Source organism: Anguilla anguilla, chromosome 3 (assembly GCF_013347855.1).
Source record: "Anguilla anguilla isolate fAngAng1 chromosome 3, fAngAng1.pri, whole genome shotgun sequence".
In the NCBI taxonomy this organism is placed as follows: Eukaryota; Metazoa; Chordata; class Actinopteri; order Anguilliformes; family Anguillidae; genus Anguilla; species Anguilla anguilla.
The window spans coordinates 15,842,814-15,983,692 of NC_049203.1; the positions used below are offsets into that span (position 1 = coordinate 15,842,814).

General features: G+C 44.3%; 7 protein-coding genes across 15 annotated transcripts; 2 read left to right on the forward strand and 5 right to left on the reverse strand.

Moving 5' to 3' along the window:
• Nucleotides 1-37,850: 37,850 nt before the first annotated feature.
• On the reverse strand, nt 37,851-44,882 carry LOC118222678 (docking protein 3-like). Its single transcript, XM_035408445.1, has 5 exons — nt 44,734-44,882; nt 43,463-43,768; nt 42,987-43,074; nt 40,713-40,882; nt 37,851-38,995 (listed from the first exon to the last, which is right to left on the reverse strand). Exons 1-5 carry the CDS (start codon nt 44,788-44,790, stop codon nt 38,474-38,476), a joined length of 1,143 nt encoding a protein of 380 aa, XP_035264336.1. The 5' UTR covers nt 44,791-44,882; the 3' UTR covers nt 37,851-38,473.
• Nucleotides 44,883-46,276: 1,394 nt separating this feature from the next.
• Nucleotides 46,277-57,555, reverse strand: ddx41 (DEAD (Asp-Glu-Ala-Asp) box polypeptide 41). The gene is made up of 17 exons (XM_035411736.1): nt 57,367-57,555; nt 55,863-55,958; nt 55,447-55,600; nt 55,020-55,094; nt 54,210-54,270; nt 53,334-53,470; nt 52,401-52,473; nt 51,862-52,015; nt 51,285-51,421; nt 50,826-50,988; nt 50,348-50,479; nt 49,110-49,181; nt 48,510-48,606; nt 48,038-48,187; nt 47,715-47,786; nt 47,202-47,312; nt 46,277-46,843 (listed from the first exon to the last, which is right to left on the reverse strand). Exons 1-17 carry the CDS (start codon nt 57,391-57,393, stop codon nt 46,707-46,709), a joined length of 1,848 nt encoding a protein of 615 aa, XP_035267627.1. The 5' UTR covers nt 57,394-57,555; the 3' UTR covers nt 46,277-46,706.
• A 318-nt stretch (nt 57,556-57,873) lies between these two features.
• On the reverse strand, nt 57,874-74,115 carry fam193b (family with sequence similarity 193 member B). Its single transcript, XM_035407547.1, has 10 exons — nt 73,745-74,115; nt 67,530-67,829; nt 66,106-66,292; nt 64,635-64,856; nt 64,075-64,450; nt 63,361-63,544; nt 62,732-62,965; nt 61,125-62,154; nt 60,711-60,786; nt 57,874-60,127 (listed from the first exon to the last, which is right to left on the reverse strand). The coding sequence occupies exons 1-10, from the start codon at nt 73,898-73,900 to the stop codon at nt 60,031-60,033; spliced, it is 2,862 nt and encodes a 953-aa protein (XP_035263438.1). The 5' UTR covers nt 73,901-74,115; the 3' UTR covers nt 57,874-60,030.
• Nucleotides 74,116-75,411: 1,296 nt separating this feature from the next.
• On the forward strand, nt 75,412-89,502 carry LOC118222177 (lateral signaling target protein 2 homolog). Of its 2 annotated transcripts, none has more exons than XM_035407549.1 (13): nt 75,412-75,531; nt 80,784-80,924; nt 81,067-81,204; nt 81,944-82,146; nt 83,030-83,119; nt 83,583-83,672; nt 84,197-84,298; nt 85,100-85,771; nt 86,480-86,583; nt 87,670-87,786; nt 88,054-88,164; nt 88,358-88,461; nt 88,733-89,502. In XM_035407549.1, exons 2-13 carry the CDS (start codon nt 80,847-80,849, stop codon nt 88,853-88,855), a joined length of 1,932 nt encoding a protein of 643 aa, XP_035263440.1. In that variant the 5' UTR covers nt 75,412-75,531; nt 80,784-80,846; the 3' UTR covers nt 88,856-89,502. The 2 variants fall into 2 exon arrangements, with proteins under 2 accessions (XP_035263440.1, XP_035263439.1); XM_035407548.1 differs by lacking the exon at nt 75,412-75,531 and adding an exon at nt 75,542-76,485.
• A 1,414-nt stretch (nt 89,503-90,916) lies between these two features.
• Nucleotides 90,917-98,205, forward strand: mxd3 (MAX dimerization protein 3). Its single transcript, XM_035407558.1, has 6 exons — nt 90,917-91,158; nt 91,916-92,018; nt 92,598-92,627; nt 93,033-93,147; nt 93,282-93,444; nt 94,130-98,205. The coding sequence occupies exons 1-6, from the start codon at nt 91,080-91,082 to the stop codon at nt 94,246-94,248; spliced, it is 609 nt and encodes a 202-aa protein (XP_035263449.1). The 5' UTR covers nt 90,917-91,079; the 3' UTR covers nt 94,249-98,205.
• A 712-nt stretch (nt 98,206-98,917) lies between these two features.
• Nucleotides 98,918-104,621, reverse strand: prelid1a (PRELI domain containing 1a). Of its 7 annotated transcripts, none has more exons than XM_035407554.1 (6): nt 104,468-104,621; nt 102,709-102,830; nt 102,167-102,392; nt 100,656-100,769; nt 100,169-100,247; nt 98,918-99,944 (listed from the first exon to the last, which is right to left on the reverse strand). In XM_035407554.1, exons 2-6 carry the CDS (start codon nt 102,798-102,800, stop codon nt 99,814-99,816), a joined length of 642 nt encoding a protein of 213 aa, XP_035263445.1. In that variant the 5' UTR covers nt 102,801-102,830; nt 104,468-104,621; the 3' UTR covers nt 98,918-99,813. The 7 variants fall into 7 exon arrangements, with proteins under 7 accessions (XP_035263445.1, XP_035263441.1, XP_035263444.1 ...); XM_035407550.1 differs by having other exon boundaries at nt 104,473-104,600; XM_035407553.1 differs by lacking the exon at nt 104,468-104,621 and adding an exon at nt 104,223-104,342.
• A 1,388-nt stretch (nt 104,622-106,009) lies between these two features.
• Nucleotides 106,010-121,644, reverse strand: npy7r (neuropeptide Y receptor Y7). Of its 2 annotated transcripts, none has more exons than XM_035408595.1 (2): nt 121,486-121,644; nt 106,010-110,317 (listed from the first exon to the last, which is right to left on the reverse strand). In XM_035408595.1, exon 2 carries the CDS (start codon nt 110,280-110,282, stop codon nt 109,152-109,154), a length of 1,131 nt encoding a protein of 376 aa, XP_035264486.1. In that variant the 5' UTR covers nt 110,283-110,317; nt 121,486-121,644; the 3' UTR covers nt 106,010-109,151. The 2 variants fall into 2 exon arrangements, with proteins under 2 accessions (XP_035264486.1, XP_035264485.1); XM_035408594.1 differs by having other exon boundaries at nt 121,482-121,644.
• Between the last annotated feature and the right edge of the window lie 19,235 nt (nt 121,645-140,879).

Here is a 140,879-nt window from a genome sequence, read left to right on the forward strand (position 1 = left end):
CATGGAGGAGACATCTTGGGAGAAAAATATCACATCATCACACCGTTATGAGCGTCCATTTATTTCCTAAGTGAACATCCAGTGTGAAGCCGTTTCGGTCGATGAGCACGTCTCCGATAGTGGCCCATGATGAACTAATGTTTTGGGAAACCAATGCTGAGGTGCAGAAGCGACCTCATTTACCCATTCTCCCCCGAGTGGCGGATATCACGATATTTCATGCGGCGCGACAGCTGGTTCATAGCTCTGCCGCTCATTACTTCAAAATCAATAGATCTGTTTTAAAATCAATGACGGCGGCCGTTCCCGCCGGGCCACAGACGGGGTCCGGAGTTTAGCATTCCGTACGTTGATGGCGCTCCTCGTTGTTTTTCAAAGGGACGGATCGATCCGATTTACGGAATGAATTCCGCAGGCGTCCCGGCGCGCGCGGGTTTCTACGTGCGAGCGGTGCGAGGGGAGCCCTTAACAGCTGGAACGGCGTGTACCCCCATCGCGTGGCATTCTGTTTTCCCGGCGACGGCACGCCGGCGCAACTTAATGCAGATTACGGCTCGGATTGACGCCTTCGATGAGCGCTCGCATCAAAACAAACGCACCTCGGGTGACATTAAATATGCATTAGCGTCGCTGGCGTCGGAAGCAGCCCCTCGTCACGCACGCGTGACTGCGCCCGACCTTTTCCTCCGGTTCTCAGGTCTGCGACTGTTTTTTTTAAAAACCCTTATTAAGTCCCGCTGCTTTGATCCCCTGAATAATTCCGAGCGCCGCTAATTCATTCCACAGCTGCGTTCGCAGCAGGACCCGCCGACTCACGGGGACCCATCCCATCTCCCACGGTACCCTTCAGTTACTGTAAAGGAACAGCATTGATTCATTTCTTTATTTATATATATATTTTTTTTATTTACAGTGCAGTGATTTTATTCCATGGGTTGAGGATAAATTAAGCCCCTGGGAAAATAATGACAGCAAATAATCATTGGCAGGACAAATAAACAAATGAGGAATCCCTGCAAGCATAAATAATCATGGGCCAGGCATGCGCGGCACTGACCGCAACATGTTTACAGATGCAGCCTCTGTTTTTCATCTGTTGAGCCAACAGCAGAAGTGCTCCCATGCACCCTGATCCTGTCAAACTGCTGAAGTGCGACTGGTTATTTTGGTTAGTGTTTGCATAGGAGATCCACTGGACAAAATTAAGTTGCTATTGGAAGAGGTATTGGAGGAAAAGTAGGGAGTGGTCTTGTGTCAAATATGCTCCAGTGTACAAACACGGTATACTGTGCCTTAGATGCTATATTTTGGCTGAGAAGTTAAATAAAGATCTTGACCTGGATAATTAAACATCCCAAGGGGCTAATTGCAAAGGGTGTTTCCTGGTGTCATGGTACCTTATTAACCCACAGTTTAATTGGCTAAATAATTTTGCCGTTCTCCATCTGATCTTACGTGGTCAGAGTTCTGGCACAAAATGGCCACCGTGCATCACCCAGGTGAGTGCTACACTTTGGTGGTACATAGAGATTTTCATCTCTCACTGTTCTCACTGTGAAGCTGTTTGCAGTTATGAGGTAAAAACCCCAGCATAAATGCAATACATTGTTATTATTACACTACGGTTGAACACTTTATATTTCTGTGGTCTATTATATGTTAACCTTCTTATGCATGTCAGTGTGATGTTTGTATGCTTCCCTTAAAGAGTTTGTAAAATCAGAGAATAGCTTGAGACAACGGTTATTATGGTATGTACTTAGCATCAGTAACAGCATGAGAAATCAATTGCGTTGCAATATTGACTCATATCAGACAAAATATTTCCGTCTATTTCTACGTGAGGACTAAATGGCGGTGTTCAATTTATTACCAGGTTCTAAGCTTTTGGGTCCAGGTCCTTCATGACATCATGAAGGACCTGATGTAATGGCCAATAAATGTTTTAGTCTCATTACATATCTCCTCACATAGTTTGAGGTAAATAATAGTAGGCTATTCTGTCCCACTAAAACAGCCTGAGCAAAGCATTCCTTTCCCATAGAGAAACATTGTCTGCATTATTAGCACAGATTTGCACTAGTTAGCTGTAGTTATCTTGCTGTTTTCCCCCTACCAACCTTATCTGTCTCCTAGTCTCCCTTTGTCTCCAACTTGCTCTTTCTCCCACCTTCTCCATCTCTTTGTGGTGCTGCTACCTAGCTGGCTGGCTAGCTCAGTTATTGTATTACCCCTAGAGCTATAGAGCTATAGTTTTTGTTTTGTTATTGTTATTTTGTTTTATTTCATTATCAATCCTCTGTTTGTATTGCAAGCATGCCAAATGTACCTCGTGTATGTGCCCTCCCTAGATGCACAAACATAGAGGACGAGGTTGAGGGTAATGTTATGGTGTCGTTTTTTTCAGTTGCCTAAGGATTATACAATTCAGAAGAAATGGGTGCCATTTTTGAAAAGCTATACTGACACGATTAGTGCAAACACCTGCCTGTGCAGTGACCGTTTCACAAAAACAGACAGCTTTCAAAATCGTAACCAGAGACTTCTTGGCTTGGCCAAATTCCTGAAACTTGTTGCTCAGGCTGTACCCGGTTGAGCAGGTTGAGACTCCTCTTCTGGCTTACACATATATGACCGTATTTGCTCAATTACACTTGCAGCTGTGAAGCCTTCTGCCATTCTCAATAGATAGATGTAGGCAAGCTAGCCATGTGTGTTTGTTTGCTTGTGGGTAGAACGTTTTGGGAATAGTTGAGGGGGGAGGTGGGGTGGCGGAGCGGTCCCAACCACGTCCATACAATCCTGAGATTTTGCAGATAATGCAGATTTTTTGTCTGACTTGAATTGTGTGTTATTATAGTTACTGGCATTACTTTGAATGGATATTTGATTTTCAGCTCCTTAACAGTCACTTTAAGGATTACAGACACTACAGTAAACACTACAGTCTGACTATATTTATCCACTGACATTCAACTTTACTCTTATTGGCTGTTCTACACATAGGTTTGTGTCACTCCTGTTGCTCGTGTAACATGAATTTAATATGTCTCAGCATGATTAGCTTTAATACGTACACCAGCATCACTCAAATGCAACGTTTTAAAATAAGCATCACTGCATATAAACTACATATTGACAAATAAATGAATACGCATTAAACATTAATAAACTGATAAACTGATTATTGATAGAAGAAGAAGAAGAAGAAGAAAAAGATGATGATGATGATGATGATGATTAAGAATTTAGTTAATTATTTCAGTAGAGTGCTGTCCAATTACAGATTCCACCTCCCGGAAACCACATGCCCCTTGTCAGTGCCCTAGACTGCTGTAAGGTCGGTGTCTGTCATTACTGAGCAGGGGCTGCAGGTGTTAGCCATGAGGAGCCCAATTTTACGGTAGCTTGATTCTCTACTTCCGTCTGTCTCCCTGGGTAAGATTTTCCCCTTTGTTCTGGGTCCAGATGTGCCTTTACACTCTGCTTGAGTGTCCAGATGACCTTCTGATTGGTTTGATTTCAGATGCCCTTTTGAGAATATGTGCAGGATGTGAACTCCAGCCTGTTTCTTGGGCTATTGTGTCCTGATCAACTGGTTTATTGGGTTCACATTGTATGAGACAGCCGGCTGAGAGGCAGCTGTATGTGGAGGTGGTCAGTTCAGGGTAGTGCAGGGGTAATTCTTAGACATATGAGCAGAATTGCCCTGATGATTATAGTGAAGGTAAATTTGAATCAGTTCAAAATTTTATTCCTGCATTTATTTATTTATTTATTTATTTATTTTAGTTGTTTGTTTCAAGCCATATTCAAAACCACAAATTCAGTTTCAGGATAGCTATGAGTTTAACATGTATTTATTAGCCACCACCCACATGTCAAACTCGCTAGCTTCCGCTGAAGCAAGCTTAAAATAAACAGCACTGGGTCCACTTGTTAGGGGTAATAAGGCTGGGCTGCCTCAGTCCCCAGGGGTCAACTGTCAGTAACGTTGTGTAAGGTCTGCTCAGACAGCCACCCATTAATTACCACTGTCATTGAATAAACGCGAGCATTCACAGGCGTCGGGAGCTCGGCTGGGAAGTGAAAGGTTGCAGGTTTAAATCCCAGGTGAGGCACAGCTGTTGAGCGGAATACTTAACCTGAATAACTCCGGCAAACAGTCAGCTTTTTAACATGCAAAATGAGTGTCATGTAAAATCGCCCTGAGTAAGGGCACTTGCCAAGCAAATTAAAGGCAGTGAATTAAAGAGAGACCACAGCCCTCCACTGATGAACATTTCCAATATTCATTTTGTCAGTGCTTAAAATGGCAATCCATTAATATATAAACATATTAAAGAAGGAGTTTTTTTTTATTTAATTACTGAGCAGATGTCCTTTATTTTTATACCATCAATTTATATATTTATATAAATATATAAATTGATGGTACAAAATAGATTTTGTACCATCAATTTAATATATCTGGAACTCAAGAAATCATTGTGCTTAAAGGCACAAATTATGATTTCCTGACTGGAATTGTAAAATCAAACTGGGCATAAGCTGCATACCCAGTCAGACTTCATCCATTTTGTCAGCGTGCAAAAGGGAGGACATTACCAAGATGGGAAAGGGAAAGAGGAGTTTTTTTCAACCTCTCTCAGAGGCATGGCCCCTTAGTGGTCAACAGAAATAATTACTGACTGGAAAGAGTTTCCATTAAGGGAAGTGAGCATCAACAAACTACATAAGAAAATGATAAAGAAGTAATATTGCGAAGGACAGTTGAGTGGAACATCCAGAGGAGAGTGAGAACGAGGAGTGTTTTGTTGTCTGATTGTGCGCTCCTCTTTCGTAGAGCGGAGAGCAGATTCTCATTTTTAGAGACCTTGTGCAATACGTATAAATAAATCAGAAGTGCGTTTTTACAGAAGCTCTTCTTGTAAACATACAGGTGTTCTTAAAAGAGCCTACAAGAGCAAAAACACAAGCAGTGATCCAGCTCTTTCCTGCTTCTCATTTTTAGGGCTCGTTGCCAAGGAAACTAGTCCTTGTTTGGACATGTTGTCAAGGAAACAAAGATGGAGAAATCAGTGAATTTCATTTGTATTTTTAGAAAGCCAACATTCTACCAAGAAACAAGGTGAACATCAGTTAGAGGAAATGAGTAATACAGTATGCAAGTAGTCACATATCTCTAATGACTGAAAATTAAAGACAAACTTTTTCAATAAAGGAAGACACAGCTTATGTAGTATTGTTTGTTTTTATAAATTGTATTTAAAAATATATATTTTTATATGTCATGAACATCAGTCCACCTCAACTGTGAAACTTCAGTCTTGTATAACATATACACCTACAGGCCTGTCTTCAGAAAGGAAAGATCTTATTCTAATTCCTATTGTAAGAAACAACGTGCTCCAGCAATTGAGTTGCAAGTGGTGTGGAAAGGAAAATCTATAGGAGAGATAATCTACTTTACAGATAAGTGCTGGCCATTTGTTTCCTATAGCCCATATCTATGCTAATTGGCAATCGCTCATTAAAGACTTCATCACTCTCTTTGACTTGTTTACAGTTTATTTCTCTTTACTTCATTTTCTGAAGAACAGAATTTGATTTATTTATTCAAACATCTTCCCTGAGTGGGTATAAATGTGTTTAATATGTGGAATAATTGGAAGGATAAACATGTTTAGCATGTGTAATAATTGGGGGTGTAAACATAATTAATAAGTGTAATAATTGAGGGTGTAAACATATGTAATGTGTCTAAGAACTTCAGAGAGAATTCGAGTGTTGTTCGGAGTGACAGAGAGCAAGATGCAGTGGGCCTGTCACCTGCTTGGTGATTCATAATTCATTTTGCTCTTTTGGAAACCTGAGAAAGAGGACAGGAAAAAAACTAATCTCACGATTCCTCCTCTTTTAAGAGCCACTCCCATTCTCTTCCCATTCACTCCTGTCCCCAGCTTTTTTTTACCTCAGCTATACTTAGTCTGTGTTGCTTTCTTTTGTTTTGAGTTCTCTGTCTGAGCTAAATGTAGGATGACAGGCGTAGAACGCAGACCTGGCAACCCCCCTGTGGCCCCAGGCCCTGTGTGATTAATATTTATCCACATCTCTCCTCTTCGCTTCCTTTTCCGATGAGCGTTGTTATTCATTTACTTTTGGTTGCTCGCGTCACTCCCCGAATGTTGCCGACCAGCTTTCAGCAGAACAAAGTTTGTCGTTTGCCTTTAAGGACGAGCAAGCTGTTTTGAGCAAGTCCCATAGTCTCGCCCTCCTCGTTTGGGTTGCCAGCGGGGTCGAAACACGATAAATCTGGGACACTTCCAGCGGAGCATCCAACACTCTCTCCCCCGTTGTTGCCCATGGAGACTTTGAGACCGCCCCCTACAAACTTCATTACTGATATCAGAGTCATTAATAGTCTGGTCATGTGACTCAGCGCCCCCAGGAAGGAATTCAGAGTTCAGATGGTGTCTCTGCGTCAGTGAGGCTTAAGCAGCAACACGTCGAACGCCGTGTATGTACTTTATTTATTTATTTGCTTCCCCCTGGAGCAAACGCGTTGCCCTCTGGTTGCCTTGATGCGAGTGCGTTTCTGTCAGCAGCAGTAACTCTGGGGGCTGAGAGTGCAGAAAGGAGAAGGGGTGGGGGGGGGGCCAGGTCTTCCACAGGGCCAAGCTGGGGAAGTTCTGGCCCCGCCTCATTCACAATTCATTCTCTGTGAAGCAGCTGCTGCATCTTTCATCAGAGGAATCAAGGCTGGCCCAAGCAGCCCTGCCAAGGGGCTCTCCTGCCACGGCTGCTTTTTGTCCTCCTCCCCTTCTCCCCGCCTTTCCTCTCCTCCTATTCCTTCCCTCCTCTCCTTTCTTCTTCCTCTCTCCTCTTCTCCTCTCCAGTTATCCTTCCTGCAGTGACATCAGTGCTAAGCTTACGGTCAGGTCGTTCATCTTTCTTCTCTCCCCTGTTTTTGTACACGAGTTTCAGGCCAGTGTTGCTATTTTTTTATTGTTTTGCGTACGGTGCGCATTCCCCTGAATTGTCCCACTTTACCACCAATGCGAGCTGTTCACAAAAGTGTAATGTGAGACGGCGTTTGTTGAAAAACCCGAGCACATTTTACAGGGGGCCTGCTGGGGAAACACAGCTCAGGGTTTGAGTGACAGGCAGGGAATTACTGAGGGACGCTCTCCGCGTCAGGCTCACCTGTTGCAGGCAAAACTTCGCGGAGGAAAACCCTGCCAAGATTTCCATGAAAGCCACTCCTGTACCACGTTTCTGTCTGCATTATTCACAGCAGAGAACATCTGTGTTCTTCTAAGGATCAGCCTGGGTAGAATATATGTATGATAACTGATATTAATAATTAGGATAGACTTCTGTCCTCGTAAGCTGAATGCCACTTACACCAAAGTAGATCAATACAAAGTGTGGGGAACAGAGGTGTCTACATGAATCGCAGATTTGACAGTGAGGTTGTACTTCACAGAGCTGGTAGGAGGGAAACTATGCCAGCAATTTGTAATCTCTCACTCTCTTTCACTCTCTCTCTCTCTCTCACTCTCTCTGTATGTTAGTCATTTTGTTCTCATTATAGTACGTGCTGATCAGCATAATAAATCATTGGAGATCTATGGCCCATTTGCTTTGTTTAGTACAGCATGTCATGAAATCTATTCTGCGAGAGGTTTTCAATCATAATGTTTACACATCTGACAGTGCAAGTGTTCGTAATCATGGATGATTGCACTGCAAACTCTTTTCAGAATTATTTCCCAAAAAGCAAAAATAAATAAATAAATAAAATATTCCACTGCATTTATGTCAGAGAATAGATACAGCCACTATACATTATATTGATGTGCAGAAACATTGTGTTCCTTTCCCTGCAATGAATCGAACACAATAGGTCAGAATTTCTTCAGTTCTGCTGGAGTTGGCAGTGGGTTGCTGTGTAGTATAATGATTATGGGAACTGGGCTTGTAGCCCAAAGGTTGATTGCTAGGTAGCACACTATTCTTCAAGGTGGAGATTCACATGGATATGCTTCAGTGTTTATCCAGCTGTTTAAGTGTAAATGCAAATTTAAAATCCCTGCATAAGAACATCTGCTAAATGGAAGCCATGTAATTCTATTTTATTTGTACAGACCTTTTACAGAGACACAGCCACAAAGACATTTTGCCAAAAAATAGAAAATGAGGGAATGACCGAGCCTGAAGACCAACAAGTGAGGTAAAAAAAAAAAAAAAAAACACTCTCTAACGGGAAAAAAGACTCAAACAGTTGTGAGAAAAACTCCCCAGTGGGAAGAACCCAGACTCGGCTGGCTGGCCTACTGTCAGCTTTTCTTCAGCTGTTTGGAACTTCACAGTGAAAATACTGAGAACGAAAAAGTGACCAGCGCTTGTGTCAGTGTCATCTAAGGCTAATCCCTCAAAGTCCATCACATAAAACACATTAAAATACATTTCTTAATTAATGTCATTTTTTAACTTTGACTTTGTTCACTTTTGGATGCCAAGGGTGGTATATTCATTACATTAAGCAATTTCTGTTCCGACAAACGGCTAATTAGAAAATCAATGATGTTGTTTCGCATATTGCTCAACGGCAGACTAGCAGATTCACACCATCAAAAATTATCACTGCAGCAGGCCATGCAATGATTGCACCTCTCATCCTTGCACTTACACTCACACACTCAGGACACACACACACACAGGGCACACCCACACACGCTCGCACACACACGCACGCACACACACACAGAACAGACACACACACGCACACACATGCTCGCACATGCATGCACGCGCACACATACACACACACACTCACACACACACACACAGGACACACACTCGCGCACGCACGCACACACACACACGCGCAGAACAGACACACACACAATTATGTAAGCACACATATTCACATAGACTTGCAGAAACACACACACACGCAATCCAGACCCGCGCACTCGACTTGTGGAGGTTTCAAAAGTGCAGCGTTAATTAGCGTTAACTCTTTTGTGAAGTACTGGGCTGTCTGTGCCTGGTATTCTCTTCCTTGTTCTGTTCAGCGGGAGTTCAGGCAGTGCCCTAGTTATCTTGAGCAGGGAACAAGTTTGCTGCTGCCATGGATGCAGCTGCGGACCTCATCACCATACCAACAAGCACGGGGAGGGGGGGCCATGGAGACTGCTTGGAATTGGCATGTGCTTGTGTAAATTCAAAAAGACCTTATAACATTATAATTATCTTAGCAACTGTTATAGTCTAATACTCTAAGTAGTGTGGCTTAAACCACCCCCAACAGTCTATCCTCTGCCACACACTTTAAATTGACAGTTTACTTTATGGAGGCTTTTGATACCACTTTGGACAGTATTATTAGTGCAATGAAGGATATTTCAGATACTTACAGAAATCGGCTTTACAATGGCTGGTATAGGGGAATTTGAAAGACCGCTTTGTTCAAGGAAAGAAATATCCACATGGTATAAAAACTGATATTTATGTTCATAATTGTAAAAATGTGCTACAAAATCAATCTGTTCATACTACATACAGCCTCTGGAAACATAACACTGCTTTAGACTGCTTTAGGAGTTACGTGAAGTGCATTTTCTCACTTTGGACCACAACCCTCAGAATGCCTCTATACCATTTCAAAGCTGGGGGGCCATCAGAACTTCTGTAAATACGCTTCATCGCACATAAAAAACAACAACAATAAAACTGAATTTTTTTTTTTAAACCCATAGTGAACTATCCATTGCACATGCAGTTGCATTTTGGCTAGATCTGAGTAGCCCTAGAAATGTGTGGCATTGGTAGTCATTCATACAGTATCCACAATCCCCTTGAGTACCTCGGTTTTGTCACCAAGGGGGGGAAGACACTAATAAAGAGACCCGCCCTAGATCCAACCCTGTTCCCGAAGACTAACCATCCTCTAGGTTTTCACTTTGAACAAACAGCACCTTGCACGGTGGTTCTGTGGTGTTGACGTTTGTTCATTTTGTGGTGTGATTTTGTAGTGTTGATCTGAGGTCATTCACAGCGTTATGTTTTGGTGTTGTAGCTGGGTGTTGCTGCAGCTGTCGTCGGGTAGGGAGCCGTCGATCACGCGTAGCGTTCGTGAAATGGCCACGCCACCTCAACACACCGCATACGTCCGGAACCACGCTTCCGTTAGCACGGTGCATCGGACAGTGCGTAACGCGACCTCCTCGCAGGTGCACCGTATTCTTAGGCAAAGCGTGTTTTTGAGGAGCTTGATTGCCGCAGTGGGGAATCAGGGAGAGAAGCACACTGCACCTGAATGGCGTCTAACAGCTCCGCACCTGAATGCCATCTCGCAGATCTTCACCTCCGGGGTCCGCGATGCGGACGGCGAATACGCGGCTCAGCCGACGATTTCCCCGAGTTCGCCGTCTTTGTTGAAAGGTGACAGGAGTTTTGGTGCGTTTTTCTTCCGAAAGGACACAGTCAATCGGCAGTCTGTTTGAAAAGGAAACGTTAGTTTGGTGCCTGCGTTTAAAGGAAACGGGGGATTTGGCTGATTAGCGCGCCACGCGGAGTTAGCACCTGGTGCGCCTGTGCTAGCGGAGTTATCCGCAGCCTCACCCCATTCAGCCTGCTCCCAAACTGAAGCTGCGTAATTGCACAAAATGGGGTCTGATTGCTAATGATGTGTTTCTATGCTCGCGGAGACACGTGTTGGGCAGGGGAGGGGTGCAGTTAGGTTAGAGTGGTGACTGAACATTTATTACAGCTCTAAGCCACCTCGACACGTACAGTGTTAGTGAGCTGTCAAACAAAGGCCATGTCCCCCCCCCCCCTTCCCCCCACCAGTCACAAGTAAGGCAGAAATAAAGATATAGGAGCGATTGTCGTAGAAACTTTTCATACAGCGATTGTCGTTTCCTGCATCACTCCTCCCTTGCGTTGGTCTGCATGAGTGCAGAGTGACCGAACAGTCTAACCCGAGCAGTACCCTGTGCGGCAGCAAAATGGAGGGAAAGATGGATCCAGAGAAGAGGCTGTTCATCCATCACTCCCCCTCATCCACAAGACCGCAGTACCGCGCACGTCCGCGCGCGTTTGCGGTGATTGTCTTTTCAGAAACAGAGACCGCTCCCTTTTCTGTTCGACTCTTCTCCTCCCTCATCGTCTTCCTCCGGCTAATGGTAATGGTTTATGAAAATTTCAGGCATAATTGCGAGGCGATAACTGGATGACATCCTTCACCAATCGCGTAACCGCGGTCGGTAGCGCCTGTGGAGACACGAGCAGTGTGCGACGTGGATGGATCGCGGCATCGCAAAACAAATGTTTAAGTGCTAGATTTTATGCACTCATGAATTATACAGCAGGCCCCTGAGGGAAAATGAAACAATCTCACCAAACAGTCGCACACATATAAAACCAAAAAAAACATACAAATCTTGTTTTATCTCATATTATTAAAAATATGCCTGAGCAGTTTCAGATATCAGGCTCTATACACGGGGTATTGACCATGCCTGCAGCTTTGCTGTTATGTGTCAGCGGACTTTAAGTGGCATTTTGGGTTCGGGTGGAGTCGTTGCTCGAGCTCTTGACGTGCGCGTCCCTGTGTGTCAGGCTTAAGGAGGGGTTTTCACGGGCTGCGGAATTTCCGGAATGCAGACGGATCCCACAGACGCTCCTGGCAGACGGGAGAGCATCAGCTGCGTGGAGATCTGCAGTCACAGCCCGAGGCTCCTGAGGTTGGCCTGCTTTACATTGTTAACTCGCACTCCTGAATCCCCAATCCAGACAGACTCCCATGCTGACAGAGGGTCTACATCGTGCTCCTGCACCCCCCCAAACCCCCCCCCCCCCCCCCCCCCACCAAACTCCAGGTTCTTTCTTCTGTTTCTCACACCCCTCTGCCTCTTTCAAAACAAGCAGTATAATGAAAGGCTCTTTTTCCATCAATGGTGATTCATTCCGATCTAAAACGGAACCAGAAGCTATTATTGGTGTGTGATCTGCTGTGAAGGGTTGGTTTGCTCTTCTCCTAGCAAACAGGAGAGCATTTCCGGCCAACGTAAACAGATTAAGATTACTTCACCCCCAGAGGACAGAGAAGCCAAAATGGAAAGTGTCTGAAGCATCCGTAGCATTAGAGAAAGACAGGTATCCGATTCCTGCTTCCGCCTCATTCAACTACTGGTACATTTCCGCTCACTGTTTAACTCACTCACACACCCGCCCATTTGTTGTCTCATTTGTTCACCTATTCATCCTCTCACTCACTGACATTCACTCTACTTCATATGACACGAGCTCACTAACATATTCTACCACTAGAGGGCAAAAAGTGTTGTGTTGCGACATTATCAGCTGGTCTCACACAGCAAGCCAAGCCAAACCAATCAATGTCAGAAACAGCAGCACACAGGTTGTGAACACACATACACACACACACACCAGTAGTCACTCCTGCTTATTTATGTTTTGAGACTTGGAGTTCTGAGTATTGACTCTTGGCTATATAGGGAAATCAGGAGAGCCAGTTTGATTAAGAAAATGGGCATCTGGTCATCTTTCAAATGAGATATAAAATCAGGTTACTCTGATCATTAACAATTCCAGTGACACCAATTACAAAGAGTGTGGGGTGTGTTCTCAATGTCTTAGCCTGCATTTGCATTTTTAGGCATTTGGCAGGTGCTCTTATCCAGAACTTACACTCTTCATGCACAATCCATTTAAACAGCTGGCTGTTTACTGAAGCAACTCATGTTGAGCATTTGAGTGCAGCTCACGAGTTTCAACAGCCCCACCTTGAAATCGAACCTACAACCTTGGAATTACAAGCCCAGTTTCCTGACCTCTTTTTGCCACCCCCACGTATAGCCACAACTGGCTGTCTCCGTTTGGCCAATCATCCCCAGTGAAATTGCTTTAATAATTCAGACCCTGCTTCTCCACCTCAGCTGATGTGTGGTGATGAGCACTCTGGTGCAAAATGAATGCATCACACAGGTGGGTGCCACACAGGGGGGGATGGCTGAGGTAAGTTCCCCCATTTGCTGTAAATTGTATCTGAGATGTTAAAATGAAAAGCACAACATAAATCCAATGTACTATTATTATTATTATTATTATTAGTAGTAGTAGTAGTAGTAGTAGTAGTAGTAGTAGTAGTCATAGTAGTCGTAGTAGTAGTAGTAGTAGTAGTAGTAGTAGTATCCGAATCTTCAGATTTGTTTTAGGTGCACCTCCTTCCCTGATCAAGAACTCCACCTACACTCTGACCTTGGAGATGTACAAAGCATGCATCACACCATCTATCCAGGACTGCCATTTCCTCATAACCTCTGCACATCAAACCAACAGGCCACGGACTAGCCAGGACTCAGGGATTAATTGCCATTCTCTTACAGAGCAACACCAGGGCACAAACCAATGTGTATTACTGAATCTGCTCTGAGAGTGAGCTGGGAGAATAAGCATATTCATCTTCACCACCCAAGATGAATAAAGGTGCTGTTCTAACCACACATCACAGCTTGTACTGTAATAGATGTAATGGCTACAGTGTGCAAGGTGGTAAAGTTTTACTAGAGGTCTTTTTTTAATTTAGCTGGAATCACTTTAATTGGTGCCATTTAAAACACAGTTTAAAAGTAAGAGAGCAATTTCAAAATATGAGCGTAACCATCTGTTGATGTTTATTTTTCAGTCTCTACGTGCACGCCCTGCAAATTGTTTTTTAAAATAGCAATTAGTGGAGTAGTAATTTGCATCCCTGGATGCTGAATGGTAAAAGTGCTTCACATACGTTTTTGTACACTTCAGGGCTGTCACTCAAATTATCTTCACGTCACACCCTCGCGCTTCGTGATTGGTTCGATGGGTAAAGGCTGGTTATCAACAGCAAAAATGTGTGTCCCGGCCCTCTCCCCCAAGTACCCCTTCAATCACTGTTTTCTGGGAAACGTGCATTCTAGGGGACAGTTGACTCATTTAAAACTGTCGATTAAAACTTGTTTGAGTTCATAGCATCCAAACAAAGCAGGCAATCGTGCAGTTGCCTCGTAATGCATCCAAAAACCATGAGAAATAAACCATTCCACCATTGTGGCTCAGAAAAACTGACAAACACCCATAATGCATTATACAGAAAGAAATGGCATCTATTCTGTGACTGAGGGGCTGGGATGAAGGAGGCTGGAGCTGTCGCCATGGTATTAACTAGAATATATTTCTGTTGCTGCCAGTTTTGTTGTCCTGTAAAATATATATATATATATATATATATTTTATAAATGGATTAATGAATCTTAATGAAAATAGGAGAGGGATTATTAATAGAAACTGTGACAATAAACTGTAACTCTGGTGACACCCCATTCCTAACTCACAGCCATTGCTCCACAGTGCTGCTGTTTCCACAACTTCTTCAGGATGGGCTAAATTCAACCCTTCAACTACTGACAGTGGACTGGAGGCCTACCGCTTGTTATGACAGAGCCACCTGGGACTATGTGTACAGCTCACAATTCTGTCATTAAACAGACGCTTTTAACCAAAGCAGCTTACAAAAGTGCATTTCACATGGCAAACACAAGAGCATTATATAAGTGCTGCCATCAAGGTGCATGCCTCAAGACCTGCAAAATAAAGCGAGAGAATATTATTGAATATAAACTTTTATGTGCAGTCGGAAAAGAGAAGATTTTACACATTTATGGACAGCCAGTGCTTTCCTGATGGGGAGGGTTGTTCTGCCTTCAGTGATTCAGTGTAACAAGCTGTTTGCGTTTATCATAAAAGTATTTCAAAAGGTTTAAGTCCGAGAACTGAAAAGTAATATCACTCTCCTATTCAACGCTTTTGATAGTTTTCCTGTAAGAAGTCAGGCCTGACTATGCTCATGCAGATAGACGCTTTGCCGTCTGGGGAGCATAGAGCAACATTCTGCTGACACCGAGCATTTAAGAATCACTTTGTGAAATTGCTGAATCACACTTTTCATAACCAAATTTCAAAAAGGAAAAGAATAATGCGCAAGATTTATGTATTAAATACATGTCTGTATTTTCAATAGTGTGAATTTCATGAATTATTTGATTGCATTCCAAAAGGGTTTTTTTTTTACAGTTTGAATCGCCTCTGTCAGAGATTGGAGCAAAAATATAAAAAAATGAGAGAGAAAAAGAACATAACACAATCAAGTATATGGAGGCGTGAGCCCCTGATGGTCTGTGTGACAGTGAGAGATCGGCACTGATCAGGGATCGGCTCCGTCGCCGTGTGGAACTATGGCAACCGTGCCCGGCAATGCAATGCATGGGATTGAGCATATTCCTTAATATAGCACTGCCTTACAAGGATATCCCCAGGGAAGAACAACACCAGGACTAGGGTCCAGCCATGTGCGCCAACATGCACATATTGAGATCTGTTCTTTTATGACTCCTTTCATGACAAATTATGGTGGCATCATCATTGGCTCTCCTTAGTTGCATTCAACAGAAATGTAATTTATATTCAAATTCGGTGCGTGCATTGAGTCGACCTGAATGGTCTGCATTTCTATAGAGCGTACAGTAGACAGTAAGCTATTTTTTCTCATATCCCACCCCCGTCTTATTTTAGCTGTGGCGTTCTCTATGCTTAATCATGCTTCCTGTCTGCTTTGCAGACACCTGCGAGCTTAATCACATTGTACAGATCTTTAATTTATAAGGCAGGATATTTATTGAGGCCATAAAGACCGAGAACCTTAACTACACTGGCACACCGAACAAACTGGAAGACACTGTAAACTGGCAAGCATGTTTTAACTAGCGTATCTGTTAAAAAGGCATTATACGTCAAAGTGCAATTTCTTTCCCTTGTTTGACGTTTTTATTGGCCTGGACTCTGGCTGCTTTCTTTCTGGCATCGCTCTCTTTAGTCTTGGGAAGTTCAAACATTTTGGAGAGGCTCTGATATAGAATGCACAGGGACCTAGACGGGTCAGATTTACTCTCACCTCCTCTGACAGCATGCAGTACGGGGTCTTCCATAGTGCATCCACTCGACAGAAGACGTAAATCATCTAAAGGGTTAACAAGCATCCTCGGGTTAAGGGTTCGGTATCTCAGGGATTATGAAGCAGTGGCAAGACTCCCATCCTCACGAATCGCAGAATCCACAGGGTTAGCACACAACCCAGGGGATCTAAGGGCTCATCACTGTTCTGCCAGTGGCCCCTGTGCTGCTGACTGCACTCTGAAAATAAAAGGCAGCGGGAGACCTGAGGTCAGATGTGCCCATCACCTGCAGCTGACCCGTGGGGGAATGAGGCTGGGCGGAACTGACCTGGGATCAGGGCAGGAGCGCCAAATGACTTGGACCCAAAGAAGAGAGGATGTGCCAGCACGTGACCCTAGCTGACCTCCCCCTAACCCCCATGGGTAACCACTCCCATCAAGCAGACATTTGCATGCTAGGATGCAACTGCCAATCATTTACTTACGTTTCTTTTTATTTGCCCGGGGTTTTTTTTTTTTACTCGTCAATAAATTATTGCAAATGTTTACAGTGCAGACCAATCCCTCCTTATCTTGAATGGTTTTCGGCTACACGTACCTGACACACCAATTTCTCAACTCAGGAGAGCGTAATGCTTCACGCTTTTTGAACAGGATGCAATTGGCACAAACATCTGAGTGTTGAATACACGTACAACCTACAAACATAATGAGTCACTCCATTAAAAAAAAAAAGCCCACCAAACTTAGTAAATAACTGCGCTGATTTACACATGAGGAAGACAGGCTAGAGCTACAGCTAGCAAACACACACCTGCCTGGGGTAACTGGGTGTAGCATCCCAGGGTTTGTCTTGGATAAGGATAGCTCAGGTGAACGGAATATATCCGGCAGTGAAACAGTCATTAAGGAGCAGCGTCTGTAGGACACAGTCAGTGCACCCTTAAGCAAGGCACCTAGCCTGAATTACTGGAGTTAAATATGCAGCCATATACACGGGTAATATTTAAACTGTGCAAATTGCCTCAGACAACAGCCTCTGCTAATCAAATAAGCGTAAATAAGGAACATTGAGCATGAATGCGTGCTTAATGCGGTTACGAGATTTAGAGGTTTTGCAATTTCGTCTCAGGGGTTTTTGGCATAAGGTGCAGGCAGTTTCATCTTCACTAGTCCTAAGGGTCCGCTTAAACTACTCTCATCAAAGCGCACAGGCACTCAATTAGCTGTTAGAGCCACAGTGCAATGAAAGCCATGTCTGATTTTTCCGAGACAAGAAAAGGGCACCATCCATCGACGGCTGCATTTTGAGGTTATTTTTATTTTAAATTAAGCGTCTTAACAATGTCAAATTAAGTGACTCAGGGGCAATTTTTCTGAAGAACAGATTTTAGAGTTTGAGGGGGAAAATAAGTCAAAAGAAACTTTCCATCATAAAATGGCTGGATCTTCAGGGTGCCGGGGACTAAAATGCTTCTGGTGACTCAGCCAGGATTCAGCGACTGCGCAGCTGCGATGCAGTCAAACGGTCATGTTTGCGGTCGCAGTGCGGCCCCATTGGCCCGGGCTGTTTTCCAGGCGTTCGTCCGTGCCAACCAGGATGTCCCCGTGTTTGTGGAGAGCGGTCGAAGGGCGCTCAGAGCCGCAGATGAAATATAACGTCGGTAAATATTTGCGGAGCGCCGTGACTAATTGGAGCCGACCTCGTGCGGGTCCACGCCGCCGGAGGACTGCGACCACAGCCTTATCTCTATCGACCCCTGCAGCTGTCAGGGACGTGCCCAGCGCTAACGCTTCTGCGCCGCGCAGCAACTCACACATACGCACACACACACACACACGCACACACACACACACACACACACACGCGCACACACACAAACACACACACGCACACACACGCACACACACACACGCACGCACACACACACACACACACACACGCACACACACACACACACACACGCACACACACACACACACACACACGCACACACACACGCACACACACGCACACACGCACACACAGACACACACACACACACACACACACACACACGCACACACACACACACACACAAATAAAGGGATGTGGTAATCAGCCTCCACCTGCAGGACATCTGAGGATGTTTTGATGAGATTCACCTAAATAAACACGCTAAAAATAAGATGAATAAAAAATAAATGCACCAAATTCCTCTGCCAAGCATCCTCCCGCACACCAACCCCCTCCCCCAACCCAATCTCCACCACAATAAAATACAGGAGGTTTCATTGGCAGGAAATACATTTGTAAATATTGCCAAAGCATACAGTTTAGACAGAAAACACGGAACGATGCATTTTTAACGCTAATGAATTATCTGCAAAAGATGACAAAGATCAAATAACAAAATAGTAAACAAAAGTAACAATAATTAAAAAAAGAATACAACTCGAAATACAAATCAAAATGCTAATCAAAATAATACACAAAAATGATGACAAAAATGTACTGTACACTCTCACACACTTGTTTTATGTCAATTGTCACCGCACAGAAACACACTCTCTCATCTCTCCCTCTCCACATCTTTCTCTCTCTCTCTCTCTCTCATTCTCTCTCTCTCACTACAGAGGGCCTCAGTAAGGTTAGCCAGGCTTAGTTCAATTTCCACGGTTCCAAAGGGTGGAGGGGTCACACGAGCAACAAATAACAAGGAGTGTCCCTAATTTGCAGGTGAGGCGAGTGGTGAGCACAGCTGCTACCGAGTGACCCGAGCCCACTTCCAGGGGCCAAAGGCTGCTTTCTGCGACTGACTGGCACACTTCCTGCAAATATAAGAAGGCACTGGCGGAGAGATGCAGCAGGTGGGAAGGAGGAAGGGGGTCATAGCCTGCCCTGAGGAACCCCCCCTCCCCTTACCCCTTACCCACCCCCACCCCCCTCCACCCCTCCACCCCTCCACCCCTCCCCCTTCCCACCTCAGCTTCCAGTGAGAGTTAGACTGACATCTCCTTGGGGTAGGAGAACCAGACGCTCAAAATCTGCTTCCACAATCCACTGAACAAAGCTCTGTTCTGCAGGGTCCTGCCCTGCCCGCTGCTGTTCTGCCTCCCGCTTCCTGATTCCTGCTTCCTGTCTCCTGGACATGCTCATGTTATCAGTCAGAAGCATTACTGAGAATGAAACATTACAGCTTATGCAGGGCTTTCCGAATGAATTTCATTCGACTATCTGAACGTCGAAAAATGAGTTTCATTGGAATGGGAAAATGACGGCTCGAGAGTGTAAACCAACAGCGTAATATTTTCATTGACGCGGTCGCGCGGTTTTTGAACACGCGGCCAGCGGAACACGTCCTGCGTAATTTCATTGCCGCGATAAATTTCTTCTTCTGCGGTACCAATTTGTTTACAATTGTGGCAACCCTCACTAAAGCTGCAGCCTCAATACCGAAAAACCCATCAACCATCAATAAGGAGAATATCTCTCCTGAACATCTGAGAAGTAATGCTCTGAGTGTCTGGTGCAGCTCAAGGGGGGATTCAACAGGGCATTACAGTTTGTAGAATTTGCTAAATTGAGCTTAGCTACCACTTGACAACTATCAATCTGATCTGAATCCAACAGTTTGCTGAAAACCGAGCTGGAAGTGCCTGCATCCACCTGCACATTACCTGCTAAAAGACCATTGCACATAACATCCTGGTAAACGCATCCACACTGGACAAAGGCACTGGCATTTGATTGAATGCACCCATAATGTATGTATATATACGCAGCTGGCAGCCCTACCCTGATTTCTGCCATAGATTGGTTATATATTCCAAGTGTGTGAGTCAGACAGTACAGAATGATGTTCTTCAGAGGCTTTGGTTGAGCTGAATCATGCAAACGCTGTGAGACCCATCCAGGATGGATGTATCGACGCGTTAAAGGTGTGCCCACTCAAAAACGTTCACTGGAGGTTTTTTAAATTCCTGGAGAAGTGACCTGCCCGCCGCACATACAGCACACCATCACTGATAATGCGGAGGGATAGCTGGGTAATGATTAGAGTGGCTCAGCGCTGGTTCTCTGTGGGACTTCTAAATGATCCGTCACCCAGAGCAGCCTACTTCCTGCGGCAGAGCGTAGGAGACGAGCGGCGAGGAAAGGAGAGGAGCCTGTTAGCGGCTAGGTGTAGGAAACTGTGCTCTCTGTAATTAATGCTTTCATACCGCACTGCCCACCTTGTTTCGCAGGATTTGTGGGGTGGGCCAGGGCAGGATGGGGCGATGCAGGGTGCGGTAGCTCCGTGGTTCAGAAGCATTGTGCCAAGGTGTACTCACAGTACTCTCAGCTCTCTCTCTCTCTCTCTCTCTCTCTCTCTCTCTCAAACATGCAGAATGAGTAAAGGGCCTACTGTACACTGCAGCGGGTTTAATACATGCCACTGAGAGTAGTTTTCATTCATATTATACATTGTTTCATAACTGATATTAGGGGCATATCTAAACCTGAATGCCCTGTCTGGGGATAATTGTGTTGTATACAGATTTATGTCTTCCCAAAGTCAATCAATGATATTCTGAGGATATTCTGAAGATCACAGTAGCAGAAAAAGTGAGCGTTAAGCAGAAAATGAAACAATAGTAATTTGTCACGCACAATGAAACACACATTATAATGCATTTCTCAACAAACACCCCCCCCCCCCCCTTCCAGTCAACAGTTTGCTGGCAATGTAACCTCCGCCAACTCCACAAGGTCAGCAGTTTGGCTGCACTCCACCCCCAAGTACAGATATGAATAGAGATGATTTTGTAGAACAGATACAGATGCAGGTACAGTTAGCAGTGTATCACCTCTATACAATATCACATGCTTGCTTAGCAGATGCCAATATGCAAGGTACCAAAACAGGATCCTTCCTCTGAATCTTCTTTTTCAGCTGGTGGACAGAGAGGCTGCTGAACTGATTCAGGTTTGGCATCATCTGCAAAGCTGTGACAGCAGTCCACCAAAACAAGACTCAAACCCACAATCTCCTGGATTCCAAGAACGTTTTCCAGTACCCATCCCCCCCACCACCAACCTACATCTGCAACTGCCCCCCCCCCCCCCTCACACCCCCTTCCAGCCTCCTCTATACCCCACCTACACCCACCCACCCCCCCACCCCCCAGCATGTCTGCTCTCCCATCCGCCCTGGCTGCTGCCCATCAGCGGCAGGGGTCAGTAAAGGTCACGGGGCTGGATCGCCCCCAGGGCTGACCCCGCAGTGGACGGCACGGTGCCGAGCGCCCGCACGCCAAATGTCACTTTCCCTCCCCTCATTCACAGTTCCCATGGGACGCCCCTGATGAGACGGGCTGATGAACAATTGTCGATTGCCAATTAAAAACCTAATAAGAATAATTGAAGCCTGCTGTGCCTGTAGCAGCTTCTGCGATTAAGCCATCAGACCCATATCCTTACAGACACCAGCGACAAATATCATCATTCACGGGAGTATTTACATTGCCTCTCCTAGTGGCTCCTCATCCATTATCACCACACACAGACACACACTCTCTCTCTCACACACGCATACATATATAAACACACACTCACATACACACACACACACATACACACACGCACGCAAACACACACACATTCTCTCTCACACGCAAAGACACACACACACATTTTCTCTCCCATGCGCAATCACACACACACACACACACATATTTTCTCTCACACGCAATCACGCACTCTCTTCTCAGAAGCACACGCACTCTCACACACCCACACACTCTCTTTCAGGCACACACACACACACACTCTCATATGCAGTCTGACACATGATCTCTCTGTTGCACATTTGCACACACACCCACACACTTTCTCACACATACACACACACCCTATCTCTCTCACACAATCTCTTTTCCGCACATATGCACTCTGACTTTCTCTTATACATTGAAACAAAAACACACTCTCTCTTTCTCACAGACAGATACACACACTCTCATATACACACAAATATTCTCTCATATATACATGCTTTATCATACAAACAAATACACACACAAACACACACACTCAGACCAACAAACAGACCATACACAAAAACAAAAATGGCAAAAAAAAAAGATGTCATCTGCAATTCATGCTGCTTGTTATTTGTTTATGTAATGTCAGCTCATAAAAGGTAACGCAGCCAAGAAACACACAGGTGAAGCCTTTGCGAGCTGTAACTCAAGACTTGATCATGTCAGATATCTTAATGTTATTGATTAAAACACCAAAAGATTTTTACAACACAAGAGCTATGTCAAAATTTGGTGTGATCTCTCAACGATCTTTAACACACTGCTTGCCAAGAACACAAAATCAATCGTGAATTGAATTCTTCATTCTTTCAGTCTCCTTAGATACAATAGCTAAAAACAGATGCCAAATAATAATGTTTTCAATACAACTGAATCTGCTGCCATGAAGTATAAATTTTAAGATAACTACTTATGTGGTAGAAACTCTAGAATAGCCTGCATCTATATTCAGTATTATTCTGTAAATATGTGAGACTTGTAGCACAATGTCAGTTTTGACAATTTAAATAATAAATTTCATATTGCTTTGATTTGCCTTTTTTGTAGTTGTTTGGGAACCATATTTTGTGGTTATGATACTTTATTTAACTTTTATTTGTAGTTGTTTTTTTTGGGTGAAGATCTGGATATGGTCGCGAAAGGGATGGTGAATAAAGAGGGGTAATTAAATGACTGCTGGGAGGCAGTCAGAGGACAATTACGGCAGCAGATACATGACCTGGTGAGAAAATACGCTACTGCCCCCTACTGGACATCGAAAGAAAGACAAGCACGCAGGGAAGAGAATATTCACCTGAAGTACAATGAACTGAAATGACTGCAACGCATTGTGGTCTGAACACAGCTGCTTTTATATCAAGCCCTGAAGGCAATGAGCTGGAAATGTATCAGTGATGTACAGCACAACATCCATCTTATCTTCCAGAAAAGCATATTTCAATACTTATTTAAGTTCTGAATTTTTCAAGGCAGCAAAAAATAAACTCATTTTCAACAAAAGGGCATATTTTTTCACCTCAGATCTTGCTCCAGATATAAATTCATGTTGCCAGGGCAGGGTGTGGGGGAGGAGGGGGGGTTAGGTAGAACTTAATCTCTAATGATAAGGAGCAACAAAAGACCCCAATTGTGATAACACTGTCTTATCTCCCACACCGCTCAACATTTTGTAAATGGTTACCACTGTTCGTAATTTCCTTCCAGATAAGTCCTGAATTCACTGTCAAGTGAAACAATGTCTGCCAGCCAGCATTCTGTGCATGTCACATATCCCCCTCAGCGTTCAAATCAAGCCACCCCCCCGCCCCCCCCCACCCCCCCCCCAGACTGGCCGTCTACACAAATAAATCATACCGCACATTACCCAATGCTCTAGATGTTCCTGAGAAATAAGTGTCTCTGTTTTTCATCTTTCCATGTGGTACATTCACAGAATTTGTCATTACTTACATATATTAAATGTGCCCATTTGCTCATAACACCCCAGTTCTCGGCAGACTTGAAAAAGAGATGTGTGGCTGCCATCTAGGGGGAGGCAGAAGTATTACACAGTAATGCACACTAATTTATCACTTCCAAAATCTCATTGTTGCCCTCATTATAATTCATTACCTACTGACTAAACCTCTATGATTTTTTGCACCACCTTATTCAGAACACAAAGCACATATGTGTTGATTTGCATAACAGTAAATTATTATTATTCAACTGTGTACAACCACATTCATAACATACCCTTCCACATTAGATCGATTTCTAACACTGAACAAAAATGTTTTTCCAATCAGTTAGCTCTCAAACCTTGGAATATTCAAAAACATTTTCAGTCCTCAGCATAAATTTCTACTCTGGAATATTAAAACAAGGAAACAGAGCGGGGCTCCGTGAGTGAGTCTCTGTGGGCGAGTGAGCCTTCGGGAAGTCAAAACCTGGGTGAGTTGCAGAGTGCATTCATTGCACTTACCTGTCTGAAACTTTTGAAAGCCTTTGTTTGTTTCTCTTTTTTTATACTTTAATTGTCTGAAGCCTCTGTTTCCGAGTTCAGCTTGTTGTATTTAACTTTCTATCTAAAAGAAATTGCAACGTATAAAGCACCTGTATAAAATCTGTAATTGGTATGTAGGCATGAATTAAGCTTCAGACAGACAGACAGACAGACAGACAGACAGACAGACAGACAGACAGACAGACAGACAGACAGACAGATAGATAGATAGATAGATAGATAGATTTTTTATTTGTTTCATTTGGGCTGAAGGAAGTCACTGTAGAAACAAGTTCTTACTTGCTCACTCATGCAGTCCTCACAGAAATACTTGCAGTAATGAGACCTCATCACTAGAGGGCGGAGGCCAGAATAAAGTGCACTCAGCCAATAAAGAGTGATAGCTGGATTCAGTATGGTTCTCCTGTACATCGATGTGATCTTCCTCTCCCTTTACTGCACGGCTGCACAGCTGCACGGACGCATCTCACTTCTCAGCTTGTGCAAAGCAAAGCAGACAGGCGTCTACTGGTTGGGGTGCGAGGGGGGAAGCGAGGGGGGGCAGAGCACTGTTTTCATTCTGTATGACATATATCTGCTGATGGGCATGATGACTGGGGGTTTGTGGGGGTGGTCTTGCACAGAACCCACCCACCACCACCCCCCTTGCTGTCACGCTCAAGGTCACAGTGCCAGGCAACCCTTCTCTATCTACCACATGTTCTCCACAGACAATAGAGGAGTCACATTCACTCAACACACACACACACACACACACACACTCAGGTTCAAACTCAAGGATACATACACATGCACACATGCGCGCACAAGCACTCACAAACACAAACACAATTTCTTGGTCAGTACCAGAAAAGATGGTGTTTTTTGGTGGGACTTCTTAGCATAAGTCAAGGCACAGAGTGGTGCTGTTTACTCCCTACTTGGCTGGCCACAGATGCAACAGAAACTCCTAGAGCAACTTTCTCTCACATGAACCAGTATGAAAACAGTGAGTCACGATAATGTCCTGTAATGATAAAGTTGTGATTTTCTACAATCGCACAGCACTGGTGCTCCATGCAGTGCCCTGCTCAACATGGTAACAGCTGCCCTGAGGCTATCAGCACAAAAACAGTGGAACCTGCATCATCACCTTGACCGAAGTAAACATCACTAACAGCATTTCCCAAAAGCAACATTTCGTCTTCAGGATTTTGCAAGATGTAGGCCAACGGGGACAAACTATAAAGCTATTGACATGTGTAAGGCCTGCTTATACAATTTACTGCCAACACCATTAAAACAATGAACGTGGCTTTCAAAAGCAAGTCCATGTTCAGTTTTCCCTGTTAGGCAGACAAGCATCAGACTATTTACAATGAAGCGATTGCTCCAACCTTTGAGCATGTGGCTTGCAATTTTGACCAATTTCAATTCATAGGAAAGCTGTTTAAGGGTAATACATTGTTTTAGTGATGTTTTTGTGTGAGGAACAGGTTTCAAACAGTTCTAGATGTGTATCCCTTTCTTAAAGGTGAAAACTGAAATGTGCTATTATCTTGCTCTTTTAAATAATCTAAAAGTAAGACATACAGCATGCTCCATAATGCTTGGGAAAATATTTTTCTTGATTTGGATCCCCCCCCCCCCACCCCCCCCCCCCCCAATCACATTGAGTACTTTGTTAAATATCCTTTGCATGCAATGATAGCTTGACATCTGTGACCCATAGACATCACAAGGTGCTTAGTATCTTCTCTGTTGATGCTCTGCCAGGTCTGTATTGCAGCCATCTTCAGCTCCTGCTTGTTGCGTGGGCTAATTGCCTTCAGATTTCTGTTCAGTGTGCAAAATGCATGTGCAATTAGATTCAGGTCGGGTGATCTGGTGTTTGCCCTCATTGTCTTGCTTTAGGATGAGAGCACCGTCCAATGAGTTTAGAGGCATTTGCTGTCATACCTGCACTAAGAAAGCAACTGAACATGCCTGACTACACTTTTCACTTAAGTGAAAGCAAAGTTTACATGGTATTGCAAACATAGTTTTATACAGCCTGACCCCCCCCCCCCATCCAAAACCCCCCACCCCCACAACCGAACCAAAGTTGTGTACACACCTCGCTGTACAATTTGCTTGTGTATACACCTTCATGGTCCAACAATAGATAATACTGCTTACAATCTTAAAGTGATAAATGATATCATGTTACAGTCATTGGTAACTGATGGCGCAATAGGACGAAGAACATTGTGTAAATTACAAAGCCCTCTCAGCAGCAGCAAGCACTCCTATTTTGAATTTTCTTCGGGTTAAGTAACTGCTCTCGCTCCCTATAGTATTTTTAATTTGGCAACACGTTCATCAGCTGTTAAAACATGAAAAATACAAAATGAAAAAAGAGTAAATTTTCAAATCACGGCGTGGGCGGGTGTCGTTACCGTGCTCTTTGGTATGATGGAGCCGGGCACGTTTCACAGGCGTCCGGCGGAGACGACCCCACTGTGTTAGCCTGCAAGCAGAGACTGCACAGTCACCAAACCCCTGCTGGGAACAACAGCTCCGACACGGGCCCGCGACCTCCGCAAGAAATCACCAACCCCAGCAGCATTGTGCGGTTAATGAACCGTGAACAGCGCCGCATAATTGCCGCGACATTCCCATTGAAGAGGAAGGTAGGAGTGAGCCTGTCTGTCTCGCGACCACCCTATCTGTCCAAAGTATATCCATGAATCATGTTTGGCCAAGTAGACTCGAACACACATTGAATATTAAGTGTGTTAACCCTCTCTGTGCTTCTGGTGACAGTCGATTTTTCTTATTTCAGTGACAAACAAATTAGGTTTCTTGTTATATGTAGGGCCTACATGCATGGTGTTTATCTCCTGGCTACAAACTACGCACATACAGCGGTGGGCTCATTTATGCAAATATGTCAATCAGCAGGTCATTTAATTATATTAATTTTGTTATGGTCCCACGTTACCCTGTATTATTATGCTACATTGTGCATTGTATTGCCTATACATATAGCAGGCGTTTATCCATAGCAATGTATGAATATTATAGCAACCCCTTGCGTTCTCACCTACCCATGGAAATTGTACTACTGAACGCATTTCTTTATGGTAATTTTGCAGGTTCTTTTTCAAGTAGCTGCTGGGTAAAGGTCGATTCTTTTTATTTATTTTTATTATTTTTATTACTGCAGGCTATATAAACACGTGTGAATGTTTGGATTGCAATATTAACCTTTAGTAAAGGAACCTACGAAAATGTTCTTTTTAAAATACTTTGGTAACACTTCACAATTAAGGTCATATGAATTGGCATTAACTAATGTTGTTGTTTCTCATTAATTAATGATGGACAAATACATTAATTAAGCATGACATTAAGTTTCAATTAGTTAGTAGTTAATACATTAACTAATGTATTATTTGCATGGTTATTTATACATTAGCAAAACATAGGATAAACTTATAGTTAGGTAACCATTAACAAATACCTTAACAGTTTTAATTCCAATATGAATTGGCATTAACTAATGTAGTTCTTAACTTTAATTAATGATGTACAGATACATGAACAAGGCTGTACAGATTACCTTTTCAGCAGTTAGCAGTTAACAACTACATTAGTTAATGCCAATTCATGTGATCTTATTGTAAAGTGTTACCAATACTTAAAATATTTTGTTTTGTCTTAAGACTGCCTGTTTTCATATTTGCTGTTTAGCAGTGGTAGTAGGCTATTCTGCATTAACAGTTCATTTCTGAATCCTTAATAATATTTCAAATAAAATGTGATTTGCAATTATGCACAAATTATGTTTTTAACAGTCATACGCCAAAATAATTTCGCTTACTGCAAAGATCTGGAACAAGCCCATTTTCCAGGACAAGCTTGTGTGCATACACTATGTGTGAAGCGCTGACCTGCATTATACTACGCCATGATCTTGTAAAATGTCAGCATTCGCGAGTGTCAAGGAACATTTCGTTTAAAAACTGAAAGTACTCCTTTTGTTGGACAAGCAGAGTTTCTGTTACCAGATTCGAATTTCACCACCATACACACGGGCAGCTGGAACACAAGAACAGCCCAGGCACGGAAGGGAAGAGGCTGCCTTTGATTATGGAAGCATGAAACTTTTCTTGTGATCCGACCCATCACCCATACAGCAGGCCAACCTTAAATGTGGGTCGTCACAATACAATGAATACCAGCGAGTCAAGTCTGGTTACCTGTCATCGCTTTTGGGGTGGAGATACATTTCCAAACACCACAACCACGTGTTCTCCCCACTATAATGCAACTTTTCTTTCCAGCTTACATAGCCTATACCTAAATGACACGCCTGAAGTTGTAAATAAAATTAATTCACGTTAAATGAATTAGAAGCACACTCAATGATACAAACTTTTGCCTTCATTTCAGTAGGTTTAATGTAACCACAAGAATGTGACAATTGTAATAAAGACCAGACGACACCAGAGCCGATTTAAATTAAAAGACTGAGTCAACTGACACTTTTTACCGGTTACAGATACATGTTATGATCTATATCCAATTACACCAAAATACATAGCTATATGTATTTATAAATACATTTGAATAATATTAAAATCGAAATACAATTGTACTGTCGTTAATTTAAGCCACTGATTCCGATATCTGTCAAACGAGGGTTTGATATTCAAATGTAGGCTAACGCCGTTTTAATAATAGGGTAATTTCACAGAGCAAATTGCCCTATCAGCGGAACAGTAATACCTCATTAGAAACTATTAGGACTTACCTCTATCTAAATTATCCCGTATTCCAACTGGAAAATAACTTCCCTACCCCAATGTGATTACCAATTTCCCTTATTTGCAGTTGAGACTCCCCATTAGCTGCTCTGGTGAATCACTCATAAGGTCCCGCTTTGCCCCTGCAGCTTCGGGAAAATGTGGATAATTATATAGTCCGAAACATCAAGGGCTGCCTTTTTTCTTCGTTAGTCTCCCAGGTTGTATTTACACTGGCCTTTTGACATTGTCAATTGTGTGAAGAGTGAAGGTATCCAGCCTCCTTTTAAAAAAGTCTTTAATTATGCCGCGCAGGGCACAGAAAGCAAGGCTATGAGTATTCATCCCTCTGTGGTTGGCAATAGGGCATTTAGATCTACTCCACTGAGCCAAGAAGTCAGGCCCACTGTATCCAGGCTTCTCTTGGCTTCTTCAGAGGTCGTCAATGAATCAGCATCTTATCGGTGCAAGATTGATCCAAAGAACCACCGTAACCTGTCGTAATAGTCCTACTCACCATTAGGCATATAGGCTTATATTCTTAATTTTGACGCACTGGTAAATTTCCTGACCATAGATGATTGGGCTAATTTACTACAATGCTCTATTACTTTCTTCACCAATACAGTATGTGACGAATGAACTATGTTGCATAGTATTAACCACCTGTAAGTCAGGATGTGTAAAAGTCTATAGCTGAGAGAGATGAACACGGTCCTGGTCTGATGAGTAAACATATGGGTTAAATGGGTGCATCATATGTAGGGCTGTCGGGTGTTTTAAAATGTTTGTTTGTTTGATTGTTGTTGGATTATCATTCATAAGGACAAAGTTGTTGTTATAATTCATGACGACATTTTTTGTTATATTTGTTATATTCTTATAGTCAATAATTAGGTCATAGCAGGTCACGCGGACAAAATTAGTCGCGCGTGCTTCAAACAGGGCACTTCTCAGAACTACCGCATTAGGGACATTTAGTGACCCCAGTAACACACCTCACACCTCCCATCGTCCCGTCCGACACTCCCCACTCACACCCCGCAGCAGATGGGAAGTGAAGCCGGGTATCCTCTCTACATTCTGCAGGGCTACAGTCTGTTGTTGCTGCAGTGGGGGGGCCAGAAATGAAATATTCATGGAGGAATGAATGGACACCCCTGCTTGGAGAGTGTGCCCGTTTATTCAACCGCGGCAGGGCTCATTAACTCGCTGACGGGAGGGCAAGTCACGGTGATTTCCTAACCAACATTTAACATCTACCGCCTGTCTCCACTGTGGGGTCGACGCGACTTGCAACTTAGAACGCCTTAAAAAAAACTTCTACCCCCATTACACACAAGCAAAAACACGCACACAAATATACGCACTGGAGCGAACACATACGCCCACGCAACACACAACGCAAATACGTATAGATATTCTCAGAGACACATGAACACACACACACGCACACAACGGCCTAGGCCATCTAAAAAATAATGCAGAACTATCGATAGCTCTGATTGTATCATGTCTTCTTAAAAAAAAAAAGAGTTTGATAGCATATGACTTCCTATTTTAACTCTTGGCGAATTTATTTCTAGTAATAAAATGAGTATGATGTGTGTATGATGGGGGCAATAAAAAGTAATCGTTTATTTGAAACTTTATTAGGGTTTCCTCAGACAATTTAGTCATGACCCTGTTCCCCACGCATCAGATAGTTAAGTGGCTAACTAACATTCTTATCTGGTCCGTATGTACGTTAGGACTGCGATATTGTTGTTCCTCTTCCGAATGCAGGAACACATTTTTGAGTAGACTAACTTATGATTTATTGTCGGCTTAGGCGCTTGATTTGGATGTAGGGAAACCCCTTTTTTTGAAGTGACTGCGGTAAGATTGCATTGCAAATAAGCTATGTCATATAATTATCGGTCCATTAGAACTGGCCATGCGAACCTATAAACTTTGTTTAAAACTTTATATCATATGTAGGCCTATTATTTAGCTTGTTATTTAAGTTCACAGTTCAATTGTCGCTGCAGAAAAAGGACACCCATGTATGAAAACTTTATTGTTGGTGAGGTTCATTGTGCGAAACAGAAAGGAAGCATCTTGTTGCTATGAAATAGCCTATAGTTGAATTATTTAGAGATTTGATGTGTCTGAAGTGTCTCGCGGCCCATGGGGCTCTCTTGGTTTAAATCAATCAGGGCACGAGGGACTAGAGTCTGCTCGCCAATGTTCTTCTCCCTCGAGTATTTTAATGACAGGGGTTCAGAGAAAGTATGGTAATGAAAATTGATGCTGCTATTGTACCGAGCGTCGAACTTTTTTGTTGCGTGTCCCGGCGCATAAAGAGTGTCAGAGCCAAAGTATCCCTGCGAGCAGCATATGGGAGACGCTTGTGTCGGTTTCTGACTGTGAGGCGACTGCTGGAAGACAGCGGCTGAAGAGGGGGGTTAACCCGACATATAATATCGAGGGACATCAGTTCATCTCCAGGGGTTCCCTCAATGTTTCTCTATTTCTACGGTTTTATATGAATGTTGAAAACTTCTCAAACTGAACGGTAACAACAACAACAAAAACAACAACAATAATAATAATAATAAAAATAATAATAATAATAATAATAAGAAGAATGTGTTAGTGAGTAGGAATTGACGTATTATAGGAATTATGTGTATGCTGATGGTTGTTGTTGGTAGTATCAGTATTGTTCTTATTTTGTAGATATGACTAATACTACAAGTAGCTACTCTTGTTATTTTTGTTATTGTTTCTATGTATTACCATTCTCACGATCATTTAATCATTTAGACACATGAGAGTTACTGTTTCCTGATTACATTAAGAGCTCCGTCTCCAGTGCCACTTATCAGAGCAGATTGTTTGTGCCCTCCTTGGCGACAGGTGTGTCTCACGACTTGTCTCCCACCTGTTCGTTTTATAGTTGCAAATATAACGCCCCTAGAGATTGTTCACGTTTACAGTTTATTTGAGAACGGCCCTGCACTCCCATATTACATCGCAATGCCAGTGTCCATTCAAGTTTGATCCTCAGCCAGTTCCGTTGCTTATCTACGACAAACTGCGTGTAGTAAAGACGCAAGCGACGAAAATCAACTTTTCCCGGACTTGCACGATAAGCGTTTGCTAAGCTGAGAGGCCAGATGACCATCTCCTTTTGTTTGATAAAGGCGTTAAGGTGCAGTAATGTTTTAGCTGTGCATGATTATCCCACTCATTCATCAGTAGCTTGCATTCCTTTGTAGTATATTTCATACACTGGTGATTATGAAAATAGTCCATTATGAATTGAATGGTGCATACCCATGTTTGAAAGAAATCTTTCCTTAAACTAATATAGCCAAAAAACCAAGACATGCTGTACATTTCCAAAAGTATGTGGACACCTGAGCATTACACCCATATATATTTGTTGAACATCTCATTCCAAAAACATGGGCATTAAGTCGGACCCCCTTTGCTGTGGTAACAGCCTGCACTGTTCTGAGAAAGCTTTCCAGTAGATTTTGCAACATGACTGCAGGGATTTGCTTCCATTTCCATGAGGTCAGGACTCTGTGTAGGTCAGTGAAGTTGTTCTCCACCAAACTCAGTAAACCATTTCTTTATGGACATTGCTTTTTGCACAAGGGTATTGTCAAGCTGAAACAGGAAAGAGTCTTCTTCAAACTGTTGCCACAAAGTTGGAAGCACACAATTCTCTAGAATGTCATTATATGCTGTAGCAAGATTACCCTTCACTGGAACTAATGGGTCTAGCCCAAACCATAAAAAACAGCCCCAGATCCTTATTCCTCCTCCACCAAACTTGGCATTGCACATGGTGATATTAGGCTTGTGTACAGCTGTTCAGCCATGACAACCCATTTCACGAAGCTCTAGATGAACAGTTCTTGTGCCCACATTGTTTCCAGAGGTAGTTTGGAACTCTGTAGTGAGTGTTGCAACCAAGGTCAGAGACCAGCCTTTTGTTTATTCAATTTACAGTATTTACACTGCAGTCTGTAAGTATTTGGACAGTGACGCATGTTTTTTTACTTTGTTGTTTTGGGTCTGTACTCTAGGACATTGGATTTGAAATTAAATGAAACAAAGACTTTAGGGGAAACTGCAGACTGCCTGCTTTAGTTTACGGGTAATTCCATACATATCAGATAATCTGTGTAGGAATTACAGCTCTTTTTATACAGTACCCCCATTTTAGGGACCAAAAGCAATTGGACAATTAGCTACTCAACTGTTTCTTGGACAGCTGTGTGCTGTTGCATCATCAGTTCAAGCACAAGTAAGCTAACAAAAGGTCTAGAGTTGGTTCAAGTTGTGACATTTGCATTTGTAATCTGTTGCTGTTGTCTTTCGACATGAGTACCAAAGAAGTGTCAATGAAAGTGAAGAAGGCCATCATGAGGCTCAAAAGCCATTGGGTGTGTCAAAATCAACCGTTTGCTGCATTGATAAGAATCAAGAAAGCATTGGTGAGCTCAGCAATAAAAAAACAACCCAGTCGCCCACAAAGGACCACTGTAGTGAATGACCGAAGAATGAAGAAGAAGAACAATTGTGAATAACTATCAGACAGATCAAGAACACTCTCCGGGATGTAGGCATAGATGTTTCAAAGACCTCCATAAAGAGAAGACTACACCAGGTAACATAACCTCAGAGGGCTCATCGAAAGAGGAGGTAAGCCTCAAGTACAGAACGGCCACGTTAAAGTTTGCTTTAAAAGAGTACATTAAAAACTATAGAGTTCAGGAACAAAGTCTTATGGATAGCTGAGACAAGTATAAACCTCTACCACAGTGATGGAAAGAGGAATATGTGGAAAAAGAAAGGAACTGTTGGTGACCTAAGACACACCACCTCATCTGTGAAATACACTGGAGGTAGTGTTATGGCTTGTATGGCTGCCACTGGAACTGGCTCACTTGTCCTCATTGAGGTTGTGACTTCTGACGGCAGCGGCAGGTTGATTCATAGGTGTACTGAAACATCTGTTCAGACCCAACCAAATCCTTCAAAGCTCAATGCAAGGCACTTCACTTTGCAGCAGAACAGTGAGCCCAAACATACTGCTAAAGCAACCAAAGTGTTTTTCAGGGCAAAAAGAGTGGAATATTTTTGAATCCAACTGAACATGTATTTCATTGCTGAAGACAAGACTGAAGGCAAAAGCCCCTGAAACAAAGAGGAAGTGAAGATGACTGCAGTACAGGACTGGCAGAGCATCACCAGGGAAGATACCCAGCTTCTGGTGATATCTATTTGTTGCAAACTTCAGGCAGTCATTGAATGCAAATTATTTGTAATCAAGTACTAAATATAATGTCTTTATTTAAGATTATGATAATTTGTCCAATTACTTATGGTCCCCTAAAATGGGGAGACTGTATAAAAAAGGCTGTAATTTCTAGACAGATCATCCAGTAGGGATGTATATACCAAATTTAAAAAATAAATAAATAAATAAATAAATAAAATCCAATGTGTGGGAGTATAGAGCCAAAACAACAAAAATAGTGCAAAATACTTATGGACTGCACTATATATAAGCTATATAAGCTATAACATTCATTAAGGAAGTGCCCATTTTGTGTAGTTTTTTATCACTATACTTTCATAATCACTTTAGATTACAAACATATTAGTGAACTAGTATACTATACTTTAGAACAGGCTCCTACGTGCTATTTCATAGATTACTCTTGTGCATAAACTTCAGCCTTATTTGCTTTTGTTTTCCCAGATGCATTTTTTTTTTTAAAAGCATTGTTCAATTCCTCACAACCATCCATTGTGCTATGCAGTCAGTGTATTTTTAAAACCTTACAAAATATAGCCAACATCCTTAGAAAACTAGTGATGCTTTACACATGTATGGATATGATGAGCAACAAACGCTTTTGTTGTGTGCTCTTTTTTTCTTTCGTTTTTTGTAATTTCATGTTATTTTTATAAGTCTTTGTTCGTAGAGAATAATATCTTTTTTTTTTTTAAATCAAATTGCGTGAGTATCATTAATCACTTGTATTTGCAGTAGCCTCCTTGCACACCTCCAAACGTTTGTAAGATCTACTCTTTCTTTGCATGTGAAAGCTTTGCATGAAGGGGGAGTGTGTGGATAATTTGCTATTGGCTATAAACACGCGACTTGTATTTCTCTGGGGCGGGGACCGGGGCTGCTGGAGTAAAAAGCTCAGCACGCGCACGGGATGAGGTATGCTGTCGTAAAGTCACGGCACTGACTTCTGCAGATACCACACAAATTCATCTGTGCGGACTTTCAAGCCTGATCTTTCTGAGCGTTGACTTTCCGAAGGATTGCGCTTGAGGAAAGTTATTACCTGTCGGCTATTTGCATTTTACAACAAAACTACACTTCCGTCCATCATCTAAAAACATAAAGATATGACAGCCGAAAAACTCGCTTTGATAAACTGGTCTGACGGAAACATTCAGGACTGTAGCACCGACGAACTTCATTTTCCTGAAATTTCTAGACTGTCCCGCAGCGACCCACGCGGATGGTTGAACCAAGCTTTGGAAACATCGAGTTTGGTCCACACATATCCATCCACCGGGGTCCCCGTCTCCAGCCTGTACGCACACGGGTCCATGGAGGTGGACCTTGAAAAATTCATACCAAGGAGCAAATTGTCCGACAGTGCTATCATGGCAGAAAAGGACATCGATAAGCAGAATGGCGACTGCCCCAAGCAGCCTGGCACGGGCCCGCAGAAACACAGGCGCGTGGCAGCCAATGCCAGGGAGAGGCGCAGAATGCATGGGCTGAACCGAGCCTTTGACAAGCTGAGGAGCGTCATACCCTCCCTGGAAAATGAGAAAAAGCTTTCCAAATACGACACTCTTCAGATGGCGCAGATATACATCACAGAACTGTCCGAGTTATTGGAAGGTGTCGGCCAACCTGAGTGCAGGGACTTAAACGGGGTTGGTGGTACCACGAGTGCCCACGGGAGACGGAGTCAGAGGCAGCCCTCCTTAGCTGAGGGTATGTCTGATTACCCATTGGGCTCAACGCAATCATCGGTCAGGTTACTGAGCGACACTCAAGACCCAAATGCCTCACTCGGGCACCTGATCATTCTGTCCACCCCCAAACCTGACATGGGAGTGGACAGCAACAATGTGGTTTCATCTAACGGCAGCGACGGTGAATCCTCACATTTCAGTGACTGCGACGACGGCCAGTCGGACAGGAACTAACCGCGGCGCAAGGCCGCTGGAGACTGCCTTCTCTGAACCCACAGAGTCAGGAATAAATTGACCGGAGGTCGGAGACCGGGGCTGGTCTTGAACACTGACGCCGAGACGCTGTGCGCAAAGCGTGGACACGTTGAATCTCCGTGTTTAACTAGACAGGATAGAAGCCAAATAGCTGAGTAGCTACATGTGCCGTACTGACCAAATGATTGAATGTAATCCATTGTCAACCTACCTGAAATACTTTGTATAAATAGTGAAACACAGGCATTTGTTTTATAGATTGGCCTACATATCCATTACCAGGTAGTAAGTTCCATGTATTGCTGATCAAGCCACATGCAATAACATAGAGAGACCATAGGAAACGACCTTAAAATTTACAGTGGATTAAAAAAATATATTTAAGTGATTTGTATAAATAATTTATTGTAGGAGAAGTAAGCGCCGATCCGTTAGTTGCACTTTATCGATAAAACATAGGCTAAACCTTTTTTGGAATATGTTGTTAGATCAGAGTTCCGTGCGTAATAAGCTTTAGATTTGTAAAAAAAAAATAATAATAATAATAATAAAATAAATAATTGATATATTATTTTGGTATTTATGCATTTTATTTTCCATTCTACGTCAACAATTCTGGAGTTGTTATTGATTAGGAATAAAGGGTTTTTAAGTTTTTTTGTGCGTCCACTATTCCTTGAGCAATTTATTTTCCTGAATGCAAGAGTGGAAACACATTCCCAAAGGTTTCTAGACCAAGTCGAGCATGTTCTTGGCAGATTTGAAAGGACTTTTTTTTATTTTTTTTTATTTTTTTTACATCTGTCGACTTCATTGATGTTTTGAAAATCTATCACTGGACACAAATACGTGTAGCCCTCTGCGCTGTTTTAAAATTTTCAACAGTGTTAACGGTGTATAGAAAAAGGTTGCATTACCCACGTAGAATTTAACTCTAATTTACGGATATAATAATAATAATAATAATAATAATAATAATAATAATGTTATTATTATTATTATTATTAAAGCATCAGAGTTCATGCATTGAAGTTCCACTTAGATAATAACATAATAATAATAATTATTATTATTATTATTATTATTATTATTATTATTATTATTATAAAGTGGAGCTACAATGTCTGTGCTACTTCAACTTCTGTATTCCTTTGCAACATAATTGTGGCGTAGACCAAAATAACGACAAAATAACATTTAACAACACCAGGTCAAAACCTAGTAGCCTATATGGCTGGACCGGCCGACCAATGGTGTAACGTCATCACTCAGTTAATCAGTCACAGACATTCGCGTTTATAGGGCTGGCCTCGCTGTTGCGGTCCAGCCAAATCTTTTTACTAACACAAGTATTCAGGTTGAATTTACAGTAATTTTTGGCCCAATTACAGTTAAAAACAAGGCTGCTCCAAGCAACTATTTTACTAGTTAACATGTAGACATGGGGTAAGGTCAAATGGCAAATTAAATAGTATGATTATATATGTTTATATCACATCGTTTCACAAAAGCATATGATTAAAATGTTTGTTCTCATGGTATTGGATGGCTCCTACAGTTCATTTATAATTTAATTTGTTTTCCCAAATATCCAGCCTTTCAAAATTTAGTTTAATGGATGGTGGATTCAAATGAGCTCATACATGTTTCCAATAGGAAAGAAGTAATAAAAAAAAAAGAAAGAAAAAATGCTATTTGTCTACTGGGACAAAGTGAGTCAGCACATAAAAATACTTCTCTTTTTTATAGATCTTTTTTTTCAATATTAGTTTTTCTGCGTAGAAGCACACGTCCACACAAATGTCAAAGCCAAAGATAAATACACCAATCAGATACAAACGAGCGCATTCAGTCCTACACATGAAAGTATAGAGGAAATCCAGTGTGATATCTGGCTTATCTTGGGTGGGACAGCTTGACAGTGGTAAGGGACCCACAGCGGGTATAATAAATATAGGGTTCTTCCTCTAGCATTCTAGCGTGTTTCAAAGCTCTGACGCTTTTTCGGCTGTCTAGTCTTTGGCTTCCATCACAAAAGATCACCTAGGATAGGTCACTACCAGACCAGTGTAAAATACTTCATCTGAAATAAGCCTTTAAAAACGAGTAGATTTCCTGGATTTTCCTTACGATTTTATGATGCAATGCTATTTCCCCCCAGTATTACACAGCTTTCGGGGAGCTGAAGGTCATTTTACCAGCGTACAAAGAGAGGAAGTTTGTCAAAAATATATTCAAGTATAAAATGTTGCTAACTGAAGTAGATGCATACAAAAAAAGAACTTTGTCATACAAAAGAAGGACTTTGTTCTGAATATTGGTGAAAATAGCTGCTTCTTTCAAACCTGTCAGTACTCCTGGTGTGGGTTCACGAGGGGCTGTGCTTTGGCTGCGTCTTTGGAGAGGAGTTTGGAGAGCTTCTGCCTGAAGTCATTGGGGACTTCGGCGCTGCTGACAACAGAGGATGTGGGGCTTTGGGGGCTGGGTCTCCCCACAGTGGGCCGCCCCATCCCCTGGTTAAAGCTCAGCAGACTGTAGAGGCTTTCAGGGGAGGGGCTGTCCAGCTTTTCTCCCACTTCCTGACACATGCCATCTTCTTCCACCTCGTACCTGCTCGCCCCCTCCATCCACTGGTTTATATCGTGATACACTGAGGAGGAAGCTGCATCTCTGTCGTCAAAGGGCGCTTTGCTGCGGGAAGCAGAGATGCATGCTGGGACAGTCCTGGCACTGCTTTTTGGATCTGTGACGCTCTGCTGCCTGATGCCCTCTTCGATAGCCTTGTAGATCTTTGCTGCGTGCTGGGACTGGAAGGTGAAATGACCCTCCCCAGAGTCACAGCGACGGCCCGCCTCAATACTCACCTTGTCCTGTAAGAGTCAGTAACGGGGGTCAGCCGAAACCAGTATGCCATTAATGCTCAGCACACCATTATTATTAATTATTATAGAATACGGATCCATGTATAACCATGGCAAAACACCAGAAGTGTATTATCACTGTTGCACGATCAAATAATGCTTAACTAAAACATACTGATTTAATATAAAACTGACAGACAGCCAGTTCATGTTTAGCAGCTAATGCCAAGAAATTATACAGTCACCCACAAGGTAGTGCATAGTTTTCTGCAGGAGAACCAGGTCTCATCTTGTAAGTACAGTGTAGTCCATAGGAATTTGGACAGTGACACAATTTTTGTTATTTTTACTTTGTACTCTAGCACACATTGGATTTGAAATAAACAATTAACATGAGGTTAAAGTGCAGACTGTCAGCTTTAATCAGTGGGTAGTTACATCCATATTGGATGAACCATGTAGGAAATCCAGTCCTTTTAATAAATAGTGGATCTCATTGATGATTAGTGCTCTGTATGTTGATCATGAGCATGTGACTTGAAATGCATGTGACCACTTAAGGTGTTTCAAATCATATCTTGAAGAACTCACGGTAAGCACACTAATCTCTTAATAAGAGAATTCATTGCACAGGTTATTATACCATCTAGAATTCATTAGAAAAAGATTACAGGCAAGATTACAAGTCAATGTTGACACAGTTAAAAGTATGTGTTAAAGTGAAACGTGGATGCATCAAAGACGATCTTTAAAAATGTTGACAGATTGTGTGCAAGAATATCCACCCAGTTTACTGCACACCAATGGATGTAATTTGTTTTGTCCCATGTGCAATTCATCTTTGGATGACACTCAAAAGACAACAACAGACTGGCATTTCAAATTTAAAACATAAAAAGCAATAACTGGAGGCATCCTCTGTTACATGCAAAAGGGAAATGACAGCCTAGAGAGCTGGCACAATGCTATTTACAATTTGACAGAGGCATTTTCCAGTGGTAATATTTCTTTGGAACAATATCGTAATGAATACTAAACCATGTCTATAAAATTATCTGTAGTCCCTTCAATTAACATTTGCAAAACAGAATCACACTATGCTTTCCAATTACTATCTCTTTGTTATAAGTCTTTTGGTTTTTCACTGCAAGATAATATTGTTAAAATGAACAAGATCTCTGAAGGCAAATGTGTCCACTGGCCATAATTTACAATTCCATTTCCACGGAACTGAGTTCAGCTCATTAATTACAAAAACTCAAAACTGAGAAAAGCATGCGCATTAATTTATGCCAGACTGAAAATAGTGTAGGCTGTTATCTTCCTTCAATAATTATTTTAAATTTTAAATTTTAAACTTCAACTTACGGAAGCCAAGAACAATGCCTCGAGGTTGTGCCTAACTAGTGTGGAATCCAGTTTTGCGGTAACGTACTAACTGCAGAAAAGCATCTTTCCCCAAGGCTAATTTTTCATAATTAGCAACCAAATTCTGCCTGAATCCTGGCCACCAATGGCAGAACTGAGGCTGACGTCAAGGCTACAGTCCCACAGTCTTGCGGTGTGGAGCAGGAGCCGGCGAGGCAGTGGGATATGAAGTACAGGCATCAGTTGTTTGGGCCTTTTTTTGTAGCAAAGAAGAAGTAAATTCATTTATGAGGTCATAGTTAATGTGATAGGGTGGCCAATGATCTGAGGCTTGGGGCGTGCGGGGGGCAGGGCTAACCTTGTCATTGCCGAAGCGTCGGAGCAGCCGATAGGGCCAGCAGTAGAGCGGGGAGGCCGTCTTTGGGTCCTGCAGGGTGAGCGCCTCTGTGCTGGGCGATAGCAGGTAGGACCCAGCGAGGTTACACCTTACCGCTGCCTCTGTTCTCTGCACAATCACCTGGTACACACCTGGGAGAAGCACATCACCACAGCACACTGAACAAGCACTGCTTGCGTTAGACATAACCAGAGCTCACTGAACAAGCTCTGTGTACATTAGACATAACCAGAGCTCACTGAACAAGCTCTGTCTGCATTAGACTTAACCAGAGCTCACTGAACAAGCTCTGTCTGCATTAGACATAACCAGAGCTCACTGAACAAGCTCTGTGTACATTAGACATAACCAGAGCTCACTGAACAAGCTCTGTGTACATTAGACATAACCAGAGCTCACTGAACAAGCTCTGTCTGCATTAGACTTAACCAGAGCTCACTGAACAAGCTCTGTCTGCGTTAGACATAACCAAAGCTCACTGAACAAGCTGTGTGCATTAGATAATAACCAGAGCTCACTGAACAAGCATTGTCTGCATTATCTAATAATGTTTGCTGTTGCTGCAGTGTGAAAAGGGGTGTCAGAGTAGGCTGTGAGGTTATAGCTGTGACTGTAAGTGCAGTTTGGTTATTTTAAGGCCCCCGAGACACACAAATAAAACCCCGCCTCCCCTGCGAGAACCATTTTACGATGCTACGAAGTCGCCTACCTCCTTACTGAATGGAAAATTCACAAGTACTTATTTTGAGGTCACCAGAAATAGCTCCCCTCCCCCAAAATAAAAGGTATGAAACTGTTTGTAATTTATTTTCATAACATTTGAATGATATGTTTGAATGGGAGGGTAGTAATGTGCATTCCTTAGAATGAAAATTGCACAGATGAAACATTTTTGCAATCCGACAGCTTATCAGCCATCAGTCGTTAGGCCATGTCCTTTTACACAATAGCTGCTGGTTGCTAGGAAGTAACCCAGATGTAGTGTGCTGAGGGTATGCAACTCCTTCATCTGGTTCTCAACCTAGCATCTACGACAGTGGCATGCTATATGACCAAAAGTATCAGGACACCCCTTAGTCTCAGGCTTTTTTTTTTCATGGTTTGGGCTCAGCCCCTTAGTTGCAGTGAAGGCAAATCTTATTGCTGCAGCATACAATGACATTCTAGATGATTCTGTGCTTCCCCAACAGTTTGGGGAAGGCCCTTTCCTGTCACAGCATGGCAATGGCCCTTGGCACACAGCGAGGTCCATATAGATATGGTTGTGTCCCGAATGGTGTGGAAGAACTTGACTGGCCTACACAGAGCCCTGACCCCAAGCCCATCCAACACCTTTGGGATCAATTGGAAAGCAAACTGTGAGCCAGGCTTAATCGCCCAATCAGTGCCCGACCTCACTAATGCTCTTCTGGCTGAATGGAAACAAATCCCTGCATCTAGTATAAAGCCTTCCCTGTAGAGTACAGGTTGTTATAGCAGCAAAGGGTGGACCAGCTCCATATTAATGCCCACAATTTTGTATAAGATGTTGGATGCCAGGTGTCCACATACCTTTGGCCATGTAATGTGTCTGGCATCATAACCAGAGGGTTATTGGCTTCAAACCGGCAGTGTAATATAATGGGCAAGGAACTGGGCTTGTAACCAAGGTTGCAGGTTCGACTCCTGGGTAGGACATGCCGTTGTAGCAGCTGTATAAATGTATGCAATGTAAATGCTATGTGAAAATGTTGTGTAAGTCAAAGTCACTGCTAAAAGCCTGTAATGTAATGTAATAAGAGTGTCTGTTAAATCCCTATAATGTAATGTAATGTAATGTAAACCCATGTGTGATTCTGCTGTTGTACAAAGTACTTAACCTGAATTACTTCGTTAAATACTGTTTTGTAAAAATGTATCTGATGTTCCCATGTGGATAATATGCAACAGGACCATCCTGCTTAAAATATGGGCTTCAGTACAGTTAGGTAGCCCACAACAGATCCTTTCCCTGTCCATGCTCAACCAAAGAAATAAAACATCTGTTTTCTCAATTCATTCTCTGATCCAGAAACTTGCATGGCTTCCAAATTTTTTTTAAAAATTATGATATCTGGATCATATTGTACAATTTCATCAGTAGTCACCAGATAATGAAGGGCAGCACCTTGCTCTAAGGTACACTGAGAGTATCCCACTGGGGATTTGAACCTGCAACCTCCAAGTTAATAGCCCAACACCTTGGCTTTCTCATACCTGAGCTCCAGGAAGAGTACAGTTCATTCTCCAACATTTGCACCGCTTCACTCCCTGTGCTGTTTAAGGATAGCTTTCTGTTGTTCCTCTACAAAACAGTGAGCAGAGTCAGAAGAAATGTCCCATCCCTTCTAACCATCCCTACAGCCTGTCACAACCCCCTCTAACCATCCCCACAGCCTATCACATCCTCCTCTAACCATTCCCACAGCCTGCCACACCCCCTCTAACCATCCCTACAGCCTATCACATCCTCCTCTAACCATCTCCACAGCCTGTCACATCCTCCTTTAACCATCCCCAGTCTATCACATACTTCTCTAACCATCCCCACAGCCTGTCACATCCCCCTCTAACATCTATACAGGCTATCACATCCCCCTCTAACCATCCCCACCGCATGTCACATCCCGACCGCCAGGTCACATCCTCCTCGAACCGCCTCCGCTCTCTGTCATTGGTTATCAGGGTTGTACCTGGAAGGCCAGCTGGGAGATTATGGACACCCAGTCATCGGTGGGCGGGGCAGCCAGGGCGTAGGTGCGCTGGGCGGTGCTCAGATAGAAGGCAGAACAGTCGCGAGGGCAGTCCTCCTCAGCGACGGTGCAAACACTGAGGCAGTCATCCAGCCGAATCACGCGCTTGTCCGCGCCCTTCCCCTGTCTGGCTGGGGCTGGGACCGCACCGCCAGCCCCCCCGTCCCGCATGTTATACAGCTCCACTCTGCCGATACCGTACGAGCTGGGCGCGAACAGCATCGCCCAGATCCGCCGCCATGACTTCTGTGAGGGAAGGGCGGGGCAACCGTGTCACTCCATCCGTTCCATAGTTTCTTCGCAAAATAATAACTGCTCAACATTCAAAACTAGCAACTCGTACTGCAACCACATTGACGGACACCTTCCATTATCTGTTTGTGCACCAGACTTACTTATTCACACTCAGACAATTGGGTATCTACATGCAAACAATATTTTGGAATCAATTTTTAGAATTACGACATTGTTTTCCTCAATTCTTTAAAAATAAAAAACAGGCTAATTTCCAGAATATGACACCTTCCCCACTCAAGGTCCAACTGTGAAAACTTCAGTAAAAATACAGCCGTGAAGGTTTTGAGTTGCACTTGGATTAAACAGTCACCATAGTCTGCAACAGTTGGCTTTTTCCTTCTTCCTGGCTGTAAGATACCATCTGATGACATTGCATTTGTTAGAAGCATAAATATTAAACGTTGCAGCGTTACCTTATGAAATTAGGCGTAGGGAATTGCATAACATGACGGAAACAATGCTCGTCATTTTCAGAGCGCTAATTTAGTCAGGAAAATGACAAGCATTTTTTCCGTCATGTTATGCAATTCCATAGGCCTAATTTCATAAGGTAATGCTGGGTATTGTGCTGCAACGTTTAATATTTATGCAATGTCATCAGATGGTATCTTACGGCCAGGAAGAAGGAAAAAGCCAACTGTTGCAGACTATGGTGACTATATGGACTCCAATATGCCAATATCCAACAGCCAATATGGACTCCGCTACATTTAAATTGTGGTGAATGATTCAACAGTAAAACTGTGTGTGAGAGGTCTGAAGAGCTTCGGCCCTGAGAATGACATAATGTTCAGCTGAAGCCCAGACACACTACAGATACACCATGAAGTCGCACAGCCCAAAACTGCCTCTTTAAGTCAGGGCGAGGACAGCTATAAAGTCGACCGGCATTTCCGGCTTCAGGAGACACTCACCTTCCCAAACTTGACGCCCTGCAGGTGCAGCATGCCCTCCTTGGCAGGAATCTCCATGGCCCCGTTCTGTGCAGACACACGCAGAGCTGAGACGCGGAGGAGGATCCGTGGACTGCGTCAGATGTTCCTGTGGCAGGGCGGCTACTGACTTTCACAAGCAGAGAGCAAGTTCTGAAGAAGCTGTGGTTTTGCTTCGCAAAACCCACAGTCACGTGACCCAGTGGTAGGAAGCGATTCATTTGCATAATTTTCCTACGATGCGAACGGTACATTTCACTAAGCTTGACATAATCAGTTAAACTCTTCTCAGTAATAACGACTGTCTGCTACTGAAATCAAACCTGAGGCACCGGACTGGTGCGGGAGGGGTTGGGGACAGAAGGTGCCTGCGAGCGAGCGACCATGTTCTTCTGCATGTATGCATGCGCGTTTGATTACATGCATGCGGATATGTGTTGCTTGTTATTCCTTGAGAGCCTGAAAGTTGTTAGGGGTGTCCCCTAGGCAGCCCTAAGGGCAGGACTAGTGGTTACTATGAGAACTCGGCTGTCTGCAAGGCCCAGCTGCGAGTGGGGGGGGTATGCTGCAGCAATTAAGAGAGCAAAAGCTCAAGGAGCCAAACTAAAAACTCTTACACATAATTACACAGATATTACTAAATGACAACTAATTAACAGGGAGCGCTGTTAGCCAGAGTAATGAACTAAAATAATTAGCAGGCAATAAGAGCAGTGCCAGGAGGGGGAAAAAGTTTAGGATAATGAAAGATGATAAACTCTTTCCTTAGCGGATGCCCTTCACCAATGGAACTTACATTCTCTGAACACATTAACCACATAAGCAGCTACTGGACAGCTAATAGCCACACTCCAGGGTCAAGCGGCATGAATATTATGAACTCCAAATTTTATGAATGAAAGCTGTGTACTCTCATCTGCGTACCTCCCTTGCCAAACGCCATCATGAGGTCGTACTAAAAAGCTGTTTTGTCTTAGGGGTTTGAGTGCTGTAGCTCAACAGGGAAAGCTCTCTCTGTCCGACTCTGTACTTTGTCTTCGATTACATTCACGGTATAGTTGACTTGACGTAGTTATGTGCTGTAATATCTTGAATGACTAAAGCAACCCACTTCAAGTACTTTGCTATACTAGTACAATCGCAGTGTCCCAGTTGAGCATTGAACAAACACTGGAGTTGCAAGACCAGGTCGCAAACCATTAAGCTAAACTAGGCCCATTAATGTCTGCCCAATTAAATATCCCAGATACACTGCAAGGCTGTTGCTCAGATAATATATATTGCTGCACATTATAATGCTGTACCTAAGCTTTGCAACACTCTCCCCCTAGAAAAGGACTTTCCAGATCTCTAAATCTCAGCGCCATCATATCTCACTTCCCCATTTAGTGCTAGGCTGTTTTATCTTGCACCCTAAATTAGTGCACACGCTACTTTCACGCCTGACCAAAAAACACCCAGAAGATCATATCATCTGAGAGCAACTCCCTCAAGAAACAGACACACACACACACTCACAACAGACTCAAGCTCTGTTTGCAACTTTATTTACATTACATCAACACTGGAGTTTTCCTTCAGAAAATCCATACAAAAGGAAGCCTTGTAAAAGCACATGGGATTTACAGCAGTGTGGTGAGGGTGAGCAGGGAAACACGCTTGAGGCATTTACCTACAGAACGTTCTGGAAATGAGCAATCACTACATCCCCCACCCCACCGGCAGTGACCGTGATAAGGGAGCTTCAAAACAGGTGCCCATCAGATAAAAATATTCAAAATAGGGCAACTGAGAGAGAAAGGAAGGTAAAGAGAAAGAGAAAGAGAGAGAGAGAGAGATTGGACAGGACAGATAAACATGAGGAAGAGAGAGAGAGAGATGGGTGAAGAGAGAGAGAGAGAGCGAGAGAGAGAGAGGTGGGTGAAGACAGCCAGAGAGAAATAGTCCAGAGGAGCTCAGAAGTCCATGGAGCTGTGTGCCAGGTAGTCCTTGCGGCCGATGTTGGTGACCTGCTTGGTCTGCATGGCTTCCAGTTTGGGGCAGTCTGTGATCCGATGGCCCAGACCGCCGCAAAACGTACAGCCTCGCTCCCCTGTGCGCACACACACACACACATCATTTCAACGTTTAGGGTTTCAGTGCAACCCATCACAGCTATGTACGAAGTCATATCTGAATGAACACCACTACAGTGAGCATTGACCCCAAAGAATAAGTCCCATGCATGTGACATTATTTCCTGTCTGAGCAAATAGACCAACCGTTGTACGAGCCCTGAAAGAGGCCCTGCTTCTCCTTTTACACACTAAGGGCTGTGGTTTCATAGTGTGGGTTCTGCCCTGAGCAGTGACGTGCTAGCACAGTGCACAGGGCTATTAATATCTGCAGAACACCACAGCGCGGGCAGCATACACGCTCGGGTCCCCCGGGGCAGCGGGGGGCGCTCTCACCTCCGATGTCCAGCATGGTCTCGTCGCCGGTCTGCAGCACCTGCAGCACGGGCGGCACCTTCTGCTTGGCCTCGATCAGCAGAGCCTTCAGATCCATCAGGACTGACTCGTCTGGAGAGGGCAGAAGTGAGTAGGGAGGGAAGGAGCGAGGAAGAGAGAGATAGGGAGAGGAGACGGGGTGAGACAAGCGGAGAGAGGGGAGGGTGTGAAATTCGGTGGGAATTTGGGAATTTACCAGGCTGAGGGAAACAGACAAAACAAAAGGTGTGTCCTTTGTGCGATTCCGCTTTCTGTTCCTATTTACAGGACAAGGGTTTTCTACTCCAATCACAGAGAGGAAGTGAGCAGGCCAATAGGATGAATGTTTGTGGGAGCTAGCAGGGTAGAGGTGGTTGTCGGCATTACTTGCAACAGAAATCGCAAATGGGCCCTGGGGTTAGAGGACTGTAAATGTTTTTGTTACAAGCATTATGCAGAACAAGAAGGATTGTGGGTGTTTATTCCTGTTCTCACCGCAGCCCTTGTTGATGAAGGTGGTGGCGATCCCAGTCTTCCCCGATCTTCCAGTACGCCCAATTCTGTGGACTGAACACACAGACGCAGAGCAACATTACACAACACGATACACAAACTCTTCTCTGATTGGAGTGTGCGCAAAATCGCACAATCTGATTGGTGAAGACAGAGACACGCGGAATGGTGACGTCACATAGCCTGATTGGTAGGAGGTGGGCGGTATAAAGTAGGCTGATTGGAGGGCGAGGATAATATTAAGTAGTCTGATAGGTGAGGATGGGTGACTGGCATTCTGATTGGTGGGGGTTCTTAGCTCGTACCGTAGTTCTCGATCTCCTCGGGCATGTCGTAGTTCACCACGTGCTGGATGGCAGGAAAATCCAGCCCCTTGGAGGCCACATCTGTGGCTACCAGCACATCCTTCTTCCCTTCCTTAAAGGCTTCAATAGCCTTCGTCCTCTCCTCCTGGTCTGAAACACACCACACACACAGACATACGCACACTCATCTCAGAAAATACCATATTCCACAACAGCTTGTGCTCTGTAATCACAGAGGCTGACAAACGGACAAAAAACCATTACACAAATCATGATCAAAGCTGTGGGCTTGACATTGAAAAAGAGTGCAGTAACACACCAAGCCACTTGCTTCTGCCACAATGCACAAGTCCTGCCCAGGTCTAAAAAAAGGAAACCACGATACATGCCCTGGGCGAAAATGAAAACGTGGCATTTGTTTTTTTTAGTAAGAATACACATACACATACACACACGCTCGCACTACACACACCTTTCCCTCCGTGAATAGCCACCGCCTCCACGCCCTTCAGCAGAAGGTACTCGTGGATGGCGTCCACGTCCGCCTTCTTCTCTGCAAACATCAGCACCTGAGAGGAGAGAGACCTTTACGCCTGGAATGCACTTACAGGTCAAGGGCTTTACACTCTATATCATTACTGGGCACCCCTCACGAGGGAAACCCATGGCTCATCCCTGACACAGCTCATAAGCTCATAAACACAGGCTTACATCGTGTGGTCTCAGCTAGACGCGAGAACACTTTTACTTCAGCAACCTACAGAGAGAACAGGCCTGAATGGGCAGAAGGGCCTGCTGACATCATCTAATATGTTTATGTTCTTATGTCCCTCCAGACAGACGTATCACAATAAAACATGCTTTCATTAGGAAACCAAGTGTACATTTATACATCTGTCTACCAGACTACTGATGTTGAAATGATGGCAAGTAACTGAACAAACGCAGTCTCCTATGTATTAAAAAGCTGTGTTTCCTACGTGCACTAATGCAACTTGGCACTGTGTTTCCGCGTCTTTAAACCCGACACAGGTTAGGAATGTAACGGCAGCACAGGAAGACGAGCACGTACGGGGGGCGGAGTCTTCTGCAGGCACTCCAGGAGGTACACCATTTTGGCTTCCTCTTTCACGTACTCCACTTCCTGAACAAATTCAAACGGAAAGAAGAGTGACGTCAACCTGCAACTCGTCTTTTGCCAAAAATATAGTTCTTCAGAAATCCGTTTCTAGGAGGACAGACGTCATATTCTTCAATGCAGGCCAACGACAAATAATTATTAAACGAAGCATCAACAATTTCTGAAGATTAGTTAACAACATTCAGAACAAAATTCTAACATAATTATACTTCTCTTCAGTGAAATGCCATTAGAAAATTTTAAGGACTCCCTTTTGAAAATTCTACCTGCATGTAAAAGAGCCATTTTCTATGAAAAGAGCATCTTTATCCTCTTTGAGTGCGTGTGATCTGCTCAGGCTACTCAGAAGTGGAAACAGCCACACGTCTAGCCTGCTCCAGTCCCCCACACACAGGGCAGGTAGAGAAAGCCCCTCCTACTCCCCCCCCCCCCCCCCCCCCCCCCCACCCCACCCCCCTCCCGACCAGCACTGCAGTCCAACGCTGCTCCAGATCTATAATTTGATCCTGTATATCGTGCTGTGACTTCACAAGCTGACAGTGCGTCTAACTGACAGTCACTGGATGATTTGGAGCCGACTGCCTCCGCCACTGCGGGTTCCTCCCGGGGTTAAAGACAGGTCCTGCCAGCCAGATGGATGGTGTGCACAACTCACCCGGGAATGTGGTTTGGCAGGGACAGCGTCAAGCATCACAAAAACTGCTTATCGTTGTTATTAGAATTATTATATTTTTGATGTACATAAAATATGATAGTATGGTAGTGTAGTTTAATGATTTGGAATCTGGGCTCCTGAACGAGGTTGAAGGTTCGATTCCCAGGCAGGATACTGCAACACTGGATGTTGTACCCCTGAGCAAATCTGTATCAGTAGATATAGCTCTGGATAAGAGCATCAGCTAAGCTAATATCTAATAATCATAATACATAACAGATGTCAAAAGATTCGCCCAACTAATTTACCACCCTGTTGTGAAGAATTGCTTTGTTTCGGTCAGCGGTCACAACACAGAACTGCACGTAACATAAACTGGATAGGCTGAGAGTTTATAGAAAATCAATGCATATAGCTTAGATTTGTGGATCCATGTGTTAGTCATCTGTCTCGCCTCTATGGGCTAATAACAGTCCATACAGTTTACATTGCATTCGTCGATTAGTGGCCTCACCTGAATGACGTCCAGACTGGCCGCCCCAGCGCGGCCCACATTGATGGTGATGGGCTTCACCAGGGCGCTCTTGGCAAAGTTCTGAATCTTCTTCGGCATGGTGGCGCTAAACAGCAGCGTCTGCCTCTGGCCCTATAGACAGACAGCACCTAAACTCAAGTCCCGCCCCTCCAGACCACGCAGCACATTAAGGTGCTGTGAGGCTGTGTTTGTGAAGGTGACCTTGGAGAAGGACAGTGAGCGTGACTGAATGAAGGCGCTGTGGGGCTGTGTTTGTGAAGGTGACCTTGGAGAAGGACAGTGAGCGTGACTGAATGAAGGTGCTGTGGGGCTGTGTTTGTGAAGGTGACCTTGGAGAAGGACAGTGAGCGTGACTGAATGAAGGTGCTGTGGGGCTGTGTTTGTGAAGGTGACCTTGGAGAGGGACAGTGAGCGTGACTGAATGAAGGTGCTGTAGCACTGTGTTCGGGAAGGTGACCTTGAAGTAGGAGAAGATGGTGCGGATGTCCTCCTCGAAGCCCATGTCAATCATGCGGTCGGCCTCGTCCAGCGCCAGGTAGCGGCAGATGTCCAGGCTCACCATTTTCTTCTGCAGGAGGTCCATCAACCGACCAGGTGTGGCCACCATCATGTGCACGCCGCTGCCATGGAAACAGAAGTTAGCCACGCCCAGAGTCCTGCTCCTCTTCCTGGACCATGCCTACCCACAATTCCTTGCATTCACCATCTAACCCCTGGTAAAAGTCTGCTTCTGTCTGCTTGTCTCAGTACAGACTTTAAAACACATTTAAAGAACATTGTGATTGTGACATTCATGGCTGCAGATCAGTTCTACACAGAGGAAATTGTATAACCGGTAGGAGGGGCTTAGTTTGAATTCTGGGAGGTGACAGCCACACCCATGCCCCGCCCCATTCCCTTGAAGCAGCGTACTCACTGTTTGACCACCTCCATCTGATCCTTGACAGACATGCCTCCAATGCAGAGGGCGCAGCGCAAGGGCGGGGCCCCCTCTTCCTCCAGAAGCTTGCAGTAGTACTCAATGATGCTGTGGGTCTGCCGCGCCAGCTCTCTCTGTAGACACAACAGCGCCCCTGTAATCACCCAAACACCACAGAGCACCCCAAATAACCACCCCAACCATCCCGGGGCACCCCCTACAACAACCTAAACCATCGCAGAGCACTCCCCGTTACCACCCAAACCATCACAGAACACCCAAATAACCACCCAAATCTTCATAACAGTGCCCCCATATAACCACCAAACCTTCATAAGAGTGGCCCCTAGAACACTCAGAAAACAGTGTCAGAAACACTGTTGTGCAGTTGCTAAGTCCCTTAAAATGTCCAATGTCTGGCTGAGGACCCCACACCTCAATAACACGGGTAACATTCAACAACTTTATACAATACTCCACCATGTGAGACTCCCAACACTTGAGTGCTGACTGAGTGGAGCAGTGTAATGTGGTGTAATAGCAGCATGCAGGCAGCAGAGGGCAGCAGACTTACGGAAGGGCAGATGATGAGTCCGTAGGGCCCCTCTCTCTTGTAGAAGGGCAGTCTCTTCTCCTGCTCCAGGCAGAACATGGTGATGGGCAGTGTGAACACTAGAGTCTTCCCCGAACCCGTGAAGGCGATCCCGATCATGTCCCGTCCTGAGAGGCTACACAACATACGCACGCACACACACGCACACACACGCACACACATGCACACACACGCGCACACACGCGCACACACACGCACATAACCAAAAACAAGAGCGCAGTGAGTGTTATTTCACATTTTGACTCCAAGAGAGTGATGAAGATCATACATGTTATTCTACTTCCCCTACTCTGCCCAGTCGAACACCGTTGCTGTAGTTTCTCTACCCTCTCATAGGGTGAGACTTACACTGATATTACTTCCATGAGTGAAAATCCTTACAAGCATTTCAGTTTCACCATCATGTGAAGACTCCCAGATTACATCGTCACCAGACTCCTGCCACAAGCCAAACCCAGCCTCACACCCACCCCACCCCCACCTCCACCCCCTATACTCACATGGTTGGGATTCCTTGGATCTGAATGGGCGTGGGATGAACGATGCCTTTCTTCTTCAAGCCCTTTAATATCGCTGCAGACAGACAGACAGACAGACAAAGACAGCGTTTGTGAATGCTGCTGCAGTCAGGGTCTCTTCACGTACACACATTGTGTCCATTTGTAATATTTCCCATTTAAACATTAAGGCCCCTATAATACCCGAACCACACCAGGTATTCTAATGGTCTAAACAGAGAGTAGAAATCTGCCATTAATCTCCTGCCATGCCATTAAACTGTAAAACCGGCAGGCTGTCATTCCCGGCATGGGTCTTTAGAGAAAGGGAACAGGCACAGATCAGCATTCCTCAGACGCATTTCTGGAGATAGGCTGCGCGCTAGGCCTTCTCTTAACAAGTTCTGTTAATTAGGGTTTGATTGAGCAGTTAAAGAAATCCTGACCATTATTTCAGATATGCGCAATTAATCTGCCATAAACTCACTGGGGAGGAGCTTCATTACCGGAGCTGTTTGTGCTATTAAGATATAAATCACTGACTTAATTCCAAAGGTTTTAATTCAATACATCTGTTAATATTTGCCCGCAGGAAAGGAAATTTGGGTAGCTGGTTCAAATTTAATCAGACGTTCAATTAATTGTTCTAGGCGCAGCTGAAGAGTCAATTATTCTAATTCAATTAAATGATACACCTGTCTGAATTAATCACTAGTTTAATGGGTTTACATGAACAGAATCGCTCGACTGACAGACTCCCACTCTATCATTTCTATCTCAATGCACTTAAAGCACGTGTCGCCAAATCAAAGTCACTATTTAATGACTGAAATTCTCTACGTTGAAAGCAAGACAGTAAGGCAGACATGTGAACACACACTCACACGCGCACGCACACACACAGACAGGGTGATGAGCAGAGCGCTAGGGCGCCACCTTGTGGGAACTTCATCTCCCTGAAACTCTTGATGGGAGGAGGGATTCCTTCTCCCTCCACCAGGACGTGGTACTTCTTCCTCACGCGGTCATGCCGCGCCGAGGGCATGTTCAGGATGTAGCGTGGCGGCCTCCAGCTGTGGGGAGAGGGAACTGCACTGTGAGACCACATCTCCATGGTTTATATGCCCCACCCCAAACCGGGTTATTCCTAATGAGTTTAAACCTTTGTCTGAAAGGCTGGGATCCAATATGGAGAATTACAGTTTCAGCAGAAATAAATCTCCAGATATTAGCATTCACGGAAACTATTAGGTTGCCTGGGAAATGGCACCATGCAGAGAACATGCTTCCACAGCTTCCGTTAATCCAGCTTAATATCACCAGCAACATGGTTTCAGAGATGCAGTCAGTTACATCAGCAGTTTTCCCCAGCTGATACCTGAACAGGCAACCAGTATAGCAGAAGCCACGTCAAATTAATAACTTCCCCACAGTACTGGGGGTGTTTCACAAAGCAGAATTAGTGAGTTGGCTGAGTAAAACAGCTATTTTCAATTCAGTCCATTGTTCCATATTCCGGAGCGTTCCGGGTTTTACTCAGTGCAGTGATCCAGCTAGGTAAGGAAAGGATAGACTGCTTGTTCACCGCCCATGGAAGAGGTTATACAAGGGGTCATGGAAGGTTCACAAAGATCAGATCAACATCACATCCCATCACATCCCCCTCATCACAGTCAGATGAGGCAGGACATGAGTAAAACTGCTTTGCCTCTTACCTCGGCATTCAACAACATCCAACCACATCGGACCACATCCCTACCATCACAGCCAGATGCCGCCAGCCCAGAGTAAAAACCGCTCTGCTGTCCTCACCTGGTTTTTATTGGATCCTCGTACGTGATTCCCTTGGCCATCTCCTTCACGGACATCAGCGCTGTCGGAGAGAAGAGAATGATTACCCGCGTTAGCTTTTCAGGGACTGTATGCATTAGCTCCACATAGACAAAGTGTCGCTGTGCAGCCAGAATGATTTATAAGGTGTTTGGAACAGAAGCTGTACATCTAGGTTTGCTATGAAACATGAAACTGCACTATCTTTCAATGCTGTGTCAGCAGTGTTTTGTTCATTGTTCAGTGAGATGGGCAAAAGTCAGTCAAACACCTGGTGGTGTTTTAGTTAACAATTTAGTTTGATGTCAGAACAATCGAACATAATCATATTTGTAAATAAGACGCTGCGGACAACGGCCTTTTGCTTTTAAGATTCAGCTGGATGCTGTTAGGTGGGTGGGGCTGCATGCTGGTGATGTCCGGGCGGGGCACAGGGAAAGGATGAGTCCAGGGGTGAGATGAGAAACTGGTTTTGTCCCTCTAATACCATTCAGCCCACCCCAGCAGAGAAGAAGGGAGGAAGGGCGTGCATGCATGTGTGTGTTCTCAACTCTTTTGTAATAAATGTGGCTGACTTTGAAGTCATTTCATTTCACCGTCCCCAACATAATTGTAGACAACAGTAGAACAGAATTAATGAAACTAGAGAGAGAAAATAGAAACACAAGAACACAGATATACACAGCAAACAATGAGAGAGAGAGAGAGAGAGAGAGAGAGAGAGAGAGAGAGAGAGAGTGAGCGCGAGACATACAGAGACAGCAATACTATTCTCATAATAGGTTCTCTCACCTCTTCCCTCAGCCACACTCTCCAAGATCTTCTCCTCCTCCTTTAGCTGTTTTTCCTTTGCCGATTCTTTTCGAGCTGCATGGGACAGAAACATGTGCACGTGCGCACAAACACAGACATAAATAAATATAAACAAAAGAACTGCTTTCACTGTTTCAATCAATCAATTTCAGACTATTCATCACAACCCAGCAGATTACTGCAGATTTAGTGTAGTGCGCCCAGATAGCCTTATAAGTCTGTCAAATAAAAAAAGATATTAACTAAAAAAAATGCATGAATTAATATCATCAGATGAGTCAGAGACTGGCCCAGATATTTAAATAAAAATATAAATAAATAAATAAGTAGAGGGCGGGGCTGACTAGGTGGGCACGCTGATGGTAAAGTGGGCGTGGTTTTGGCCAGGTGAGGCGAGGCGACTCACCCTCGGCCTTCTCCTTCAGGTGCTGGTGCTGGTCGAGGAGGCTGACATTAGAGCGCGGGCCGACGCCCTCCTCATCGTCCCTCTGCTCGCCTCCGCTCTCCCTCTGCTCCTCCTCCGTCAGGCCCTTCCCCCGCAGCCGCAGCAGCTTCTGCAGCTGAACACACAGGACGCGTTACTGCACAGCACAGTCACACTGTCCCAGTACTGAGCAGCTTCTGCAGCTGGACACATTATTACACACCTGCACAGTCACACTGTCCTATTACTAGTCAGCCAGTGACAGCTCAGACACAGAAGTCTCTTTACAGAGACAGGTCTACAGCATTAACACATGGTGCTGATTGACCAATCATAGCACAGACACATCTCTGCAGCTGATACATCACTACTAACTGGAGGGAATAGATGTTACATACCATCTCTTGTTTCCTCTGTTTGACAGGAACATATGGCACATACGCGTCATCCTCAGATCCCTCTGAGCCTGGTGCCTCCTCTTCCTCCTGGTGCCTCTGTAGACCACCTCCATCATGTTATTATTATTCTATGTACCTGTTATATAGCCTAGATCATTTGAATGAACACGGTAATTAAGTAATAAAGTAAAATGCAGAATATGGATTTATCAGCAATAGTGATGCATGACATGAGGAACTGGCTAAACGTCCCAGGATTTTTCAGCAGTCAGATTAGCTAGGCCCAAAGGCAGAATTTTCTGCAATGTCCTACTCAGCAAACGATTCCTTTAGAAAATGGTTACCTCCGTATTCATTACATCATAGACTCACAGGTGAACTAAGTTGGGTCCTAATTACTGGAAGTATGTACACTTGTGAGCCAAACCTGCACTGTCTTAGGACGGGTTTAAAGAAAAATTCAGAAAAATACAAAGACCAAGGAGTCAAGTGTGAGAACCCCTGTTGTAAGGCAGGAGTAGGCAGCCCTGGTCCTGGAGTGCCAGAGATAATAGCCTACAACTAAATAACTGCATTATTAGGCTTAATGAATTCAGGTGAACCATGTGCTGGAGGCACTCTGCGTTACACCATTCAGACTCAAGCTGGTAATAATCGTTCAAAATCAAGTAGGGTTGCCTACTTGTGTACTGGCGGATAGGTCGGATTGTGTTCTTGTTACACCATCACAATACGTGACGATAATTAGCTACACAACATGGTTCGTGTCCCGTCTCGCCGTATGTACTGACCATGATTTACGTGCGTCAAACCCAGCTCGTTCCCATCAGCAAACTGTCCAGTGTGGTTTCGCGATCAGATGCATATTTTGCTGACGATCCTGAATGCTGATTCTAACGAATTATATCAGATAGATTTTCATTGTCCGTTTACAATATGTTATCAGCCTCTGGAAGGACGATGGTGCTACTAGTTATTTGACTAGTCCATTGGCTTCATTCAAAGAAAAAAACAACCACTTAATGTATATGTATAATTTATGTGAACTTATCGATAGCTAAATTACGTTAGCTAACCATATCTCCGTGTCGGTGCGGCCATTCGGTAGCTAATTTTGCTGTTGCCATACGTTAAGTACCATTGATGCGCCAAAAAACTAACGTTGCACATCGCTGAAAGACAAAAATGGGCTAGCAAATGGTGCGCCAGACGGGGACCAGACCTATCACGTTCAAACAGTTCTGAAAGATCGCGTTAGCTATCATAGCCAATGAGGCAATACAGATACAACTGTAATTGGCATGTAACTAACGTTAGCGGGTTAACTTTGCTGCTGAGTCATTGTATACTGTAGTCAATTTAAATCTACCAACTGTTATCTGCATAATTAACACAAACGAGCGAAGACACGAGTTCTGGCTAGCCTGCTCTGGCTAAAAGCCTAGCTGTACTCTACGCAATCTAAGTTAGCGACTGAACGTACAGAATACAGATGCACATTTACCTTCCTTGATCTGCTTTCTGGATCCATTGTTATATTCTGTAGGTTATGAGTTGGCAAAGTTTCAGAAATATCCGCTGTATTTTGTTATTGCGTTGATAAAATTGAGTTCAATTATGAGCTCCGCGTTGGAAAACAAACAGCACCGTCGCCATCGCGTTTCTTTTCCGACAGTGGTACGGTGGCCGAGGAAATCCAATCCAAGGAAGTTCTTGAACTCTCAGACCATTTCTTTTTTTTTGTTTTTTTTTTTTTTTTTTTTTTTTTTTTTAAACAAATGCAAAAATATGGTACAAGTCATTTTCAGTCAATATGCCTATGATAATGTATAATAATTTTAGTTTTATGAAGTGAAACCACATACAAAGTCAAAATTATCATTCCAATCATTATCTGAACAATGACTTGAATTTCATTTTGGGACGTTGAGATATGGTTACTATTAACTGTCAAACAAGTCAAGAGTTCAGGTTAAGTGCACCAAGGGAGAAAGCAAACACCACACTTTTGTCTTTTGTCAAAACTGTATTGTTTTAATCTTTCGGGATGAAAGATTTTTCACAGTATCAAAAGTGAATAATAAAAAAACAGAGCAGCCAACATACACTTGGCTCTTAATGGTATAGTATAAATCTACATTCCAAACTTTAAAGATAATGTCTTGTAGTTTAATATAACCTGGATAGCATCAGAGATCTTGCAAAATATGAAAAAGTTCAAAATAGATTAAAAAAAAAACAAAACATTTCATTCATGTCAGACTCAGAAATAATTTTGTGTGAAGGACCCCAAAACCCCACACTGACTTCCACAAATCAATGTAATTCTTGGTTGCTCTCAGGATAGGATAAACCTCTCTCCTTCACAGTAAAGCTGAAGACAGGTTCAAGGATACCAATGACAGGGGGTGTGTTGTCAAGGCTGTACCATTATTGCAAAAAATAAAATAAAATAAAATAAAACAAAACAAAAAATAATTCCCACATCATATAATGTGAGTTTTGGATGCCCTCTAAGCCTTAACAGTGGATTTTGTGCAGACACACAGAAACCAGAGAGACACGAACAGGGAGGGAAGTAGCGTACCATAACTGTGAAGGATATGCTGCTTCAAGTGCTGGAGGGGGGAAAAACGCGGTACTTGGCGGCTGCACAGTAACAAAGAACAGTCGGGTCACGGCATCGGAACTCGAGCGTCCGACGCGAAGGGGCGCTCGGCACGCGAAGGTCATACGGAGCCCCGTTTCAAGATCCCCCCCCCGAGGCAGCGTTCGGCTTCCTCACAATACACATCTTTGAGGTTTTCATTAGATTGCATACAGTCAACGTGATTTATACCGAGTACTGAATTTCAAAGAACGACGATAACTGGCAAAAAAAAAAAAAAAAAACAAGGTGGAAAACTTTTGATTCAAAATACATTTGTCATTTTAAAAAGTCATGTAAAAGGGAGGGGGAGAGGGATTCAGGTTAGATTTTGATTACATCTTTTGAAGACGTTTGATTTTTAAAAAGTGTTTTTAACACCATTATATAGTTATTTTTAAAATGGAAAGTTCATTTTAGTGTTGTCCTGTTTGTCACGTTATTCATAGATACGGAAAGACATTAAAAACGAAGAGAAATTGTTGAGGAGCTGGGACTACTTCCATGGTTGTTTTTTTGTTGTGAAATACACCATTATCACTACAGGGGGGCTAGGAAGCCACGCCTCACTTTCAAGGGCTCTAGAGCTGCCTTCTTGAGTCTCTGCAAAATAAATAAAAAAATCTGCTGGTAAGAACAATCATGTTCAAAACACCAGATGGTACAATGGTGTTCACGATTCATACATCACTCATACCAGCACTGATTCCCAAACACCAATGGATACCGTTCTCCAAACGTAGCCTGAACGAGCCCACCTCGCCACCTTTTGTGAGCGACTGAACGCCATCCCGTTTAACACGCAGTATTAAGCTTCGCTGACATGACAGTGAATTTGCAAGAGTGGCCCTCAGCAAACCAATCCAGCTCAGTGCTCCAACGACCAGCAAACCACGCTGGTTTGCACAGCTATCGGAAGAACTGGCGCATATGCACACACACCGTTTCCTTAGCTTTGTGAAGTTTACAGATATGTCATTGACTTCTCAAGAGGTGGGGCCAGAAAAGGAAAAACAAAGAAAGGAAAAAAAAGAACCAAAGATACACAGCACATGGAAGGATGTGGAGGAGAATCACATAGAACATGTTAACTGTCAGCCAAACGGGGTGTTAAAAATATGCCACACTGGCAATAAAAATGAGAATTTTAATAGTAAAGTAATTGATTTACAGAGTATACATAGGGTTTGAGCACGGAGGAGGGTCTGCAGCCACAGACAGGTACTTTATGTGGGGGTTATCTAACAGACAGCTCTGGTCAAGCAGCCTGACTGGTAGCAGCAGGTGGGCTCTGGTCTCTGGCTATGATCAGGTGGTACAAGTCTCGACGATGGCTACCGGCACAGGCCAGAGAAAAGTCGACCCCGTGGAAAGGGGCAAAGGTCGCTGTGGGCGCCTGGAGGTGCGGCAGGGGCGGTCTGGGTGGGGCGGAGGAGGAGGAGGGGGTGTGTCAGGGTTGAGGCCTCGGGCCAGTTCTGGTTTCTGGGGCGGAACGGAGAGGGGCTCCCCGATCCGACCCCCCTACTGCGCTGCGTTGGAAGGAACCTTCTTCAGGCTGAAGTTGGACCAGTTCACTGCAACCTTCTGACGAGTCTGTTTAGCAGAATCCAGGCAGAATCTGAAGGAAGTAAGAGGACTGTGTCAATAGCCACTCCAGCATAGGATCACATCTGTTGCAGTGAAACAACAGTGAGAAATCCAGGATGTAAGAGTTTGGCCAGAAGAATCACTTCCAGGAATCCAGCACCCCCTACAGACTACAGATGGGATCTGCACTCTCCCACACAAGTCTAGATTTCAGAAGATGCATCCGGCCAGGTGTCAATTAGCAAATAAAACTGACTTGGTTATTTGCCACCATTGTTTAAATAAACTAGATTAGTTGATACACATTGCCAGTACAAATATACTAATATGTACAGATTACACATGATTTACATGTGTATTTACATGTGTTTACAGAGTCCAAACGGAGTGTGAGCAGGGCGGTGGATCTGCATGCACACACACACACACACAAATTATTGAGGATTCTTAAAGTCTAAATGTTATCAAAGAAACTACTTCGCTTCTTTGGTGACACTGGCAACAGCCATCTTATACAAGAAAGAAACAATTATGATGAACCGTCACATACAAGCGAGACTCCTTTGATGCGTGTGCACCCTGAGCGAGTGGCAGCTCAATATCAGCGCGTTTACCTCTTGAAGTATTCAACCTCTCTGTCGATTTCATCCATTTCTGTTGGGTCCAGGTCTTTGGGGAGAAACACGTCATCTGTAAAGAGGAAAAGCAAAACAACACTCAGAGGAGCGCAGCTTCAGGCATGGCAACACAGCAACACTTGAGTAGCGCTGTTATAACGCACAGAAGCTAGGGAAGAGCCAGGTCACTGAGGGGCAGTATTAATCTCACAGTGAAACAGGTTCACTGAATTATGAAGAAGAAAGTCTGGCAGCTTTGGGCCCATGCTGCGTAAAGGGTACAAATGTCTAGCATGCTGGGAAAGAGGGCAGATGAGTGTGAAAGGCAGGCCTGGGCTGTGTATACAGATGTGAAGGGCGGGGCTAGGGTGTGTATATGTATATATAAAGGGCGGGGCTGGAAGGCCTTACCGATGGAGCTGCTGGCCTTGTCCGCTTTGTTCTTGTTCTTCTTGCTCTTGCCCTTGGGCTGCTGGGAGCCGGCATGGGCGGGGTGAGCGGCTCGGCCCTCAGGCTCCTGGTCCACCCGGCTGTGTTTGGGACCTCCGGGGGCCTGCTCGCCCCGGTCCCCGCCAGGACACTCCTCCGGCCTCTTCCCTGCGGGGGTCTGGCACTGGGGGGGTGCTCTGGAGCCGGGTTTGGAGCCGGCCTGCTTGGCCTGGCTCTCCCTGCTCCTGTGAGGCTCGTTCCCTGGGGCGGCCCGGGGAAGCTTGGCCTGCTGGGGGTCCTGGAGCTGGGGTGGCTCCTGCTGCTGCTGCTGCTGCTGCTTCTTCCCCTTCCTGGCCTTCCCGCCGGGAGGGGGCGGGGCCCTGGCCTCCGCGTCTTCCTGGGCCTTGGGGGCGGGGCCCTGTAGCGTGGGGGCGGGGTGGGCCGGGGGCCCCCGCTCGGGCGAGGACCGCACGCGGATCAGCTTGGAGAGGCTGGGCGTGGCCTGCAGCCGCTGCACATCCTGGCCGGAGGGGGAGGGGGAGGGGGAGGGGGCGGGGCTGGGGGAGGGGGAGGGGGAGAGGGCGGGGCTGGGGGCCCGGTCGCGGTCCCGGTCCTCCCAGCCGTTGACCAGCTCCAGGTGGCTCTTGAAGCTGCTGAGGGAGAGCGGGGAGAGGTCCAGGTCGATCTGCTGCAGCTCGGACGAGCCGTTCAGGTGCGACAGCAGGTGGTTGCCCTCCAGCGTGGCCGCCTTCTTGGGGAAGTCGTTGACGTCCAGGTTGAGGTCGTACATGCTGAAGGAGGCGCGGATGGAGTCCTTGATGGTGTTCTTGATCTCCTCCAGCCGGCTGGTCAGGAAGCTGTTGACCCGCTCCAGCTCCAGCTGCGGCCACTCCAGCAGCCGGCCGCCCTCGCCCTCCGCCGCCCCGCCCACCTCCTCCAGGACCTCGAGGGGCGAAGCGCGGGGGTCGTCGCCGGGGGCCTCCGGACTGCCCTGAGCCGCCTTCTCCTTCTCCTGCAACACAGGGGGGTCAGATCAGACACCCCAAAACTACCCTGCACCTGCCCGTACTACACAAAGGACACCCCCACATTTCACGAGTCACACTTTCACCCATTCACCACATTGTATCTCCTTAAGAAATAATCTTCAATAAATAAATAAATAATTCTAATAAATCTTAAAACTAATATCTCGTTGTCGTGTCGCAGCCCACATCTACGAACAGCCCACTCACTTACTGCATTATTACATTATAGGTCTGTTTAACAGCTGTGTCAGTTTTTTGTGCAGGGAACAAAGCCTCTGCAGCTAAAACGCTTCTGTTTAGACACCGTAACTGTGAGCCTGGAATTAGCAGAGAATGATACCAGGCAAGAACAAAGAGCTCATTAAAATGAATAAAATATAAGAAAATAAAACATTATTATGTTAAAACTTAATCACACTGAGCAAGAACAGGACTGAGGAGAGGTTTTACTGCATGAGAGGTGCAGATTCATTGGCCAATCCCTCCCTCCTGGCAACTCCCCGGCAACGTGACAGCCAACTGGACGCGAGCCACGGGTCACGTGGCGCGAGGCCGCCCTACCTTCTTCTTCTGCTTGTGGCGGGCGCGCTTGGCGGCCTTGGCGCTGTTGACGGGCTTGGGCTCGGTGCTGTTGATGAAGTCGAGCAGCTCGTCCACGTCGCGGTGGTCGATGGCGCTGGGCGCGGCCGGGTCCGAGTCCTGCCGCTGCGGCAGCTCCTCCTTGCGCCGTGTGAGGCGGGAGCGCAGCTTCTCCCGGATCTCCGCGTAGTTCCGGCTCGTGGGCGCCGCCGGGGGCTGGTGGGGGGAAGAGGGAGTTATGCTACTGTGCAGTAAAGTGTGTTTGGGTGCAGTACTATGCACTCGGGTGTAGTTGGGTAAGCTAAGGTGCAGTACAGAGTGGTGTAGTTGCACTACTGTGCAGTAAAGTATTGTGTAGCTGTGCTACTGTGCAGTAAAGTGTGTCTGGGTGTAGTAATATGTAGTTGGGTAAGCTAAGGGGCAGTACAGTGTGGTGTAGCTGTGCTACTGTGCTACTGTGCAGTAAAGTGTGGTTCAGTAATCAGCGCTCGGGTGTAGTTGGGTAAGTTAAGGTGCAGTACAGTGCAGTGTGCAGTAAAGTGTGGTTCAGTAATCAGCGCTCGGGTGTAGTCAGCTGCTCTCAGGCGAGCGGGCGTGGCGCTGCCGCATACCGCGTTGTGGCCGAAGAATTCGCAGTAGCAGCAGTCGCAGTACTTCCCGTCCTTCTGATTGGTGGAGGAGGACGCGCAGGAGCTGCGCTCGGAGCTGCTGTCCTCGTCCTCGCCCTCCTCCAGCTCGCAGGGTGGGTGGCACACCGTCCCGTTCGCCAGCTTGTGCCCTTTACAGGCCTGGTCCCTGCGCACACACACGCAAAGGCAGACACGCCCACGCTTCAGTAACAGGGCGAGGAGCTCAGTCCTGACCACAGTTCCACAAGCTTCACACATCCCGTAAGGGGGGAATACATACACTGCAGGAAAACTGTAGGATTGACCAGTAAAATCATAACCTGTGTAGCCATTTCCTGGTTCCTTAAGCCTCACAGAGTCTAACTGTCCAATTACTGGGCACACACATAAGGTTTCAGCCTATCAGGAGCTTTAATGATGATAGTAACAGCAAATCGCCTTCATACCTCATCCACAGCCCTCTCTCATAGCAGAAAAAATATAAACCTGCCCATGCTTCAGTGAGAAATAAAATCATGCCAGTCTGCTATTAATGAACCAGGTCACTCTCATAACTAAATACAAGTTAACACAAATCAACAACATATATGTGCGACCAATAGAAACCTGCCGATTTATATTACCGATTTACTCGGAAGGCAGATTGTTATTTTTGCGCGGCTGTATATTTCATCCTCCTGGGGGCGCTGCACTGACCTGCAGGTGCTGGCGGGGAGGTGTCCCGTGTTGGAGGAGCTGACCGCCCCGTTGCTGTGCCCGTTGCAGGGGTGGCTGCAGCCCAAGGGCGCGGGGCCCAGCTTGGCGTGTGGCGCGCTGACGGCGGGAATGTGGGAGTTCTTGCAGGCGGCGGGCTTGTGCAGGGAGGCGGGGCTACAGTCCGACCCCGCGCTCAGCTTGGACACCAGGGGGGCGAAGGGGGCGTGGCTGGACAGGGCGGGGCCGGGCGGAGCGGCGTGCGCGTGCTGGGCGGGGGGCAGCAGGGAGGAATGGTGCGAGGACAGCCCCGTGGGACTGTTGGGCGGGGCCGCCAGGTCTGAGTGTTGGTGATGGTCGCTGGAGTGAAATGCCTCGCCTGGCGGGGAAAGGTGACATCATCAACACCACAGAGACGCACGTCAACGTATTCATGGGAGGCGGGGCACACGCAGACTCAGACTGGAATGAACTTCCTGCTGGTGAAAAGCACGTCTCTCTGGAAAGTAAGAGCGCACAGACTGAAAATACACCTTGAGCAGGAGGAGGAAGAGGAAGATCACCTGGAGGAGTGGGGCGTCGGCACATGTTTTTGAAGTGCTTGGGCGTGGTCTTGCAGAGGTCGGCGCTGCCCGGGGACAGCGAGGACCCCGCGGACGTCCCGCTGGGGTTCTGGGACGACGGGTGGCTGTAGGGACACACTTTGGCCCCCGAGGGTTTGGCCGACTTCCCCGGTGCTTCGTGGGGACCCCGTTTGTCCATGCAGGGGGGCCCCACCAAACCACCTGGGGGAAGAGAGGGGGGGGACTGCCAGGTGAGACCTAAGCACTGCTATCCGCTCGTTAAACCAGGGGTTCCCAAACCTTTTTTTCTGATGCAACCCCAAATTAATGTTTGGAAATTCACGCGACCCCATCCCACCCTCACACGCCTCATGCATAAAAACACCATTTAGCCGTGACTATATTGGCGATATACCACCACCTCTCGTGCCTCATTGCATTATCACTTGGTTGAGATGTCCCATAAGTAGTAGCCTACATTCACATATTTTAAAGAGAAATTTAAATTCAAATTACAATTTTTTAAAACTTTTTCTCCCCAAAATTTTCAGGCAATCCCACATGGGGTCGCAACCCAGTTTGGGAACCCCTGTGTTAAACAGGCCCTGTCACTGAATGTACACTCAGGAATGCACAGCAGGAAGTTACTGAATTTTTTAACCGTTCAGATATTCATCTTCCTATTCAGAGGGATTTTTATTGCCGCTCCACACAACAAAGAGAGCGCTGGCAGGCTTCGGCGAAGGCACCCCGGCCCGTCCTGCGCCTGCTGCTTAAACAGGCAGTGATGTCACGGGTTTCGTTACAGACTGGAGCCGTTCTTCCTCCCCCGGCGAATCCTGTCGCACCGGTCCGTGCGCGCAGTCACAATGCGGCCCTTCAGACAGACGGGGCCTTGCCCCGGCCGCCAGACGCCCCAGAGGCGGCCGACGCGCCAGTGCAGACGCCAAAAACACGGGCGCTTCGACGTGGGCGGGCCAGCAGCGAAACTAGCACAGCGGTGCCCCCCCACGAGCGACCGAAGACATTTAAAAAAACAACCTACGCAAATTTCACTGCGCATCTGCGCAACCTACACTTTAAAACTTTAAAACTGCACCTACACAACCCGTCCAACCTACCAAACGTCTGAGAAACGCACTCACTGATTATACTGCGCGTCATCCTCATTGTAGTATGAGTGCAGAAGTATACATGTTTCTGTATAGCTTTTCATTTCACTTCCCAGATGCATACACAAACAGTGGTAATTATGGGAAACACACAATTCCTGGATACAATGTGCCTTGAAATTGTATCTAGCCACTTCCCTGTCATGTATGTTCTTTGTCATGTGTAGAAAAATAAAAAGTACTAAATTTAGATTTTTGGAGGAAGTTGGCCTCGCATACAATCAACAGCAGAAGCAGGGCAGAGGCAGGAGTGGAAGTGTTTGACTGACAGGGGGGGTTCAGCCGAGGCTGTCACTGACCTTGCTGTGAGTGTGAGCCGGCGCCGTGGTTACAGTGCCCGCCTCCATTGGAGTGGGCGGAGTTCCAGAGGCCAGAGAGCTTGTGGGCGGACAGGAAGGAGCTGGGGTCCCACTCCACCGCACTGGGCTCGGGGTAGCCGTTCCCGCAGGCCTGCGCCTTACAGGACGAGGCGTGCGACAGGGGAACCTGCACCAATCACACGCCAGGGATCAGCAAGGGCCTCATAAACCACAGCATGGGAGGAGCTACCGCACTATCTACACACCCCAAATGTGCAGCTCCTACGTTCCTTCAGTTTTCTTAACAGGAGGATCTGGGCAGTCACAGGAGCTTCTGGTGCTAATTTAGTAGCATGTTACGTATTGTACTTGGTCATGCCATAACAAATTTTCAGAAGCTGCCTTAAATTGAAATATTTCAGCAGCAATGGTTGGTGGACAGAACCAAGTACCTCAAAAATATGTGGCCGAGTATCTGGTGGGACTGAAGAGCTTGTGCCGCTACGTGTTACAGCGACTCACTGATCAGAACTACTCTGCTATAAAAGACTCTTTCGTCTGGTTCAATCAGCGATGGACAGCGCGCGGTAGCACCGCCCACAGTGAGGTTGGTGAAGCCTCACTCTTCCCGCCGCTGCTTAAGGGCGCAGATGCTGCGCAGATTGTCGCGGGAGACGGACCGGCTGACATCCAGGCGGCACGCTCAGGATCCGCGAACTCGCACAGAATCTGAGAGAAACAGCCTCCCGCGCCAAACCCAGCAGACTCCGTTTCTGGAGGAACTCTGGAGTCGCGCAGGAGGGAATCAATAGTGTGCGTGCCGGGTTTTAAGTGTTTCAGCCCGAGTGACTCTAACCGATCAGGAGCACTTTTACTGGCCCGATTCAGTTAATCATTAAAGAAGCAATTAGCTCAAATGACTAAACCTGAGCTCCCTGGACCCCACTGGCCCTCAGGAAATGACTATATGGCTGCAAAAAAATACACAAACGTCACGCAGAAGAGAACATATAAACTACTCCTGAGTGACTGAATATGAATAGCTTCAGTGTCAAGCTGACATGGTGCTCTGTGAACGGGCATTAGGACCCCAGAATGTGGACATTGTTTATACACGTATGTTCACACAACATCTCTCTCTATGTCTCTCTCTCTAACACACACACACACACACACACACACACACACACACACACACACACACACACACACACACACACACACACACACACACACACACACAAAAACACACAGACAGACAGATGGTCAGGCAGGCAGGCAGGCAGAGAGACAGACAGACAGACAGTCATAGACTGACAGGCAGGCAGGCAGAGAGACAGACAGACAGTCGCAGATACACACACACACATACACACACTCTCTCTCATACCCACAGAGACACGTACACACACATTCTCTCTCACCGGTAGGGTCTGTTCCTGTGTCGCCCGCCGCTCCTCCTCCTCCACGCTCTTGCGGCAGCTCTGGCAGATCCAGAGCGGCACCTCGCCCAGCAGCGACTGGGAGAGCGACGGCACGGCGTCGGCCAGCTTGCGGCCCGGCACCTCGCGGAGCAGGGCCTGGGAGAGCGCCGGCACGCCGTCCGCCACCTTGGCCCCGTGGGGGGGCAGTCCGTTGGCCGGCCCCGCCCCCCAGTCCTTGAACTCGCGGTGACACAGCAGACAGCAGGTGTGCATGGGCTGGCCCGACGACAGAGGGAGGGGCTGCAAGCACACGCACGCAGGTCAAAGGTCAGGGGGGTACACAGGACAGCATCAACCCCCCAGAGAACCCCGCAAACCTTCACAAAGCTGCAGGCTGACTGCAAGTCAAATTACAGTATAGCAGTGACGGGAATCAGAAGCTTTGGTTGAAATAACACTCCCAATGCAAAGTAGTTTCAGCCATTCTTAACTTAAGCAGCTTAGCATTTAGCGTACCACTGACAGGATTTTTCCAGGCAGTGCAATACCCTGCTTCCAGTAAAACAGCTCATTATGCTAGAGTCAGATTTCCATCCCAATCCCAACTACAAGAAACAAGCTTGTGTTGTCAATCACTGACTCGTGTCAACCAAAAAACGGAATTTCCTCCACAGCTGGGGCACTGTGACTGGTTCAAACCGGAAAGGCACTGTAAACACATAGTAGTGTCACCAGTTTCGGGATCCTCGAAACCTCGCATGAACACGACTGGGTTTTGGCTGTCGTCGGGGTAACCAATCAAGCGTGATTGCCGAAGACTGTTTACAAGGGGGGGGGGGGGGGGGGTGGCGCACAGCGATTAAACAACTTGTGGAGAGACGAGGCGGTCACAGGTTCACATCGGATACGAGCCGCACCTGCTGAGCCCCTCGTGCAGAGGCCTCCTGGGAAATAACTGGAGCGAGCGACGCGCCGAGCGCAAACAGCCGCGCAGAACGGGGGCAGGCTCCGAGCAGACGCCGCCGCATTCATCCCTTCGCCTCGCTCCGTCAGCCACCACCGCGTCGGTGATGCGCAGACAGGAAGTGGTTTTTTATTTTCTTTCCTTTATTTCAAAAAAAAACAAAATCATCACCGCATCTGTTTTTGGCGGTGCGGAAAACGGATAATCGGCCACGCTTCTGCGCGTGAAGAGAGCAGGTGTTACAGGGGGCGCTCACCGCAACGCGCTTCCCGCACGCTCCGCACCCTTCCGAGCCCGTCGCGTACGCACGCGCGCGCCCAATCAGCCGCTTCCTCTCTGTGCGGCGTAAAAGAGCAACCGTGGAGCGCAAGGGCTCTTCAGAATGGGATGATAAGAGAAAGCCCAGAAGGCTTAAAAATAAAGTCATTCCAGAGAACGAACGTGTAAATCGCGTAGCGCGCATTTTCGGGCAGGGGGGGGGGGGGTTGGGGGGAGAGAGGGGGAGATTGGGTTCTATTAAGTGGTGATGACGAACAGAAAAGCGGGATTTCCGTTATCATCGAATACAGGCCGGGATCTATGACATGCACTGCAAGTAAGTACTGCAGCTATTCTGACGTAAGTGAGATTTAGGGAGTTTTAATAACCCACTAACACATCTCACAATGCATAACCTGACCAGTGTGGTCTGACCTGGTCTTAAATACGCAACCACAAAGCAAACCACCCCGCTAACAGCCCGCTAGCTCAGGCCACAGAAAAACACCAGCTCTTCATGCGTCTCCACAGGGCAACGTCACTGCCTGCAGAACAGTCACGATCGCCGATCTTTACCGTAATCCCTCCACCTACCAGCAACCTCCCACCACAACCTCAAAAACACGGACCCACGTGATGCCCCCGCACTGACGCGCGAGACTACAGCACCCAGCCCCTACAGCGACACGCGGCCGTGGCGCCGACAAGCACGGGTTCACGCGGCGACAGAGTCGCGGCGACAGAGTCGCGGCACCAGTGCAGCTGAAGGAGGGATGTCACCAGATGCAATCGCACGAGCCGGCCAATGAAAACAACTGTAGATAATCATCACGCTTTCCCAAGACCCATTACAATGAAAGCCCCCCCCCACCGCCCTCCCCTTTGCGCTCTCAGACATAAGTAGCCCGACAGGTCTGCAGAAGGAGGAAAACCCAGCACACGGGGGAGGCAGAAGCCCCTGCAGTTTCCGTGCCCCGCCAGGTGGAGCGATCTTCAGCGAGCGCCACGCTTTGATCGCTTCCTCTGAAGATCCGTGACGCCTTGGCGTCTCCGACCGCGCCCCCAGCGACCGTTTCAGACCGCGCGGTTCCGCGCGACCCGATCAAGCGGCAGGTGCGTTCGCGGTCGGGGGCTCGCTTAATAAGCTGCATCTCAACCGCTTCAAAGCTTTGTGCAAGACACCTGGCAACACGCACACGGCCTAGCATTGCACACACTGCATTTAGGTCTTTAGCGGAAGCACTCATCCTCACCTCTTTCAGCTTTCAACGGTAATCACCAGACATTATTTTAAAAAATGAAATACACCAGCCAAATGTATTTTTTTTCGGATTCACAATGTTAAAAAGCATGATTTTATTGAAAAGGCAAAAATAAGCCCTAAAAGATCAAATCGCTTACTCTTTTTGACCCACCCTGTTTTTCAACAATCTTCAGAATGAACACCTGCATATTTTGAGATGCAGTATAACAGCAGAGCTGTTTGTGTTGCCCCAGTGACATCACACATCGCAGTTCTGGCGTAATGTCAAGTGCTTCCGCCAAAAATGATCAATTTGTCAAATTTGCAGCCACACTAACAACAATTTCAGCTTAATGTAATGAAAAACCTCCAGACTAAAACAGAATTGGTCTAATGTCCTTGGGGGCTGATGTTATGTGGTGCTTACCCTTTTAAGCTCTCACGCTTACATCCTTCACATACGGTCCACCTGGGAACCGAACCTTCAACCTCCACGTCAGAAGCTCAGCTCCCTGACCGTGATGCTACATTGCTGCCCGTACGCAGCGAAAGCTCTAGTCCTCGGTGCAGTGAAGTGCTCCAGGGAACGGTGGCTGCTCCGGCACTGGCTGGCCAGAGGCATGAAGGTTTCCCTGGGAGAGAGCGCCTCTGCCGGTGGGTAGGCCGCCCGGGCTGTCCGCCCCCTCCAGCCGCAGGAGTGAGTCCTCCGCACCGCGTATGCGCGGCTCAGCCGGCGGACTGCGGAGTGAGAAGAGACAGCGGCTGGCAGCGTGCGTTTCGGAGCGCGTACGTGCAAGCCTCGCGCTCCTCCAAATCAACGGAGGGCGCTGCAGAGGAGCAGACGGCTGAAAAAAATACCACTAGGTACGTGGGAAAAAAATACAAAAATAGGATAAAATCCGATTCTAAAGATGCAGATTAACTACAGATATCACAACTTGACAAAAACAATGAAAAGTATGAGCTGGATTCATCGCCGCTGAAACTTGCAGACTGAAGCGGCGTAAAGCGTCTCTCCAGCGCAGCAGACGGATTTAAATCACAGGAACTTTTGACAGCGAAGAGACAGACTCCCGAGTGGAATTTCGCAGGGCGCGCAGACTCGCGCGTTTCTGTGGAGAACGCGTGCCAACTTCCCCGCTCTACCTTCGCTCAGCGGAAAGCCCCGTTTCTCTGCGCGAGCGACGGAGCCCTGGCCTTCGTCACCACGCGTGAAACGAGGGCAAGTCTGGAGGAGAACAGCAAACAAACACTCCAGATTACAAGGCTGGCGCTGGAGGTCAGTGTAATGCAAATGCGCGCTGCTGGCTACGGAGTCAGCAGCTGCTCCTGTCGACCTGGCTTCTCACAACGAATATAAGTCAGAAAAGGCTCCATTGGTGGGGGGCGTGTTCTGACTTTGCTAAATTCTTTGGCATCAAGCCAACTACTTCCTACACAGGCAGTGGCAATATCGTGAGCTGTGGTGGTTCTGGCTAAATGTTTCCTGGCTGCAAACTGGCTAAGGTTGTGGGGTTTGTTTGACAGCCGTACTTCATCACTGGACGCACCAGAGAGTGGGAACCAAGAGTTAGCGTGTAGTGCCCGCTACAGAATGTGACATCACTCTTGGAGAAGCTACAAGACTGCAACAGTGGGCTAACTAGCGCTTGTTGTCCTGAGCGACCTGCAAGGGACGCGATTTCAAACCCGCGTATGACTTGCTCCCTGTTACACAAACCGCATGGCATCACTGCAGACTAACACTGCGATTGCTGAGTTATACAGAGGAGCTCCCCTGAAGCCATCTCAAACTGACATACACTGGAGCCAACTTGGGGGAGGGGGGGGGGGTCTGTTGTGATGTTTGAAATGGCAACTTTGAGGTTCTATTACCATAACTACCACCTTATTCGAGAAGGCAGTCCAGCATAAGTGTCAGGGGGCCATGCATGCAACCAGGTGGCTGTGGGTTCTAATTTCGAGAGAACTGCAGTTGACATCCTTGTGCAAAGTCTGAACTGAACCAGAACTGCCTCCATAAATATCCAGTACAATGCAGAAAACTACTGAAGTCACCTTGGACAGGACTGTCTGCTAACCAAATAAATAACAACAAATGCAAAAGACCTTGGCGTGGGAAACTGCACAGTGTTTGAATGCAAAAAAAAATAAAAGTCTTGCCACAAAACTCAGGAAGTATTCTGGACTGATTCTTGCCAATTCCACCACCGAAGTGAACACCCATTCTTCATCTTTTTTCCTTCCCACTGTGTGGAGCAGTTCACTGCTGGCTGCCTCCCCTTAAATAATTCAGCCTTTCAAATGGACCAGAAGACCAATAAATATATGCTGCACAAGGAGTGAATGCTAAGTTGAGGTGTCATGAATTTGCCCCTGGCAGCTCTGTCAAATAGGAAAAGCTCAAGAGGGCAGTCCCAGGTGAAGTCACCAGCACCTCCACCTCACCCCTTTTTGCCTTCAATCCCCCCCCCCCCCCAAACTACAATCCCCAGGGTGCATCGTCCACTGGGGTACCTGCTTTCAGACCGACGCTGACTGCTGTGGCTTTCAATGAACGTGCAGACGGGCGGCTGGGCTTCTTCCACCTGACCGGGAATTGTTGGTGACCCAGGCTGATAGCCACGTGCGAAAGGAATTAGTCTCCCTCAGTCTATACAGTATCCGCAGTCACCGGCCGAAACGATCGGCATCCTCGTAAAAGGAACTCCTATACTCGAAACTCATCTAGCTAGCCATGTCATCTAGTGTGGCAAGGTCATCTGGATTAACACGGACTTGACAGCTATATTAGTGTCCAACGATAAACGCAGTTTGAGCAGACAGGTATGCAAACAATTTCCTCTGTCCCAAACACAGAAATGCCCTTCATTCTACGAACGCCCGGTCAGCCTCGTTTTTTTCTAATCAAGCCACACGGCCTGGACACAAATCCAAATTACAGGTAGGTACCTATGATTTCATCAATCCAATTACACTCGTTAGCTGCCCAGCTGCACTTAAGCATTGGGCACAAAACTGAAGCGTTGCATGACCCATCCAAACTCGAGAATATACTTGTGGCATTCATGTCATACGGTGCGTCGGTATTTATTTTGTATTGGTAATTAGCTAATTAAAAAGTAGTTTTTTCATAGCATCACATTTACAGTGTCTAGTTGTTACCAGTTCTGCAAAACCCAATTCCGTAGCGATCAAGCCCTTAGCTATCAAGCTAGCTAATACTGGCCAGCTTCGCAAGGGTCCCTAAGGTTAGCTTCTCGGCTCGTATTTCGGTTTCAATTTTTCGTCAGCAGCTGGTTAGCTAGTCGGCTAGCTGGCTACCAATCTCATCGATAGAAAAATGTCGTTATCGATTGGTAACTTGATTACTTAGTTGTACGACTAGCTAAAACGAATTAAAAAAAGGAAATGCACAGTGTCGAGTTGCTACACCTGGATATAACGTTAGCTGCGTCGAAAGGGTTGGAAGGTTCACCTGGCTTGTAAGTATCTGTACGTAGCTTACGTTAGCCAGCTAGCATGCTAACTGGCTAGCTGATGTGTGTATGGTTGTGGCTATGATTTTATTTATTTATTTACTCTACTGCTCCGCCCCATACAGGATTTTAGACGGGTAAAACTGGACTCTTAACAACGTGCAACATTTTGCACAATAAAATAATTCAATATCAATTTAAAATCGCTAAAAAAAAGACGCACAGAAGAAATTAGCTGCACGTATCTTAGCTGGTTAGCTCTTTTCGCTACCTGATTCGCCCTGGCTAGTCTTTCCAGTCCCGCATCTCCGTCGCCGCCACCGCCAGCTGCATCGCCGGGAGAGACGGGGCTCTTCGATAGGCTCTGCTGTCCACTGATCAGCTCCTTATTCCCGACTCCTTGCTGTTTACTTTTCTTCCTGGCCATGATGCAGCTTTCCACGAATCGCTCTGGCCCAGTTTGCACCAGTTTACGGGTCGAAATAGCCACCGTTTCGATTCTTCCAGTACCAAAAAAACCTTCCCTGCCTTCTCTCGGCAAGACAACAGCCAATATGGCGGAGAGCTGGCAAACCCTGGAGTTCAGAGGTCACGCACATAGTGCTGGAAAAATGGCGTCAATACAGTTTAAGGCAGAGAAGCACGTCTGGGACCATATTTAATGATGGCAGATATTCTCAGGTAAGTAAAGTCCAGATATGGTTCAACGTTAATGCTCTCCAAGGGTACATTGCAAAGGATAGGTATGCCTTTGCTGTCACTCGAAACATGTTTTTTTTATATTTAAAAATACATGTAATATTGAATTCAATATTTTAGAGAGTATTATTATTCTCCTCGTACTTAAATAAAAATGCAATTAGCGCAGCAAAATAAAACAATCCTACAGTTGTGATAGGCTACAAAATGCGTGTGGAACCCAAGCCACGCACATTATTCAGGCTTGTGCCAGTGAGACTTCAGGTAGCCTATTTTTAAAAAATCAAAATAAAACACAGCAAACATACAAAGTAAAATTGTTCCTAACTACTAAAACACATTTGCCATTGTAATACACGCTGGAACGTGTATGCTGGCACGGGAAATGTTATTTTCATATTGAAATTAATGCATTCAAATTACGATTTTATTCAGCTAACTGTTGGATATAGCAGGGCTCTCCAGTAATCCCATTTTGGGAGAATTTGCTCCTGAAAACTGATGTTTGCTGAATGGAAGAAAAATTTAGGAGCACATATACTAATTGGGATACATTAATGTGTTCCTATTTTTTTTTCCATCTTAGGAGCACATCTGCTCCTTGGAAAATTTTTTATTGTAGAGCCCTGGATATTGGCCTCCTCAATGTACAGACCATCACAACAGGCATTTTACATCATCACTCCTTTGACAATTTTGCCAATCAAGTTAAAGGATAATAGGGTTTCCAGATTTAGAAGGGAGTCTTGTCATATCTGTTAAAGTCATTATGAATTAGGACCTTGTTTAAACATGGTGCCCAAAGGATGGTGCTCACAGGCCATTATCATGCACTGCGCTGGGGCAATGATTTTTACTTGGTCCAGATAATCAAAATTGTGCCCTCTACTGGCCCATCAACACCAACCTGGTTGTCCTGTGAGGCCTTCCATCCAATTACAGCTCTGATCAGCTTCAGTGATAACAAAATTTAGCCCTGCTTAACTTCAGTACTCACCAAGCCCAGCCCTGCTTAGCTTCAGTAAGCCCAGCCTGCCTCTTGTTTGGTCTTGGTAAAAGTCTTCTCATTCTTACCTTGTCCTTCATCTGAAACCAGTGCTCTTCGGAAAAGAAAATCGCCAGTTTCTATAAGAAATAATATTATGGTTTATTGCTTAAACTCCGACTCTTTTCTAAGCAGCAGAGTAGGGTAGGCTACTCCTTTAGGCGAAAACTGTAAACCTGCTTTCTTCCCACTAGTTGGCCTTGTATGACGGCTGAGGAATTCGTTGCTCATCCTGAAGCCATCCATTTTATGCAATGGGAGGTGGCGACTGATCCAGGATCAGTGACTGAGGGCATACAGTCTATCACTCCCAGGTGAGTCGGGGTGCGGAAAGGGTGCGGGTTACAAGTGACGTAGTACATGATCACGACTTGAAAAGGCGTGGAAGGGCTGACAAACACTAGCCTACAGGACAGAAGAAGAGCGGAAAAGAAAACATTCTTAACGTGGGATTATTCGCGACAACTTTTGGCTACCCGGTTTGGTCCGCAAAGAGTTCTGAGCGATAACTCAGAAATTCTGAAGAATGACTTAGAAAACCGGAAATGTTCAAGAACTCGGTAGCTGAATTAAGGGTGTCGCCTTCGTACTTAATCGAAGTCCAAAGTAGAGCTGAGCATGCGGGTGCGGTACGAAGTTACCAGTCGGAGTTCAAAAGCGGACGAGGAAACAACACTGCTTTTTAAAAGTTGGCTGGCAAAATTGACGTCGTTTGGTTTCACTTTGTAAAGAAAAATGGAGATTATCATTAAATAGAAATTAAGTGCCTATGTTATTCACGGAAATGTAACTACCTAACGATGAAAGAGGCTGAGAACTGACGTGAACACTTGGAGCGCTCACACTGCTGTGGGACATGCGGTCTGCCTTGAAGTAGTCTATACCGAAAATGACAGAGCAGAAGTATGCAGCCCGACGACATAGCTAGCAAACAAGCGAGCTAGGATCCACTGGGATACGCTTTGAGAACTTTTAAGACTTGAGACTCCAAACACTGGCTTGGTGGAATACGCAGTAGAAACTGTAGCCTACCGACAAGATAGGCTAAATCGATTCCACCGAAGGATTCATCTCTAAATAACGTTTAAGTTTTAAAAAGTTTTACCATCTCTCCATTTGAATATTTTCACTGTTTGATCCGACTACAGTACTGACCGAGAGCATATTTAACTTGCTACAGTGGCTGCCTGGCTAGCTAAGTTTTGACAAAATAGCCAAACTACAAAATGTTGTCAGCTCTTGTGCGACGATGGCTCAACAGGCCCAAGGTAAGATTTTAAACTAACTGATAAAGCTACTGTCTGAAGTGTAGATACGTGTCCTTGTACAGTATAGCATAACATACATGTTTACAAAGTTGCCGACGTAAATGCCATATTAAGTAGGTGGCATTTGTTTCAAAACTCAGTGGGGGCCCGTTTAATCTCGGCTGTTCCGTTTTATACACGATAAAGAGCGACCTTTTATTTTCAGTTTTGAAACATTGTAGCAAGATGGAATGTTTCTTAGGAACTACGGGTGACGATGGGAGCGCGTCAACAGCCGAACCTGTCGTTCTTTGGTTTATGCATTAATTTTGATAAATGTTATTTACACCCTGAATGCGCTACCACAAAACTAACATACTGTGCAATATTGAGAACACTGGCATAGTGGAGGGAAGGTCATTGAGCCATAGTGATTTTAAGATCAAAATTTAGCCTGATGAGTTGGTGTTACAGTAGCCTAACCGTCTGATCAGGGATGCCCATATCTAATGTAGCTAATTGATATAGTTTTGGCACATGTCCGCTGCGACGAAATTCCACATGACTTTGTTTTTGTATTAGTTACTGCCAGTGCCAGAAGCTTGTCCGTAGTTTCTGGTCTTTTCCCGTTTCTGTTCGTTGGAACTTAATGGATGGTCCTAGGGGTTGACGTTTGGGTTGATTCCGTTATGACTACAAGAAAGCCACTGATCGAAAGCGTGCTTGGCAGGAGCTACGGTAATTTCCCTATACACATTTTACAGGAGCCAAATTGAAGACCCAAGTTTTGAAAAAAGTAGGTTATGGAGGGCCGCATGTAATAGTTAATTTTGTCTGTATTCTATAGGCCTAATAGTTAATATTTCGCATTGGTTTTTGCAGTTTTGCAAAGTACATGCCATACATGAAGACCGTAGGCTATAGACTATGCAAAAATACATGTCCCATGCGTAAGGGATAGGCTAGGTTATTTCCTTGCAGTGCGTTCGTAAGTAATTAGACTGATTCAATCAGGGAAAATGGGTTGAAACAATGAATTGAGTGATACTTCTGTATTTTATTTAGTCTGCTGAACTATGAGCAAATTTGCTTTCGAATAATCGGGCACCTTGCCATGTTCCCCTAAAGGCTTAATGAAGCTGTACAGCAGGGTAGACTCCTTCCGTGTTTAACTGGTTCATTAGGCCTAATTTATTTTCTGTCATTTAAAGGTGGTTGCAGGGCCCCGGTGTCACACGAAAGTAACTTCGTGTGAGCTACTTTGCACGATGGCTCTTCATGATTGTCCTTTTTATCAAAACTTCCTAAACTCCAAATTGTGTTCATTGCATTAGTCACTTAGCAGACGCTCTTAACCAGAGCGCCGTACATAAGTGTGTACGCAATGTGCTGTAACAAAAGAAAGAATACCACAAGACTGCGAACTTTTCTAAGCTGCTATACATCTTCATAACATTATACAAAAAGGAAAGCCAATCAAAGAAAGAGAAAGAAATGGTGAAGGAAATAATGTATAAAGGGGTTCATGGGCAGCTGTAGTGCAATCTGAAGAGGTGATTCTTCTATATAAGGTTCCTTCTGTCTGTAAGGCAGGCCCTAATATGTGGTTCACAAAAGTATATTCAATTCCACCAGTGTCTCAGTCAAGTCAGGCTAATACATGCTCTCTGTTTTCATTTTGTCTAGTTGGACTAGTTTGTGTGGCTGCATAAGCATGTTTTGATTTGGATGGCCCTTTTGGTGACTTTTTTTTTTTTTTTGCAAACATGTTGCCCCCAGTTCATAACCTGACGCTCTCCCCATTGTGAATTATATCATTGTAAAGATCCCAGCAAACAATCACATGCTGAGGGAGTCAGGCCTCTCACCTTTGGCTAAGTACACAAGTGGCAGTGTTTGTGTGTTCCCCAGCACAATGCTTTCTGGATGACAAAGGTGTATTTAAGGACCACACTGTGTGATTAAGGAGGTCTTTATACTGTGTGTGCCAAACTCTTTTGCTCTCTGGCTGGCTATCTTGTGTTGTTGACCATGTCTGTTGGAATGGCTTGGAGTCACTTTAGCACGCAATGGTGTAGGAGCCCCTGTCCGCTCACCCGCGCACTAATGAACCGATCTGATGTACTGCCATAGTTTTGCGCTACATGACATTGAATCGCTGAGTATCATGCCAAAAATATAGAGCCTTGATAATTTCTCACAATTGCTATCTGCTAGTCTGTGAAGACTAGTTATATTGTAATGTTCTCACTGCTAATCTCCAGGTATGATGATTAACTTTTGATAAAATATGTATTCTGACAATGTGTCTTAAATTAAATGGCCTATTTAAAGGTGTTTTATAGGTTTAGCGTTTTATAGGTTCTATTTATGCCGATGCTGTGATTCCTGGTCATTTACAACTCGTGAAAACTGGCTGAAGTTGTGTTCTTCCACTTTATCACTTGGTAATATTTAATTTAGGGTGTGCTTTTGGGAAATAAAATGATTTAAAGTTGAGCCTTTAAAGCCAGTTCATCAGTTCATATTACAAATGAGTAACTAATAGTATGCTAGTTTACATTTGTGTGGTTGCTGAATGTAGATCAAGTTAATCAGCCTATTGATCAGTTAAGGCCTATTGGAACTTCAGTGGGCAATGTGACAGGATTAGCCAATCAGAATTGTCTGCTGTTGGCATAATTCTATCATGGGTTAGTCCTCACCCCATGAATGTGATTGTGTTAGCATTTTTTCTCACTGACTGTTTTTTTAAACTTGCACTTTAATCAGGGATTTGTGTAAGGACACACCTACAGAGATGTGGGGTTGATCAATGACGCAAAATGCCCCCCATAAAAATATAGGCTAGTATGAGTCCACAGTCCCTGTTCAAGTTGTGGCTGTGTGTTGCTGCTCACTCAGGGCTATTGTTCTGTCAGCTATTCCACAGTGTGCCCTTTGGAAGCATAATTACTGCTTATGAGCTTCGGCCAGGAGACCTGCGGTGATGACACGGTCAGTCAGTGATCACAGCTTAGCTCGGGCTGGGACCACAGGGGCCGGCCTGCCCAGAAGGGAGGCCAAATTACAGAGTGATGTGACCGACCCCCCTCCTGCCTCGTCCGTGTTCACACTGTGGCGGCTCCCCGGAACGTTCGCCTTTTGATCCCAGCAGCCGCCGCAGGGATGGGCTGGGGCCCGCGTAATTACATTCCGACGCCTCTCATCTGCCGGGCTGCCGAGAGGCACGTTCGGGCTTGCCCCGCCGCGAAAGCAGCTAGCATCAAGGTGACGGGCGCCATTGAGAAGAACCCCAATGCCACGTTTCACCGATCTCCCTGAGTCCCTGAAAGGCCCCAGCCGTAACTCTGACTCTCGCGTACACACAGCTTCATTTCCAACATGTTAGATAAAGATATTTCAGTTTTTTCATGAATGAAATGTGACGTCGTGGATGATCGGGGTGTAGTAAGCAGTTGTTTTTCTGTGAATCATATCTGGGCTCAGCGATTCTGCCAGAGGCTGTGTACTGTTTGTACGCTTCGGTCGAAGTGCACGTCATATACAGCATCTGCAGTCCTGTTTGTGACCTCATGAAAGCTGGAAAACGCGTAAATCAGAAGTCGTGTGCGTGTGGGATTTAAATAAAATTAATAATAAATTTATAATAAAAAATAATTTTATATACATGATTCACTTCTCTGCATTTGAAAGCTTGGGACAACTGTTACAGAAAATATCATGCTCAAAAGGCCAAATGACCAAAGTTAACGGAAATTCTTAAATGTGGGATCCTTGTTATACCATTTGCCAGTATATTATGTAATTCCAGTTGTTCAGAGAAATTGGCCTGGTGTATATTTTACGTTTTTTAAATTTGTTTTGAAGAAGAAGAATTGCAAAGTTTCAAACAAATAAAAAATCAGTGTCTTGCTTGAACAAGGTAGTGGTGTTACAATCAAAACATCTGTGTTTGTGCATTAAACAACTGATTAAGCCTGTGTCAAAGACTCCACAGAATATAAACAGTGGAGTAACTACAGTTTATTCAGGGGCTGCCAGCACACTGCCTGGTTTGTACGTATTTGTGAACCATAGCAGATCATTCGTAGAGAACCAGAAACGTTGTTTTCATTAGCATGGTCTAAAATAATATGAATGCATCTACTGAGTGTGTAGTGTGCTGCTGCAGTGTGCAGTGGGTCATAACAGAGGTTGGGTCATGGGGGGGGAGGGAGGGGGGGGGGGGCGGGGGTTGGGGTCAAAGGTTAAGCTGTACTGATTGTCGATGGAGCAGTACTTTGTATAGTTCAGCCTCTCTCTCTCTTCGTCTCCAGCGGTCTGACACCCGGCCCCTCGCTCGGTTCTTCTTTGCGGACGAGGAGGTGACCCGCGTGACGATGGAGCTCAACGCGGTCGACCTACGCAAGGACCCCCAGAAGTATCTGGTGCTGCTCAACCGACTACGAGTGAGCCAGGTAAGGCACCTGTCTGTGGGCTCCATCTGTAGGTGTGACCGTTCCAACGAAGCTTTTTCTCATCTGTTCTCATTCTGGGACGGGAATGCCTCCTGGCCAGCAGAGGGCGCCGGTAAAACTGGGTTTTTTGTTTATATGTCAGGATCAGATGCTGCGCTCCATCGAGCTGGTGATGGAGGACTGCATCTCAGCGCAGCGGCAGAGCAGAGATTACCACGTCAAGTTCCCTGACGAGATCCTGCACGAGAACCTGGGCGTGCAGCTGTGGTTCGCCGCCGAGGTGAGGTCAAAGGTCACACGCTGAAGAAAACTGGCTTCAGAAATGAGCGATCTATACGGTGCCAAGCTGATCTATGTCGCAATGCTGATCCATGTTCTTCTGTGTCCTTCTGAATCCTTTCTGTTGTGAACTAACAGAAAGACGTTGCTCTCTAGACAGGTGCTGCGATAGGGTCCGATCAATGTGCTGTCTGGTTATTTTTTTGGTTCATAAACTCCACTTGCCCTCACAGCTGCTCGATGGACTGTGATTGTTGCGACTAGTCAGCACAAGAATGTCAAGTACTGTGCTGATAACGTAGAAAACAAGCCCTGGGTCAAAACATGATTTCATGTACTTTAAACTCTTTAGACACAAGGAAAATTCCAGAAGTTTACAGACATTTTTCACTCATTCAGGCCCATATTAAGAACAAAATTATTCTTTGAAATGAGTGAATTATCTGGTTAATGAGACGTTCCAAGGAAGCTGCAGGAGTGTTTTATAAATGTACGGGCATCTTAAAGTATTTCAGAAATGTGTTCAACCCAGGTTTGGCAGGAAGCCACAAAGAAAACCGTTTGTGTGCGTTTAAGTGGTGTATGTGTTTTGGTAGGGTGGTGTGTGTGTGTGTGTGTGTGTGTGTGTGTGTGTGTGTGTGTGTGTGTGTGTGTGTTTGTGTACATAGAAGGTCCTGAGTACGCTTATGGTTTGTGGTCTCTCTCTCTCTTTCTCTTTCTCTCTCCGTTTGGTGGGGCAGTGCCTCTCCGCGGGCTCCTTCCTGGAGGTGCGGGAGGTGGAGGGGCAGCGCTTGCGCCCCCTGGCGGAGCAGATGCTGCAGTGCCTGGAGGACGCCCGGTTGCAGCTGAGGGAGCAGAGCCTGGGGGACGGCCACGCCTACTCTCCCCCCCTGCGCGAAGCCCTCCTGCGCTACGACTCCGCCTTCTCGCAGTTTGAGCTCAGGTACCTCCCCGGGTCACATGCCCGCTACATCCAACTTCTTCAGATCAGGACGGCCACGGCAGATGAGACCAGACTGGTGAAATTTAAACCCTGGACTCACAGAGATTTACATGTTCAATAGCAAACACTGCAGTTGACTGGACTTTGTAAAACTCATTCACCAGACTAAAGAAAAGTCATTCTGGAAGCATTCTAAAATTGTCTATTCGGCTAAAGCCTTTTTGATCTGAACTGCCCTTGGCAGATATTGTCTGTTCTTCTGTTCCTCTGTCATCACTGATTTAAAGGCCTCTTTAGATAATTGCCTTTCATTGTTGATGTGAGAAATTGGCTGTCAGTGGCATACATCTATTGTATAGCTGCAATCCAGAAATACCAAACTTACATTATTTCCACGTAGCGAACTGAACTTGTGGCAACAAGTTGAGTTTTCTTGCCTTGTATGGGCGAAACAGACAAATTGTTTAAAGTACTTTAATTTTGAAAGAATATATAAAATATATTTTAGATAGCACCATATTTCCTGCATGGTTGACTTTAAAAGATATCTCTAACTTCACCGGTATTTCATATGATGATTATGCGTTTGGTTGATAATATGTTTACTTGAAGATTTTCAGGGATATATATGACACTACTATAGATACCACCACATAAACATGTGATACATGATTTATATATATATATATATATATATATATAAATAACTTAAGTATTATTAAGTAATGACTCTGGAGAATTTTGTATGTTTTCTTATACATGCTTATACCTACTACTATTAGCTAATAAACGGAAGTCATTGGCTGTCCTCGTTCGTGATCCTGAGGAGTGTGTGTGTAGAGACGGGAGCAGGTGTGCTAAAGTGTTGTCTCGTTCGGCGCAGCTACGTTTCCACGGTGATCCCGGTCAAGTCGGCCGAGGAGCTTCAGAGGCAGCAGGAGATCGTGGTGCTTTTCTGCGAGACCGTCGACAGGTGACCGATACTTCGCCTTTTCCGATTAAGGGGACATTGGCTCCTCGCATTCAAGCTCCATCCGGTGTTCAGAGCTTCCCCTCTTTCTGTGACCCACTTAATCGTGTTCAAATGCGAAATTTGAATGCCTCATAAAAGAGTTCAGTTTGTATTTGAGTGTGTGGAAGGGGTTTAACATGTTTGACAGGTGGATTATGACTCCAGGTAAAATGTATGCACTGTCCTTCATTTGCATAGCTGGCGCCCTTGTCCGTTTAACATTTTTCACATTTCATTCATTTGCCATTCATTTGTACATTTGAATATTTTATTGGAGCAGTTCACCTACTAGTGTTGTACATCATGGTACAACTGCAGTGCCCTAGTTGGGCTTCTAACCCGTAATATCTCTGTTACAAGCCAGTACTAAGTTGCTATTAGCTGCCCTGTCCTTGATTAAACGGTTATCTCTCCTGTCCTACAGAGCACTCAAACTGGGCTACCTAAAGCAGGAGCTGATCGATGGCTACGAGCCCCTTGTTATGTTCACCATTCCACGGCTGGCCATTATCTGGTGAGTCTGCTGTGACCTCCCACCTGTGTATTGACTTTTCACCTGCTCACTGACCTGAAACCTGCTCGCTGACCTCTCACCTGCAAGCTGACCTTTCACCTGCACACTGCCAATGGTGCACTCTGTTTTGTCCCTTTGTTTTTCTTTTTTCCCACTCAACCTTTTTTTCCATTTCGAGAAACCATTGAGGACGAAACCTCGTTTACAATGGTGTCGGGTTACAGACAATAAAACGGTGGAATATTAAAACATTGTGATAAAATAGACTTTACAATTTAAAACATTCAGTGTAAAAAGAATTGGAAGTTAATAAGTGCAAGAGAAAATATTTATTTTTTATTTATATTTTTTATGTCACTGACCAGTAAAATGGCTGTGTCACTCACTACAACCAAGCCAACCTGAGCAGTGGCTGTTCAGCTGTAGTTAATTAGAGTGCGTGGACTGTCATTAATTTGACTGGCCACGTTTGTAATGGGTTTGGAATGATGAGGATGACCGTGTGCTCCCGCCCCTCTCCACAGCGGCCTGCTGATCTTCCCAGACGGTCCCCTGAATCTACAGCACGGGTCCCAGGGCATGTCCAGCCTGTTCAGCCCCTTCTACACCCTGCTCGTCAAAATCAGGTACCCGCCCCTCCCCTCGTTTGCCTCTGCTCCCCTCCCTCCATCCCCGAGGAGCTCTCTGGTGTTTTTCCATTTGTTTGTTTGTTTGTCTTCCCTTCGTTTAACCGGGCAGGTTAACAATGTAGGGCATGGATACTCAAATCTGGACCTCAAATCCAAATCCGGCCCTGGTTTTCTTTCCCCCCTGATAATTAATTGAACAATTAGTGCTACTGATTGGCCAGACTGTATTCACACTTAACTCCCATGTAAAGGGAGGGTGGGAAAACCAGCTGTTCTTGGACCTCTCGATTTGACTACCAGTGTGAGCGGGGAAATGAAGGGATTATGTAGTTAATCTGATGCTGAGGGATATTTGGGTAGAGTTTTCCTGTGTAGAACAGAATCCCAGCAGTCTAAGAGGTTTCTCTGTGCTAACAGAATCCCAGAAGTCTAACTGAGTTTCTCTGTGCTAACAGAATCCCAGAAGTCTAACTGAGTTTCTCTGTGCTAACAGAATCCCAGCAGTCTAACCGAGTTTCTCTGTGCTAACAGAATCCCAGAAGTCTAACCAAGTTTCTCTGTGTAGAATAGAATCCCAGCAGTCTAACCGAGTTTCTCTGTGTAGAATAGAATCCCAGAAGTCTAACTGAGTTTCTCTGTGTAGAATAGAATCCCAGCAGTCTAACTGAGTTTCTCTGTGTAGAATAGAATCCCAGCAGTCTAACCGAGTTTCTCTGTGTAGAATAGAATCCCAGAAGTCTAACAGAGTTTCCCTGTGCTAACAGAATCCCAGAAGTCTAACAGAGTTTCCCTGTGCAGGGACCTGCTGCGTATCCTGACGAAGGAGGAGCTATACGTGCTGGAGAAGAGCCTGTGTGCAGCCGAGTCCAGCGGCCTGCTGTGCTCAGCGCCCCCTGCTGGCCACTCCCCTACTGACTATGTGCCAATGAGGGCAGGGGACTATGGGGGGTCTCGGCGCAGGCTGTTCCGCAGTGCGCATGCCGTCCCGCCCCCCCTCCGCCCGACCACACCCTCAGAGACTGAGCCACACCCCCACAGCATCGCCTTGGGCGATGATCGCACAGCGGTCCACTCACCCCCACAGCCCAGCTCCGTGCCTTCCCCTGAACTTCCGAGCGGGGCCCCCCCCTCCGTTCACCACATGCCGTCCTCACCTTTGCCCCCAGAGCCAGCCTCGCCCACATCCTCAGCTCCGCCCACAATCCTGGCCCTGCCCACAACCCCGCCCTCTGGCCTGTCCACAGCCACTGGCTCCACTCCGTCCCCTCAGGCAGACTGTGTGACCAGGCCCCAGCCTGGGGAGCAGATTGCGAACGCTACCGGGCTAGCCGCCCCGGTCAGGGAGCGGTTCTATTACTACCGCAGTCCAGCAGAGCCCAGAGTGGGAACCGTCGCCGAATGCTCCTGGCGATCCCGCCGCAGGCAGAGCTGGCACTGCGGCCAGTTACCCCCCGGCACAGACCCCCGGAGGTAAAGTGGGGAAAAATATTTTATACCATCCATTCTTTCCCACTCGCACGCGCACACACGCACACAACACCACCACCACCACCTCACCAAAACATACCACATCACAAATGCACACGCAGCAAGAACGTGCATCACATATGCACACAATGTAACACAAACAGCCACTCTGCCAACGCTCACACACTTTGTAATCTAAGAGAAACGCTTTGGATAAAAGCTTCTGCCAAATAAATGTAATGAGTGTGTGTCTGCGTGTGTGTCTGCGTGTACGCATGTGTGCGTGAGTGAGTGCGTGTGTGAGTGAGTGAGTGCGTGTGTGTCTGCGTGTACGCATGTGTGCGTGTGTGTCTGCGTGCGTGTCTGCGTGTACGCATGTGTGCTAGCGTGTGTGAGTGAGTGTGTGTCTGCGTGCGTGTCTGCGTGTACGCATGTGTGCTAGCGTGTGTGAGTGAGTTTGTGTGTGTCCGAGCGTGAGCGAGTGTGCGAGAGGCTTTAACGAGGCGGGGAAGCGGCTCGTTCCAGGCCTGCTCCGCGGGCCTTAATGACGGGGCCCTTTGAAGCAGCGCTTCACGGCCGGCTGCACCCCCCGCGCCGGGCCCTTGTTCCGCAGCGCGCCGAGGGCCCCGAGGGCCCGGGGCTTAATTGGGGGCGTGGGCACATGGTTTGGCGGGTGCGCTGTACTGATGTGTCCGTCTCTGTCTCCGCCAGGCCGGGCATGGGGCACAACACCAGGCACGCCAGCAGCCGGGACCTGCGGGCGCGCTACAGCAGCAGCAACGACATGGTGCACCGGCTCTTCGTCTGCATCTCGGGTAACTGACCGCGCTCCGCTCCGCTGGGTGGCTCCTCTTACACTGTCCCAGTGTGTGGATGAGCCCCACTGTCTCCTATACAATCTGGACCATGCCACTGTCAGCTGGGTGGCTCCCCCTCTTACACTGTCCCAGGGTGTGGATGAGCCCCACTGTCTCCTATACAATCTGGACCGTGCCACTGTCAGCTGGGTGGCTCCCCCTCTTACACTGTCCCAGGGTGTGGATGAGCCCCACTGTCTCCTATACAATCTGGACCATGCCACTGTCAGCTGGGTGGCTCCCCCTCTTACACTGTCCCAGTGTGTGGATGAGCCCCACTGTCTCCTATGCAATCTGGACCATGTCACTGTCAGCTGGGTGGCTCCCCCTCTTACACTGTCCCAGTGTGTGGATGAGCCCCACTGTCTCCTATGCAATCTGGACCATGCCACTGTCAGCTGGGTGGCTCCCCCTCTTACACTGTCCTAGTGTGTGGATGAGCCCCACTGTCTCCTATCCAATCTGGACCATGTCACTGTCAGCTGGGTGGCTCCCCCTCTTACACTGTCCCAGTGTGTGGATGAGCCCCACTGTCTCCTATGCAATCTGGACCGTGCCACTGTCAGCTGCAGACCATAAATGGCTGCTGCATTTCCCAGAGGCAGAGAGGGAGGGAGGGGGGGAGGGACTGCAGTAGGATGTATGTCTGTCTAATCGTGTACCGGGGACCAGTGGCACAGGCTTCAGAGCAAAACACATGCAGGTGTGTGTGCACCTGAATTGAGGTTGGGGAGAAACGAGGGATACAGTTTTAATAAGCCTCTTATCCTGAATTACCACTATACATCTCCAGCTGTGTGAATGTACAGCATGTAATGGGTGAGCGGTTAAATCGGCCAGCGTGACCATATTACCACTCAACCCGTAATAATGATAATAAATACAGATGCAGGTGGCAATACTGTGGTCTTAGCACTTGAAAAACACTGATAAGCACATGTGTCTTAAATTGTGGTGAATCTTTTTTCTGTAATTGAACAGAAAACAAATGCTGAGTAAATGCTGTGGGTCTGAGTTGGGTGTGGAAAATCATCTTTTTTGCAGGGGTAGCCGACCAGCTGCAGACTAACTTTGCCAGTGACATGCGAGCGATTCTGAAAAGCGTCTTTGAGCTCATTGTCTCCAGAGACGACTCGGAGGAAGAAAACGTCGAAAATAAGAGTAAGAATCCTTTGTAATGTCTCCCCTCGTGCGTGTGTGTGTGTGAGTAAGCATCCTTTCTAATGTCTCCTCTCTGTGTGTGTGTGTGTGTGTGTGTGTGTGTGTGTGTGTGTGTGTGTGTGTGTGTGTGTCATCTTGGGAATATGGAAAGTACAGATCATCTTGAACCAGTGGAAATGATTTCATGAAACGCCTAAGTTTGACATTTAGTTTCAGCGTTTTCTGAAATGATGATAACCTGCATGTGTTCTTTTTGTGTGCCTGCAGGGATGGAGGAAGAGGAGAAGACGGTGCAGGAGGAGTCTGGCCTTCAGCAGGAGGGCTGTGAGCTGTGCGTGGATCAGAGAAGGGGAGTACCCAGAGTGGGTAACGTCACAGGTGAGGGAGTCAGAGACTCACAATCGCCTTCAGGTCATTACAGTAAATCGACGGGATATTCCCCATAGTTTCGCTATTTGTGTTTCAAACACTTTCCCTTTGCTTAATTGGAGAAGCATTTCTCAATGCCATTTTAACTTACTCTGCCTTTCTCTCTTCGATCTGCCTCCCCCATGTATCCCATGATGCTCAGGGCCCCCGGTCTGGGTCCCGGACAGCGCCTGCGACCACTGCATGGCCTGCCACGCCCCGTTCACTCTGCTGCGTCGCCGACACCACTGCCGGAGCTGTGGGAAGGTGCGTGGGTCGCGGTGTCCTCTCTCACCTCTCTCTCGGGGTGACAGTAAAGCGGGCCAACTGTGGCTATCGGGCACACTGCAGAAATGTGCGCGGAATGTGTTTCCTTTTCTCCCGATGTTAGTTGGCTCCGGAAAACTGCCGCAAGAACTCTTTACTCTTTTTTTTTTTTTTTTTGACTGGGAACAACATTGCATTTTCCCATTTCTGCTCTTGTTAATGGAATGTAGAAGTCTTAATTTTTTAAACGTACCCTTCTCTCGTCCCTCAGATCTTCTGCTCTCGGTGCTCGCCCAACGAGGCCCCCCTGCCCCGCCTCGGCCAGCGGACGCCGGTGCGCGTGTGCAACCACTGTTTCAGCTGCCACACCGTGGGTGAAACAGCACAGCTCTGACCTGCGCCGGCACCGACCAGAGGCGTCTGGGAGAAAAAATGCAGTTATAACATGGCTGACACCAGTGGGCACAGAGTGCATCGCTAGGAGCTACGAGCGCAATGTGCGAGGCTTTCCGCGGCTCTGTCCTGACGCTCCTTCGCCATCTCGTTCGGATCCTCAGAAGGACCACTCGCCGTGGTGCTCATGTTCAAAGCTCGAACTTGCTGCATAATTTCAATATTTTCGCTGATATGATCACTGCTTGCACAATTTTTTTACTGATGCCATGTTTAAAAAAAAAAGCCTTACTGTAGCATTCTTGCTTTGTCCTACACATAGCCTATGAAGCAAACTGACCATAGTCGATAAATGGCTAACACTTCAATGTTTTTGTTTTATGGCAGTACAGTGGGCTACACAGCAGTTTGCAAGCTATGAACATATTTATCCTCTATTTTTTTCAAGATCGAAATTTGTCATAATCAAGATGGTCTTTATTGTCTATTACAGGATTTGTTGGCAGATCTGTAATTTTTTTTTTGTAATTATGTATTTGTCTGTCGTATTTGCCCATTTGGTGCAACGCATTCTGGATCTAATTTATAGAGAAGCCAAAATGAAATTGAATAAAACATGAATGCATGGTTCGGGTGTATAAACCATAACTTTAGCGCAGAGTTTTAAATTGTGTGTGTGTATGTGCATCATTTAGGGGTCAGAAAAGTATTGTCACGGTTAGTTTGGGTCCTTGGAACAGACATTTATACAGTGAAGTGCAACGTTAATATTGTAAATGGTGCTGAAGACGGTGCAATTTATTGTACTGCCAAATTACGTCTTCCCTGCCGCTGGAGCTAGTCTGTAATCCGAAATGGCATGCAGTTTTTATTTTTGGCTCCGCAAATGTGGGACGGGACTGTTATTGCAGCTACACACGGGCTTCCTCTTTACTTCTGACTATTTCCCCCCTTCTCCTATAAGTTCCAAAACGAGGCTGTCCTTCCAACTGTGGCTGCGTTCGAATTTGAAATATCAGGTTTCCCGCCCATGGATGTTTTTAAGACTGAAATGAAATGTCATATTTGACTCGACAGGAAAGAACACCTTCGCCTAACCTAAACTTGTGAAGTCCCGGAAGTAAGCCTGCACTGTGAATGTTGAGAGTAAAACATGGGGGGGGGAAATGGGGAATATTAGATTTTTGAAGGCAAAACTTTCCCGATGGTACTTCGAAAACTGTATTAACGATCGCAACGTTTCTTATGAAAAGAAGACTAAAAATACGTAATAAGATATGTATATTTAAATATTTGTCCAAGACTTGTGGAACAAAGCAGCCATTGTTTCACAAACTGCTATATACACGTAAGAAAATTTATGATCACAAAAAAATGACCGAAGAAGTTTTCTTTAGTTGTTAAATCACCGCGCTGTAGAGGCTGTTTCACCGCCGGCCCCTCTGCCCTCTTCAGTTCCTATGTACGGTAGGCTACGTCTATGCTCTAAGGAGTACCGTGAAATGAGCGACAGTAAGACGGCTACGTGCATGACGTGCCATATACTTCCACGTCCTTTACGGGCATCAGCTATGACAACAGCCTTGTGGCATCGCTTATCGTCTGTGGGTAATCAAGTGTTGACTTCCGATCCAAGCAACTATCAGTACATCTGAGCAGCGCTGAATATAAAGTTAATTTGTAAAGCGTATGCTACCCTTAAATAACATATGTTTATGAAGTTCTGTATACAGCGATATATCTCGTTGGTTGTTAATATTTGACGAGGATAAATAAACTCACACATACAGGCTACCGCGAATTATAAATTGTCCTACAGCTGGAATACAAAAATAATTGAGGGCAAAGTACTGCCCGTGGGCGCTAAGCCATGGACTTCCGGGTTACAGTGGAGGGACAATAATGTAATTGTTTACTGGTGAAATAAAACTTTCTATGTTTATCATTTCACCAAACAGCGTCTAGGTTGTATTAATGGGGCGACACAATAAAAACGACAACTGAGACTTATATTCGGTCATATTTCGTAACATTGTTTCGAATGGGCGTGTACCTGAAGAGGGCCAGCGTTGCAAAGCAAGGGAGTGGTCGTAACGATCCGAGGGGCGTGGTGAAGTCTACGTCACCCACTTCAAGCGAGTCAATAGCTTTCACTACGCTTAACTGCTGTAGAATTAGCTACCCTACCTAGCAGGATCGGTGTCACCGTCGTTTCGCTTCATTTTATGACAAAAATGGAGATCAATGGATGCAACATCCAGGTTCTGTTACAAGCTGCCGAATATTTGGAAAGAAGAGAAAGAGGTATTGTCAAAATTGCAACTGAAATACGCCCACATTAAATGACAGTTGTAAGTAAACAAATAACAGCCAGTCAGTCTGCAAAAATCAGTCGTTTCCTAGTTAATCTTTTCCTGTTTTAAATTGGTTGATGCATGTGTAGATTTTACAAAAATGGGGATAATCAAATAGGCAATTTTTTTTCGAGTGTGAAAATCGGGGCAGTCGCATAGCGAGAGCGGTGTAATTTTAGTAGGCTGACTGCTAGCATTGATGGCTATGTTTGACTGACTGACCTACATTTGAGCACAATGTACACAAAGGCGCCAAGTCGTCACTGATTTGAAAGCGCGTAGTGGGCATAGAATGAATGAAAGTATATGAATTAAATCGCGGTACTTTTTCGCAACTCTGTTGCCTTCATTGTATTTTGTTTTAATGCCTAAATATAGTTATTTCATATGTTGTCGGGTCCTGTCTTCAAATGCGATGGTGGCGCCAAAAATAGAACTGTCATTGACTGTCTGCGTCCACCAGAAACCAGTATTACGCGCTTTAAGTGTGATACTTTTATTATAAAATAGTTAGCTGAAACAGGTACAGCAAGCAGGGTACACAGATAAACTGATTTACACCCTGTATATCATTCACCCGGTTTAAGAATGTTAGGTTTGCGCTGGTCCCGGTGTTCTGTCAGAAATGGGATGGGCTCAGGTCTGCCTGTCCCGGTTGAGCGGGGACAAAGGCTTGACCCGTGCATTGTTTGTGGTTTGTCTCCCAGAAGCGGAGCATGGCTACGCATCTGTACCTCCTTTCTACAGTAAAGGGGCATCCGATAAGAGGGGCAAACAAAAAAACAAGAAGAGCGATGCGGACAGCACAAGGTAAGGTTATATAACTACTGTGACTGGGCGGAGGCATTGATGGGGGTCATTTTTAGCTAACTAGAATAGCTTGCTATTTAATGCCCCATAGCCTACATTTAGAGACGACTTGTTTAACTTGTTGAAAAAATATTCGTTATCACGTTATTCGAATCACTTGCGAACGCATCTCATAATTTAAGTTTTATATGGTTAAGTTATGAAATACTTCCTAAAATATTTGAAGTAACCTCATTAAAATGTAGCGGTTTTACCAGGCCATTCTGTTGTAAATGAATGGAGATTTCTGCTAACCACATTTGGTGTTGCCATAATCGCCACATATAAATACCAGCGCAACTTTTTTGAGGAAGTGACGCGTTTTACAGCCAGTTTTGCCATAATCAGCACAACACTATTCTAAGCGCTGGAAAGTTCTTGTTTCCGGGAAAGGGTTCCTCAGTTGAATGATTGCTTTTGTATGGGAATCTGTTATTGTTACCATATCATGTGACATATGGCTACTTTCGGAGTGTATTTTTTTGACGAACGGCCAGTGTGTGTGTGTATTTTCAAAAATAATATTTTTTGTTTTTTCAGGTCGGTGCACAATGAACTGGAGAAGCACAGGTAATGGCTTGTGCCTTATATTTTGTATTTTGTTGCACATGGTTTGCATATTACCTCCCATTTTAATTTAACTAAGGTATTAGAAATCAGAATTTTAATCTAAAGTGTATTCTTTGCATTTTACTTATACATTTATGATTAACTCACCATATTGTCCATTGTACCATATGGAGACCTGCTACACTAAACGTTGCATTTTATTCAACAAAATGTACAAAATCAGTATTTTCCCTCATTGACATGGGTATCAGTGATGTTGAGGTGCGGCAATGTCTTGGGTGCTTCAGTACCTCAATATTACCCTGGTATACATGTGTACACACCTATGTGCACATAGGTGCAGTGTTTTAGTGTTGCAGTGCTGTGACGTTCCTTTGGTTCATGTATGCGCATACGTGTGTCCAGGCGGGCGCAGCTGAGGCAGTGTCTGGAGCAGCTGAAGCAGCAGGTGCCTCTTTCCTCGGACTCAGTCAGGAACACCACGCTCAACCTGCTGAGACGAGCTCGTCTGCACATCAAGGTGAGCGGCCGGGGCCGCTGGGCTTGGTTTTTGTGTGTGTGTGCGTCTGTCTGTATGTGTGTGTGTCTGCGAGTGTGCGTGTGTCTGTGTGTAGGTGCGTGCGTGTGTATCACAGAGGCTTGTTTGTGCTGCAGAAGCTGCAGGAGCAGGACGAGCGGGCGGAGCGGCTGAAGGACAGGTTGCGCTGGGAGCAGAGGGGGTTGCGCGTGAGGCTGGAACAGCTCCAGGGCTCGGAGAGGATCCGCAACGACAGCCTGGGGTCCACCGTGTCTTCAGAACGGTCCGACTCCGACAGAGGTATACATGCGCACCTGAGCATATATTCTAACATACACACTTGTACACACACACACACAAAAATAATTTCCCAGAAATACAGCTTTTGAAACTTCTTTTTTCCTCTATAAATAACTTTTGTAAGTCTTAGACAATATACAATTTACAAGTCAGTCATTTAAGATGCATTTAGTCTAATTGACTTGCAGAAGTACATATCGAGTGGCAAGCAAAAAAACAAAAAAGTGCTTAGAACTCTTATGTTTGAAAGTGATTGTAAGATTGAAAGTAAAATATATCTGTCTTGATGAAATGAAGGCAAAAAATCTGTCTGCTTTCAGAGAGCAGAAGTGTTGATTGTTTTAAAATACCAAGACTGGCTGCAGGTAACAGTAATTAGTGGAGAAGTAGGGACTCCTCTCATTGAATGGCTGTGAAGATTGTCCTTTTTTTGTCAGTGGCACTGTATGGAGAATTCTTTCTCAAGGTGTTTTTTAAATGGAGGAATGACTGCACTGTGTAGTGCTTCATACTCTCGTAAAGCAGAGCTATCCAACTCGATACAATCCAAACTAGAGGTGGATGTTTATTAGTATTATTATATTCAAATGTACAGAATTTAAGTTGGAGGATTCCAGCTGGATTCCCCTGGTTGATTGACAGGTGAGTGGGGTGTGCTAACGCCCTGTGGGCCTTGTCTCTGCAGAGGACATGGAGGTGGACGTGGAGAGCATGGTCTTCGTGTGTCTGGAGTCGGACGGCCTGGGGGCCACGCAGACGGAGGGCGACCACAGCTACTCCACGCCCGGCTGCGCCTGGCTATGACATCGGATCGCCCGCTCGGTCGAGCGCTTCGGCTGAAAACATTCCCAAAAAAAAAAACAAACAAAAAAAAACAACAAAAAACGGAAGAAAAAAGAAAAAAAAAATGTGGTGCGGCGGTGGACGAGAGAAAAAAACTGAGAAAGTGGCGGCCGGGACCTCTTGTAGCGCCCCCCCTGCGTACGGCGGAGCGGATAGGCCGTGCGCGTTTTACGGTGTAACGGCGCGTTTGAGAACCCACCCCGGGCCGCGTCGTCGAGTCGTCGGTTGAGTAATCCGACAGGGGCCGGGGAAGATCGATGCCTCAAGCGCCCTGCGGAAACACGATGGGGAATTCCCCAGTTTCAAACCCGCTCAGGGAGGGCCAAGTCATCGGCCCTGCGTAAAAACTTCACAAAAGTGCCAGAAGATCGCCTTAGTCAGTATAAGATCTGACCCCCCGACAGCATGCGTCCCAGAACTCCTGGCTTGTGGGAAATGGAGTTTTGGTGGGACAAGCGTGTGTCCAATTAGACACCATGTTGATATTTTTAAGTAAAAGCAGCTTTGGGGTTTTTTTTTTTTTTTTGTCTTTACTGAGCCGGAAGACTTCCTCCTACATAAAAATAGCTGTGTACAAAACCGTTTGGCTTGTTTAGGGTAAGTGTCCTCAAATAGCTTCTGTTTCACTGTGAAGCAGGAAGTTTCGACTGAGAGATTCTGGTCCTCAATTGGCTCTTTGGAAAGACTTTATGTTTATTAATAATAATAATAATAATAATAATAATAATAATTATTATTATTATTGTTATTATTGTTATTGTTATTATTATTATCACCATTATCTGAGGGAGCACACAAGGCTTGCAAAGTGCCAGGTTAGATCGGAAGTAGGTTATGTGGTTTGTACAAGCAGTGTGATTGGAGGGGAGTTCTGTGTTCACATGCTGTTAACGAGCATTTCCTTTAAAAAAAAGAAATGCACTTGGAGAGTGAGGTGGTGCAGAAGAGACAATAACTCAATTTCAAAGAAATTTAAAAAAAGAACACACGACCAGACCCAATGTCTGTGCGCAGCACTGTACCAATGCAAAGCTTACTGATCCAAATAGCACAAGGCTCAGCTCAGGTGACTCGATGCCACCGCTCAGTGGACAGATTGTCTATCATGGCGATTGTTTCTTGATGGGTTACTGAAACCAAAATCATGGCATGCATTCGTTCATCTCCTCAGTCTGAATAGTCTGAACAGTTTTGTCTGGTCATATAATACCTTGGAGAGGGAAGACGAGTCAAAATGTGGAAGATACCAGGAGATGAAGCTTTCAAACTGGGCTTCCAAGTCAGACTAAAAGCATGGTGTTTGGTTTAGGGTTAGGTCAGGTTAGTACTCTTGTCACCATGCACTTCCACATTCCGGCTAGCCACCGAAATAAAAGACTGCAGTTGTGGGTAGGGGAGTCTGCCTCTCTGCCTAGTGGCAATATATATTTTTAAGGAATCCGTCTCTACAGGGACCCATCGAGCCTTGCTGTGGTCCAATTTGGGCTGGACCACAACTTCTGCTCCACTTTTTGGATCGCAACCTTTGTTTCCACGGCGACCTTCAGCTGTCCTTTGCACTTCTCTACCTGTGTTTCGTAAAGCTATCCAGAATATTACCTGGATTAATATCATATCTGTCTTATTTAAGCTGATTTTTATGTTTCTACTTGTGTTTATTTTGCCATTTAAGCTCTTCTTTGATGTTCTTTTTTTTTCTTCCTTTTTGCACAACATATCGATGCACTTGTACTGACTTGGTTTTAGATGTCACTTTCAGATCAGCTATTGCTATACTATACATTTTCTGCAGTCTTTTGTAAGACACATGGGTTGAAAAGCATAGCCTAGGCTAGAGCGTGATTGTCAGTAGGCATGAAGCAATTTGTCATTAGGTAGTAAGGTCTGATGGAACATTCAGAGCTAACCGATAAAGTCCATTCTGACCTCAAGATAATGCAAAATAGGAGCAATTTCAATGGAAATGCAGTGGCTTCGTCCTCAGGGTTAAATATCTCCTGTAAGTGTTACTTTTTCTTTATGAATGCAATGAGCATTCAGTGACCACTGTGCTCCTGTTTGCATAATGGAAAAAAAAGGAAAAAGTTGGTAATGATATCCAAGGGCAAAGCACTTAGCAAAGTGCCATATTATAGGCACAATTAACATTAATGTTATGTAGAAATATCTGAAAGGGTTAATTATGAATACTTAGGCATTACTACTCATACTTTGTTATGTGAGATTTGCTTTTCTTTTATCTCCCGTGTGTAAATGTACATGTCCTTTGTGTTATCCATGTGCGTAAGCCACTGCATGAAACTGGATGTTTAGCATCAGGTTTTTTTCACTTTTATTTTACCAAAAACGTTATTAGTTTTTTTTTTTGGGGGGGGGGGGGGGGGGGGGGGGAGGCCCTAACAGCGAACACTGTATATGGATTCATTTCAAACAAAGCAAATAGCATTTTGACTGGCTTACCCTGTTGATACAATCACAGGATATTGGGGTGGGTAGCATCATTACATCTATTTGGTGTGGGTCCTAGCCTTTGAACAATAATCAAGTATTAAGTGTGTGTGCTTTTATTTCCAGATTAATGCACATCGGTAGTTGTAAGAATCAACTTGAGACAAGGTCAGACCTTGGGCCTGATTTACTAATTTACTAATAACCTTTAGCACGTGTTAAATTTTTTAGCAGGTGCGAAACCAGTAACGTGAGCAAGGGTATTTGATTTGCACCAATTATTGGATGTGTTAATGTTTCAGTGCATGTACTGAAGGTCTTAGTAAATCAGGCCCTAAGTGTCACCCCTTGTTTAACTGAAAGGAAATGTATAATCCCCTTTTCCAGTTTGGCTTTAACTGTAATGTAAGGCAGATTTACTTTTTATATGGTAAATTTAAGAGGTACAGTAATTATAGAAGGTAAGGTTTGCCTTCTATTTTACAGTGAAGTCAATCTGCAATATAGGGTGTTTAAATTTCATTTTTAAGGTGACATTTCGGGCACAAAATTTGGCAGAGTTAGGCTGTTGGATAACGTCACCAAAAAAAGCCTGTCCCTAGATTCATAGCACTTACCCCTCCCCACTCCACTAAGAGTCTTCCAGGACTATAGCAGGGATCATTAAATAGGGATATTACAGTCATGAAGTCACTGTACTGGCTAAAAACAGAGTTCCACCAATCTTTTTTTGGTAACCAAACACCTACAGTGATTGGTGGATACTAACTGCTAATACCCACTGGAAGCCAGGAATCGCAGTTTGAAAGACAGTCATGAGTGTGCTATGATTCCTGATGGGTTTTTTTCTATTGGTTCCTACCAACATATTCCATGTTTGGTGCCATTCCTCTCTTGATTTGCTACTAGTGACATCATGGATGTCCCTTTTGGGAGCTTGGAAGTAAAGCCAGAAAGTGTTTTTGGCCACCAATCATCATCAGTGTTGTTCCATTGATTAACAACGTATTTAAAGATAGGTGGAGCACGTTTTCTACCAGGAAGGTGGCGCCCCTCCTCTCTAGGTGGAATGTCCTCTATGGTATACACAGACCTTTGATATGCATCTCACTGCTTGGTGAAAATATGCAAAAAAAAAAAAAAAATGCATTTTTCCTATTTAAATGCTTTGAGTACTCAGTCTTCTCTTATGTTACTGTGTAGATCATGCAAGATGGATGTAGTATCTCTGAAAACAATACTTCTCTACCGACACCCGTTATAAAAAATAAGGACAGTGCCTTCTTGTTTGGTGTCTTTAATATCCACACACTTGAAGGCTTGTGATCTAAGATGGTGATAACATTGCAACAGCTGTTAAAAAAAAAACTTGTATCATTTGTGTGTAACCTGTAAGATTCCCCCAGTAATCTGATGTAGCAATCTTTTATACTAGTATGCATTTGTATAATAAATATTTTATATATTTAACTTTGCTCGTTTTTGTTAATTTAACAGTTGCTTGTGACAGGATGTAGAAAGGAAATGTCACGAAACGGTACACATCCTCTACTGACAGGAGTATTTATCTCATACTGCTGGGTGGCACCTCTTAAGGCACTGGTCTAATGCATGGATGAGCCTCACGGACTGTTACAGGAACCGGATCCAAGCCAGTACCAGCTAGGGACCATTAGCCCTGCAGGGCAACATGCTATTGGGGCATGCATTGCCCAGGGAGGGATCCAGCCTGCCAGGATGACATCGTCTCATGCTTTACTTGTTCGACTGCACATGAAGCGTCTTCCTCCGACTCGCGTCTGTGGGAGCCTCACTTGTTGACCATGGTGTGAAAATAAGTGGCAGTGATATTGCATGCTTTCAAGGAGAGTGAAGACAAACATGCACTCTTCCCAAGCACACATTTCACTGGAGGTCGGGATGAGCTTTGTAGTACGTGAGTGATTGGGCATTCCAAAAAGGAAAAGCATCTTAAAATATCCATTTCCACAAACATTACATCAACACACATACCATTCCCTTTTCTTTTTTTAATAGTCAGGAGGGAATTTCTCATGCATTCTTAGGTGGGTTTTGCAAAAAAATGTTGCAACTGGATTTCTAGGAAAATGCAACCACCCAATACTAACATACTATAAATCTTTAAGACAAAGGGAGGAAATGAGCAAGCAAAATAAACATATTAGTTTGATAGAAAACGTTTATTGTTGAACTGATTGCTAAAGTGTACCAAGTTTTTTTTTTTTTTTTTACACTTTAGAGCTTTTCAACTTCCAAATCCTTTTTCTTTTTTTATCTTTCCATATTCAGGAGTCAGTTACAATTACAGTAGTTCATTTAAAATTTAGTCCACTTTCTGGAATAATACACATCGCTGCAGACATCCCCATGCACTCTATTCCAGTGCTTACAGTACATTACCGTTTCTACAGAGTTTAGCGTTCGGCACACCCTCACGATGGTTCAAGGTTCACGCGACAGGTCTTACAGGCTATGTCTGCAAATAACGTGGACCAAGGTCACACTAATAACTTCAATTTGAAGCAATGAAATTACGATTTTGTAACAGGAGAAAAAAAAAATACAGAACAAGGAGAAGGTCTGTGAAACAATCTAGTCAAGCATCTGAAGTGCGGAAACGCCACGCCGGTTCGCTTGCTTCAAGTAGTTAAGCAGGGACACAAGCTAACGCCAAACGAATAAAAGCTGTATTTACAAATTAACCCTTAAACACGTGGTTTAGATAAATCAAGTACTGTTGTTGGGCCATTCTGTGCGCTAGCTGGCTACGTGCTGCCGAGAGGTACCGGCATATAAAGGAAATGATTAAGTGAGATTCAGCAACAGAAGAAGACTAGAGGAAGGAATGGCATAGGCTAAGGTGGTGAAATTCCAGGCACTGGATGGGAGAGTGGGGGGAACTGGAGTTTGGAGAAGCAGGAGGGGTTCAGCCAGCAGGGTAGCCTGCAGGGTAGGGTAGGGTGAGGGGGGGCGGTTGTGAGGCGGGGTATGAGCTGGAACATGAGCATGTCGGGTCTGGGCCTTGTGAGGACCACGCCCGACCACCCCCCACACGCCTTACACATACTGCTTCTTCTGAGCCTGGGAGGCCAGACCCTTGGCCTTCTCCGTGGCGGCCAGCGCAGTTTCTCGAGCTTTCTCCTTCGCCTCCTTCGCCGTCTCCGCCAGCGTCTTGGAGGGGGTCTCCCCTGGAACACACGATTAAACAACACGGCTTACACCAGCGTCGGAGTTAAATCCAGTTATACGGAAATATGAGAAGAACAGACTTGGCACTTGAGCCCTCGTTAGCAGCCTCTGCCACTGAACCATGAGAAGCTTAACGTGACAGAGCACCATACACAAATTAACTGAACGTTTGCTGAGCTCAAGCGCACACATTTGTTCCAACCGTAAAATACCATCACCTTACCTTGCATTTTGGCCAAGACGTATTCAAACCCTTTCATGGTCTTTGTAACACTGCTCTTAAACCTCGCCAGGCCAAACTCCTGCAGAATTATGAGGATTAAACAAAATCAATTTTTAACTGCCACCATAACTGTCCTGCCCACATGATTAAGAAAGCAACAAAGTAAACAGATGGGAGTATTAATCAAGACGCCATCGCTGAAGTAACAAGCTCTCTCCTTCCCCCCCCCCCATCTGAACTCTAAGTTTCTGGCGTACAGATGTTAAGCTAGGCTTCAAGCCATAATTCTTCAGCCTTAACAATAATAATTAAGGCATATTGAGATAACAGGATACAATGCACTTGCTCAATTGCACTTTGCCCTGGTAAAGGGTTGTGTCTAAAGCACATAAATTAAATGGCTACTAAACAGCAGCAGCCGTATTGGGTGTGGCTGGGAGTCGGGCAGTGCAGGTTAGGCTGGGAGGTCTCCTGAAAGCCAGCTGACCTGAAAGGCCCTGGAGAGGCCGTAGAGACTGGAAGAGATCCAGGCCTCTCTCTTTATCTGTGTCCAGTTGCCGTTCTCCTGATTCACCCTGTACACACACCGCTCCTCCACAGACTGGGGACAGGGGGAGAGAGAGAGAGACCAACTGCATTTACACACAATCTACCTGCACCAGTCAACCACCACCAACTCCACACAGCAACAGGGACCAAATACATTTACACACACGCTGTAGAAACACATACTGGGGCAAATGGATATCAAATGCACTTACAAAACCATGTATAAACACCACTCTTTCACAGACTGGGGGGGTATCAAATGTCTTTACAGAAACTCTGTGCCCGGAGAAACCATGATGTATAGGCCACCTGTCTCCCGGCTCAGATCTATAAATGGCACTGGGAGATTCCAGAGGAAGTGCATCACTGAAATCTAATTTCCCATGGTCGTCATGGTGACATATGCAACAGAAAATTAGGAGAACCGTTTCAGTTCCTGTACGTAAGATTCACTGTAAATGGGATGCGTGCCTTTGTGCACTTCCCTTTCTGAGAGTGGTGCTGTATAGTGAGCAGATGCGCAGGTGAGTTCGGGCTGGCCGCTACACAACCTGAAGCGGCGGACTATGCAGGACTGTTTTACCATGCTGCAGCCTCTCGCAACCACAACATTAAATGTGCAGCCACAAATCCTCCCACGATTATTCGGCATCGCTCTCGCCTCCCACAGTCAGTTGCTTGTGTGCGTAATAAAGTTTTTAAATGTGAACAATTTACCCGTCAGATCTTTATTTGGATTGGTTATCGCGCCTTAGGGTAAAATCCCACATCCTCCAACGAAAGGCGAATTTGTAATAGTCTCGAAGCAACCGCAAGGATGGGGAACAACCAAATCAGATTAAAGATCGGATGTGCAACTTGTCCTCGATTTAAAAACTTTATTACGCCCACAAGCAACCACCTGTGGGAGGCGAGAGCGATGCCAGGCGATCTCGTTGCAGGATGTGTGGCTTCACCTTTAATGTTGTGGTTGCCAGAGGCAACTGAAAAACAGACTCGTGCAGACCGATAACCTGAAGCTAGGTCACTACCATCACCACTGTCAAATGGCCGCTCTTCTTCTTAAACAATACAGACTTTCACTGTCATTAAGTATATCTAAATTGAGCACTAAAGTAAAAAAAAAGTCATAAGTAATAAAAAAAAAAAATTCTGACCACATCATCAACATTACACACACAATCCTGCCACTGTATAGTCAGTACCACTGGCAAAAGCATTTTTGCCTCTAATTTTCAACCGAAGAAATCTTCACTGCCTTGTAAGTTGAAACATGAAACTTTATTAAATATTTTTAGAGCAGAGCATATACAGCATATATGAGGGTTTATGAGTTAAATATTTAAGTGCCATTAGATAAGCAACCAGTCATAAATGGAGGGGCCCTCTAGAGCTAAAAAAAGGTAATGGGCAGCCAAAAAGAGGGAAGGTGGAAAGTCAGCGACAGACCATGAGGCGGGCGTGGCTGATGTTCCAGGTCATAGTGGTCATGGTTCTCGCTTGGGGGTCCACAATGGAGTCCTCCATGATGTAGGCGCAGCGGGCCATATGCAACGGCAGGTAGTGCTCCGCCCAGCGAGGGGCCCGACTCGTTTTGGTCAAGAGACGTCTGGAAATGAGCCGGTTGTCCGGGGTCACCTCCCGAAACACGATATCCTCTGTCAGGACATGGTTACTGCAACACATGAAGTCATCGGTCAGCATGCGGTTACTGAATGACAGGGAATATCTTATGTCTTTGGTCAGTACACTTACTGAAACATATAAATTAGTTCTGACCAAGCCCGGCTCTCTGAAATGGCTCCCTCGCTGCTTGGATCAGGGAACCTCAACACTGGTACTGCTGGTTTTTCTTGTTACTTCAGCAATGAACATTTCCTCTCTAGGTTTTTTAAGTCTGAACTGGTCAGTGATTTTTAGTTCCTATAATCAGAGTTGAAGACCCCCTGGGTCTTCACCTCTAAAGACTGGGGTACCTGATGGGTCTTTACCTGTATGGGTTGGGGTACCTCTGCCAGAATGCAATGAAGACTTGGTCCCAGGAGCTCTTCAGAACCCCAATACAGCTGAAGTACTTCACCATTGTTCCCGCAATACCGACATAAGCCGTCTCCTGTGGGAAAGGGAACACTTCATTTAGCAGAAGCAATAGCGGGGATGCTTGCAAGAGGTACATTTCTAATCTTGTGTGTCAACTCTGTCCAGCAGGCACACTTATCCAGAGAAACTTAGGAGTCAATGACACTAAGAAAATTGAATGCTTAACACAAGAGTAACAAACACATTTAATTACTGAACAAGTTATAACACACTGCAGCAGCATTAAACTGAAAAGTTCTCAAATAAAATCACATTACTTGTTTCTGCAAACACAGTGCCTCGTTCAAGAATGCACGTGCACCATAGATCAATGTTTAATCCAACATTCCCTTAATATATTATTCCACAGCACCAAAAAATAATACACTGCATAATTCTGCATTGGGCGAAGCAAAGCAATTCTGCATTGAGCAAAGAGATGGCTAGATTTCTAAATTTCTAAATCTGAGCAACAAAGTTGCCTTAACCAACGTTATTCTATCCTTCTATTCTGATGTTTTCTCCGTTTCCTAGGTAATGTTTTGCAAGAGCCATGTTTGTTCGATTGTGTCTGGTGCTTACGATATTCTAAGTGACCAAACGTACCGAACACAGCGAAAGAGTTTGTGTTAGTGCAAATCATTTTAAAGTAGCTAAAGCAAAGAAATAAATATGATAGGCTAACTGGGCGAGGCCGTGAACTTTTCTCTCGCTCCTCCGGTAATATGCTGACAGAGCAATGCTAACTGGCTACTACCTAACTAAGGCTAACAAGTTCATTCAAGGCCACTATTGTGTGGCACACAATCAAGCTAATCTAGCCCTAACGAGGAACGTAGTAACTCACGCATTTATCTAAATGAACGACTTTAACCATGTAACGTCAACTTAACTTGAAATGAAAAATAACGTTTGTGAACATAGCGAAATAAGACCACATTCTCCCCAATATGGCCGCTAGTAAACGTGTGTCTAGGAATATTTTAACGTTCCTCTTGAGCTAGTTTACCAGAGTGGGTGGCTTTAGCATGGATAGTTAACATTAGCTATAGCCTGCTGCCTTCCACATAGCTTTGATCTTTTCATAATCTTACTTTAGACTGAAGTTAATAACAAAAAGCGCAGGGAATGATAATAATGTAACGTCAGTCCATTGAATATAATAAGCATAGGCAGATCTAAGCCAATGTCAGAGCTCGTTCTTACTTTTCCACTGAGGCTCATACACATGAACCACCTATGACCTAGTATCTATATCGATCTCGTTAGGTGGCTAGCTAACAATTAGCTAGCTACCATATATTAACTAACTTGCATCGGGTTAAGGCTGACAGCTACGAATAAACGCAGATGTTAGGTTTTCAAGCTATCTGGACGAGGAAACATGACAAATTCAGAAATATAAATAAATATTTAGCAAACTAACAGGATTTAACATGCAAACTTATCTCCGACATCAATATCAATACTAGACTAGATAACTCCACTACATGGTATGAACTGACAGCCCGAGATAACGGTCACATAGTAGCCACTCAATTCATTATCTGGCTAAAGATTACATAACCCGACCCAGTTAATCTAAAAAAGAAAAAGAAACGATTTAAAATTTAAAACAGGCAACACCAGAACGTTATTATTAATAATTAATTGTATCATCAAATCACTTACCTTACCAGCTGCCGCATTAGTGAGTTCGTTGCATTTTCAGGACGGCTAACATTAGCCAGCTTCCCGTTCGACTGACTTGCTACATGTGAAACGTGCTCGAGGTCAGTCTCTGCCATAGACATACCCGGATGTACCATAGATATGAACACAGAAATTGGTACAGTAGTGTGAACTTTGCCCCACTTCTCTTTATTCCAAAATTTGTTGCTGGAAATATTGTTTGTATTTTCCCTTAGAAAAAAATGCTGTATGTGAAAGTTCTGCTCGTTACAGGACTACAAATGCTAAAATAAATAGCCACAATAAAACATGAACATTTATCGCCCTTTCCAATTTGTGTGCATATTGATATGAAGGGATATTCACTGCACGCGCTTACGGAAGACATGTTTGCGACGCTGTGTGTAATGCATCATAGCCTGCACACAAACACTGTACAGCTGTGGTGAAGACCCAAGAAAATTATCCCTGCTGTGAGCATACATGTAATCTTTTCATTGACCCCAAGATGGCGGCATTTAACTGCAAAAAATAAATCAGTTGTTTTTTTCGCTTTCACATACTGACGTGTCTGCATCTGGTGAGCACCCACAGGGTGATGAAATGGAAAAACTGAGGACACCCACCACCTCTTTTTCATCTGTTTTGTTACCAGCACTATCACCCGGGGTGAGTGCTATGGCCACAGGACACCTTTGCTACTAAAGTAATTTTAATTACTAAAGTTAATGTCACCCAATCACTTACAAAGGTGATCTATTGAAACAGAGTTGTACTAACGGAGCAGGATTTATGAATTTAAAAAAATAGTTGTGGGTTTAAAACTTCTGGTGGGCGCAACAGTGAAACCCCTGGGTAAGATAAGAACATTCAAATTAATTGTGAGCCTATGCATTTATGCCATCTAGGCTCGTCATTTTCCAACAGTCTAATTTAACCTTTCTTCTGAACTGCTATAACACTGCTTAGTTTAGTTTAGTTTAACCGCCCAGATTGCAAGAAACTAACCTTAACAATTGTAAGCCATTAATGGAATATTTAAACATATCATGTGGATAATTTATGTACACTATATATGACTACATGTTTACAAAATGGATACTGTACTTCACTGACTTGTCAAATAATGCCTTACTAACTATGTTTATGAAAAATAATTGTATCTGGTGTATTTTACAGTGCCCTTATTTGTCGTATGCAAAGACAAAAAAATCTTATTGCATTAAGTAATAGCATTCTTCACATGGGTAATGGACTGTGGAAAGTGAGACTAGCTTGACTTATTTAATGTGACAACCCTGCATGGCCATGCTAGAACAGGTGTTTTCCAGAATGACGTATTTGTCAGCGATGCTGCATTTTGGAGTTCTGGTTAGGATAAGTTTGTGTCATGCAAGTAGCTGATGTTGAAGATCTGGTGACAACAGTTTGTCATCAGTACTCAAGACAAGGGGAAAAAGTTTTGCATACTAACCACCATACAGAACCACCATTGTACATAGAACACAACCAACAAATGTAATTTTTCACATGAGGTATATCTCAGATTTAAGCTTTTTATTTTTTTATTTGAACAATAAAATAGCAAAAACAATTGGTCCACTAGGTCACTTGAAAGACCACCCATTTTTAGGTGAGAAGAGAATAATTTACAACACTGTCCAGAAAGCATAACATGTATTTTTATATTACATATAAAAACATAATACCTAACATTAAAAGGTGAAGTTGAATGTAATGACAATATATTAACACATTATCTCCCTGATTTACCATAAGAGAGATAAGTAGACTTTACCTCCAGTTGGACAAAATATATGAAATTATAGTGTTTGAGCGCACTCATATGTTCCATCATACACAAACTGTACATGTTATGACATGTTCACAGCCTATGCAAAATGAGTACTGGAGTAATCTCAATGTCGATTTTTACGTAAGCATGCATATACATTTAAATGATCAAGGCTTTACTTTGGAATTTGGTGGGAACATGTAACTTACATCATGTTGATTGGTGAATGTTATAAGTATGGAGGCAAGTCCTGTTCTTATGAACAAATGCATGTACTCACACACACACACTCTCACTCACACACACACACACACACACACACACACACACCACAGTACATAAAACAGATTATAGTAAAACAAATTTTAAAAAACATGTATCTATACATTTCAGATATTAATCAATTATTTGAACATCACATTCAATAAACTTGAAAATAACACACACAAAAAAGAATACCATAGAATAACCATATTAATATCCTCAAAAGCCACACAGCCCCAGTAACCTGCCTGAGGCTCACATCATTTGCTCCAGAGTGAGATAGATCCATATTTTGAGAAGCATATTGACACTGTGAGTAACAGTGTGATCATTTTGGAGACAATTATCCCATTTTCCACTCTACCATGCTCAACTGGATGTGGGTGGATTGTAATTTTGCACCTCTGAATTCTTACATAATATTCCAGAGTCAAAGGCTGGTCATCTTCACAGATGCAATGACTGTGAAGTAGCTGAACTTGAAGTGGCAGCACAGGTAAAGTAACCACTTATTATAATAACATTAAGCAAGCTATTGAAGCTGAAGTGGAAAATCCAATTGCATTATAAATAAATATTCTGGTTGACTAAAAAACCACTAAAAAATTATCTGAGAGAACATAACATCATTTTAGTGTACCATGTGGTGAAAATTGTTTTGGTTTAATCAGCTAAACACTGTTATAATGCCAAGCATGTAGCATGTAGCATGTTAGACAGATTTTCCACCTTGAAAGTGATTTATATTTCCGTATACGTTAGAGGAAGAAATAAAAAAATCTACAAAGCATCATTTTGAACAGATGGCAATATATGTGCCTTGTAAGCAGCTTAGATTGACTTACATCTATGCATGTTTTATAGAATATAGTTAACAACACACATACACACGCTCACATGCACAGAGAAACAGAGAGAGTGAGAGACAGAGAGAGAGAGAGAGAGAGGGAGAGGGAAAGTGAGAGGAAGAGAGATATAACTACAAATATGGAAGTGCTAATTATTAAAACATTCATGGATTTTACAATTTTACAATAAATATATAAGGAAAATCAAGGAATATTTTGATGCCTTTTTGAAAATACGAAGATTGTTTAAGCTTCACTGTGGAAATCAGTGTGCTGAGAATGTGTTCTGAATTAGTTGTTCATCTAATATTGATTTTTCTGACAGTCAAAAATCTCACAAGCACAAAGAAAAAGTATTGTGTGTGTCCTGAATGTGTTTTTAATTGTGACATTGTGCAAACGGGTTTGGTTGGTGTCTATCTACGGGTATATGGATTTGTTATTCACCAAAGCCACATGCACTTTAGTGATGATTGTTTCTGTCTGATTTCAGTGTTCTCATCCTCAGCTTTTCCTGAATGAAAACAATGAACCGACTGGCAATGAAAAAAACATGCTCTGTACTGAGCAAGGTTGGCAGTCTATGACAGCATGCTCAAATAGCTGTTTAACATTTGGAGCTGTTGTCAGACTTCTCAAATGTGACTTAAGCCAAAAGGTCAGCCTCCAACTCATTAATTTAAACTGCTTCCAGCATCCAGACTGACAGAGATAAGGCAGTGTAGGCGGACATTCTTCCATCCAGCAAACTTCACTTCCTGTGAACTTTAACAAACAGGCTCACCAGCCAACAGAACTGAAAAAAACGACTCAAATGTTAACACTGCACTGTTATTTAAAACTGTGAACAACATAGTAAGGCAAAAAGCTGGGCTTAACTTTGACACACTGTGCTTTTTAAAGCAGACACAAAGGGAAGTCACAGCCCAAAACAAATGGCTGCCAAACACAGATAATTCAGCACAGGATTATTACACAAAGACCCACCAGCAAAATAAGTTATGACATTGAGATGCTTGGAGCTTTAAGAGGAGAATTCCTCTTTCGCTCTAGGGAGATACAGTAGAATAATTCCAGTCATAATACAATAGGATAATTCAGTCATAATGTAATGGAAGAGTACCAGTCATAATACAGTGGAATAATTCAGTCTTAATACTGCATAATAATTCCAGATGTTCGTCCCCTGTACTCTTGGATGAGCTCTTCTTATGAGCATATGGTGTTCCAGTATGCAGTAAGGACAGTCACCACAGGTCCTGCAGGACAGTCACTGATACAGAACATTATGTCTCATATCTTCATAAAACATAAACGTGCCAGAATTACAGTGAAATCAAGTGCTGTGTATGAGTTCCAGGAGAAGCCAGGTTGCTGCTGGACATGATGCTAGCGGGCCAGTAGGGGGCAGTAATTCCTCTGTACAAACTGGAAAAACCCTTCCTCAACACAGTGATGGAGACAGGCAGCTGCTGGAGATGCTCATCTTTCAGGCGAGGCTTTAAATCAAGGTCCTGGTACACTGCGGTCACCAGAGAGCCTGCATCTCGTATCTAAAGAGTAGGCGTGTTCACTCAGCTGTCCATGTCAGATTCTCAATCCGGCCACTTCACCCTTCACACAATCGATGCAGTGTAAATCCCACCTGCTCCCCTTTCTCCTCATTTTCTTATAACTGAAATCCTTCCTGTAAATCGGAAAGGAACCTTCCGGTGACTTTGTGGTTGAGTGAAAATGAAATAATGAATAAACTTTGACACGTGCAACGGCAGCTGGTTCAGACCGCGGTCCGGGGGTGGCCGGCGGCGTGGCCGTTGAGGTGGAGGGTGCGGAGCGAGCGGGTCCGGAAGGACCCCTCGGGGTGGATGGTGTCGGGCTTGTGCTCGCAGCGGAAGAACATGATGAAGCCGTTCCTGTAGTTCTTGTTCATCCAGCCGTAGAGCAGCGGGTTGGCGAAGGTGGAGCACATGGCCACGATGTGGAAGAGCGTGTACAGCAGCTTGTACTCCTTCAGCTTCAGCACCAGGTCCAGGTCGCTGGCCAGCTGGAAGGCGTGGAAGGGCAGCCAGCAGACGGCGAACACCACCACCACCAGCGCCAGCATCTTGGTGGTCTTCCGGCGGCGGTGGAGGCTGTCGCTGCGGCTGCACGGGCTGACGTGGTTCTTGAGCTTGACCCAGATGCGGGCGTAGGCGTAGCTGATGACGCCCAGCGGGAGCACGTACTGGAGCAGCAGCATGGACAGGCTGTAGATGATGCCGTCGCGGTTGGTGGCGTGCGGCCACTTCTCGGAGCAGACGGCGATGCGCAGGTTGATGGCGGGGATCTCCACGTGGCGGTACTCCCGGAAGATGGCCAGCGGGCCCGCCAGGACGGCGGCGGCGGCCCAGGTGACGGCGATGATGATGAAGCTGGCCTTCCGCGAGAGCCGCTGGCCCATGTGGAAGACGATGCAGCGGTGGCGCTCCAGGGCGATGACGGTCAACGTGAGGATGGACACGTGCACGCTCAGGGCCTGGGCGTAGGGCACCAGGTGGCACAGCACCGCCCCGAACTTCCACTCGTCCAGCAGGGTGTACACCAGCGTGAAGGGCAGGCACAGGCTGTCCACCATCAGGTCGGCCAGCGCCAGGTTGGCGATGAAGAAGTTGGTGACGGTGCGCATGTTGCGGTAGCACACGATCATGTGGATGACCAGCGAGTTGCCCACCAGCCCCAGGAGGATGATCAAAGAGTAGGCTATGATCAGTGCCACCTGCACCCCCAGCTGCTTGGTGAAGTCGCTGACAAAGCTGGGCTTGTGCATGTCCGTGACGTCATCGCCAAGATTTCCCTGGGGCCAGCTGGATGTCTCCCTCCTGATGGGCGTGGCTTCCTCTGAGCAATTGGAGGCATCTGAAGGGCCCATAGTCACAGAAAGGGGTGCAAGGACAGGCCAAGCCCCTGAATTAAAAAAATCAAATAAACAAAGCAAATCCATGAATGGCTGCTCTTGCATTACCTCATTAACTGTGGTACAGTATACATCAGTATGCATCTGAGCTTTATTTAGAGTATTTCACACAAATAGAAACATTTGTCAAATGACACCAACTTTAACGATCTCATTATTGTTTCATTAGGTGCTCAGTGTGAAATCGACTCTTGTAAGAGTTCAGATAAAAAGCTGTGGGACACAATATTTAAGAGTTGAATTAACTGAATAAAAGAAATGTGCAATGGCATTTTCCATATACATGGAAGTGAGGTGCTTGCTTTTTTTTCCTTTTCATACGGTCAGAACTTTTACACAGTACAATAAATTCCCTTGTAGACATACTCTCAAACTACCCTACAAAAACTCAACATTAAATCAGTCGAATGACAATACAAAATGAAGTGCCCAAATCAAACACAAGCAAGGGATAAAAAGGAAGAAAGATTTTCTTTCAACTGAATTATTGTTCACCCACTCTTTTGGTTCAATATTTCATCAAGACAATGCCTCAATAGGCACACATTCATTCAGTCGTAATTGTAGTGTTGTAATTACTGCAATTTTTAAAAAAATTTATTGACTCATCCCAGTTTAACCAGAAAACTTGGAATCAGTGCAGATTTCCCTTTGTTTGTGTTTATATATATATATATAGACAGATAGATTTTTTACCCTCTGTATTCTTGTTTTCAGAGGATAACTGATCTGCTTTGTCCACTAGTATAACTGGAGATGCATGGCCGAGGAAAATCACATTGTAGTTTTTCAATAACAAATGGGCACGACTGCTGAAGACGGCTGAGACATCTGCATCCTCCTGTCTACTTCAAAGGGCATCTTACCGCTTCAGCTTCCTCTGCATTTCTGTTTACCCTTTACCTTCCTATTCATACGGCTACAGACATAATGCACGCAGGACAAGGTACCGTTCACTAAGATTGCCTCCAGCCAGAGACTGCCACATATTCCATTTGGAATCAGTGTATTTCTCACGCCGATTTATCACCTGTAAAAATCCATGTGTGATTCACATTGATACTTTTTCCTCTGTCCTACAGAATTCCCTCAAACAAAGAAGAAGAAGAAAGACGGTTTGCAACATTGTTTTAAATGTCTCCGTGAAACATCAATCGCGCGTGTGGAAATGGCCAGTCAACCATCCACACCCTCCACTGAACTGAACTGCCTGTTTCTGCCTGCACATTTCATTATCCAGAGGGTGAACACATAATACATTCTAGACATATAACAGTTGTCTGTCAAAGTGTTTTTTCCTTCATATCCACGGACATAAGAAAACATACAATCTCATATTGTATACCAGAAAAGGTGCATGGCCTTACACATAAAGACCCCATGCAAAATAATAATTTAAAATAGGTATATTATACACAAAGATACAAATACTATGATCTTAAACCTATTATGTTTGCTTAGTATAACCTAAAAGCGGCAGCACAGTCCACTACAGAAAATTTGGCATTAGTCTTTTGGAGAACACATTGCTTACATTAGCCACATAGCAATTTACATTATAACATTTACATTTACATCTTTTGGCAGACCAGTCAGATGTAAATGCATGAATCAGGTGTGCATCTGGTCCGCCAATCAGATAGTGAACGCCAATCGGGAAGTGAATATCCATTAAAGACCTGATGCACCATGGTAGAGCTCCAGCCTTCATGTTTATGCTTCCCATCAAAGAGAATTTCTTTTTCCCATTAATACATTTGGAAGTCTGTGTATATTTTTTGTTGTGTCTTATGAAAACTTAAAATGGAAGTAATATTGCGATTGTACAGGTGCTTAAATAATTTAATTTGAAAATGAGAAATTCCAATTAATTTACTAAAAAGTAATAATCAGTCAATAACCCAACTGTTTTTATATATTTTTTACATCTTCCTTTGTTTAGGATAGATCAAAAATTAATACTTAAAAGCCAGGCACAGCCCAGCATAGATAAAGAATACAATTATATAGTTCAATATAATAGTAGTACAATACTGTTCTGAATAGTACAATACTGTTCTAATTAGTGTAGCAGCCCTAGAGAGAGAGAGAGAGAGAGAGAGAGAGAGATACCCTTTTCAACAAAATATTGAAACTAAATAAGGAAAATGGAAACTAAATAATAAGGAAATCGAAAATAAGGAAACTAAATAATTGACTTCATTACTTTATAAAGTCTTGGCAGTTAGAAAAGTGGATAAGAGGCCAAAACAGTATATAGCATATGACAACTACTAAAATGAGTAGCATATGGCATATATATAGCATATGGCAACTGTAAAAAAAAAAAACATCAGTGAAAGAATGTAATTCTCCACAAGGGGGAGTGGAGTGAGGCAGGTCTGCAGCTCCAGTTTACATCTATCTAACGCTGTTCAATACGGATATCAATCAAATGGCAATGATCGCAGATGACCTGGTCCTGTTGTATCTGCAGAACAAGGCCTGTAGCAGAACCATTACAGCCCTGCCAGGTGTGGTCACTGACTGTGAAGCTAACCGTGAGTCAGTCAAGCTGTTCCACTGACTAGTTTCTAGCTTCCACACAACCCACGCACAGCGTTTCGAGCAATGCCAAAATGATTACCGATGAAGAGCTGCATGATTTTGACACAGATAAACAAATCATCATTAATGAAGAGTAGGCATTTTGAAAAGGAGAATTAGATGTTCACATTAAAGGATCATTTCAAAATAAATGGTTCAAAATGAGAATGAAATTTTAAGCACTGGAAAAAGGGATTATAAAAGAATTATTTTTTAAAATTTGACTTTTACGACATTGTATAGTACATTGTATTTACTGTTTTGAAAAATGGGTGACATTTTCTTATAATAAATGTGCATAATCTTTAGAAGAAATCAACAGTAATTATCAATCATCCATGTATTCGTGTTCCAAGAATCACAAGCTTTACTTCTTTGTGAGGGGGTGGGTAGAGGACTTCCACATGCATAAAAATGTGGAAGAAAAGGTTAATTGACAAGCAAGAGCCCTGCAGGAACCCACTGGAACCTCATTCACGCTGAAGCGCGAAAGCCAGATAACGGGTTGCCCTGACAACACGCGGCCGGTGTCGGGTTAAATGTAACACAGCAAATGCGCTAAGAAATTGGATTACCACTAAATATCATGAAGGTTAATGAGCTCTTTTATCAAACGGGAACAGGGCGGAGATCGATAGAAACCCGACCCACGAGGGGGAACACTCCGACACCACACGCTGACGAGAGCCAGATCGCAGTGCGAGCGCGCCCGTCTAAACTGATCACCTGACCCCACCTGTCGTCGTGGAGACCCCACGGCCATGCCTTAAGCGGCAATCTCGCCTGTTCAGTTGAGGGTTTCGTAGAATCATACTGTGGCTCTTTTGTAAGGCTGTAACTGCCTCCAACCCCACCCCCCGGCCTGTACAAATGACATATGGGGAATACCTCTAATCACAGAATCAAGAGAAAAGCACCATGGGAAAGTGCCCCAGGTGGAGTGTCTTCTGCTGAGTAGGACCCAGAACATCAGCCCCAACACTGCCACATTTGCTTTGAGAGTGTTTGTGTATGGCTGTGGGAGCATGCATACTTCTGACTGTGTGTGCATATGCATGTGATTGTGTATATGCACAAGTATGTGGGTGAGTATGCGCATGTCACTGTATGGGTTGGTTTTTCTGAGCATGTTTGTGTGTGTGTGCATGCATACTTGTGAGTGTCCGTGTGCATGCACATGTGACTGTGTATATGCACGAGAGTGGGTCTGTATGCCTATGCACATGCCAGTGTATGGGTTTGTTTTTGTGAGCATGTTTGTGCGTGTGTGTTTGTTTGCTTGTTTGTCTGTTTGCGTATCTCGTTAGTCTGCATGCACAGTTCTATATCCCCAGATCCCATTTTAAATGAGCATTCTATCTGCCACTTCATAAACTGATGGCTAATGCCCACATTTCCAATATGGAGCTCGTTGCTTCCAAGGCCCTCAGGTTAATAATCCTCCAGTGTAATGATCCTACACATGCTGCTTGTGTCGGGTCTAATTAGTTACATTTGTGGTAGTTTTATGTCTTTTTCTCTTACAGGCAAAAATGTTGCACAATATGCAGATCAGTTATGAGCTTTGAATGCTACCCCCCCCAGCCGAAATGAAAGGAAATTGTTCCTCCATAACAGCATAAGCAGATTAACGCCATGTGACATCAATCATAGAAATGCTAGTGACCCTCCCCTTCACTTTTTGTGCTGGATACTTGTGTGCAAAACGATGAATTTGGAGTCTCAGTCATTTTTATTTAATTGTTCGGGCTCTGATTCTGAATTAGCATCTACTCTGTTGCAATCACACACTGTCCCTCTCACTCCTCTTTCTAAATTGCTACTGAAAATCTATGCTCTTATTTTTCTGTTTCAATGCACAGAATTAGAAATAGGCACATATGCATGAACAGCACTCTGGGCCCATATTTGAAAAGCATCTCAGAGTAGGAACACCCATCGTGGATTGGGTTTGCCATTTGGATCATAATGGATATATTGGATATGGACAGAGGAAACTGGGCCCTAGATTAGCACTCCTAATCTCAGATTCTTCATGAATATGGACACAGTTCTTATAACACAACTGTTCTTCAGAACAGCCTTCTGCAAGGACTACAGTGCGTTGAAATAAACTTTGGGTTCTTTTTCAGAATTTATATGGAAGTGCAATGTAATGCACCAGTGTCCATTTTAAAAAAGTGCTTTGAAGTGCTTTTTAATATTCATGTGCCTCATTACCGTGAGATATTTACTCTAACTAACTTTCTTGAATGTACTTGCCAAAAATCAGTAAAAATCCACTGAAGCCACTGAAATGTTTCAAGAGTGTTTATGGTCTGCTGCACAGTCCAGCTCAGAGGTTCCGCTTGTAATGTTTTCTGTATGGATTTATCGGTTTCCTTGAAATAGAACCAGGGGTAGCATGGCTATTTCTGGGGCTATAGAGTCTGCTACAGCACAGGCAACTGCCACAGTTCTGTGACCTTTTTATCCCCCACTATCCATTGAAACATTCACTAGCCAGATCGGTCTCTCACACCGTCTCCAACACCTTTCTTACATCTGTTGCTGTGGCAACCCTTGTTGGTAATTATGGAGCCATTGCTGTCCATGGCCCGCTTATCTCTGTTTCCAGTGGGCAGGATTGTGGAGTGGACCTGACCCCTGGTCACTGTGTGGGGGCCTTTAGATGAACTAAATGTCATCTAAACCAAAGACAAAGTCTGACTGTTATACCTATAGGCAGGGACAGGAACACTCAATTAAAGTGAGCTTTGCCCAGTAGATGCCAGACAGGCAATTAAATATTAGTTTTTGGAAAGAGTGAGTCTGATGCACCACCCATTTTTTTTACCCAAGTCTTCACCATCTGGGAAGGTGTTATGCCAAAAAGCCCAACATCCAAACAAACGATTAATTGATTTTTGGAATATATTCATTTTGAAATAGTTTCTAGCCATATTTTTTCTTGCTGATGATTAAGATGCCCCACAATTAGGATGTTGTCAGCCCCTATTAGGATATTGTGACTGCATGTCCTCCATCAATTCAGCAAGGGCAGGATACCACACCAGACTGGGGCTTGTCCTTACACTGGAAACTGGAATTTTGTATCAGAGTGAGCCACCCAGCAGCACTTACAGTATTTACATACTGATTTATTAAGTTGCCCCACACGTCTGTCCAGAATAACTCACAGAATACATTAAAGGCAAGGTGCAGGAACAACAAGCTCATAAGGGCCTGAACAAAACAGTGAAGACCTAATTTAATAAGACCATTATCATGTGCAAAACCTTTTAGCACAAAGAAAACCAATGGCATGAACAATGATTGGTCGGGGTATTTGTTTTGCACCAATTATTGGTTATCACTTTTGCGTACGCTAAAAGGTTTTGCATCTGGTAAAGGTCTTAGTAAATAAGGCCCTAAACTAAATGCACAAAACAGTAAATGACCCTGAAGCTGAAAAATGGCACTAGAACTCATAAGCACATATCTGTCAGGGTTTTATCACACACCGCGTGTGACTCTTTTCGCTGAGAGCACGATACCCCCATAACGCTAATGCACACACAGGGCCGAAAAATGGCGCGTACGCGTCAGATTGCTGCGCGCAGTGGTGTTCCCATGGTGCCAAAAAAAGGGCCACAAAAGCAGCATTAACGTGCATCAGAGCGATGTTCTCGCATGGCCTCCAAATGATCAGCGGGCACTACTTTGGCCTATTATCCTGGAGCCGGAGAAATCAGACCAGCGCGTGTTTTCTTATATCGGAGTGTAAACTCTGCGCTCTGTGATGTAATGCGTTCCCTCCCACCCCACCCCACCCCCCCAATAGCAGCGATGAAACACCCAGCTTCTTCCCATGCCCAGAGCGTCTCAGAGTGAGAGAGACAACATGTGAAATCTGAATTAGAGGCGCACCGTTCTATAGGCGACGTTTATCTACACGCAAAAAACAGGTTACAGGGGAGGCGCGTTGAAGGAGTGTTCGAGAGAGATTGTGGAATAACGCACGTGTGGAGGGATGTGCAGGAAAGAAAAAAGCACTTATCATAAATAGCACCTGTTCCAGTTCCACCCTTACACCCCCATTATACTGAAACTCTTATCAGTGCTGAATGGCGCTGGAGGCTCTTTAAAGGGGGCTTATGGAGTGTGACATCCCTGGTGCTTCCAGAACAATCCAGACCCGGGGAGGCTGAGCAATGCAGGGGCTTATTTATTGTTTTGTACACTGTTGTCTTTGGCCATCATCACTCACAAAAAAAGGTGGTAGGCTACCAACATCACTGTGCGTATTTCGTAATATGAAAAACATTAAGTGTGTCTTTGAACATGTAAGCCAATGCACGGCATATTTATAAAGAAAATCTCACTAAAGTCCATTCGAATCGGTACTTTGTGCTTCCTGGTAAGCAGGTGTATGACCTGTTGAGAGGGAAATTCTGCCGAAGTTTCGTGTCTGTGAGGATGTATGTGGTCCCACAGGCAGGCAGTTCAAATTAGCCAGGGCGCTGTGTTCCTCATTTCTGGTCAGTACACAACCAGAAATGCATCCGTGTTGCTCATGGCAACAGACAGAATCAAAGTGAGTCCTGTAGTTTCTGTTCCCCAGGGCACTTTTCTTTCCTTTACCCCTCGGTTTCTGTTCTCTTTAATGTTATTTTTCTTTTTTCTTTTTTTGCATTTACAACGTACAACCACTGTCTTGTTTCAGGGGTTTGGTTTTTACAGAGTTTGGATATTTTCTTGATTTTTATGTAACATGATTGTGGCTCTCGGTGTGGTCAAACTGCATTGCTGCTGCTAATCGGAAAGACCTCTGGACAAGCACTGAAAGCACCGACTTATCATTCTCAAATATTCTTAGGATGAGATGAATTAGTTAAAATCACCCAATCCTGTCTTTTTTTCTGTAAAGCTACATAAAAACCTTCAATATCGAGACTTTACAGTCAGGTTAATCCTTTGATCCTAAGCGATACTGCTAGCCTGTGAAACAGTGTGTTGACAAACTGCCAGTCTTAGCGCAGAGGGTGGAATAAATGCAGAGGATGGTCGGTCCAAGTCCCAAGTCACTTTCAGGTTCAAATGCCACAGGATGTGTTTCCATTCGCAGCCAAATTGCTGAGAAAGATCTCTTGTGCAGGACCGTGCATAATCTAGCGAAGAATAGCGGTTTTCAGCTGCCTCTCAAGATCAACCACGTCGTCACAAATTGTGCTGACAATAACAGAGCCAGGGATGATCTGTGCATAAAAATCATATCGGGTGTTAAAAGGAACCATACAGTACAAACACACAGATCTTATACCCTGACTGGCTTGGAGTAGGCTACCACATGGGGAAACGCAGCCTCATTCATTTTTGATTTTTTGGTACCCTTCAATGCTTGTCCTTTTATTTATTTATTTTATTTTATTTTATTTTATTTTATTTTATTTTTTATTTATCGGTTTCATTTTTGGGTCGACGCTAGACGGACATCGCACAGATTTACAGAGTTTTATCATTTTGTGGTTCCGTGAAACCCGAAGGCAAGCCAGGTGACCATGGTTCAGTTTTTCCATTAGCCGCTCTCTTTGACTATGTACCGGGTTCCCACAGGTTAGCACTTACTATCAGAGAGGAATACACCTCTTCTGCAGTGCCGTGTGGCCTCTTCAGTGTAAAATAGTCACCGGCTCCAAAGTGAATTTTCAGGAGGCAGCAGTGACTCCAGAGGCACAACCTGGGCCAAAATGATGTGAGAAATGTGTCAAAGAAAACTATATTTTATTTGTGAAGGATCTCAAGCATAGATCATCTGGACAAAGACTGACACATATATAAATATATAAATCATATTTCATGTGTACTTATGTGGGTTCCTTTGTAAATGTATGTTGCAAAGCAGTCCTTAATAACACAATTATTATTATTATTATTATTATTATTATTATTAAGACAAATAAGAATAATTATAATATTTCTAAATAATATTTTATATTATTATTAAATAGAATAAAAAGTATTATTGAATGGCTGAATGTGTTCCATACTGTAGGTCTATCTGTTTTGCTGGAGATTTTGTGAGATTACAGCTGAGCTTTCCACAGCTGGCAGACGCAAAAATATAATGCCCCATGTGTGTATGCTGAACCAGTTTTAGAAAAAAGATTTCATTATCATTATCTGAACGTGGAATCAAAACAGAGTTGGTTAAAAATCTTCTTGACAACAGCAGTCCCTCTGCACACCAAGCTCTAATTCATAGGCTCATTACCTGTAGATAGGACACAATCAGGAAACATCTCAGTACGTGGAGTACCCACTTTCAGCATAATAACATGATGAAGTGATCCTGGCCTGTCCAGAGACCAGAGAGGGAGGGAAAGAAAGAGAGAGGGACATACAGAGATAGAAAGAGTGAAAGAGAGAGATACAGAGTGTGTGCTCTTGATGATGAATGGTGTGGAGATACTGAAATTCCGTGTACACGCTGTGAAACCAGTTCTCACAATGATAAGACTACAGATTTAATCGGCTGAATGTATAGAACAATTCACCAGGACAACAAACATTCAGAGTTGGAGACATTTAGAAGAAAAATACTCTTTTCGTTATTCCATGTTTTCACCTGCCTCGAGACCAATACTGGTACATTATTATTATTATTATTATTATTATTATTATTGGTATGGTATTAATAGTAGTAGTAATAGTATCAGTATGAGTAGTAGGAGTAGTGGTAGTCGATTTATGTTGTTGCTGTTGTTGTTTTTGTTGTTGTCAAGTGCTAATTGCTCAGTTACCTATGAACACAAGATTTCTCTGAATACCACTATCACTTAGACAGACATATTTACCACAAACAATAGTACAGCCAGATCTATATGTGCTATTGATGTCAAAACAAGGCAATCAAAGCATGAAAAATACTACCCCATTGTATGACTTAAATCTATGTCTAAGATGGAACGCATGATGTTCATTGAACTGAAATTTTATTTCATGAAAATTATGCCCATGGCCGAAAGAAAAAAAAAAGACTAAAGATTAAAATAGAAAAGAAATAATATATCATTTTCACATGGCAGGACAAAACATCAGATTAGCTGGTATCATGCTTTTTTCATATGTGCTCAAATTATTTCTTGCCGTTCGAGATTTTAAAATGTTGTCTTTGAAGATAATGACGCACTGGAGAAAACTGTAAAGCAAAAAATGTTTATACGTAAAAACGGCAAATGCTTTGTGTCTGCGTTTGAGCCTCACAGTGAACAATCCAATCAGAAAGCATTAGCAGAAACTATACGTGGTGCTGTCGGCTTGAATGAGAGACACCTTTTTCACGAGTGCGGAGTAAGAGAAGTGAACCGGAAAAATAAGCCATAGAGCCGTGTAGAGTACATATATACAAATAGAATTTAATGTTTCATATGTGAGGAAATATAAGTTTTTATATGTTATATGATGATGATGATGATGATGGTGATGGTGATGGTGATGATGACAACAATGTTGGCATCAGCTTGTTTCCCCTTGTTAACCTCATTCTGTGAAATTATTTATATTTAAATTATATATATTTAAGATGTGGGGTTAAACATAGCCTGTTTCCATGCAATACATTTATTATACAATAGAAAAGTACATTTATAAGTAAGTACATAATAAATAAATAAATAAATAAATAAATAAATAAATAAAATCATCAGCATCAGCAGTTTCCGATGCAGGTTCTGCGCAAGCAAACATGATTGACCGCCGCTATGATCCATTGCTTGCTACCGGTTAAGCGTAACGGAACAGAATGCGCTCATTATCCGTCTCATAACTTAATTTAGTACATGGGTTGGTGGGAGGGCGCATTACTTTAAGTAATGAGACGCTATTTATTAAACATAAATGTATTGCATTCAATTACAATGTACTGAAACATTGGTAAAGCCCGGGTGGTAATTTTATTGATCCGGTGCTGTTTTCGGTGGCCGGACTGGGCAGCACCCAGGACAGCTACCTGGCCTCTGCTATCACATCACTCTCTGATCTTATGAGGCATATACACAAGTTGTCCGTTTCCCTTGGGCTCCATTTAATCAAAGTCGGTGTAATACGCGCCCTTTGGTTCCATTCCATACTTATCATCCATACCATGCTAATTATAGAGCCCATGGGCCCTTTCTTGTTCCTCCTGAGAAAAGCACGAGACCAGTTCTGCGATCCATACCTAAATGAGACTGAGACTTTCAGTACAATGTGACACCTGTTTAGGGGTGCGCTCTCCCAACCGCATAGCATCTTCTTAAATTTTACGAATGAAGGATGGAAACAGCAACTGGTCGAATTTATTAATGTTGAAATCATTTAAACTTACATTAAGATAAACAGGGCACGGGAAATAGTCCCTATCTTAAGTTTGAATCCTAACGCGCAGCATATGCGCAATTGTATGTTAGTCAATTGCATTTGAGGCATATAACTCCATCCCCCCTAGCGACAAGTAGCCTACAATAAACAGGGCTATCGGACTGAGCGTAGTAGCTCTCCGTCGGGGACTGTTCCTAATTAAAAGTACTGTCCAACACAAAAACTCACCTGCCTTGGGTGTTAGTAGGCTATCCCCCACGGATGAAACCTCTTTGCACGACCAGGTAAAGCGTGCCAAAGTCAGAATCCTCTCAGCTCCTCCGTCTCACACCTTGAAGCGAATCAAAAGCTACCACGGCACTTTCTAACGACAGGAAAAGAGAATGACTGTAAAGACTGTTCGGGTAAAAAAAAAGGAGGGAGCCCCCTCCCCGCCCCCCACGGCTAACGCATGGAATGAAGAGGAAGGGAGAAACGCACTGCGAATTCACGCGCTTCATTCTGGAAAAGAACCTTGTGGTTTAAAATTTTTATATCTGCTTCTCATGTAGCCTACAAAACCGAACTTCAAAATCAACACTAGTCGATGTCAGAAATACCTAGACAAGATAGTATGGGGAGTCCGCGCAATATCTGATTCATTGACACAATGAGCAATTTAATACGAAAATGTAATTGTGGGAAACAAATAAATTAATAAATAGTATATTAATTCCCTGCATCTGTACCCAGTGTTTATCATACAATGCGACTGACAAATAAGAACATATTACTTTTGGTTATGCTTCATATAAAAATATAAATATGGATTTAATACTGTGTTTTATAAGTATCAATGTCTTCCTAGGCTTTCTGCAAATTAGAATGATTCAACAATAATTCCGATTTCTGATTTAATATCTGCGAAGGGACACAGGCTCCGGTGCGTAAATGTTAAGTCAAATTGGGTAGCCTATAGGAACTGTTGCACCTTTGTAATCAACGTCTTTTTGTCAATCGCGCGGTCCGTGATGAAAGTCTCTTTCTGAAGCACCTCTTTAAGCAGTATCCCACCATTGTTTTCCTGTGTTTTTCTCTGCATGCATGTTTCCCCAGAGGGATTAATTCACATAAAAACCTAAAGTAAAGCTCTCTTGGCATCACTCCGTGTTTTGGCTAATTTTTTTACTCTACGTTTTCAAATCGCCAGCTGTGACTCTCGCGGCCAGTGTTGCCAGGTTTTGAAAACGGTGAACCCGCCCAAAGTCATTTTTCTCCGCACAATAACATAAGCATCCCAATTGGGCCCAGTCTGTCAACACTGCTCGAGGCACGGCTGTGCCAAATCCCGCACGTAAGGTGCGGGGCAGCTGAATAAAGTGCATCCCAGCGATGGATAGACTGTCCCGCGAGCCACACTATCGTTTTAGACTTTAATTCGTCTGTACTAAGGCTGCAGTGTGAGCGCCCCAGGCAGAGGGACAGAGTTGTCTTCAGACGACCGGTCCCTGTACATACCAGCCATAGCTGTTCATGACTTTATGGACATTTTGAACAAGGACGTGCAACGCATCTAAAACACGTGTTGCTCTTAAACCAAAGTTTATTGCTTCAGTTCAGATGCTGGATATCTGAAACGTCGTATTAAAATTAAGATTATATGGCGAGCACCCGAGTAGTTAAATGACTGGTCATCTTCGTGTATTTTTGGAAAAATAATTTCCCGGTTACTGTATACACAGATCCATTATCCTTCAATGAGTGTGAAACTCTTTGAAAAAGCCCATATTATTTCGCACATAACAAGATTGCCTGTCTTGACAAATAAGACTAATAAATCTATAGTTTTTACCCCAGAAAAAAGTAATTGGTAACTAGGTTAATGCATTATTAACTTATCTGTGCCATATTACCTCAATGCTAAGATAAAATATGGCTTGCATAATTTATTGACAGTGGTAAAGTATTAAATTACACCTTTTAATGATACGGTCGGAGCTAGAAGTAGAAGACCGCCAAGACCACAACAAAGGCTGCAGAAGGAGCCCCAATATGGCTTTGGATCAACAGGAGTAATCACTGGGTAACATAATGCTACTTGGATACAAGTCAGGACTTGATTGACCTCAGCTGGGTGGCTTAGGCAAGGTTGTCTGATGTTTAGAGACCTGGAACACCCAGTGACCCCAAGTTACATTACTGATGATGCATCCAACTGTATTTCAATTTGTATCATGGCTGCCCAGGGAATGTGAGAATATATCGGACCTTTTGCAGCACGGTTGGGTGAATTTTGGGCCTGGATTCTTGATCTGACAGTCCGATTGAATACAGATGCCAATCAATCTGCGGTAGACTATAAAGAACTAGAGCAGGGTGGTTTGTGGGATGATAATAGCTTGAATTGGAGGATAGCCAGCGCTCATGTGATTGATGTACCGCCATCAAGAGTGATGCTTCCGCCATGCTGTAGTACAGGGATGAACCTGATAATCTCCGATTAAATCCAGAAGGTGCCCGTGTTGATTGTGGCTGGTAGCTCCATGGGATTATACCCAGTTGGCAGTTCCATAACCCAGGATACGGGAAGGTTTAGTTAGGTAGCGGTCTGTGCTTCATCTTGCTGGTTGATCAGGCACCCTTAGACTGCAGGATAAAGCCGTGTATGAAAGGTCTTCCTCTGACTCCACTCCCTGTTAATTTAGTAAAAGTCTGCGATGTTTCAGAAGTGAACCCTGGTTGTCAACACTCTCACAGACTGGCCTTGGGGTTCACATGTGAATGGGTCTTCAGTTGCAAACTGTTAGCTGGAAATGGGTGGCTATGATTGGTCCTGCCACACAGTCCTGCAAACTGATTGGCTGAGACTCACTGTTTGGAAGCAGTCAGTTCCCGAGCAGGCAAGCTGTCCCCAAATGCAGGAGTTCTAAATATCCAACAAAGCACTCGCCTGGATGAGGGAAGGAAGTGCACTTAATATTTCTGAAAGTGTTCTGCAGGATTCTTTCCGCCTCCTTGTGCAGTTACACATTTTGGCCTGAAAAGGACTGCATTTTCATCACATTACATTACATTACAGGCATTTGGTAGACGCTCTTATCCAGAGCGACGTACAACAAAGTGTATAACCATAACCAGGAACAAGTATGTCGAAACCCCTAGAGAGAAGTACCGGTCCAAGTGCAGGGAACAACCGCATAGTTCAACTTGGACCCTGAAGGTTAAACTGATTAACACTAAACAACGAGAACGGCAACAACGCAGTCTATGGAAAAAATACAAGCAGTAGTTAAGACAGTTAATGCACCTAAGTCACCTACGAAACAGCTGCCTAGTTACAACCCTAAGCTTACAGTAATTTACAGGGGGGTAGGGAGGGATGGGGAGAGGTGCAGCCTGAAGAGGTGAGTCTTCAGTCGTCGTTTGAAATGGGTCAGCGTCTCAGCTGTTCTGACCTCCACAGGGAGGTCATTCCACCATCGTGGGGCCAGAACAGACAGGAGACGTGTTCTGGAAGTGCAGGTGCGAAGAGGGGGAGGTGCTAGGCGTCCTGAGGTAGCAGAACGGAGGGATCTGGCTGGCATGTAGGGTTTGAATATCTTGTGGAGGTATGCTGGGGCTGATCCCTTGACTGCCTGGTGTGCTAGGACCAATGTTTTAAATTTGATGCGAGCTACAACAGGCAGCCAGTGGACGGTAGTGAGCAGGGGAGTGACGTGGGAGTGTCTGGGGAGGTTGAAGACCAGACGAGCCGCAGCATTCTGAATGAGTTGCAGGGGTCTGGTGGCAGATGCCAGTAGTCCAGCCAGAAGAGAGTTGCAGTAGTCCAGGCGGGATAGAACCATTGCTTGGACCAGGAGCTGGGTTGAGTAGGTGGTGAGAAAGGGGCGGATTCTGCGGATGTTATACAGGAAAAATCTGCATGCCCGGCTTACTGCTGCGATGTTCTTGGAGAGGGACAGCCTGTTGTCCATCACCACTCCGAGATTCTTGGCACAGGGTGATGATGTCACTAAGGTGTCCCCTAGGGAAATGGAAAAGTCGAGGAGGGGAGAGGATAGAGCAGGAATAAAGATTAGCTCCGTCTTTCCCGGGTTGAGCTTCAGGTGGTGATTGTCCGTCCAGCTCTGTATGTCCCTCAGGCAAGCGGAGATGCGGGCAGGGACCTGTGTGTCCGATGGGGAAAAGGAGAGAAAGAGTTGCGTGTCGTCGGCATAGGAGTGATAGGACAAGCCATGGGCAGATATTACAGGGCCAAGGGATCTGGGATCATTCCAATGCTGTATTTGTAACTGTGTCCGCAGAATTAGCTGTCCAACAAAGTTAAAATGCGAAAGACTTGGAGTGCAAGTTCACTCAAAGCAAAATCTATTCTATGCAAGGAATTATGGTCAGTAGGGGGGTAGCGGTGGTACAGGAAGTAGGGGGACATGTATTAATGTTACATCAGAGAAGCTCAGCAGGAAATACAATTAGGAACCCACCTCCAGGGGTAACATATGTGTTTATATTAAACATGTTAAAAAATACTTTGTGGGCACAATTCCACGAGAGGCGTCAGCTGATGGATGGTCTCGAAGCCTCCTCCTTCCTCGAGCCGCTGTTTTTTTTTTCTCTTTTGTGAAGACAGAAATGGGCCTGGGTTGATGGGACCGAGCGCCACGGGCACTGGCTGTGATTCATGGCGGGTAGCGTGGATTACATTGTGCAGGGGGGAGAGCGAAGGGGGCAGCTCGCCGGAGGGCACAGGAGCAGAGCAGACGCATCCGTCCTGCTGGCATTGGCCCGCGCGCCCCGCCTGCTACCCGCCACCCGCCACGACGACGGCACGAGAGACTGATTTGCGCCACCCGGATGAAAGAGGGAGGGAAAAAAAACACAGACTCCTTGTTATTCCTTCGTTTCTTCTGTAGCCCTCTATCTGGGAAATGTCTGCATTTAAACAAATGCTCTCTCTGCTTTCAGCAGATGATCAAAGCGTTGCTCGGAATGAGACAAAATTGGCCTGGTTGCTCGATTAGTGGGATGCTGTTACACACAGCACATTTTTCCCCAGACATCTTTACTTGAGCAACATGTTTTAAAGAACCAGAGCCACAATAAAAGCATTGGAAATGACACAGTTTTCTGCTGCTAGGTAGAGAAGGGAGCGACTTTCTGATATAACATGAAGCGCAATGGTCAATATACACATGGTATACACAGAATACTTATGACATATTAAGTTTATTATATGTATAATGCTATAATATACTGTATTAAGACTTGCCTATGTTACAATACTTTTTGTAGGGTTGGATGATCTAATTTGTCAGATGGATCCTTTGTTTTTTTGCATGGATTTTTTCTCCTGTCACTAATGTCAATTACAAATTATTCCATTACAAAGACCTCTGATGTCAGACAGTGGGAGACTTCCACAGAAACACTACATTTATAGCCTTCGTGATCTCCATGCCCTCACGTGGAGAGACCACGTAATCAAGCAGGAAATGAGAATGGCGTTCCTTGAGGTGAGTGACTGCTGAAAAACAGCTGGTAGCATCAGGGGGAAAAATAGTTTCACCTCCATATTGACCCACGCTTTGTTCTGATTGACTTTCCACATTTTGAGTCCCTCCGCATTTGAATTCACATAAAGGGCCTGTGTAAGTAATGGGATAAATAATGCAGCAGTCACACACACAGTGGAAATATTTATCTAACACAATGAGTGGGATTTATTTATGTATTCCCTGGGTAAAATATGATCCTGCTGCCCTGTTTTTTTAATAATGCACTGCAGAAGGACCCCCTCTCTCTCACACACACACACACACACATACACATACACGCATACACTCCAAACTCACTCACTCACACACACCCACACACACACACATGCACACAACCACACACATGCATGTACACACACACACATACAGTGCACACACACCCATGCATGCTACTGCAATCACACACACACATTCACACGCACACACACACACTCACACCAAGTCTCTCACATATGCACACACACTCTATAAATACACACATTCTCTCACTCAGTCACACAGACGCAAGACACACACACACACACACACACAATTGCACACACTCTCCTCAAGGTCTGAAACCAATCCTCCTTGCTGTCTGCCCCTTCAATAAGGCAATTTAGATTCATCAGCTGGATCCATAACAGCCACTGATGTCCGAGAGAAAAGATTGCAGACACGGCATCTTATTAAAAGCACTTCGAATTTGAGCGGGGGGCCCTGTTTGAATCAATAGACCTGGGAACAATAATACTGGGAAACACAAATAGATTTTTGCGTGTCAGGAGCGCTCTCCAATTGTCGAAGTTCCCTCACGAGCACGCAGAGTTTAGTTTGTTTGGGCACCGCTGCCCCTGAGACCAGGGCCTCTGGAAGCCCAATCCAGCGTGTTCTTTTAAAAAAACACAGCACCTAGATTGATAGAGACAGTGTGATTAACTTTATCCAGCAGGCAGGTACCTGGCTCCACCAGCACAGAGACCTCAGTGCTCCAAGTTCAGGTATCTACAGTTCTTTCTTCTTTATGCCAAAGTAAATATAAATAGTGTTTATGCAAAAAAAAACTTTTTTTTTCGTATTCGTATTACCAGACAATGGCAAAGCACGTCTCAGTGCTGTCATTATCTGGCATAATAGCCTGTCAGGCAGACACACACGCAGGAAGAAGATAACCCAGCTTCATTCATGGAGTAAAAGATACCATCAAAATCATTTGTGAATGAGGCAGATGAAGACACAGGAAATAACTTGTATTGCTGATATGAGATGTCAATTTGAGGAAGATTCCTTAAGAAAAATGCACAATATTCACACCAAAATAGTTTGGGGAAGGGCAGCATGGTGGTGCACTGGGTAGCACTGTTGCCTCACAGCGAAGGTCCTGGGTTCAAATTGGAGTTTGCATGTTTTGCATAACTGGAGACTCAAAATTGCCGATAGGTATGAGTGTGTGAGAGAATGGTGCGTGCCATGCGATAGATTGGCAGTTTGTCCAGGGTGTATTCTTGCACGCTGGGATAGGCACCCCTAACCCCCTAACACCCCCCCCCCCCACAACTGCCCAGGATAAATGGGTAAAGATAATGGATGCATAGTTTGGGGAAGACTGCTGCAGGGAAGGCCTGCTTCAGTATGTGATTACTGTCGCTTAATAGCCTGCTTGTTGACAAAAAATGCCATTATTCATCAGTGATTCCGCAAGATACCTGTCACTGGTATGTGAGCCTTTAGTAGTGGAAGGTGCTGTTCTGATGGCATCCCCTCACTGTGCTGCTAAAGACAGCCCTCCTTCGCCGTTTAATTTACAGCAATTAAAAATGGCCGAGTTTCTGGATCTCCCGCTGAAATTGTCTGTCTTAATGAGCGCGTGACTTGCTCATCCCGGAGATTCCGCTCCTTACGCTGTCTCCATGCACACTGGCTTGGAAAATGAACCGGTAATTGCCATGCTGATGAAGCGTCTGAATAGGCAATAACTACACAACAAGTCTTGTCAGACATTCTGGAGATTTCTTCATTCATCAATGAATATTGAGTACAAAAAAAAAAAAACCTTTTGTCCATCATCCCTTTTCAAAACTATAGTGTTGCACATTCAGATAAAAAGGAATGAGAATAACAGAAATTGCATAGATTTGGTAGTTGGACAGCTCTACTGAATCATCACAGTGCAGAGTTAGTCTCTTTTTAACACTAGTTTCTTTTATAAAACCTGAAATCCACGGTAATTCTTGTCAATATAATTCATTTGAACAATTTCCTACATGCTATAAAAAGACCAGTCTTGACAAACAACAATGAAAGACAGTTGTTCTTTTCCCAAGGAAACTGCAAAAAAGTACACAGTGACATTTGACGGAGTGGATTTTCTTTTAAGGTTTATCTCTGTCCTGCCATTAAGGGATTGATAGAAAATTTCACATTTTTTGGCTTGAAAAATAGTGAGATTTCTGTATTTTTGCATTCAATTCAATTGACGTTACTTCTACTATGAACCACTGCCAGTTATTACTTAATTGCTGATCAGTTCAGACCCCCCATCTAAAATGAGTCCAATTTAATTGCATTTTCTTTTTACTGATTGCTTGGTTGGTTGGCTGATTGGCTGATGATTTATTGATTGATAGTTTGCCATGTTAATGATATGAATGACCATGACTTCACCTGGAAAGGCACTGAAACAGGTATAAGGTTGTTTATATGTAGGCAGAGTATGTAGTATAAGTGTAGGGTTAGGTGTCAGCTGTCAAGCCAAAGTTTAAAGCCATGTGCTCACTCTCTTTACCATTTGAACCTGGTTCCTTTCATTGGAAGAATGGAAAGAAGTGAATAAAATGACCTGAGATCTGGCTAGCAGTCATGTTGTCCCCTTATCTCGGGCAGTGTAAAAACAGCACAGTGAAAACCAGGGACAACACAAAATGAGACAATCAGGAGGTATATAAATACAGGAAAAACAATTAGTTAAGTGCTTCTAGCACATTGGTAACCAGCCTTGTTCTTGGAGGTCTACCATCTGGTAGGTTTTCATTTCAACCTTAATTTGGCATCCCTGACTGTACTAATTCGCAACTCAGTCAAGATCTTTGGCTGTTGAATGAGCTGTGCTTTGTCAGGGTTGGAGTGACCTACAAAAACCTACAGGACAGTAGATGTCCAGGAACATGGCTGGTTACCACTGTTGTAGCCGTTCTTTTAAGAAACATGAAAATGAAAAGCAAAGCATATTAGCACATAAAAAATAAAGATAAAATGGTACTGATGCAAGCCAGACCATGCATCTTGTGCCCACAATGGCCTTCCCCTCCACAGGCTACACCTGGACTGATTATTAGTCATCCTCAGCTGTGACTACCTATGGGAGAGGCTACTGCTGTCCAAGGTGCTGAAAACTCCCAGGCTTTGGGGGAAAGCAGGCAGCAGCCAATCCCCACCAAACCTTATTTTATTCAATTAAAATATTTAATCAAACCTAATTAATTGCGCAAAATGGTTTGACTTTTCTCTTGTTACAACAACAATTTCCATTTTCCACCCGACAAAGCATTAAAAGATTAATTTTGCCCTCCAGCAGAGCCAAGCAATATTTAGCCCTCAGGTTTCTGTTTCATTTTTGTTCCATTAGAGCCCTGCAGAGTTGTTACTGTGATGTAGTGGGCAGGATCATGGGCTGTATGTCGCACATCATCATCATTATTCCCCATGACCCACACCCCCCAACCCAGCCCTGCAGGTATGCCAACATCCCCCCCCCTCCCAACAAAGGACAGAGCTGCTTTGTTGCTCCTATTCCATGTTGCTCGGCTGTCTTTGAGCAGGGTACCATGCTGGAGACAGCGAGAGAGAGAGAGAGAGAGAGAGAGAGGGGGGAAGAGAGAGAGAGAGAGAGAGAGAGAGGGAGAGAGAGACCATTCAGCATGTTTTTCATACCTCCCTCTTTATTATTTGCTTCATTTATTTAAATGAAAAATTGCATATTAGCAGCCTACAGCAAACAAATCCATTTAACATGATGTTTTTCATAGAAAATGATCAACAACCATACAACACCCATCTCCAAGGCAACCATTGGCACCCACTTCTTTCACCCTGACTTTCTTCACTCTTTCTGGCTCATTACCTCTGAAGTCTCCTTAGATTTCCATCATCCACAGACTTTAGACAGTTCTACAGTGCCCGACTCTGGTAACTGACGGATCAAACCGCAGTCGTCCCAGCCCACTGAGCGTATCTGTCCGGCAGAGGAGGGTATCTGTTAACTCTTGGCCTGAGACAGAAGGCCCTGATTGGCTGGCCCCAGGCCAGGTCATGGCAACATCTCTCTTAGCACTGCACTGGGGGAGTAAGCCGACGCCCAGTGCACATTTGACACATTTGGTGCAGGCATACTGCCAGTGGCTCATTGACCCGAGGAGTCTGCTGGTGCGCGATGACACACCAACAAATGTGCAAACGAATGCCCATCGCAGCCAAGCCGGAGCCAGCCATGTGCTATCCTGCAGGGCTGCCTGCCCCAGTTGGCAATGGAACCGTTGTTTGAGCACATGCACATCCTGGAACAGCGTCTCAGCAGAATGAGCCATCCAGCTGTCCCTTCATGGCTGCATGGGGAGAGACCCAATCAGTTCCATTTAAGGAACCTCACCAGACAACTTAAAAAACATGAGAATTAAATGGAACTACATGCAGATATACATATTTAAAATGAATAAAATAAGAGAAATGGATTGCCATTCCATCATTGCGTGTGGTTTGGCAAAGTGCTCCACAATGATATTTCCATTGTGAAAGGCACTACATTACATAAATATGTTCAACACAAAAGCATGGAACTGTGACTGATTGGGATAGAAATGATTATTTTAGTATATTTTTCTTACTTTGCTTTCTAATGTAGGTCACTGTAATGTAGATTAAAAGGCAGCTTGGGTCAATCTCTGAAAATGTATGAATATTTTATCACACAACTTCATTAAATATTAATATCTAATTGAAGGCAAAGAGATAGGGAGGGAGCACTCTTTAAGCTCAGGAAGACCTAAAAGTTTTTTAGTAGAAACCCAGAGAGAACAGCCTTGCACAAGCAGAAGACCCTTGCAGTGGCTGAATCCTATTCACTGGATTTGCGGACTGGTGGACTCAAAGGTGTGTTCCTGTGAAGTCCACGAGGGCGAGCTGCGAGTGCTCTTGCTCTGGCTGTTTGCGCCCTCTACCTACCCTCTAGTAAAGTTTGCATCATAGCAAATATGGAGGCTGTCCCAATATGTGCACCTGATCACACTTGCACACTTGAGCACTTTTCATGTGCTTAGAGTGTACAGGTAAATCCCTTTCCTCAATCAAGAGTGCAGTGCACTGATGTGCACTTCATCCAGACTTATGCAATGACCGCTCCCACAGACCCACAATCCACCAAGCTGGTGACATTTATTGCTGACGGCAGTCACAGGTTTGCCAGCAATGCGTTTGTTGTCTAAGTTTACTGGTGGGAAATGTCACCGTAGAAAAAACTATGTAAGACAAATGTAAGCAAAGATGCAAACATTGTACATTTGTATTTTATTCATATCATAAACTCTTTTTCTTGGTCCACTTGAAAAAAAGTACTTCATTTGAGCTCCTGTATTCATGTTACTTGTTGCTGTAAAAAAGTAATACAGCATGTCACATGTCATTTAGTGCATGCATCTCTTGGCCAGGATGTTATTAAAAAAAAGAGCAAATGGTCTCAATATCTTCCATGGCTAAATGAAATTGAAGCAAAATAAAGACATTGTTTAGTGGGCCCAAATAGTGGCCCAGGGGCACATTACAGTTTTCTTTGCTTGCTCTGTAGCACATCAAACAACCCCCTCCACAACTGAGGGCGTTTAAAACAAAATTCAATTTGTTTTATTAAAAAGGTCAGCCCAGAGCAATATTCTTTCAGAGGCCCAGAATTCCTAGCTACGCCCCTGCTCATCAGAAATTACTCAGGGAATATGGATATAGGAATTATGCATCGTGGGCTGGAAATTAAATTTGTCAAACTAGTGATTAAAAAATTGGCCTTTTTTCTTAATATTCAGCAAAGACGGCCAAATGTTTAAACTGATTTAATCATGCCGTGATCCTGTAGTTCTAAAAATGTACATTCATGATTAAAAGTTACATGATTCACCCCTGCGGTAGGTCAGATAAATAATAAAGATGTAATTAGTCTTGCAATTGGGCAATTTACCAGACATGCAACAAACAGTGTTGTATAGCTGCAGAAAAAATATCAATATAAAAACAGTAAAATGCAAAGATCATAAATAAGTAATAAGTAACACTTTTTTAAACTAAATCGTACACTCTTGGCCACCTTCAAAAACAGGTAGCCCTAATCCTGTTAAACCAGGATGTGGTGGCAGGCTGGAAATTCAGAACAGTTAAAATCACAAGCACATTCCGCTACCCTCCAAGCTGTGGTGGGTTATTTTCAATTCAAACACATATTTAAGCAGCCACAGCTTCTGTCTTCTCCATGGGTGAGCATGATGTCAAAGAGGTAAGCTTCATGCACTGCTGATGCAAACATACTGCATGGGTCTGTAGAGGAGACGGGGTAGATCCAGCTCTCCCTGGACAACAATGCCGGCAACGGTCACCATGGATACGGCCAGGTTTCAATGGAAAACCACATGTCACATCCACACAATCCAATCCAGTGTCACAGCCGCAGCGCCACTACACATATTTAAGTAAAGAATTAAAACAACAACGTTTAACTGAACAAAAAATGATGAGTACAAGCAAAGCTCTGGATGTGCATAATTCAGCAGAAAAACAGCCTGAATTGAGTTCATGCGTTCCCTTAAGCATTGGCAGGCAGGACCCAAGGTTGCTGTAAGTTGAGCTGACCAAGATTGAAACAAACTGCTGATCTCCCCCTGGATTCTCTGTTGCTCCCTGGGCACCCCCCTCCTCCTTACCCCCACCCCCCACCCCCCATCCACAAATCCCCTAAAGCGGCCCGCAGACACTGTGGTGAGGAGGCGGCCATAACTCACAGAGTTCGCCATTAATACGTCTCATTTGTCTTGCCTGCAAGCTCCACTCTGAGTACCATCACAAAATCAAATATTCTCGCGCCTGCGGGTGCCAGGGAAACAGCCGCTCCGTTCGGCGGGGGCGGGGCTTCCTGGAAAGTGAGCCAGCGTTTTAACCGTCGAGTGAAAGTTACGCAATGACAGTTAGTCATGACTCACGGGTGCTCCCGCTTTGCAGCGCTGATTGGGTTCGCTCCCGGAGAATGGGCGCTATTACCGCTCTCTGTCTCCACGACAGCAGGCTCTCCTGACAAGCCCCTAATAGCCAGAGAAACACAGCCCTGCCCAACGCCCCTTAGCAAAACATAACACTGTTTTGGACAGGACAGCAGGCATGGAACTATAGCAGGGCATCTATGCTATGTTCTAGTGTCATGGAGATTATTGTTATTAAAACACCCTATGGCGATTTACTTGTTTGTGCCCAGGACAGAGGTGCTTTTTGATATTTATACTTTTGTCCCAAAGAAAGTACTATTTTGATTACAGGACTCATTATGCATTAACACTTAAAGAATTATTTTACTTCAATAAGAAAAGGATGTCCTTCTATGTATAAAGGTGGAGGTGTTGGACATATAGGGTTGTTTCTGACCTGGGAATTTCTGATAGTAATGGGAATTTGTGACTTCATTCACCATTTTTTAAAACAAATAAATGAATAAATAAATAAATAAGTAAATAAATAAAAATGAGCTCTCAACATGTGGCTGAACATGTGCAATTCCCACACTAATTTGGAATGTCCAGTTATCTGCAATCGCAGGTGCATCCATGCATGAACCCTACTGCCAGGATTCACCACAGTGCTGTGCCTTAACCGAATGAGCCTCCCAGCATCCTTAGCAGTCACCATTCCATTTCAAGCTCGCTTCATCTCTGGGTTTAGGGAGGGCGGATTTTAATAATTTATTTAAGGATTTTTTTATTGATGTGTGAGGGTTTTAGACTAGAGAATTTTAATGATGTCTGATGTATTTTAATAATCACATTTTAAGAAGCTTTGGGAAAGAGTGGCATTCAAGCTCATATTTTATGGACAACAGGGAGTACTTTTCACACCATGGGGTGCAAATATGCACGGTGAAAATTTTTACTACTTGATTCTGTCAGACTCTGACCTATGTCTGCCTTGTCTCTCTGCAGAAGCAAAGAGCAGTTCCCCTATATAAATGGGTTAATTCATGAATACATCATTCTGGATTATTATAGCATGCTTTTTGGGTTTATTATGGACTTTTATCTATATGACCATATTTGACGATAATTTGTTCACGTTTATTATGATTATGTACTTGATAAATTCATTACATTTTGTTCCTTAATGATGTCACACATATGCTCAGTGGTCTGGGTATTCATGCTAATGGATGTACTTATGTCATCTTACATTGTAATTCTCCCTGGATAAGAGTGGCTGCGAAATAAATGAACCATATAAAGGTGCACAGTATTTCAGCTTGTATTGCCTTGTTGAATTCAGAGTTATTTGTTTTAAATAACGTGTGCATATATAATTTCAACAAGACGTATGTGCATGGTGGGGGTTGTGTGTGTGTACGTATATGAGTGTGTATGCTGGAGGGTGGGTTTATTCATCTGTCCAAGGTTGACATCTTTATTAAGGTACTTAAGAATAACATGTTTATTGTCGCTTTTTTATGTTTCATGTTTTATGCAGTGACTCATTACTTCAATTTTCTCTTGCCTGTGTTTGGGGTCTGTACTTGGCTCCCGTGAGCCACTCTGGCAAAGAGCTTAATTTAAATGAATGAATGTAAATGCATCTCTAAGTGGTTAACAAGAGGAGAAAGAATTACTTCAGTGACTCAAATAAAGATAATTGTTCTCAGTACGAATGTTGATAGTGAGTGAAAGGCCACATTGTTGATTTAATTCATTTTGACAAAAAAGTCAAGAAATTTCTATTTCTTTCTTTTTTTGCATTTAGGTAAACAACATGTTGTTGTGTTTCCTCTTTTTAGCAACAGATGGGAACACTTGGTTTATTCATTGGTTTAGCTTGTAAAAGCTGCTTCATTCCAACTGAAATACAGAACTGATTGTGCTGACAGAATACAGAGCTGAAAAAAAACCACTGGCCAAAGTCATAAAATCCACACTTATCTTCCTTCTGCAAATTGAGGAGGGAGCATATTACATTATGTAGCCTCTGGAGACTTGTATTCATATTTTACAAATCAAGTTTCGTATTGGCCTTGACGCTGATTTGAAGAATAATTTTGTGCGGTAATTCCCTGTGGCAGGAGCTGTATATTAATTATATGGTTCACTGAGGGACCAGAAGAGGGGTTCCACCATCACTGACACCCTCAGTGAAAGAATAAGTGACTGCTGGACTTTGCAGTCTTAGTGATCTTTATTGAAATAATATCATGTGGCATGACAGAAACCAGCTAAATACAGTTTGTTAGCAAGTTGTATATATATATATCCCAAACTCATAACTGAATATTCCTGAAAGTACATATCAAACCATTTTAGTTTTTACAACTAATATTGGAACTTAATCTTAATAAAATAATTTTATCATAGTATGCTGACTGAATACAAGATAAACATCTTTTTAAAGTTATTTATTCCAAGAGGGATCAAATATTAGAAGACATCAGAAGACAATGTCCTCTATCAGAGTTTAACACTGAACATTTTTCTGTGTATATGTAAAAAACAAAAGAGCCCTTTTGTGAATTTTAGTAATGGCTGCTGAAAGGTAATTATCTAAATGGTGAGTGGCGGTTCAGTGTGTATGACAGTGCCTTACGTGCTAATAGCTATGCATTAGGAAATGAAGAAACTGCTCTCATTTTTCTGGAAGCTCTGTCTCCAGCTCAGGGCTTTTCATAGCTGAAAATGCTTCTTCCCGGTAAATAGCAAGGAAGTGATTAAATTATTTAGATTAGACATTCCCAGAAAAAAAAAAAAACGATGGCGCACATTCTTTTTAAATCTATTTTTTGAGATGCAGGAAGCAATGAGAAAGAAAGGGCAGAGAGCAGACTAGTGATAACTCAGCCTGTAACATGAGGCACAGGGGCTCAGCCGCTGAACGAATGGCTAGTGTTCCTCTAATGCTATTTTATGGAAGTTAAGAGCAGCAAGATTATGATGGCTTGCTGCAATTGCTAGGCTGAACTTTGGCTTTTCTTGACAATTGTGATGTCTGGTCCAGCTCCCTACTTGGCCTCAATAATAATAATAATAATAACAATAAAATAATAATAATGACTGTAGGTTATGGCACCAAAGCCTGCTGAATAATGGTACTATTGGGCTATTCCAGCACGTGTGGATAGACTATGGTATGGTATCAAATCTAGGACAAATCAGGGTCACCAGGTTCATCACACACCAGCAACTCCTTCTGGGCTTCTCCAAGACTGCTGCCAGTGACATCATCAGATCTGGCTTGGAGACAGCCATGTGAACAGAGTGGACTTGCACGCAAGGTTGTTCCATTTCATCTTGTATGATCCAAAAGAACAGGATGCAGAAAAACAACAGACCATTAACAGCGTTCTCTCATCTCTCTGGTTGTTTTCCATGCTACAGCAGGTGAGATGTTGAGCTTAGCTGACAGGTCTTGCAAACAGTGGATTTAGTTTAATAGAACAGGCCAGTGTTGCTACTGGTGCCAGAAAACCTGCTTCCACACTTGGTTCATTTCAGCCTCTCAAGTGGTGACTCAGCAATTTTTGGCGCACATGTGAACATGCCACACAAACTTAGACCCCTCTGAAATGAACCAAACTCAGGCCACTTATGTCATTATTTTAGAGGCCCAATTAATTTGTCCATTGAGAACACAAAGCAGCCCCAGTCAGCTTTGCATTTTGCTGTTTACTTCAATATCTCGAGACTTGCCATACATTGATTCGACGCAACTGCAGTGACTTCTGAGCATACCCGTCTCGAAATAAATAGCAGAATGGCTGCTGGTGGTGTTTGGGGATTGGGTGGTCAGAGGTGCTCTTCTTGCATCTGCTTCCTCAAAAGGTAGTTCAACCAAATGATAAACACATCTTCAGAGGCCATCTTGAAGAAAATGACCCATAATCAGGGGTTGACAGAAGTACACATTAACAGCAAAAGATTCAAATGCACAGCAATTTTATGTCATAATGGTCCAAATGTCTACTTATTTTTAGCTATGCATTCCCTTAGGACATAAAATTGCAGGGTATTTTAACATTTTTGCTGTTAATGTATACTGGCATACAGCTTATGTCAACCCCTACCCATAATTCAATGCTACATCAGTGGGATTTGAGTTCTAAAGAAGCTGTTGTGTCAACAACAAGTGGTCTGAGATCTCATCAACGCGTAAGTGGAGCAGAAAGAGTGTTGAGTCTTCTTTCAAGTCCACTTACAATGTGAACACAAAAAAGACTGAGTTCACTTGCGGTCAGTTCACATTTTGGTTTACTTTAAAAGAACTGAGTTGGGAACTGTTTTTAAACATCTGATGTATTTCCAATGTTTTATTGGCTTATAAAATAAAAAGAAGACCCAGTGTTGTTATTTTTACTAAGTGTTGTATCCTTGCACATGATAACATATTCCCAAGGGTTTGTGCATTAAACTTGCTGCGCGATTTCTGTGCAGCAGCCAATCTGAAAATAGTTCCATTACATCACAGTTTCTCTATTTATTTTCTCAATTTCTCTGATGGCTGACTGGTCTGTCAACACACTGATAACTCCTCCTGCAGATTAATCCAGGAAATATGCCCACACTATCTAACTCCTCCAAGCCATACAGATAACTCTTAATAGTGATAATAAAAATTAATCAACTTGATGCCTTTTGTTCTTCTGACACGAGGGAAAATTTGCTTTGAGTCTTGGCTTACCAAGTCCTAAATAATGCATTTCCATGCAATTAATAATGTCAATATTTGTACAAAATCCACTGCAATGCACATTGCTTTTAAATCTGGCACTTCCTCTGAGCAGAACCATCTTGCCTTGCCTCCAAAGTGATAGAGTCGTTATATTTATAGAATGCTGAATTAATTTTCTCACTCTGTTAAACATCTTGAAATGGCATGCCTTTTTGATTATGGTACATATTTTTCATGCCAAGAGTCTGTCATAATTTTTTTTTTTTTTATCGAATCAGCCTGGAATCTTTATTTGTGGAATAATTACAAAATGGCTCTGGCAGTGGAGGTGTAGAAAAGTAAATAGACTGCTTCTCTGGACTCTCACCTCTCACAATGGGGAATGTTCCATTATTATCCGGCACCATTAAGTCTGAATATTCTCAATTATAGGAACTTTAAAAGCTGGCCGTTGCAGTACAGTGGGAAGGGCGATGCTCCCAGCTCGTGTGGGGTTTATTACCACTGGCTCAGTCCTGCACTCTTTCAAGTGGTTTCATGGAGTCCTTTTGAAATAGCCTCTCCAGGGGGTGAAAAAAACTGTCAATATTCAGAAAGGACGGGATTATAGCGATCTACGTTTGATGAGGGTCCTGAATTCTTCAGTAGTTTTTACATGATTAACAGTTTTGCTTGTTCTGAATAAGGACGGACTCCAGCACAGTGTAGCTGAAATTGCTTGTTCAAATATCCAGTGGGGTTGTACACTTGAGGGGCTTCACCTGAATAGCATACTTAATAGAAACCTAGTTGCAGAAATTGATAATATGTAAAAGTGTGTAAGCTGTGCAGGTTTTTCTTGTGCATTAGATAGTGTATTATAATCACTCTTCAGCAATGGATTCCAGTTTGCGCAATTGCATCTGATCTAGCAGCTCAGCTCTGGGGATAGTTTTTTTCTGTTTTGCTTTGAATAAAATAATGAAACATTTGGTTTAAAGTCAAAACCTAAGCTCTGATCTGTGTTATTTCCTCAATGTAACCAAATGTCCTGGTTGCAATTAAAATATTTTAATTTGAAGTGCACAGACGTGCTGCATCTCATTAGACACTAGACATTAGACATTTGAATTCAGAAAAAAAAAATCATCCGCATCTGGTGTTGAGTGGCCCTTTCTAAACCCGTCAAGCTCATTAATGGTGAATGAAAAACAGGTTCAGAATCATTACCATTTCACAGAGGAGACATTTGCCTCCCAAGTGTCAAGCTCACCAGTCACTCCTGTCAGAAATATCTCAAGGTGACCTTCAAAAGCAAGAAACGCATTTTGTCGGTAGCTTCACTCAAATTAAACGCAACTGCAGTAAAAGTCTTTCTTTGACAAAAAATCACCAGCTAAAAGTGCTCAGGGGCCAGTGTCAAGTTACCAAACATAATGCATATGACAGCCACTTAAACACTGGGATATTGGTAAACAAAAAAAAAAAGCTAGCTGTTTGGTGTAGATTGTACAAAACTTTTTTTCCCAATTACGTGAATTTAGCAGAGGCGTGGTAAGGGTGTGTCAGACACAGTTGTGAATGAAGTATCCGAAGATATTGACAGTATAGAAACTTATATTAATATAAGTAAGCAGGCTATAGCTAAGAGATATTGAGCTTTAGAATTATCAAGTCCAACGGCATAGCATTGTCCTGCATTGCACCTAAGGTCATTTTAGACACTGATAAAAAAGTAATTTCAGGTGTTCAACCTGGTGTCTTGAAAAAAGGCAAAGAGTGTTTTCATAGTGTAGGCAGTAGCAGTTGCTACAGCAAAAGGTATCTGCAACCTGTTCATCAGCTCACTCTGGCCAGCCAGTGAATCAACAGCACTCTCCGCTGTGCTTCACAGAGCCAAGCCAGGCCACCAAGCTTCCTCCTGACAGCCCCGAGAGGGATGCCCACCCGTGGCACCTCAACGCAACTGGCATCGCGCAGAATATGCACCAACTACGGGTCACACAAATGCACCGGCACTGTCCTCCAGGGCTATTGACAGAAGTCAGTTTGATTGTTCTGCATCGGCAAGTCACGGGGTTCTTTTACCTGAAGGGTTTGTCAAGCTCAAAGAGACAGTGCCCTAACAAACAGAATGTTTTTTATCCCCAGCACATAGCCTAGCACTGACTAAACTGTGTCTGTTTGTTTGGTTTAT

Coding starts and splice junctions, on each gene's coding strand:
- prelid1a (XM_035407550.1), bottom strand. CDS start 104,589: ATGTCTATGGCAGAGACTGACCTCGAGCACGTTTCACATGTAGCAAGT. Junction 100,248..100,655: donor GCCTCTCCAGGGCCTTTCAG/GTCAGCTGGCTT, acceptor ATAATTCTGCAG/GAGTTTGGCCTGGCGAGGTT. Junction 99,945..100,168: donor CGTCTTGGCCAAAATGCAAG/GTAAGGTGATGG, acceptor CGTGTGTTCCAG/GGGAGACCCCCTCCAAGACG.
- mxd3 (XM_035407558.1), top strand. CDS start 91,080: ATGACAAAAATGGAGATCAATGGATGCAACATCCAGGTTCTGTTACAA. Junction 92,019..92,597: donor AGCGATGCGGACAGCACAAG/GTAAGGTTATAT, acceptor TTGTTTTTTCAG/GTCGGTGCACAATGAACTGG. Junction 92,628..93,032: donor AATGAACTGGAGAAGCACAG/GTAATGGCTTGT, acceptor ACGTGTGTCCAG/GCGGGCGCAGCTGAGGCAGT.
- LOC118222678 (XM_035408445.1), bottom strand. CDS start 44,790: ATGGAGATTCCTGCCAAGGAGGGCATGCTGCACCTGCAGGGCGTCAAG. Junction 43,075..43,462: donor TCTCCCAGCTGGCCTTCCAG/GTACAACCCTGA, acceptor ACTGTTTTGTAG/AGGAACAACAGAAAGCTATC. Junction 38,996..40,712: donor GACGCTTCGGCAATGACAAG/GTTAGCCCTGCC, acceptor TGACTCTTACAG/GACAAGGTGAGTATTGAGGC.
- npy7r (XM_035408595.1), bottom strand. CDS start 110,282: ATGGGCCCTTCAGATGCCTCCAATTGCTCAGAGGAAGCCACGCCCATC.
- LOC118222177 (XM_035407548.1), top strand. CDS start 76,444: ATGTTGTCAGCTCTTGTGCGACGATGGCTCAACAGGCCCAAG. Junction 76,486..80,783: donor GATGGCTCAACAGGCCCAAG/GTAAGATTTTAA, acceptor CTTCGTCTCCAG/CGGTCTGACACCCGGCCCCT. Junction 86,584..87,669: donor GCTCTTCGTCTGCATCTCGG/GTAACTGACCGC, acceptor TCTTTTTTGCAG/GGGTAGCCGACCAGCTGCAG.
- fam193b (XM_035407547.1), bottom strand. CDS start 73,900: ATGGCCAGGAAGAAAAGTAAACAGCAAGGAGTCGGGAATAAGGAGCTG. Junction 63,545..64,074: donor CTCCCCGCCAGCACCTGCAG/GTCAGTGCAGCG, acceptor GTGTGTGCGCAG/GGACCAGGCCTGTAAAGGGC. Junction 60,128..60,710: donor GAGGTTGAATACTTCAAGAG/GTAAACGCGCTG, acceptor TACTTCCTTCAG/ATTCTGCCTGGATTCTGCTA.
- ddx41 (XM_035411736.1), bottom strand. CDS start 57,393: ATGGATCCAGAAAGCAGATCAAGGAAG. Junction 55,959..57,366: donor CAGAAAGCAGATCAAGGAAG/GTAAATGTGCAT, acceptor GGTGGTCTACAG/AGGCACCAGGAGGAAGAGGA. Junction 47,313..47,714: donor CTTCATCAACAAGGGCTGCG/GTGAGAACAGGA, acceptor TGCCCTCTCCAG/ACGAGTCAGTCCTGATGGAT.